Source organism: Rosa rugosa, chromosome 2, assembly GCF_958449725.1.
Source record: "Rosa rugosa chromosome 2, drRosRugo1.1, whole genome shotgun sequence".
In the NCBI taxonomy this organism is placed as follows: domain Eukaryota; kingdom Viridiplantae; phylum Streptophyta; class Magnoliopsida; order Rosales; family Rosaceae; genus Rosa; species Rosa rugosa.
This window is the reverse complement of record NC_084821.1, coordinates 47,237,698-47,381,876: the sequence shown is the minus strand read 5'-3', so window position 1 is coordinate 47,381,876 and position 144,179 is coordinate 47,237,698. Positions and strand designations below refer to the sequence as shown.

Below are 144,179 nucleotides of genomic sequence, written 5' to 3'. Positions count from 1 at the left end.
ATTATGAGTTTATATATTTATGGTTTCATTCATGGGTTAAATTTTAGGGTTTCAATTTTTTTAAAATTAATTTTGGCTTCTGTTTTGTTAACTTTTTTCCTGGAAATGTTTGTTAATATAAGCTAGAAGGCTATGTGTTTTTTTTTTTTTCTCTGAGAGTCAAGAAATTTTTGTTGATATAAGTTGAGAGCCTTTGTGTTTTTGTTAATATAATTCAAAAAAAAAAAATTTAAAAAAAAAAGTATACCTGTCTCCAAAAAAAATTCAAATTATAATATTTATTTCAAGATACATCGCTACTTACTTAACTTTTGGCCAATATGAAAGACATCGTATTTCAACGGTCAAACACAAATCTTCTAGTGGAAAGAAAAATATGAACGACGAAATATCCCCTAATCAGCCCAACGACCAACTACGTTTTTGTCTTTTTTGATGTTAATGGATTCAGCCAAGCTAGTCAACCGCGTGCAGTTCCCGAGTCTAGCTTCATCATAAAGCCACCCATCTGTAGCTTTTCATCGCTAAAAGCTACTGAGCTTCACACCCAGAAAGCTAGAAGTCAATGTGAGACGATGAAGAACCTCTGCTTCATTCTTCTCTGCATCTGTTTCAGCAAACTTTCATCTGCAGCTGATACCCTTTCTTCATCTCAGAACATCACTGATGGCAACTCCTTGGTTTCCCCAGGTGGAGTATTTCAACTGGGTTTCTTCAGCCCAGGCAGTTCCAAATCCCGCTACTTGGGGATTTGGTACAAGAACATCCCAGTCCATACCGTCGTTTGGGTTGCGAATCGAGGCACCCCGATCAACGACTCCTCAGGCCATTTGATGATCAACACCACCACAGGGGCTCTAGTTCTTCTCAACAGCAACAAGACCGTTTTTTGGTCATCAAATTCGACGAAACAAACCCAGAATATTAGTCCTGTCGTTCAGTTATTGGACAATGGCAATCTTATTCTCAGAGACGAGAAAGAAGGAGCAAACTCCGAAAGCTATCTGTGGCAAAGCTTCGACTATCCGTCGGATACTTTGTTACCGGGGATGAAGCTGGGATGGGACTTGAGAACCGGGCTGAACCGGAGACTGACGGCGTGGAAGAGTCCAGATGACCCTTCTCCTGGAGACTTCACATGGGAGATGCAGCTGCATAACTATCCTGAGCCAGCTATGTTCAGAGCGGGCAAAGAGTTTTTGAGGAGTGGTCCGTGGAATGGTGTTTTATTCAGTGGAAAACCGGCAAAGGCGCTACCGGCATTGAACTTCAGCTTCTTCATGGATGAGAATGAGGTTTACACAACAATTGGAATGGTGGACAAGTCAGCATTAGGGAGGATGATGCTGAATTTAACTGCAGATTACTACCGCCAGTCGTGGATTTGGTCTGAAGCAGACCGAAATTGGACACTCTATGCAGCATTTCCTAGGGATCCTTGTGACAGTTATGCCAAGTGTGGAGGAAATGGAAACTGTATGCTTAGTGCATCCCCGATGTGTCAATGTTTAGACAGGTTCAGGCCTAGATCAATGGAGAAGTGGAGCTTAAACAATTTTTCGCTCGGGTGTGAGCGAAAGACGCCATTGAGGTGCAAGAATGATGGATTTGTGACTTATGCTGGGTTAAAATTGCCCGATACAACGCATACTTGGATCGATAAAGCTATGAATCTCAAGGAGTGCAGGGCCAAATGCTTGTCTAATTGTTCTTGTTCCGCGTACACAAACTTGGATGTCAGAGGAGGAGGTAGTGGTTGTGCAATCTGGTTTGGTGATCTTGTAGACTTGAAGCAGATTCCGGGTGGTGACCAGGATATTTACATTAAGATCTCTGCTGCAGAACTAGGTATGATCTTAACAATTTCTAGTGCTGCTTTTATTTCAAGTTTTTTGGAGTACTAGGACGTCCTGTTTCCATTTGTGTTTTTCTACTAGTCCTGTTACTCTTGAAGAAATTAACTTATGTAGATTTTAAATTTATAACTATATTTTGTTTACTGACTCAAAATTATCCATGAAGGAGGGAAAGATAAGAAGTGGAAGATAGGAGTGATAGTTGCATCTGCCGTTGCTGTAATTCTTGCGATGTTCTTATTTGGCTATTGTTACATTCTCAAACTCAGACACAGGAAAAGTTTCAAAGGTTAGATTACCTATCTAGATCTGTCATTATTTTGAGGAAGAGTTGCTGCATGTTATGGAGAAGGTCAAAACAATATAGAGCACTGCGTAGCTAACTTTATTGCTTGTTAATGATAATATAAGGTACTCAAAACAACATTGAAGAGCAGAAGGATGAAGACCTGGAGCTGCCATTGTTCGACTTGTCAACAATAGAGACTGCTACCAATAAATTCTCAATCAATAATAAACTTGGAGAAGGTGGTTTTGGACCTGTGTACAAGGTAATATGTAATCTGGTAACAGAAGAATCAAACAAGTTTAGCATCTGTTTTGAGAAAATAACAACTAATCTTCATGCAAATGTGAATAATCTTCAGGGTACACTAATAGATGGAAAAGAAATTGCAGTGAAGCGGCTCTCAAGAAGTTCTGGACAAGGAATGAAAGAGTTCAAAAATGAAGTAATACTGATTGCAAAACTTCAGCACCGCAATCTTGTAAAGCTTCTTGGTTGTTGTATTCAGGGAGAGGAGAAATTGCTGATCTATGAATACATGCCCAACAAAAGTTTAGATTCCTTCATTTTTGGTATGACCCCTTAAAACTCTGAGCTAGCTGAACTTAGTTTTACCGTATTGGGACCAAGTACTGCATAATATTTTTCTGACAGTTCAATTTTCAAAACTTGCTAGATGAAATGCGAAGAAAATTGTTAGATTGGCCTAAGCGCTTCCATATTATTTGTGGAATTGCTAGGGGGCTTCTCTATCTTCATCAGGACTCCAGGCTGAGGATTATACACAGAGATCTAAAAGCGAGCAATGTCTTGCTTGATCGTGAGATGAACCCCAAAATCTCAGATTTTGGTCTTGCTAGAACTTTTGGTGGTGACCAAACTGAAGGAAACACAAACAGAGTAGTTGGAACATAGTAAGTGTATTTTTTTTTTTGTTTTTCTTTGGCATGTTATATAGTCTGTTTAAAATTTAACATGCTTAATTTGTTTCCATGACATTCTATAGTGGTTACATGGCCCCTGAATATGCTATTGAAGGGCAGTTCTCAGTAAAATCTGACGTCTTTAGCTTTGGTATTTTACTGCTGGAGCTAATAAGTGGAAAGAAAAGTAAAGGGTTCTATCACTTGAACCACGACCTTAATCTTATTGGAAATGTAAGTTTAGGCACAAGCTTCTTCTTCTTCTAATGTTGCGATGTATATTAATCAACGATTGATAAATATGCTTTAAAATGTATTAGGCATGGAGGTTATGGAACGGAGGGCGGCCATTAGAACTGATAGATGAAGGGTTTGGGGAGTCCTGCAACTTAACGGAGGTGTTGCGATGCATCCATGTCAGTCTCTTGTGTGTGCAACAACAGCCTGACGACAGGCCGACCATGTCATCTGTAGTTCAGATGTTATGTAGTGAAAGTGCCTTGCCTCAGCCTAAAGAACCAGGATTCTTTTCAGAGAAAGATTTGGTTGGAGGAGGCTTTCCCTTTCTTAACAACGAAGTGTCTTCTAATGGATTAACCATTTCCCTACTCGAGGCTCGTTAAGGATCATTCTATTGTATCATAGATTTTATGCAGAAGTTTATTATAAAATTTGTAGTTAGCTATAGCAGAAGTGTTGTGCTGCAAATGTAATATGTAAACATAAAAGTGTACCCCACCCTCTATGCGTGGTTTTTACTTGGGCTTGTCCAAAATCTACGTTTGATGTCTCTTTTTTCCCTTCGTTTTGTTCCCTTTTGGTGTTTTATGTATCATCTTCAGCCCCAATCTTCCTATTTCTAGATCTAGTTTTTCTCTCATATTCGTTTCATTTCTTGGTCGTCGCTGTTTTCAATTACTTTTCTCGTATGTCTTCCACCGCGGCTCACGTTTAAGCGAGGTTAGTCCGCTAATACATATGGATCAATACACTGTAGTGCAACATGTTGGGTAACTGTCCTTTAGATTCCTTTGTGGACCGTGTTTCGTTTTCTTTTCCCCTAGTTTTTTCAGCTCTTTCGATAGCGGAAGAGAATCTTCAATCTTCATTGTGGAGGTGATCTACAATTTGGTATTTTGGTAGTCTTTGCGTCTCTGAAACTAGGCTCTTCGGGTGTTCGATGGGGATCGCCTCGAGCGCCACTCAAGTTCACCTGTCTGGTTCAAAGATGTTCATTAATTTTGAGCTTCATTGCGGTGACATCCTCGTCTGTGGTGTTTTCTCTTAGCTGTTTTGTGGCTTTGGATTGTGTTTATTTGGGCATTGCCTGATTTTAGGCCTTGTGGTCTTTCTTTCCGTTTATTTGTTAGTTGGCCTAAATTAGGTCCTTTGTATATAATACCTGTTGTTTTCTGATCAGTTTCCTACCTTCCTTTCCAAAAAAAAAAAAAAATTCTTTTTAGGCAGTAACAATAAATCTAAGAAATAGTGCCTATAATTCCGAGGGATCCTTTGTACAAAAGTTTACTCTAGACACTTGACTATGGAAAGTTAATGTTCAAATAGTACAACATGAAGAGCACGACACGTTTGACCAAAGAAAGATATAAACTCATATTTAAGATTTAAGATCTGAGAGCATCTTTAGCAGACTCTCTATTTTGACTCCTTAGCTATTTTTGGAGAGCTTGTTTAGCTTTTTATATATTTTAGCAGTTGCACCAGACTCCTAAGGGATCCTTTGTACAAAAGTCTACTCTAGACACTTGACTACGGAAAGTTAATGTTCAAATAATACAACATGAAGAGCACGACACGTCTGACCAAAGAAAGAAATAAACTCAGATTTAAGATTTAAGATCTGAGAGCATCTTTAGCAGACTCTCTATTTTGACTCCTTAGCTATTTTGGAGAGCGTGTTTAGCTTTTTATATATTTTAGCAGCGGCACCAGACTCCTAAATGACTCTCCATTATAACTTTTAGTTATCTCGCTCCTAAATATAGAGAGCGAGATGAGGCTCTCTATAATTTAAAACATTTCATTTGAGTTATCTTATGTAACTTATAAGTATATTTAAATTATTTAATCTTCATTTAAAAAATAATATAAATTCAAAACTAGCTAAAATAGAGAGCATTGGTACAGATGTATTTCTAAAGTAGCTAACCAAAATGACTTTTTAACTACTTTAGCTAAAATTTGACTAAAAAATAGCTAGCATTGCTAAAGGTGCTCTGATTGGGGCTCGTAATTAAGCTCTACTAGTAGTAAAAAGATTAAGTAATATGATGTAAGGTGAGACAAATTTTCGTCAAAGTAATCTTGTTTATGATCAATTTGTCAAAGGACTTGGTTTTTATGAAAATAGAGGGAAATTACCTAAATTGTTTTAGGGAATACGAATATGAGGGAGAGAATGATCTATACTTTTATTGATAATAGGAGAATCTCTTTATATAGAAGATTATATGTAAAGAATCTGCGTCTTACAAAGAAACTGAATCGTATAATGATTAGAATATCTCCATATATATCTGTAAGATTAATCCTATTACAACATAAACAAGTAACTAGAGTTTGGGCCAGACACACAAACTAGGTGTCCTACAAAAAAATATTATAGTTTAACAAATGGTAAAACGTTTAAAACAAGCCAAAATCTAGCATATTGAAAAGTCAGGTTGTGATAAAAACAAAAGGACAAATATCATGTTGTTTCAATTTTTTTCAAGACTAGAACTTGGGACTTTTACAAGTATTATTTTATTCAAAATTGAAAATACAACATGTACATGAATCTTGAAACTTTAAAATCATTCATCTTTAAAAACTTCATAAATGTTTTTTTTTTTTAATGTTACTTTAATAAACTTCTTTATCTAGTTATCCATGTTGCCTTGAGGCTCAAAATTATTTATTATGTATTGCCCACTCTATCCATTCATACCGGTGATATTCGAACTTATAAGATATTAATTTTACAAATAATCAACATATGACAATTCCCCGGACGCTCAAAGCATAACTGTATAGTAAAATGACTCAAATCATTATTGATTATATGAATTGCTACAAAGTAATATACTTGAGATGTCATGGCATTTTTTTACAAATAACCAACATACGACAGTTCACTAAATGCTTGAGGCATAACTTGTATAGTCAAATGACTCTAACAATCATTGACCATATAAATGGCTACAAAGTAATATACAAGTATATGTCATGGCACTAGTTCTCAAGTCTTAATTCTATACTCCAATGTTCATCGAAAATAACATTATATACTACAGTGACTGTTATGACTCTTCAAGTCTTTGTGCCACAACAACAACCCCGTCATCTAGTCTCACAAACTGTATTTTCTTCATCCTTGACTATAATTACGGTTTACCTCTCCTCATTTGTTGGCTTTTCTTTAAATATGCAATAAATGACCCATTTTCTTCGACTGCTTTGCGTGTCAGATTTTCCTGCCAAGATTTACCACCCAAATTTCCCAGCCTGCTCCATCAACTTCTAGGCTTCTAGGCTCTAGCTCCATTTGTGGGGGCCAAGAAGTGTGTTCAAATTCACTGTGGGCCTTTAAAGTCAACAAACCTGTAGTTTCGGGCAATAGCCCCTTCTAGATGATAATGATACAGCTCTCTGGGTTCTACTCCCCATTTCATCTGCAACTTGTGAAACACTGTAAAGCACAGAAGTTGTAATCAGCTGGCGTTTCAACCAAATGGGCATTCTTTCATTCATTTTCATTGGAGTTTACTTGTTAAAAATCTCAGCTTTAGCTCAATCCACTTCCAGCCATGGCGGCTATGAATCGGGTTTCTTGAGTAGACCAAAGGGTGTTCATAGGAGGAGTCTTTTGGCCTCGACTTCTGGAGACTCTTGTGACAATAGTCATTATTGTGGCCCGAATGGAATGTGTGTCATCACCAATGCACCGGCATGTACTTGTTTAAATGGGTTTAAACCCAAGGCACCAGAAAAATATAACTATGGGGACAACTCAGGTGGTTGTGTCCGGGCTCAACCTTCCAACTGCCAAAACAAGGATGATGGGTTTGAGATATATGCTGGGGTCAAATTGCCAGATACCACAGATTCTCGGGCTAACCAGAGTATGAGTGTCGAGGACTGCAGGGAAAATTGCTTGAACAACTGCTCTTGTGTGGCTTATGCAAGCTCTAGTGTCAATGGCTGCACTATCTGGTTTGGTGATTTAATCAACATTAGGACTCTTTTTGGTGGTGGGGAGGATCTGTACATTCGGACACCTGCTTCAGAATTAAGTATATGCAACAGATTTTCTTAATACCTTATTTGTTTATTGGATCACATGGTGGGACTAAGTGTTAAGTAATAGTTGTGTATTACACTATTCCATGATGATGACTGCATTTTTTTGCTCTATGTTCTTCTGCTTATGTTCTCGTGCAACTCTTCATTTTAGCTGTAATTTTAACACTGATTGTTTTGTCCTGTTGAAATTAACTGTGAAGAGAAAAACCACTCACCTAAGACAAAGATAGCGGTGATCGTTGCATCTGTTGTTGCGGTTGTCATTGGGATGCTCTTGGTTGCTTATTGCATTCACAGGAGGAGAACAAAGTTCAAAGGTAATACTTCTTAATTCTAGTGATGCTCTTGAAGCATGTGGCCATATCAACTATTAGTCGTTGTTCAATTCGGTGTTCTGCAATGCAATATCCTGAGCAGGATCCGTTCTCATATAGAATTTCATGATTTAACAGTCACCACTTATCAACCAAAGAAAATTTGGCACAGCGATAACATGTCAATGCAGTGCCTGAATTTGCAGCTATCATGGTGAAACCACTAGTTACTTAAACATTGCAGTACAAACTGAATAATAAAAAAATTACCCTGGAATGTTTGTATAGAGGTTAATTCAGTACTTGAATTCCATCATATTTATGGTAACTTTACATCAGCCATCTTTATATACAGAGTTCTATGAAATCTCTTGGCTCCATCATGTCATATACCGAGGCATCAGCTGCTACTTAAGCCTTGTTTTAAGTTCAGGCTTTGGCAGAATACTGTGTAATTTGGGGCCAATCATATCTCGAGACTGAACATTTAGTCCACCTGACATCTCCCCTGGGGAATAATAATACGCTTTCCTCAAATAAGAGTTAGAACTTTTATCTGTGTACCTTTTTAAAAGAATTAATATATGGCTCCAGGATAAGAAAAGCTGAAGATTTACTGCTTTTGTATTTTATTGATGAATGTATGTGTAATTACTTGACATGTATTGGCTTTTGTTCTGGTTTCATTTAACTTAATTGCTGAGAAGCTGATCTTTATTCTTTTATTTTGGTAGAGAAAATGGGAAAGAATGGAATGACGAATCAGAACAATGACGGACAGAACGAAGACATCGAGCTACCAATATTTAGTTTGTCCACAATAGTCACAGCCACTGATAACTTTTCATTCAACACGAAACTTGGAGAAGGTGGCTTTGGGACTGTATACAAGGTAGATTTCCAATATATGAGCATATCAACTGTAAACACTAGTGAAACAGTTATATGATCAAAACTATGCAAGTCTTATGCTAATGGTGATTTTCAGGGTAGTCTAGTGGATGGGCAAGAAATTGCTGTGAAGAGGCTCTCACGAAGTTCAGGGCAAGGACCAACTGAGTTCAAAAATGAAGTACTACTAATAGCCAAACTTCAGCACCGAAATCTTGTAAGGCTCCTAGGTTGTTGCATTGAGGGAGAAGAGAGATTGTTGATTTATGAATACATGCCCAACAACAGCTTGGACTTCTACCTTTTTGGTTAGCATCCTTGAAAACCGGCTTTTAGTACAGTTATTCAATAGGTGCTGAAACTCTTCAGTTTGCTCATATGATGAAATAACATGAATTTAAACTTACCAGATGAAAATCGAGCAAGACTATTGGCTTGGCCTCAACGCTTTCACATTATCTGTGGGATAGCCAGAGGTCTTCTTTATCTACATCAAGATTCCAGATTGCGGATTATTCATAGAGATCTTAAAGCAAGTAATGTTTTGCTTGATAAGGAGATGAACCCAAAAATCTCAGACTTCGGCATGGCTAGAACATTTGGAGGAGATCAGACTGAAGGAGTTACAAGAAGAGTTGTTGGAACCTAGTAAGCAAGCATTACATCTCTGCTTATCATTTATCAGCTTCTTAATTGACATATTTTGTTTGTTGTGAATACTACAGTGGTTATATGGCACCAGAATATGCAATTGATGGTCAATTCTCTGTAAAATCCGACGTTTTTAGTTTTGGCATTTTATTGTTGGAAACATTAAGCGGGAAGAGAAGTAGAGGATTTCATGATCCTGTTGATAACCTTAACCTCATTGGACATGTAAGTATCCAGTAGTGAATTCCTCATTTTCTTGTGTTTGATCTTGTGACTGATAAAGTGTAATGTGTCTTAGGCATGGCGATTGTGGAAAGAAGGAAGATCTTCTGAGTTGATTGATGAATGCTTGAGGGACTCCTGCAGTCTGTCAGAAATCTTTTGTTGCTTCCATATTAGTCTTTTATGTGTGCAAGAGCTTCCTGAGGACAGGCCAAATATTTCAACCGTGATTCTCATGTTAGGTGGTGGTTCTGCCTTGCCTCTGCCCAAAAAACCAGGTTTTTTTGGTAGAAGTTCATCTGCAGCAGATTCTTCTTCCTGTAAGAATGCAACAACATCTTCAACTAACGATGAAACATCTTCAAGTAAGAATTATACATATTCAAACTATGACTCTACAATAACAGTATTGGAGGGTCGATAAGATTCACTCAACTGCAATTTTGTAGCATGTAATTAAGTTACTCGAGGTATTGTTGAAACCAGTGTTTAAGAAAATAGTGAGAGTATAAAAAGTGAAATGATTTCGGAATGCACCTTGGTTTTTATGAAAATTGAGGAAAATCGATTGTAAACCCTTAAGACAATCCAATCTAACATATTGAAAAACCAGGTTGTGACCAAAACAAAAGGACAAATATCATATTGTTTCGGTTTTTTCTAGGCTAGAACTTAGTGAGAAGCTAGGACTCTTACAAGTATAATTTTATTTAGAATTGAAAATACAACATATACATGAATCTTGAAACTTTAGAAACATTCATCTTTAAAATCTTAAGAATGTTACTTTAAGCAATAAACTCCTTTATCTTTTGTCGAAAAAAAATAAACTTCTTTATCTAGTTAACCGTGTTGCCTTGAGGCTCAAGATTTTTTATTATTTATTATGTATACCCACCCCATCCATTCATACTAGTGATATTCAAATATTGGTTATGACAATTCACCGGATGCTCGAGGCATAACTTGTATAGTCAAATGATTCAAATGATTATTGATCGTATTAATGGCTATAAAGTAATATACTTTAGATGTCATGGCATTTTTTTTACAAATAACCAACATATAACAATTCACCGGACGATCAAGGCATAACTTGTACAGTCAAATGACTCAAATGATCATTGACCATATGAATGGCTAGAAAGCAATATACTTGACATGTCATGACATTTCTTCTTCTTCTTCTTTTTATTATTATTTTTTTTTTTGTAATCAAGATCACACGATATCCTCAAAGGCTTTCTAGGCCCAGATTTAGGGACTAATATGTGCACGGGGTGTCATGTGAAAACGCTTCCTCCCCTAGCCACCAAGAATAAATTGAGATTTAAACTCCAATCAGTGTCGGCGGGATTCGAACCGGGGTGTGGGGATTCCACACCAGGAGACTCTTACCTACTTGACCATCTGTGGTGGTTGTCATGACATTTCTTTTAATTCTCTAGTCTTAATCCTATACTTCAATGATTGTTAGATATAATTGTCAAACTACCCCCTAAACTTAGAAATAATTGTCAATTTACACCCCTAACTTGCAATTGCGAAAATTAACACCTTGAATTCGACGAAAACTGTCGATTTGCACCCCTCTGTCAAATTCAACGTTTTCCATCCAAATATGAGGGGTAGTATGGTCATTTAATATTTATTTCTTTGAATAATAAAAATAAATGAAAAATAATTCTTTAGAAGGAGATTCATGCCCTTCCATCTACCTTTTTTTTTTTTTTTTTACAATTTTATCTACTTATTTACTCATTCACCTCACAATTTTTTTTTCTTCAAAATTATGCCTACATTTTATTATTTCAATAAGAAAAATGAAGTGAAAAAATAAAAATTTAGCTTTGATCCGAATTGATGAACGATTTTGTTTTGGCACTTATGATAGACAATCTTTATAAATCAAATAATTTTATAAAAATTCAGTGAGAAATAAAATTTTATTTTTATTCCTCCAATTTTTTTTATTGAAATAATAAAATGTAGGCAATTTTGTTTAAAAAAAAAAAATCATGAATGTATGAGTAAATAAATAGATTTTTTTTTTTTAATCGAAAGAGGTCAACCCGATTTTATAATTCAGCAAGTAGTACCAAACGACATACTCCAATGGAGTCGACAGTAAAGAGTCGTCCTTTAGGACTTACAGCGAACCTATTCTAACCAAATAGAAAACTCTGCAATCCAGAGTATACCCACCTTTTAGGAAATTCACGCACCATTATTCTAACAAAACCTAACTACTCAGAATCTCTTTAAATAAATGTTTCAACCGAGTAGTAGATTTTGCGACCCAAACAAAATTTAAACAGTACTATGGGCTCTAGAGCCCCTATCTAGCCAACCCCACACCAAAGAGGTAGACCAAAGCAAGGTCCCAAACAAAAGCCTCATAGCCCAGTTTAAGGCCCAAAAGGCACAAACATTCCAGTCTTTGGGATGAGCAGGGATGGCCCACCCTGAACCAGCCCAAAATGCCAGAAATCTGGCCCAACCCATAGATTCCTCCGTCCAGCCGCCTCAACATGGACAACCCCATCTTCTATTACCGCGTCGGCGCCAGTAGAATGGCTCCTCCGACGAGGGAGAGCTGTTCACCATCACCACTGCCATCGAAGGACTACAACTCGAGAAAAACATAGTAGTCTGGGTCCAACCAAAACAACCAGGAACTCCAGCCGTTGCGCCACAGTCGAGAGCAGCAGACCCAGTCGCACAATTTGCTACACACCTACCATCCTTCGCCAAAGAACTTTCAATGAGATCGGGGCGAAAAACCCAATCCTTTCCACCGTCGCTCAGCCCCGATCTAGACAACACAACGTACGTGGACCTCCATCTCAACCCAATCAACATCCGGTCTACCCACCAAGCAAAATCATCGAGTCCGACACCACCATCGCCACAAAAACTCGAAACTACCATAGGAACATCGTCACCCAAAGCAACGAAGGAGAGAAGAAGTAGCCAGAGAACTGCCATAGGTTCTATTGGCGAGCAATAGAGGAAAACGGAGAAGTCGCCGCCGTAAAGGAGAGGTTTCTCAAACCCTAGTATAGAGACGGCTAGGTCAGAAAAATGTTAGTATGAAAGATTTTAAGACTTTTTACTCCCTAGATGGTGAGAAACTAATGAGTAAATAAGTAGATGGAATTGTACAAAATAAATAAATATATAAGTTGATGGAAGGTCTTTTCAAAATGACTATATTACCCTTCATATTTGGATAGAAAATGTTGAATTTGATGGATAGGGTGCAAATCGGCAGTTTTCATCTAGTTCATAGAGTTAATTCTCGCAATTGCAAGTATGAAGTCTGCATTGATAATTATTACAAAATTTAAGATGTATTTTAGCACTTATGCCTGACTCTTATGACTTAATAATCTCGGTGCCACAATAACAACCCCATCAGCTAGTCTCACAAACAAGTGGAACAACCACCTTTGGATTTTCTTCATCCCTGGAATAAAATAACAGGACCACAACCCAAGCTTTTCCCTCTCCTCATTTTTTTTTTTAATTTAAATATGGAATAAATGACCCATTTTCTTCAACTGCTTTAAGTATGAGATTTTCCTCACAAGATACCACCAGTCTTTCCCAGCCTGCCCCATCAACTTGTAGCTCGATTTGTGGGTCCAAGAAGTGTGTTCAAATTCACCATGGGCCTTTAAAGTGAACAAACGTGTAGTTTCGGGTCAATACAGCTCTCTGGTTGCTCTCCTCATCTCATCTACAACTTGTGAAACACTGTGAAGTACAGAAGTTGTAATCAGCTGGCGTTTCAACTCAAATGGGCATTCTTTCTTTCATTTTCATTGGACTTTACTTGTCCTTGTTTTTGTTAAAAATCTCAACTTTATCTGATTCCATTCCCAACCATGGCGGCTATGAATTGGGTTTCTTGAGTAGACCAAAGGGTGTTCATAGGATGAGTCTTTTGGCCCCAACTTTAGGAGACTATTGTGACAACAATGGTCTTTGTGGCCCCTATTCAATCTGTATCATCAGTAGTTCACAGGTTTGCAATTGTTTGAAAGGGTTTAAGCCTAAAGCCCCAGACAAATTTAACAATGGGGAATATTCTGTTAGAACTTGTTGGTGTTTGAGTCCCACATTGGAAACAAGTCCTACACTAATGTCCTTTATATGTGCTTAAACAAAGCACATATTGAATGGATGAGTGGAGAGATAAGGCCCAATCGGGGTGAAAGTCCATTGGGTTGGAGTGGAACTTTGCAAATACAAATAAATAAATACTGGGTCTTGCGGCTCTTGAACTACGGGGACTAAATTAAAATCCAACAAAACAATTTTTTTTTGCAAAATTAGGATAAATATGAAGATAACTGTTTATCAAACAGTTGCAACTGTTCAATTCAAACTCAAATGAACAGTTGTGTCTTCTCCGAACTCTATAAAAGAACGTCAAAAATTTCTTGGAAAGATATAACATTGCTTTCTAACATCTCTTCTTCTACAAACACTTGAGAGAAACACAAGTGAAGTTCGCCAGGTTTCAAGACAACGGTGCCACGCCTTGAAACGAGAGTTGTATCCTGCAGGGCAGACGTCTACAATCAACCACAACACATGTGTGGGGACGAAATTTCTGTCTTAGGACATTACGCTGCATACGCAAGCCTCTCTCAAAGAACCAAGTCAGTGATTGCATTCTTGTTTAATTCAATCTTTATTAGTATTAATTTACTTTGTGCGTTGTTGTATATTGTTGTTTCAATTCTATTATTTCTGTTCATATATATATATATATATATATATATATATATATATATATATATATATATATATATATAGATTAAATACTTGTTACTCCTCAAATTTTTCCCTGAAAAACAGTTTAGTCCCTCGCCTTTCAAATTAAACTGGATAGTCCTTATTCTTTCTAATTCTCACACAACAGGTCCAAAACAGATATAAAATGACTATTCTACCCCCAAGATCCTTTTTTTATTTTTTTCTCTCTCTTTTTCTAATTTTTCTCTCTTTTTTTATTTCTCTTTTTTTTATTTATTTTTTTTTTCTGGTTCTCTCTCTCTCTCTCTCCAAGACTATTCTACCACCAAACCAAGCGCCTCTTTTCTCCTTCTTTCTTCGTTCTTCTCTGCTCTTTCTTTTTTCCCCTTTCTTACTCTACTCCATATTCCAATTTAATTTAAGGATTAATTTCAGTTTACCCCCCTGAGGTTTGGGGGTGTCATCATTTCACCCTCCAAACTCTCAATTTCACTTTTTTACCCCCTGAACTTTTCAATTTCAATCAGTCGTGTCCAATTTCTCCTATTCCGTCCAAATTGGACGTTAACTCTGACCTTTCAGGGGTAAAATGGTCATTTCAAGATAAAAAAAATAAAAAAATTCCTTTTTTTTTTTTTCTGTTTTTTTTTTTTTATATATATTTTGTCTTCAACCTATACACCACAAGTTATAATAGGTTTATAAAAACAAAAGAAAATACTCTAGGTGGTTGAAAGCCGCTCGCTGGTCTACGATATTTGTTATATATCTCCGATAAAGTGAAGAATTTTAGGATATATCCCCAATAAAGTGAAGAAATATCTGTAAAAAATAATTTTACACTTTATCTGTAAATAAATATCTGTAAAAAATAATTTTACACTTTATCTGTAAATAAATATCTGTAAAAAATGATTTTACACACTCGCTGGTCTACGATATTTGTGATATATCTCTGATAAAGTGAACAATTTTAGGATATATCCCCAATAAAGTGAAGAAATATCTATAAAAAATAATTTTACACTTTATCTGTAAATAAATATCTGTAAAAAATGATTTTAAACAGATATTTCTTCACTTTATTGGGGATATACAGATATTTATTTACAGATAAAGTGTAAAATTATTTTTTACAGATATTTCTTCACTTTATTGGGGATATATCCTAAAATTCTTCACTTTATCGGAGATATATAACAAATATCGTAGACCAGTGAGCGGCTTTTAACCACCTAGAGTATTTTTTTATTTTTATAAACCTATTATAACTTGTGGTGTATAGGTTGAAGACAAAAAAAAAAAATAATAAAAAAAAAAAACGAAGAAACAGAAAAAAAAAAAAAAAAAAAAAAACGAAAAAAACAGCAAAAAAAAAAAAAAAATTATTTTTATTTTTTTTTGTCTTGAAATGACTATTTTACCCCTCAAAAGTCAGAGTTAACGTCCAATTTGGACGGAATAGGAGAAATTGGACACGACTGATTGAAATTGGAAAGTTCAGGGGGTAAAAAAGTGAAATTGAGAGTTTGGGGGGTGAAATGATGACACCCCCAAACCTCAGGGGGGTAAACTGGAATTAATCCTTAATTTAATCTGGAGCCAATCCTCCCCACAAAATTCCTCCACCTCTCCAAATTCACACTCCCAAATCCAAGAGTAACCCCATACCAAAACACAGTAACACACCTTGGCCACCTCTTCTCCGCCAAGGCCTTCTCTGCATGCCTGAGATCGTCAAAATGGACGGTCACGATCCCGTCGCAGGACCTCTCCGTTTGAACCCACCTCACCTGGCCGAACGCCTCCTCGGACAGATCCGAGAACTCTTTGAAGCCGTGGACTGCCGTCGGATCCAGAGCTTGGTGCTCGGCAGCTCTGCATGTACTCCTTTCGCACCGGAGAAGATGAAGGGTGAGGAGCAGTGGCGCTGGAGCTTGCGGTGTGCGTGTGGGGACTGGGATCGAAGTATGGTCGTGATTGGCTCGGGTTTCGGTCTGGATTCGACTGGTGATGGTGGTGCTGTGAGATGGTGGCCGGAAGTGGTTGTCTTCGATGATGGCAGAGGAAGAGAAGAAGAAGAGAGGTTGAGGGAGAGAGAGAGAGACCGTGCGGCCAGGAGAGAGGTTGAGGGAGAGAGAGAGAGACCGTGGTCTGGTCCTCTGCTGTGCTCGGAGACTTGAACTTGCGGCGGCTATCTTACTCGGAGATTTGGATTGCTTGGAAGAGCCTTGCAGCGGCGGCGGAGGAGGACGAAGAGACTTGAAGGCTGGGTTCGAATGTTCGACTAAGGGATTGAATTTGAAATCTGGAAGGGGATTGAATCATTTGTATGGGATTGAAGGCTGGGTATGTGTGTTCGACTAAGGGATTGATTCGATTGAATTTGAAATCTGGAAATCTAGGGTTCTATTATTCGAAGCTAGAGTATAGAGGATCGGGGACAATTGAGAAAATTAGCAAAAGTGAAAAACGATACCGTATATGAGGATTTTCCGATCTTGAATCCTGGAGTGGAGCTCGGTCCTGGTTGGAAATGGGATCGGAGCTGGAATTGGGGAGAGAGAGAGAGAGCAGAGAGCAGAGAGAGAAGCAAAAAAAAATTAAATTAAAAAATGATTAAAAATAAAAAGATAAAAAAGAGAAAAAGAAAAGAGAGAAATAATAAAAAAGAGGAAGTGAGGGGTATTATAGTCATTTTATACCTGTTTTGGACCTGTTGTGTGAGAATTAGAGAGAATAAGGACTATCCAGTTTAATTTGAAAGGCGAGGGACTAAACTGTTTTTCAGGGAAAAGTTTGAGGAGTAACAAGTATTTAATCCTATATATATATATATATATATATACTGTAAATTCGGCCACAAATAAATAAAGACTGGGCCTTGCGGCTCTTGGGCTCCAGGGACTTAATTAAAATCCAACAAAACAATTTTTTTTTGCAAAATTCGGATAAATATGAAGATAACTGTTTGATAAATAGTTGCAACTGTTCAATTCAAACTCAAATGAACAGTTGTGTCTTCTTCTCCGAACTCTATAAAAGAACGTCAAAAATTTCTTGGAAAGATATAACATCGCTTTTTGACATATCTTCTTCTACAAACACTTGAGAAAAAGACAAGTGAAGTTCACCAGGTTTCAAGGCAACGGTGTCACGCCTTGAAACGAGAGTTGTATCCTGCAAGGCAGACGTCTACAATCAACCACAACACACGTGTGGGGACAAAATTTCTGTCTTAGGACATTGCGCTGCATACGCAAGCCACTCTCAAAGAACCAAGTCAGTGATTGCATTCTTGTTTAATTCAATCTTTATTAGTATTAATTTACTTTGTACGTTGTTGTATATTGTTCTTTCAATTCTATTATTTCTGTTCATATATATATATGTGAATTCGGCGACAAAGGATTGATTAGGGGTAATCAATCCCCACCTGAAATAACATATTCAGGTGGTTGTGACCGCACTGAAGCTTTGAATTGCCAAAATAAAGATGACGGGTTTGGGGAATATGCTGGGGTAAAGTTGCCAGATACTACAGATTCTTGGGTTAACCAGAGTATGAGTCTGATGGAATGCAGGGAAAATTGCTTGAACAAATGTTCTTGTGTGGCTTATGCAAGCCTAATGTCAATGGCTGCACTATCTGGTTTGGTGATTTAATCAACATGAGGACTCTTTTTGGTGGTGGGGAGGATCTGCACATTCGGACACCTGCTTCAGAATTAAGTATATGCAACAGATTTTCTTAATACCTTATTTGCTTATTGGATCACATGGTGGGACTGTGTTAAGTAATAGTTGTGTATTACACTATTTCATGATGATGACTGCATTTTTTTTCTTTATGTTCTCGTGTTACTTTTCATTTTATCTGTAATTTTAACACTGATTGTTTTATCCTGTTGAAATTAACTGTGAAGAGGGAAACCACTCATCTAAGACAAAGATAGCGGTGATCATTGCATCTGTTGTTGCGGTTGTCATGGGGCTCTTGGTTGCTTATTGCATTCACAGGAGGAGAATGAAGTTAAAAGGTAATACTTCTTCTAGTGATGCTCTTGAAGCATGTGGCCATATCAACTATTAGTTGTTCAATTAGGTGTTCTGCAATGCAATATCCTGAGCAGGATCCGTTCTCATGTAGAATTACATAATTTAACAGTCACCACTTATCAACCAAAGAAATTTTGGCACAGCAATAACATGTCAATGCACTGTCTGAATTTGCAGCTGTCATGGTGAAACCAATAGTTACTTAAAAATTGCAGTACATACTGAATACGTAAAAAATTACCCTGGAATGTTTGGACAAAGGTTAATTCAGTTCCAGAAGTTCCATCATATGTATGGTAACTTTACATTAGCCATCTTCATAAACAGAGTTGTATGAAATCTCTTGGCTCCGTCATGTCATATACCAAGGCATGCATCAGCTGCCTCTTAAGCCTTGTTTTAAGTTCAGGCTTTGGCGGAATACTGTGTACTTTGGGGCCAATCATAGCTTGAGACTGAATTATATGATTTCCATTTAGTCCACCTGACATCTCCCTTGGTGAAGATTAATATGATTTCCTCAACTAAGAGTTAGAACTTTTATCTGTATACCTTTTTAAAAGAATTAATATAGGACTCCAGGATAAGAAAAGCTGAAGATTCACTGCTTTTGTATTTTAATGATGAATGTATGTGTAATTACTTGACATGTATTGGCTTTTGTTCTGGTTTCATTTAGCATAATTGCTGAGAAGCTGATCTTTCTTCTTTTATTTTGGTAGAGAAAATGGGAAAGAATGGAATGACGAGTAAGAACTATGACTGATAGAACGAAGACATAGAGCTACCAATATTTAGTTAATTTGTCCACAATAGTCACTGCCACTGAAAAGTAGATTACTTTTCATTCAACAAGAAACTTAGATAAGGCGGCTTTGGGCCTGTATACAAGGTATATTTGGCTATTTGCAATATATGAGCATACCAACTGTATACATTATCATTAAAAAAAAAAACTGTAAACATTATTGAAACAGTTATTTGATCAAAACTTGCAAATCTTATGCTAATGGTAATTTTCAGGGTAGTCTAGTGGATGGGCAAGATATTGCTGTGAAGAGACTCTCACGAAGTTCTGGGCAAGGACCAACCGAGTTCAAAAATGAAGTATGGTGTCTCATGATCCAGACCCTATATATATATATATATATATATATATATATATGTTTCACTGTATATCATGTGAATTAAACTCCAAATATTAGGACAAACAAATCAATCCCAATTCTTTATATCTTGTTCATGAATTCATAGTACAGAATAATCAAAGAAAAGAAAAACTGAATCATCAAAAATAAAAACAAAATTTAAAACTTACCCATCGAAACCCATGCCAGATCTTAACCTAAGCATCCAATCGTCTCATGGCCTCTCCTGTCATCCACCTAGCCACTGCCAACTTTTCAATGACTTGAAAGGTCCATTTAATGTGACGCCGTGAGGCTGTGCTGTCAGACAAGGCATATATAAAGGCTTCAATTATTTTGAGGTCCATAAAGATTGGGGCCCATAAGCGCCAGCCTATTGGGCTTCTAGCTCAATTGATTTTCATCTGCATTAAACCTCTCTACTAATTATTTCACGTTTATCAATTTCTTCTTCTTCTTCTTTTATCGATTAATATCACATTATCATTTATCAATTAAGAACCAAACCTACAAAAATATCATTTCAGATGTTAATCAAGCGAGATGCCTTGCTAATACCACTCCATGTTATGTGGAAAACTCTATCAAACACATCAGGATGACCATAATGCATATACATACAGACCCCTACACCTGTATATTGCTTGGGATCAGTTTCAAGCAACCAGATGTTAATGATTTAGAGATATAATATGTTGATTGGCATGACTAAAATGGACATCAAGAACTCGCTAAGCTAGAGTTACAAAGCTTGTTTCCTGATGGGACATGAAGGGAAGATATTTTTATGGAAAGAAAAAAATGAGGTTGAGAATATAATCGCCGAGAATATATAGAAAGAAAAAATAATCTTTTTATGGAAATAAATAAAATGAAGAAATTGATAAACGTGGAAATAAGTGAAGTGTTTTAATGCAGATGAAAATAAATAGGGGTATAGAGAGAGAAATTGAAAAGTTATCTTTTGAGTCCATTAATTATCTGACTTTTATAAATAGTGGAATACACGTGGCGAGCAATGAACGGGAAAGATAGAAAGAGAAATATTGGAGGGAAAAGTTGCTAGTATTCCTCATTGGACAATTCTATTATAGGCTAGGAATACATCATTACTGTTATTTCACTTAGGGCTGGGCACGGTCCCAGACCGGCAACCTTTTTTCGGGGACCGGGACCGGGACCGGCAGAGCAAGATCGGGCCGGACTTGGACATGTAGAACACCGGGACCGGCCAAAACCCGGACCGAGAATAACCGGGACGGTTTCTCCTGGCTTTCGGTTCCTGGAAACATTGAATTCAGCTTAGAAACTGAAGAATGAAAATGGAAACAGAGAGTTGCAGGGGTAGATCAGTAGATGGGAATTCAAAGCTTACCTCCAATAACCGATTTTTGCAGGGATAGATGCAATTGGAAGTGGGAGGAGACCATGGTTGAGAGGAGAAGCGAGACAGAGGACAAGGAGGAGACCTCAGTGTTTCGAACCTCGACACCGCCACAGCCGTGAGCCCGATCTATCGGATCCAGCCTTCGTCACTACTCATTGCTTATTAGATCTATCGAGGAATCGAGGGATGCTTGAGGAGTTGAGGATGTTTGGATAGAGGAGATTCGGAGAGATTGGTTTTCGAACTAATGAAGGCTGGAATTGGGGATGAGATCTTTAATTTTTGGAGGAGGAGCAAAGTTGGGGACTTGGGGTTGACTGGCAGAGGAGAAAGAAGAAGAAGAACAGAGAACGAAGAAGAGAGAAGGAGAGAAGAATTGTGTGGCTGAGAATTAGAAGAATTTGTATAGTGGGGTGAGGATTACATGCGGTCATGCCTATTCTAATAGTATAGACTTCGAAAACTAACCCATAAATGGAGGACACATATACATGTTCGGGTTTTCCGGTCCACGAAGTCAGCGAAGGTCAAGAACCGGGACCGGACCGGCAACTCTAAGTACTGGGACCGAACCGGCCCGAAAGCACCTATTTTCAGTCTAAAACCCGACCCGAACCGGCCGGTCCGGATCGGTTCCTTCGGGTTTTTCGGTCTTTCGGTCATTTATGCCCACCCCTAATTTCACTTATCGATGGTGTATCTTGTAGCACAAGAATGTGCATGCACACAGTTTTAGCAGAGCGAGCAGAAGCTTAATTTGTTGCAGCCTTTGCGATTGACTTGCTGAGTCATTTTTTGTTGAGCGATTAATTTCATTGCTAGCTTGTGTTAAATTGATGATGATAATTGTGTTCATCACTGTCATATTGCTGGAATGATATCCTGCAAAAAATCATGCTCCAATCTATAGCCTTATCAAGTTGGAATTAAAATAGAAAAATTAATGATGTTCCTCAATTGTTTCAATGCTGAGTGAGTATAATCCTATTGTCTATTTGATCCCACTTGCTGTTGAGTGAAAGAAACTGGATCAAATTGTCAGCTAATGAGTGTTACTGTATTTTTTAGAAGTTTGTTGACTATTGGAGCAAAAACAAAACCAGAAAAAGATAATATAAGCACCCATCACAATCTTCTAATGGAACTCAATATTTAACCATCAAAATCATCTAGAGCGTATGAGTATGGCTTGACAATTGCAAAACGTTGACGCTTGCAATCCTGACATCGGACAAAGCTTGGAGGTGACAATAATCTATATATATGTATAAGAAAATTTTATTATATAATAGTATATCGATACATTAATTAGATTATATGATAGTTTTATATTAGTCTATTAATATTAGTCTATTGATGTAGCCTTTCTTCATTTGTTCAAAACGAAAAACATTATCCTAAATGCTCGTAGGCTCATCTATGGTAAACTTCAAACCACAATTGTTCGAACATGCGTAATTATGGATCCAATCCATAAACATTCACGAACCACTTCGTGAAGAGCAATAATCTCTGCATGGTTCGAAGATATAGCGACTAAGGTCTGTTCTGTAGACCTCCACGATATCACGGTCTTTTCCCATGGTGAACACTTAACCAGTTTGGGAATGACCTTTGTATGGGTCAGAGAGATACCCAATATCAGCAAAACCTTCCAAAACACATGTCGTTTTGGGGCAAAACACATGTCGTTTTGGGGTGGGGATAGTGGACGTAAGCCAGTGTTGGCGGCGTTCCTGGTGTGTGATGGGTTCGAATCCATCATCTCTCTATAGGGATAGAACAGGCCCATATCAATCGTACATCTCAAGTACTGAAAGATAGCTTTTTCCACCAATCCAATGGCGTCGCGTTGGCGCACAGCTATACCTAGCTAACAAGTTCACAACATATGAGATGTCCGGTCTTGTGCATTGGGGTAGGTACAATAATGCGCTTATTGTACTCATGTAAGACACTTCTGCCTCTAGCACATCTTCGTCATCATCCTTCAGACGAAGATGATCATTTTCAGGATCAAGACTACGAATGATCATGGGGGTGCTTGAAGGCTTGACCTTATCAAAATGCCTAAGCATCTATCAACACGATGCTCAAGTTCCAAACTGAGACATAATCGTGTTCTCCCAATGCCTAATGCCTAATGCCTAAGCATCTATCGCTTTTGATGTAGCCTTTCTTCATTTGTTCAAAACGAAAAACATTATCCTAAATGCTCGTAGGCTCATCTATGGTAAACTTCAAACCACAATTGTTCGAACATGCGTAATTATGGATCCAATCCATAAACATTCACGAACCACTTCGTGAAGAGCAATAATCTCTGCATGGTTCGAAGATATAGCGACTAAGGTCTGTTCTGTAGACCTCCACGATATCACGGTCTTTTCCCATGGTGAACACTTAACCAGTTTGGGAATGACCTTTGTATGGGTCAGAGAGATACCCAATATCAGCAAAACCTTCCAAAACACATGTCGTTTTGGGGCAAAACACATGTCGTTTTGGGGTGGGGATAGTGGACGTAAGCCAGTGTTGGCGGCGTTCCTGGTGTGTGATGGGTTCGAATCCATCATCTCTCTATAGGGATAGAACAGGCCCATATCAATCGTACATCTCAAGTACTGAAAGATAGCTTTTTCCACCAATCCAATGGCGTCGCGTTGGCGCACAGCTATACCTAGCTAACAAGTTCACAACATATGAGATGTCCGGTCTTGTGCATTGGGGTAGGTACAATAATGCGCTTATTGTACTCATGTAAGACACTTCTGCCTCTAGCACATATTCGTCATTATCCTTCAGACGAAGATGATCATTTTCAGGATCAAGACTACGAATGATCATGGGGGTGCTTGAAGGCTTGACCTTATCAAAATGCCTAAGCATCTATCAACACGATGCTCAAGTTCCAAACTGAGACATAATCGTGTTCTCCCAAAATCCTTCATCTCAAACTCGGATTTCAAGTGTTCAGCGGTTTCCCTTAACTCTTTAAGGGTTTCCAATGAATATCATGTCCAATATGAACCGCGATAGGATCTGAAACTTGTTATGGAAACGCGGGGGCATATCCCTTACCAATCAAGTAGTCACTTTAGTGAGTGTTTCAACATCTTTGTAAACGCACTCCGTGGTCTAGAGCCACTTGACTTGGGTAAATGAAGTTCACCATGAACCTTCATATATATTCCGTATCTAGATCCCCATAGAGATACGTAGTGACCACATTTGTAAGCTGCATAATCAGTTATTCGAAACTACCGAACTGACAGGGTAGTGGAGTGCAATGACATCCATTACGAGAGAATATGTCTCATCGTAGTCGATTCCAGAGCGTTTTATGAGAAGCCTTGCGCCATAAGGCGAGATTGCCATCTCTTTTTCTCATCACGCTTTCTAACGAAGACCCATTAGTCAATAGGTTTTATGTGAGGAGGTGTTGGCATCACTGGCTTAAAGACCTTCCTCTTCGTTAGAGAATCCAACTTAACATTGATCACATCTTTCCATTTAGGCCAAATTTCTCTACGTTGGCATTCATTCATCAACGGAGCGTGGTTCGATATCATCGGACTCAACAAACTCATGCGCAACAAAATGCGCAACTACATCATCAATTATGATGGAGTTTCTATCACACGTCTCATATACACTAGTGTAATTTTCATAGAGCTCTATATTCTCAGGAATAGGTTCTGACGTTGAGGCGTCCCCCAACGATAACCATAACCCGGAAGATACTCATGAGACGGATTTTGAGTCTTGATGATCAAAGGATTGGAATGTGCCAAAGTATCCTTCGAACTAACGGGCCTCCCACGCATCCTAGCTGGGGTCATGGCCTATAACGCCAGAGTGCCACTCTCTTTGGCATTGGTGCCATGCCTACCTCCATGTAGGGTGGCGCTACGTCCTCTCGTAGGGACGTCCTGCCTTGCAGGCATGTTTGCAGCATATTTGTGTGATCTCGTCACTTTAACGGGGATCAAGATGAGACATAGTGGGGACAGGCCACGACAATTCCTGTCGTTCCTGCTAAACATCCGTGTTCTTATCTCCCCCTAACGACGGGAAGACTGTCTCATCAAAGTGACAACCCGCAAATCTAGAGGTAATGAGATCGCCTTGCAAGGGCATTTAGTGGCGGACGATTGTTGGAGTCTTAAGTCCAACGTAGTTGCCCATTCGTCTGTAAGGACCTGTCATAGAACGCTGTGGCGACGCAATTGGCACATAAATGACACACTCAAATATGCGTAAGTACGATACTTGTACCCAGTCACTAGTTGTAGCGCAGAGGTAGATTGAGTGGCGGTTGGTCGTAGACGAATTAGCATAGATGCATGCGATATTGCATCACCCCAAGCGGATGTAAGGAGATTGGTGCGCATTGCCAATGTCAGACTACCATCGTAGTCATTTCCGCGAGACCCATTGGATGTGTTCATGGGAATATGATGTCCAACATCAGTCCCAATGCAATAACCATCGAAAGTATTCGATGTAAACTCTCTAGCAATGTCAAATCCAATTGACTGAATAGGATGATCTGGGGAGTGAGCCCGTTGTTATATGGTATGTGCTAGGAGTATAGAATAAGCAGCTTTTACAAGTGGACAATGGCACAACACGTGACCAGCGTGTTTGCGTGTCAACCAACATCATGAGATATTTAAACGTCCGCAGGTTGGTTGAATCAGTCCACCGAATCCCTACGGATTCTATGTAAGAACAGAATGAGTAATGTCATATCCTTTGCATAGGACGGCCTCAGTCCTAATTTCCCTAAGGAACATGCTTTGTAAACGAGCGAGAGGCTTTAGAAGCAGCAATGAGGATTGTGGTCCTGAGCGTCTGAAACGCTACTTGAAGCAAAATTGGTGATTGTAGCATCACCTAGGGCGCCATCACCATGATGGACGCCATCCATGGCGTCATGGATAGGGACTGTGCCAGCCCTAGGCTGGTGGTGGACGACGGCTGTGCCAGAGGCAGCAGCAGCGGTCACACTGAGTCCAGGAATCAACTTTTGATTCATGCTTCGTTTCGCTCGAAAGAATAGATGTCCGTGTGAAGTCTTTAGTAGACGGATCATCATGACTAGGATGACCTATCCTGTCGTGACAAAGCCATTATGTGTTTAAATCCAAGAGCTCTTCTCTCATAACTATTTTTTGGATTTAATAGCTCGAATAGTGACATAGAGTCCACTAGAGAGACACATAAACTTCTCTAAGATGCGCCTTTGTTCGCAATCATTAGAGGTATTGCAAAGGAACTCATTTCCGTTCTCTACATGGGTTTTCGCATGGAATCCGTTGGCTATTTATAGGTGCGATTTGTCCTAGGAGCGTAGAGAGTTTTTGTGACAGTAATCAAGGTGCCATTTGGCAAGGGGAACTTGGGCTATTCCATGTCCTTGAATTAATACTGATGACCCAGCCATCGTAGTCACAAAGTAATATGCTTATAATCAAAATGGAGTCATAATGAAAAGAACTCGAAATTTTATTCGTAAGCCAACATAATACATCATTGTCTCTTAACCATTAGGAGAATCTAATCCAAATGCTAGCTAATGCAAAACAAAGGTAGTCGTTTGACTTCTTTCGGTAACTCCAAAATAAATATGACCAGGTGAGTAGAGAGATGTCGGTTGAGTAAAGCTCGCTTAAGTACCACTTATCTCAAAAACCTTCCTAGACATCTTACTCATTTTGAATGAGCCTATGTGAAGAAAAACTAAACCAATGGCATTTACTACAAGCAATTGCCTATTACATCTCTTGGAAAAATAAAGACTTAAACAGAATTGGCGCTCTATTGATCCCAGCCAAATTTGTAGTCTTCAACCCTTCACTCTAGATCATCTTCTTGATCTTCTTGATCTTCTTATTTCACATAGTGAGCTTCTCTTGCTTCACAATATGCTTTGTAGGCGGTGACAATTTCTTCACGAGCTCTACAAACGTGTGCCCAATGACCGGATACTCCACATCGAGAACATACATCTCTTTGCTCAGACTTCATTGATTGAGGCGCTTTGAAAGCGTCATTTAGATGGCTCTTAGTGTTGGTGGCGCCACCAACATGTCCAGAGGTGTTGCCTCCCTCTCTCTTTCCACATTGACCTCTTCAGTTCCGTGTTCGCCTATTTTGGCGGTTACCTTCCCAAGTAGAACGATTATATGGACCAGAACGTCCAGAAGTATCCCTAAGATTAGGGTTTCGCTCTTGGCTCCCTCTCTTAGGGGCGTGACTATAATTGGATTCCGGAATAAGCTTTGTTTCTACGGATCTCGAATTATAGTTCTTCACAAGGATGTTGTCATGCTTTTCAGCGACATTCATAGCTCCAACAAGCTCATGAAACCTTGTGATCCATCCTGCAGTAACATCGATTCGATAGTTCTTAGCAACCATCAATGAAGAGACGGGGAAGGTAGAGAGAATCTTCTCAATCAACATCGCATTTGTGATTTCTTTACCACAGAATTTCATTGAGGATTTAATGCGAAGTGCTTCCGAGTTGTAATTAAGAACTAATTTGAAATCACAGAAGCGGAGGCTATGCCATCTCACTTCTAGGTCAGGAAGCAGGGAGTCACGGACGTTGCCAAATCTTTCTTTGAGAGAGACCCACAGCCTTCTGGGGTCTTCTTCATTCATACACTCGTATTGGAGCGAATCATCCATATGATGAGTCATGAAGATGATGGCTTTCGCCTTATTTGCCTCTAAGGCTGCTCTATTTGCTTCCAAAGCTTGAGTTTGCTCAATAGTTAGCACGTCCTGGCTAGGCTCGAGAATCGTATCCAGGATTCCATTGGCCTTGAGATGCTGGCGGATATCACGAACCCACCTGTGATAATGTAAAGTCCAATTTGTTCAGGTTACTCATCCTGAAAGAGAACAAGAAATTAGGGTTAGTTTCGGAGCTAAAAAGGCTACCCCGAAAACAATAAAAATTTCTGAGCGTAATCGCTTCCAAGAAATTAGGAATTTCCGAGCCTAGTCACTTCCAAGAAATTCGATTTCAAGAGGGATTGGATTATATCGAAACAATAATGTAAGTGGTCGATCATAAATTCTCTACAAACTCTAAGTTTGGAGATCTCAACAAGCTCCAAGCTTGGAGTGAGCACAAACCCCTACAGTTCGGCTTTTTGGTCTCCCCTATGAAGAAGAAAGGGGGGTAGAAGAAGGGAGTTTGCAAGTCCCCGAGAAAAAGAAGAGAAAAGAAACAAAAACTTCAAAAAAACAGGAACTTTTAGTAAAAAATACCTCGAAATAGGTTGCAGGGAAATTTGGCCGGAAAAAGTCCCCGGAAAGTTGACCGGCATTGACCGGTGCTGACGTGGCAGGTCCATAGTTGAAGTGGCAGCGGGTCCGAGCTGACATGGCTGTGCTGATGTGGCGCTGGGCTGCTTGGTCTTCTGGGCCGAGGGCTTCACTTCAGCTTCTGGGCCGAGGTCTGCTTCTCTTTTTCTGGGCCGGGTTCTGTTTCTTCTGGGATTAGGGCTGCTTTTTCTTGTTTCTTTTTTTTCCTTCTGGTCTTTCTGATGGCAAGTGGGCTGTGGGGCCCTCTCTTTTCTTTTCCTTCTTCTTCTTCTGCTAGGCACCGTGCCCTCCTTTCTTTTGTTTGTTTTTTTTTTCTTCTTCTGGTAGGTGGGCCGCGTGCCCTTTTTTCTTTTGCTTCCTTTGACTGAAATGTAGGCCATCTGCTTACTTCCCTTTTTTCTGTTTTGCTGCCTTTGGGAGAGATGCCGACAGGCTTGGCGTGCGCTGCTGGGACTAGCAGCTCTGAAAGAGATTTTTTTTAAGGGTTTTGGATTTTTAAGATTTCAGGGTTAGGGCTTCGTGCTGATAACGTGTTTTAGAGAAACGGAATTGAGAGGAAATTGTTGTGTGTTCTCATTGATAATAGAGACCTCTTTATATAGAGGATTACAATGTATAGAATCCGAATCATATAAGGAAAGGTAATCATACATTGAATAGGAATCTCTAGATTCTTCTAATTAAATCATATTACCACTAGGTCAAGTAACCTAGAGTTTGGGCCAGACACACAAACAGGGATTTACTTGAACAAAAGACAAATTCTCAAAAAGTACCTAGAAGGTTATTTAAGTGAAGAAATCGATTTCGGAGATTGTTTTGGTATCGAGATCACGAGTTGGGCCTTATAATTGAAGTGTGGGCTAGAGCCCTTTTGTTTTGGGCCTAGAAGGTTACAAAAGTCTAGTGAGGCGACCGTTCGTTGAAGTTTCGAAGACGAAAAATTGAGTTGTAACGAAGTTTTGGATTTTTAATTTTTACGAAATCGAGTTTTGGGCCTAGTGCGAAGTCGAGAATTAACTTAGCAAGTTTCCGACGAAAAACGAATAAAAGAAAAGTTACGAGCCTCAAACCGAAAGCAATTAGCTAGAAGGGTTTTGTAATTCATCACAAGGGCAAAATGGGTATTTCGCTCACATTAGTATAAATAGGAAATTGTGAAAACCCTAGCCTCATTTTTCTCCTTCCTCCCTTGCAGCCGCGTCCTCCCTTCTCTCTCTCTCTCTCTCCCGACCTCTCGTTTCCTCTCCCTTCTCCTTCCCTCTGCAACCGCCTGAAAAACACCATCTCCGGTCACCACCACACAACACCACCTCCACCAATCAACCCAGAGTACAAATCCGAACAAAGCCCAACCAAAATCACCACCAAGCATCGTCTTTAGCCTCCACAGACGACCACCACAGTCCCGCCACGTTGCCCTGCCAGAGCTTCCATTTCTGACTATCATTTCAACATACCGCCGACGCCAACATGCTCAGACCAAGCCGAGCATTGAAACCCTAAAGCTTCACTGACAATCGATGCCGGAAGACCACTACACGCACCGTCGCCGGAGTTATGGCCTCTGCATGTCTTCAATCTTTAACCTCCAGTTAGATACGAGCTACAACACTACCATAGATGGAACCACCACTTAACGATCTGCCAAAACCCCCAAATCCCGACCTCTAACTCCGGTCAGAACCACCGCAGGCGCCACCGCCAGTGTGTGAGCTGACCTAGCACCGCCGTGCATCATCACCTGACTTCGAGACCTCCTTTGCTAGGTAATTTAGTCACCTCTCTGTGGTTGAGGCCTTTATTCTGATTTAGATCGGAAACCCTAATTTCTGTTGTTCAAATTGAATGATGTGAGGATTTGTGGAGTCTGCAATTTTGGGATTTTTGGAGAGAAGAAGCGCCTGAGAGGCTGAGATAGCTTTGATTGAAATCAGGAGAAAGGTAAGGATTATGTGCAGATTCTCTTTGAAATAAGAAATTGGTTGAAGGTTGATTTTGATCCTATTTTTTGTAATAGGGATCTGAAAGGTTGTTGGTGGTGGAACTGCAGCTACGACGAAACTGGTTTCTGTTTTGGAAAAGAAGAATGGTAAGGGGACTGTGCATTCTGGGATCTATATGGTTGTGTGCTGTTTGTATTGATAGAAGTTATGGCATTACTAAGTAAACAAAATGAGATATGGTTATGCTGCTTGTGTATTAACTGTTATGTTGGAAACTTGGCATGAATCGGCTTATTGAATAGAGAGAATTGTCTTGAGAATTAAAAGGATGAATTTGTTATCAACGTCGAAATGTAAAATAAGAATGGAATTGGTGGTTTGGTCAAATGCATGAGAAAAGTGGTAAATAAGAATGGACCGGTTTTGGATAAGGGAATTAATATGTGGGATGTTCAATTTAAGGTCCGTGAATAGAAATATTCCAAACCTATCATATCCCGAATTTATCATATAATGAAATTATTCGGGAATGGTGGTTGCTATTTAATTGTTTAAGGTTTAAAGGCTAAATAAAATGAGGTCAAACCGATTGACCGAAATTTTAATATGGGAAGAAGTGTGATCACCATATCCCGAATGAGCTTACTAAGTTAAGTGAATTGTTCGGGAATGGAAATTGTGATTTGTTTTTTTTTAAATAAAAAGGTTAAAGAAATGAAGTCAAAGTGCTAAGTATAATCACCATATCCCAAATGGTTCAAAGGCAATACCATTCGGATTATTTGGGAATGGATAGTAGGTTTTTATGTTAGAGGTTAATTCAATGGACTTTAAGGAAATTAAGTGAATGCCTTAGGTGCTTGATTGATTAAGTTAATGATGTCAAGTTACTTATTGGTCTAATTGTATTATAAAGGACTGGAGCGTGTGCACATGAAATTGGACGAAGTATCGAAAGTCGGGAACGAACCCGAATGTGGACGAGCACTCCATATCCAGGTAGGGTGAGCTGTCCCTTCCTTGTTAGAGGCTTTTTAATATATGTGGAATGCTATACTAAGATAGTATGTTGCCTGTAAGAACGTTTTTGGTTGTTCATTAGTCGATGCCTCGTGATACATGTGTTTTCAGAACTGATAATTGCTAATTGCGAAAACCGAGGCTAGACTTGCATGTTGAGATACTGTACCCTTGTATGTTTGTACTTGTGACCTGAAAGTGAATGGGACCTAGACGCGTAGATTCCTAGGGATCCCACGGTGTCGATAACCGTGAACCTCCGGAGGGGGTCGTGCTCCTATGTTTGTCGAGGAAGAGTGAGTATAGACAGTGAACCAGTCATAGGAGACTCAGGGCCAGGAAATGGACACTTTCGCTACTTGTAGTCACAAGGACTACAGAGTAGTTGGCCGGTTCTCAAAGGATGACGAACCGGGTCGGTCACCGATTTGTTTTATTTTAGCCGGCAGGTAAGTATCTCGGAGCTCCAAATTGTGTGAAGCATACTGCATATGCTTATTAAAAGAAATAAATGTTTGTGGTTGCCTATTTTAAAAGTGTTTTCGATAAACGTGCACAATATTATGTAGTAAATATTTTCGAATATTATTATTATTATTTTCAAACCTAGCTTGGTTGGGTCGGCCCCTACTGGGCATGCGAGGACGAAAGCTCACCCCTACAACAGTGTGCAGGTTTCGAGCATGTGGTCGGGAAGCGTACAAAGGAAGCACATGGCCCGGCTTGGCGCATTCTTCTTTAATTTTATCAAAAGAAGGTTTTGGTCCTTTATCGGATTTTGAAGTAGCTTGTTTATTTACTTTTTATTTATTTCCTACTCGTTTACCAAAACTTCGAGAGGCCCGTAACCCTGGGGCGCGTCTCTCGTACTTGTAGTTACTTAGTGATTTGCCTTCCAAATTGGGCTCTGATCGTAAGCCCAAAACGCATAGCCCATTTCAAATTCCGCTTTTGAAAATAGTTGTTCGGTTGCTAGAATGATTTGTCCAAGAAAGTGTTTTGTAAACCAACAATCTAAACCCAAAAGGCCTTGCAATTTCGGGTTGATGAGTTATTGGGATGTTAGTCGTGACAGGTTGGTTTCTCATTGGCTCGGGGTCGCGGCGCTGTGGGACCCCCCTCTCGGGTCACCACACAAACTGTCATTTGGGTTGCGAATCGAGGCACCCCGATCAACGACTCCTCAGGCCATTTGATGACCAATACCCACAGGGGCTCTAGTTCTTCTCAACAACAAGAAGACAGTTTTTTTGGTCATCAAATTCGACGAAACAAACCCAGAATATTAGTCATGTCGTTCAGTTATTAGACAATGGCAATCTTATTCTCAGAGACGAGAAAGAAAGGGCAAACTGTAGGTATAAAGTTTGTACTTAGTGTGTTGGCATTCCCATACAAAAGATTGAAGAAGCCTACAAACTGGTCTCGGAGAATATCAGGTAATTGCATCTCATGCATAAGCACGGGATTGCAACATGTGTTGCAATCCCTGAGTCAGTCCGAGTCAATCCTAGTCAACCCTACGTTTTTGGGAGTCTAATTTTGGAAAGTATCTTTTGGTTTTTAGATGTTATATTATAAAGATATTTTCCAACTGATAAAATCGTGTTTTTGAAATCCTAGGTGATTTAGGATTTATTTATTTTAATTGGATATCTTTTATTAAAAGATTTTTCCTAGTAGGAGTCCAATTAGAGTTAAGTCTTAATTGTTGAGAATTTGTTTTCTCCTCAATATATTCAGAAAAGCAGCGTTGATTTTGGTGTGATTTTGATGCAAGAATTATTGTGTGTCTTGCTTGCTTAGAAAGAGTTCCATAGGAGTCCATGAAACACTTGTTCCGTGTTTAAGTGTTTCATTGTTCATTCACCTACATGCATTGATTCTCTCAAGACCAGTAGAGAAGTTGTGGATGCAAGAAGAGTGATAATTGAAGATCATTCAAGTGAAGAAGGCGTTCAAGGTTGAAGACAAACATCTCATTAGTTAAATCTAGTGATTGTAGCCGAGCTAGTGCTACTTGAGTTTGTAAAGAACATATCCTTCATCATAAGTTAATTGTTCTTATTTTGGGTTCTCAAGAGTAAGAGCCCCGCAGTGTTTTTAATCTCATATTTGAGGTTTTGACTGAGTAACCAAAAATCCTGTGTTCTGTTTGAATTTTTGGTTTCTGCCCAGTAAGGATTGAAACGTGCCTATTAATCCCCGTTTTCCAGAAAACACGTTTTGTTCTTGTACTTTCACAAACTCTGAAAGCTATCTGTGGCAAAGCTTCGACTATCCGTCAGATACTTAGTTACCGGGGATGAAGCTGGGATGGGACTTGAGAACCGGGCTTAACCAGAGACTAACGGCGTGGAAGAGTCCAGATGATCCTTCTCCTGGAGACTTCACATGGGAGATGCAGCTGCATAACGTACTATCCTGGGCTAGCTATGTTCAGAGCGGGCAAAGAGTTTTGGAGGAGCGGTCCATGGAATGGAGTTTTATTCAGTGGAAAACCTCCAAAGGCGCTACCGGCTTTGAACTTCAACCTCTTCATGGATGAGAATGAGGTTTACACAACAATTGGGATGGTGGACAAGTCAGCATTAGGGAGGATGATGTTGAATTTAACTGCAGATTACTACCGCCAGTCGTGGATTTGGTCTGAAGCAGACCAAAATTGGACACTCTATGCAGCATATCCTAGGGATTTTTGTGCCAATTATGCCAAGTGTGGAGGAAATGGAAACTGTGTGTTTAGTGCATCCCCTATGTGTCAATGTTTAGACAGCTTCAGGCCTAGATCAGTGGAGAAGTGGAGCTTAAACAATTTTTCGCTAGGGTGTGAGCAAAAGACGCCATTGAGATGCAAGAATGATGGATTTGTGACTTATCCTGGGTTAAAATTGCCCGATACAACGCATACTTGGATCGATAATGCAATGAATCTCAAGGAGTGCAGGGCCAAATGCTTGTCTAATTGTTCTTGTTTCGCGTACACAAACTTGGATGTCAGAGGAGGAGGTAGTGGTTGTGCAATCTGGTTTGGTGATCTTGTAGACTTGAAGCAGATTCCAGGTGGTGACCAGGATATTTACATTAAGATCTCTACTGCAGAACTAGGTATGATCTTAATTATTTCTAGTGCTGCTTTTATTTCAAGTTTTTGGAGTATTAGGACGTCCTGTTTCCATTTGTGTTTTTCTACTAGTCCTGTTACTCTTGAAGAAATTAACTTATGTAGATTTTAAATTTATAACTATATTTTGTTAACTGACTCAAAATTATCCATGAAGGAGGGAAAGAGAAGAAGTGGAAGATAGGAGTGATTGGTGCATCTGCCATTGCTGTAATTCTTGCGATGTTCTTATTTGGCTATTGTTACATTCTCAGACTCAGACACAGGAAAAGTTTCAAAGGTTAGATTACCTATCTAGATATGTCATTTTTTTGAAGAAGAGTTGCTACATGTGATGGAGAAGGTCAAAACAATATAGAGCAAAACGTATGTAACTTTTATTGCTTGTTAATGATCATATAAGGTACTCAAAACAACATTGAAGAGCAGAAGGATGCAGATCTGGAGCTACCATTGTTCGACTTGTCAACAATAGAGACTGCTACCAATAAATTTTCACTTAATAATAAACTTGGAGAAGGTGGTTTTGGATCTTTGTACAAGGTAATATGTAATCTGGTAACAGAAGAATCATACAAGTTAAGCATCTATGTTGAGAAAACAACAACTAATCTTAATGCAAATGTGAATAATCTTTAGGGTACACTACTAGATGGAAAAGAAATTGCAGTGAAGCGGCTCTTAAGAAGTTCTGGACAAGGAATGAAAGAGTTCAAAAATGAAATGATACTGATTGCAAAACTTTAGCACCGCAATCTTGTAAATCTTCTTGGTTGTTGTATTCAGGGAGAGGAGAAATTGCTGATCTATGAATACATGCCCAACAAAAGTTTAGATTCCTTCATTTTTGGTATGACCCCTTAAAACTTTGAACTAACTGAACTTAGTTTTACCCTATTATGACTAGGTTTTGCATAATATTTTTCTAACAGTTCAATTTTCAAAACTTCCTAGATGAAATGCGAAGAAAATTGTTCGATTGGCCTAAGCGCTTCCATATTATTTGCGGAATTGCTAGGGGGCTTCTCTATCTTCATCAGGACATACACAGAGATCTAAAAGCGAGCAATGGCTTGCTTGATCATGAGATGAACCCCAAAATCTCAGATTTTGGTCTTGCTAGAACTTTCGGTGGTGATCAAACTGAAGCAAACACAAACAGAGTAGTTGGAACTTAGTAAGTGTATTTTTTTTTCTTTGGCATGTTATGTAGTATATATTACACATCTGTTTGGAATTTAACATGCTTAATTTGTTTCCATGACATTCTTTAGTGGTTACATGACACCTGAATATGCTATTGAAGGGCAGTTCTCAGTAAAATCCGATGTCTTTAGCTTCAGTATGTTACTGCTGGAGCTAATAAGTGGAAAGAAAAGTAAAGGGTTCTATCACTTGAACCCCGACCTTAATCTTATTGGAAATGTAAGTTTAAGCACAAGCTTCTTTTTCTAATATCGCGATGTATATGAATCAACGATTGACAAATATGCTTTAAAATGTATTAGGCATGGAAGTTATGGAATGCAGGACGGCCATTAGAACTGATAGATGAAGGGTTTGGAGAGTCCTGCAACTTATCGGAGGTGTTGCGATGCATCCATGTTAGTCTCTTGTGTGTACAACAACAGCCTAAAGACAGGCCGACCATGGCATCTGTAGTTCAGATGTTATGTAGTAATGGTGCCTTGCCTCAACCTAAAGAACCAGGGTTCTTTTCAGAGAAAGATTTGGCTGAAGGAGGCTTTCCCTCTGTTAACAACGAAACGTCTTCTAATGGATTAACCATTGCCCTACTCGAGGCTCATTAATGATCATTCTATTGTATCATAGATTTTGTTTGGCTCCAATTTTGCTGCAGCTGGTCAACAGTCTCTTTTCTGCGCGGGCGTGCCAGCACCGTTCGGGTACGGTCGTTGGGGGTGTCCCTTGACCTGACTTCTTTTGAGCGACTGTAGACGAGGAGAGCACCAACCTCGTCGCAGGATTCTTTGTGCCTCGTGCTGGAGGACTTTGTCTTGTGTCACCAAGTCGATACTTAACGTTGTAGGTTAAGCAGAGCAAAATCACCGGGAAGTAGAGAGAAGTACTGGCTAAAGCGTGACTTTAGCTTGGCTGGTTTGCGAGGGCGTTACCCTTGCTTGGCTGGTTCCGTAACCGTTGTGGTCGTGGTACTACAATCGGCTCCCGAGGAGACTAGGACCGAAGTACGTTGACAGAGGGTTTGGTGGCACTGAAAGTCGGCTTCTGAGAAGACTAGGACTAGGAGTGTGATCACCGGTAAGAGAAAGAGAATGAGAGGAGTTGCTCTTAGAGAGGTTTGCTCTAGAGAGACTTTGATAATCTTAGAGATTGTTGTTGTGAATGATGTTGTCTTTTGAATTGGTTGTAACCTCTATTTATAGGCTACCATGCCAAGGTGTTTAGCATTAAACAAATGATGGTGGAGCATTAATTAGAGATAAGAAATGATGAATTTTGGAGATAAGGAAGCATAATTGAAGATCAAGCATGATGAATTTCGGAGATAAGGAGATAAGAAGGCATAATTTGAGATAAGGAATGATGAATTTCGGAGATAAGGAAGCACTTTCTGCTCCTTTATTCCTTCAAGTTTATCTCCATCAAGCACTCAGTTTTTGACCGTGACTTCTTCATAAGAAATGTTCCACTATGAGTGTAGATCACCCTGATAAAATTTCAGAGCTTTTCATATAGTGGTTGGTCAAAAAACGCTGCTGGACCTCTTACAGGTCCAGTTTCCAGGCCTTTCTAGACAAGGAAATTCCTTCAATCTTATCTCCATCAAGCACTCATTCTGACCGTGACTTCTTTATAATAAATGTTCCACTATGAGTGTAGATCACCCTGATAAATTTTCAGAGCTTTTCATATAGTGGTTGGGCCGAAAACGCTGCTGGACCTCTTACAGGTCCAGTTTCCAAGCCTTTCTAGACAAGGAAATTGGACTGCTTGTTTGAAGGCCTTCCACTCACTTTTAGCTCTGTCACTCTTCATAAGAAATGATCCTTGGGCTTTCTAGATTTAATCTGGAAGGTTTCAGCTCATTTCAATTTTGTTTGGTTAGTCTGCCGTCCCTCCTTCCTTGTTTAGCTCGGTTTCTCCTAACCGAAGTAGGAAAATGTGCTAAAGTTGACTTTTCATGCTTTCATGCTTCCATGCTTCCATAGTAGGCTTTATTTAGCCTCTAAATATATATTTCGAACTTGTCGACAATATATAGCTTGAGCCACTGACATTGGCTCAATTTCTCCAAGACGTGCCTTGTCAGGCCAAAATGCTCATTTTGGGTCCAAACAGATTTTATGCAGAAGTTTATCATAAAATTTGTATCTAGCTGTAGCAGAAGTGCTGTGCTGCAAATGTAATATGTAAACATACAAGTCTTTTCCACCCTCTATGCGTGGTTTTTGTTTGGGCTTGTCCCAAATCTATGTTTGATGTCTCTATTTTTTTCCTATTTTTCTTGGTTCTTTCTTCTTTCCCTTCATTTTGTTCCCTTTTGGTCTTTTATGTATCATCTTCAGCCCCCGTCTTCCTATTTATCTAGACATCTAGTTTTTCCCTCATATTCGTTTCATTCCTTGGTAGTCACTGTTTTCAATGACTTTTCCCATATGCCTTCCGCCGCAGTTCACGTTAAAGCAGGCTTAGTCCGCTAGTGTACATGGGTCAATACCCTCCTGTTCAACATCAGATTGTCTATCCTTTGGGTAACTGTTCTTTACATCCCTTTGTGGACCGTGTTTCGTTTTCCTTTCTTCTAGTTTTTTCAACTCTTTCCCTTTGGGTAACTATTCTTCAGATCTCCATTGTGGAGGTGATCTACGATTTGGTGTTCTCTACATCTCTGAACTAAGCTGTTTGGGTGTACGATCAGGATCGTCATGGGGGCCCTTAAGTTCACCGAAATGGTTCAAAGATGTTCATTCAAGCTTCATCGTGGTGGCGCTGTCGTCTGTGGTGTTTTCTCTTGGTTGGTTTGTGGCTTGGATTGTATTTGTTTGGGTCTTCCTGGTTTTGGATCTTGTTTTCTTTCCTTTTGTTTGTTAGTTGGCCTAATTTAGATCCTTTGTAATACTTGTTTATTTTTATTTTTGTTTGAATTAAGGCAAAGCTAATATATTGATAAAAAGCCATAATGGTAATTACATCCTTTGTAATACTTATTATTTGATAGGGAAAAAATCACAAACAGTTTTTGAACTATCGGTCACTAGTAACTTTCGTACCTCAGTTTTTAAAAATATCATATTGGTACATGGACTTTTAACCCCGACCAAATATTAGTACATGAGAACAGTAAAATCGTTAACCCTGTTAACTTTTCAAGGGTAGAATCGTCATTTCACTGTTCATCTTCTCCAAAACTTTCTCATATCTCTCTGCAATACCAGATTTTTTCTTCTTCTTCACACATCAGCGCACACTGTTCTTCTCCTTTCAATGGCACCACGTTGTTGTTTCTCCAAAAGTCTCTCCTATCAACTTCTTCCACAGTGCTCATAGTCACAAACTTGAATCCACGGGTCTGGTCAGTGTCCCTGTTATAAATAACTTACACAAACAACAAAACCTTACACAAACAACAAAACCCACAAATCAAAACCCCAAAACACAACCTTTACAACAAAACCTCACCTCAGTAATCTTGACAACTCCAACCTTCTCAAATAGTTGAGCCAATCTCTCACTGTTAACATCAAAGGGGAAAATTCCCAACAAAAATCTTGGCCTCCTCGGGTGGCTCAACAAGGGCCACCTCTTCTTCTGTCTCCTCAAACAACCTATATTCAGCGCTCTCCTCAGCTCCATCAACAGCGACTGGTCTGTCCTCCTCTTACTGGGCTCAATCCGAGGTCTGGGCCACGTATGAGACTATGGAACAGAATTGGGTTTTGGTCCTGAGAGGTGAAAATGAGTGGGAGAGGTAAAGCTTGGTGATGGTGGTGGGTCTGGTTGGGATTGAGAGAAATGTGTTGGGAGCTTTGGCAGTGAAGAGGTGAGGGAGAGATAGACCACATGAGTCTGCTATTATTGAAAAGTTAACGGGGAAGAATCCCTTCTTGTTGAAGCATAGCAGCAACAGCAGCCGGCGGCAGCGACCGAAGAAGTTGATCGGCCCTTCACCTTCTCCTTTCCCTTCACCACCTCCTCCTCAGCCCGGCCCATGGGATTCGCCCCATTCTTGCCCTTGAACAACAACAATTTGGCTATCAAGGCAAAAAAGAAGATTGGCGGAGGAGTCAGACTGTGGATGCGATTCGATCGCTACGGTGGTTCCAAGCTAGTCAAGTGTGACAAGAATGCTATTATGAAGGAGAAGAACTGTGTGTGTTGAGGTATGAAGAAGAAGAAAAAATATGGTATTGCAAAGAGATATGTAGGAGAGAGTTTTGGAGAAGATGAATAGTGAAATGACAATTCTACCCTTAAAAAGTTAACAGGATTAACGATTTTACTGTTCCCAGGTACTAATATTGGGTCGAGGTTAAAAGTCTAGGTACCAATCTGATATTTTTAAAAACTGAGTTACAAAAGTTATTAGTGACCGATAGTTCAGGAACTGTTTGTGATTTTTTCCCTGTTTGATATAAGTTCTCAGTTTGTTTGCCAAAAAAAAAAAAGAGTCATATAAGTCTTCTTAAATTAACAATAGGAAAAGTCGTCCAAATAACATCTGAACTTTGCTTGACTATTAACTTTTGTACCTATTTTTTTTCAAATATCAAAATGGTACCTGACTATTTAAGCCCGACCTAATTTTCGTACCTAGCAACAGTAAATACGTTAACCCCCTTAACTTTTGAGGAGTAAAACCGGTACTTCATGTATTCTAAATTTCTGCAGCTGTGATTAGAAGAAGAAGAAGAAGAAGAAGAAGACGCCGATGAAGTACACCATTCCACCCTCTAATTCCATGTGACGGGTGCCAAACAATTCTGTTACTATAGTAGAACCGAGGCTTTCCAGATTCGTAAACTACAACTTTTTCAACTTTTGGATTAGCTTGCAGTCGCATAGATACAACATTACATGATTGGAATCACCCAGTCAAGAAACAAACAGAAAGTGGAAACTTTAGCAGACTACAGCATATCTTCATCACACCCAATGCACCATCATTAACAATCAAACGCAAAATGAGCTATATTAACAGAGCAATCCTCCAAGGACAAAACTTGAACCAGAAATCAATCCAACTTTCACCATAATCAACTAATACTAAAACTTGAAGTTGTCGAAATCGAACTCGAGTTTCTGCTAGGAGGCCTCTTCGTCAGGGACTGAGATGTCGGTGGCGCCATAGAGGACGCTGGTGGGGCGGACGTGGACGAGGATGACTGCGTCGCAGGGGCGGAGGTAGTTTTGGACGGCCCACTTGACGGAGAAGGCGCTCTCGTCGTTGAGATCGAAGGCGATCCCAATGAGGCGCTGGGCACTCGAGCTGGGGTGCCGTTGGGAGGGAAGCGAAGAGAAGAGGGTTGGACTATGATCGCTGAGCCTGAGTGCTGACGCTCTGGTTTTGAAGATGATGATGGGCTCTTTTTCGGAGAAGCCATGGGTTTGATTGAGAGACAGAGAGAGTTCAAGCCGAAGCCATGCGTTTTCAGACGCCAACTAGACAGCCACCCAAAAAGAGGCGAGAAGCCACTGTCGATCTGTGAAGAAGAAGAAGAAGATCCAATTCGATCTGCGTGAGTTCGAGCCATGGCAAGCTCATTTTTTTTCTGTATTTTTATTTCTTTTTATTATAGTCAGGTACCATTTTGATATTTGAAAAAACATAGGTACGAAAGTTAATAGTCGAGTAAAGTTCAGGTGCTGTTTGGACGATTTTCCCTTAACAATAATAGTTTCCTCTAGACACTTGAGTACGTAAAGTCCTTTTTTGATTGACCAAGTAAAGTTAATGTTCATATAGTACAATATAAAGATAGCACGATAAGTTTGACCAAAGAAGGATGTGAACTCAAACTTGAGATTTAAAATCTGATTGAGGCTCATGATTAGCTCCACTAGTAGAAAAAAGATGACTAATATGATGAAAGATGAGACAAATTTTTTAGGCTCATGATTAGCTCCACTAGTAATTTTGTGTATGATCAATTTATCAAAGGATTTGGTTTTCATGAAATAGACGGAAACGACTGAATATTACAGTTTTTTTTTTTTTTTGACTTTGTCAAGGGGAACCCAAAGGCTTCCTAAGCCCAAGATAAACTCCTTCGGCGCATGTGAAATGCTCCAACTGTGCTGCAATCTGCCCACTTTGACAGCTTCGGGGTTCGAACCTAGGTTGGGGAGCACACCCAACTAGGCAAGAACCATTAGGCCATTTGCAATGGTTACTGAATATTATAGTTTACCCAGTGGTAAACCTTCAAAACAATCTAACATAACGAAAAGTCGGGTTTGTGACCAAAACAAAAGCACAAATATCTTCGGTCTTTTCTAGGTTAGAACTTTACTGTAATTTTAGGTATATTTCTGATTTTTCAGTTCTTGAACTTCTTTATTTTCTAAGATTTGAGACAATGGCAATCTCATATTTTATCATTAATTATTGAGTGGTTCTATTCATACCTCCAAATTTAGTATTTGGACCTCCCTCTTTTTTTCAAGTAATAATTAATTGTGTTAGTTCATATAAAATGACTAATTCAGACATGTACAAATAAAGGGGAAAAAAAATAAGTCTCTCTTCCTCATCAAAATTCCCAGTTTATTTTTTTTAAGAACATATCTCAATACCTATTTTTTTTTCTATTTGTTATTGTTCACCGGTGTTGAAGAAGCTCTACCAACAGAACCACCATTATTTCATAAACTTTAGTAACGTATACAATGAAGTTTGCATGCATTTTAGTGCTCACTAAGCCTCATACTTCCCGTTCAAAATTTTTCTTTTTATATATCAAAGCACTCTATATATATGCAATAGAATAGAACTAAACAAGACAAATTATTTTAGAGATCTCAAAGATTAAGTCATTAAGATCGATCCCAACTTCAAGTAATAAAACAAACAAACAAAAATGATCAACGCATATCCTAATTTTATGGTCTTCCAAATCTTTTTTTTTTTTTTTATGGTCTTCCATTTTTTTTTTTTTTATGAACTATGGTCTTCCCATGTTGCTCTGCATCGATCTGGGTATAATTGATTGTATCTTAGTGCTTTTAATAATGGAATAGGTGGGGGGGGGATATTACACCCCAACTATGTCTTTGCTTAAGATAATAGATTTGATGAACTCCGTTCTAAACTCCATCTCACAGTTGTAGAAGAAGAGTGAAGATCAATTGCATCATGTTTTTATTTGAAGACCAATTGTAGTTGCTTTGTATTAAAACTTTATCGAAAACCCTAAGCATGGTTGGATAATAAGCCCAAGAGCATTTTGGGAAAATCATAGGAGGTGTAGTTAGCATTAGGGTTGGGATCGGGCCGAGCCCGTGTAAAATTTGATGGGCCCGGGTTGTTATTTTTTTTTGCGGGTTGGGCCTAATTAATGATTTTTTATTTTTGGGACCGAGTTGGGCCCGGACCGATTTTTACGGGCCAAGTTTTCCGGGCTTTCAGGCCCAATAACCTGATTAGGGGGGAAGAAAAAAAATATAACAACTCACTGATAAAATAATTAAAATGAACAACAAAACAAGTTCCAGACTTCCAGTTTTTCACATTCCAACAGTTGAAGTCCAACTGAACAAGATCCACATTCCAACAGAACAAATTCCAGATTCAAATAATCAAATCTTCCAAGTTCCAGATAAACAAGTTCTTAATCAAACAGTCCCAACTCCCAAATAAATTTAAAATCTTCAGTGGCTTCACTTTTTCCTTCTCTGCCCTCTTTCTCTCGATATTCGGTGAAGTTGGAGGCTGGGTAATTTCTTCTTTTCCTTCTTTTTCAGAAGCTAGAAGTCTGGAACAATTTCTTTCTCCATTGTCAAATCATCATCAGTGGCCATATTCAGAGTATGAGATAATGAGACTATGCGGCAGCGTGATTGACTGAAGCTGAGGAAAAGAAAAAAGAATCAAAACAAAGGTGGTTTCGAACCGCCGATGGGTCGGAGACCAACATCCCAACAATGAACTGATGAAGTATAAACTATAAAGAGAAGGTTTTACTTACAGTGGGTCGGAGAGATAGAACTTCGAACGACGACATGGTGGGTCGGCGGCGAAGACTCGAAGCAAAGTGGAGGTAGAACTTCGAACGACGACATGGTGGGTCGGCGGCGGTTGAGCAAAAAGCCGAAAATGGTGGCCGACTGGCCGAGACTCCGAGAGAGAGAGTCGAAGTGTCGATTGTCGAAGAGACGAGAGAGAGAGTCGAAGTGTCGGCGGTTCAGCGAAAATGGTGGCTGAGACTCCAAGAGAGAGAGAGACGAGAGGCTGCGGGCCTGTGGCTGCTGAGTTGCTAAAGAGTAAAGAGAGTGAACTGAGAGAGTGAGGCAGTGAGCGGCTAGGGACTTAGGGTTAGGTGTTTAGTTGGGTTCGTAATCTCCTGTGGCACACCTATTGTAAGCTTGTATATTATTACCAATAATATACAAACATGTGTCAAATGCACAAATCTTCGGGCCTTCGGGCTTTTTTTTTTTGGATTTCTTAGGCCCGGGCCCGGACCGTTTTATATTTATTTCGGGCCGGGCCTTGAAAAACAGGTAAAAAAATTTTTAAAGCCCGGACTGTTCGGGCCAGTCCCGGGCCGGTTTCGGGTTGGGTTTCTGGTTTCCGGGCTAAAATCTCAGCCCTAGTTAGCATATTATATATTCAAAAAAGCAGGTTGGAGGTCTAATAAGAAAGGAGGTCCAAATGCTAATTTTAGAGGTATGAATAGAAACTCCCTTAATTATTATGCATTTTCATCCAACCCATCCATTACAGTGATATTTAAACGGATCTGGATCCTCTCCTTGCTTCTTTTGGGCCTTGTTTAGATGTGTTTGGTATGGCTGTGCTTTTACGAAAAGGTGGCTTCTGCTTATTTCTGAGAATAAGTAGCTGAAAAGCAAAGCAGCTGAATGTTTGGTAAACTGACTTTCTATAAGTGTTATCAGTGGTAAAAGCAATGACAAAGGGTTTAGTAAACTCAAAACTGGCTTGTGCTTTTTGTTTGTGGAATGACCAATTTGGACATGAAAGATTATTTTGCTTGGATTGTTTAGTAATACAATGTTGTTCAAATGCTCTTGTTATCATTTTAATCTTTATTATGTCCTTATAAATTTTTGTTAATTAACTTTCAGTTTTTATAAATCATGGTGACCATATGATTGATATTGAACAATTTTAAAAATAAGTTATACAAATATATTAGTAATATTAATAACAATTGATTTCTGATTGACATCAACTAACCATAAAAAATATCATAATGACTAATTTGGACATGAATGCATTTTTTTACCTTAAAACAAAACCAAGAATGTGGTTGAATATTTTTTTTTTGATAAAGGGCTGGTGCGGCTGCCCTCAAGCCTTGATTAATGAAACTGCCGAATACAAGGGGGGGGGGGGACATTGAGCCTAAACCCCTGATTACAATAAACATCTAGAGTATTTTCTGAAATAATATCAGAAATCTCTACAGGAGACTTGTACTCTAACAAGCACCAGCTAGCAAAGAGTGCACAATTAGCTACTCCATTTGCTTTAACATAGCAGTTACATAGCGGAAAGATAACTTGATATGTAACCCGATTACAACATAGCATAACTACCAGCTTTAGCACAGCTTTCCTATTTTGTTGCCGCCGAAAAATAGATCCGACAACACTTAGTCTCACCCTGCCACTAGGCGGCAACGCCCATTTGACGAAGCAAATACCTCGCCACCGACCTATAGCAGCCAAGGCACATAGCCCGACTAGTCCTACACAATAAATGTAGGGTTTTATTGCTTGCATAAAAAGCAACCAACCTAGACAACTTAAAAAAATAAAAATTATAAAAAATAAAACAGCTTGGGCCGGACCCAAATAGTGGGCCCAAACCCAAGCATAATCCCAAGAGACAAGGATACCACATCCGCAGTTTAAGGCCCAGCCTAATTCTGTTCGGGCACAAGCATTGGGCCGCCACCACCAGAATCGGGTCGCCACCGTCCAAGACAGATCGAGCCCGCCTGCATCGGACCACCCTCCCCTGCGTCCAGCCACCACCTGCAACAGTCTTCTACCAGCCTCAGAGTAACCATCGAATCGGATCGAAACCTGCAACAGCTCGCCGCCGGCCACCGCTTCTCCAACCCAGTTGTCCCAAGACGCTGAACTACCAGCCACCATGCCCCGATCGGATCTGGAAATACTCCAATCCCTGAAACAAAGCGGATCAACTCGCATCCACCATCCTCGTGCAACCAGCCTGCAAAGCGCCACCTCGAATCCGACCTCCACAACCCAACCGACCCGCCACATCGTCCTGGCAGAACTGAGCATCACCCCCCTGCCACCGCGAACACCCCTGCCACCGGATACTGGTACCCTCGATCTGGAGCAAGAACACCCCAATAAATGGACCTTTGAGTGCTTAGAAACAGATCCCGTCCGACGACAGCGTCCATAGACGCGCCGTCGGACAGATGTAGGCAACCCTTTCGAGAACCCTAGTTTCGCCTCCTCTCGGCTTTTTTCTTTTGTTTTTTCCCCAAATGAAGTTGGGGAATATTTCTGAGACCAAAATGAAGTTGTCGTTGTCTCATTATCTAATTGCTTTCAAGAGTTCTCTGTAATATTTGGTTATGTCATAAGCTTTGAGTAATGGCAGAGTAATCATTAACTTTCTAAATTCTGATTGTTCCCCTGAGATGCTACTTCAACTGCTGTCTCAAAGTATGAAGCTTTACAGTTAATCGTGTTTGTGTTTAAGGCGAACTGATGCAACAGGAAAAATTGTATTCATCAAGAAAATACCAAGAACAAGAAGTTACATTTTGAATTTATGGACATAATATACAACAAAGAATGGAGTGGGATCACTCAGTAGAGTCAGTACAATATATCAAACATATTGAAACAACAGTTATTCAAACTGCCAGCATTTCTAATATTGCAGCTTGACAGATAAAAATACAGCTTACACCACTATAGCCTAGAATATTAACAACGTCTTGTAAACTGCTACCTCTCTTGTAAACGTCATGGGGCTTCTCATCAATCACAAAAACAAGGTCTGCATGTAACTAGTTAGGCTGTTCACTACCTTTATCCGGAAATGTATTATCCTAACAACTCATTGTCCACAGAACATGATATCCCTATCACCAGTACAGAACAAGCAATAATGATCAAAGGACACTACTTGCTATTTGCCTATATCTCAAGGACATTACTACGTTAATGATCAAACCTACTTCATACAAAAATCACTCATTCACATTCACAAAGATTCAATCCTTCACTACAATATGGTAACCATCTCAGGTTGATTAGTAGCTAGCTAGCTAGGTTTTCTTTAATTAACAATAATGACATCTTAAGTAGCATCAGATAAAGAAACAGAAAAAGAGATGGTAATTATACCACTTACTTCAATTTAGTAATCCTTCGTGAAGAGTCTGTAGAAGAACCACATGGTAGCACAAAGTGTTAGAATAAAGACAAAGTAAATGGCATGTATTCAACACTTTTGGTTCTTATTAGTTACCTCTGCAGTGAATGCAATAGTCGAGGATGAGTAACCCAGAAAAGTTAGCATATACTGTAAAGATGATTTGTTCTTGAAAAATAAGCTAATTCTAATACCATAATGCTTAAGAGGAGCGGCAAAAACAGCAATACTAAACACAGCACAGTTGGCAATGTGTTTGGTTCCACCTTAGAAGGAAGACAGTGATTGCCAAGTAAATATATATACCAAACCCACAAATGAGAACGACCCACGTACGCACTCTTGGTATTCCCAAATCAAAATCACAGAACACAACCCAATCTAAAAATAGAAAATAAGGATTGAGATCTCTAAAACAAAAAAACTAGCATGAAAATCATGAGATTGATGAAAGTACTGAGATTTGAATGAGTGATCATTCACCGTCTCAGTCCTTGTCCGCAAACACAAGCTTTCCCTCTCCTCATTTCTTTGCGTTTCTTTAAATATGGAATAAATGACCCTTTTTCTTCACCTGCTTTGCGTATGGATACCACCCGTCTTTCTCAGCCTGACCCATCATTCCATCAACCTCTAGCTCGATTTGTAGGCGGCCAAAAGTGTGTTCAAAATTCAAATTCTTTGTGGGCCTTTAAAGTCAGCTAACGTGTAGTTTCGGGTCAATGCCCCTACTAGAAGATGATACAGCTCTTGGTGTTCTCCTCCCCGTCCCATCTGCAACTTGTGAAACACTACTTTAAAGCTGTTGTGATCAGCAGGCGTTTCAACAAATGGGCATTCTTTCATTCATTTTCATTGGAGTTTACTTCTTAAAAATCTCAATTTTAGCTGATTCCATTTCCAGCCATGGAGGATATGAATTGGGTTTCTTGAGTAGACCAAAGGGTGTTCATAGGAGGAGTCTTTTGGCCTCAACTTCTGGAGACTATTGTGACAACAATGACCTTTGTGGCTCCAATGGAATGTGTGTCATCAGCAATTCACCGGTTTGTACTTGTTTAAATGGGTTTGAACCCAAGGCACCAGAAAAATATAACTCTGGGGACTATTCAGGTGGTTGTGTCCAGGCTCAACCTTCCAACTGCCAAAATAAGGATGATGGGTTTGAGATATATGCTGGGGTCAAATTGCCAGATACCACAGATTCTCGGGCTAATCAGAGTATGAGTGTAGAGGACTGCAGGGAAAATTGCTTGAACAACTGTACTTGTGTGGCTTATGCAAGCTCTAGTGTCAATGGCTGCACTATCTGGTTTGGTGATTTAAACAACATTAGGAAGCTTTCAGATGGTGGGGAGGATCTGAACGTTCGAATACCTGCTTCAGAATTAAGTATGTGCAACAGATTTTCTTAATACCTTATTTGTTTATTGGATCATATGGTGGTGCTAATTGTTAAGTAATAGTTGTGTATTACACTATTTCAAGATGATGACTGCATTTTTTTGCTTTATGTTCTTCTGCATATGTTCTCGTGCTACTCTTCATTTTAGCTGTAATTTTAACACTGACTGTTTTGTCCTGTTGAAATTAACTGAGAAGAGAAAAACCACTCACTTAAGACAAAGATAGCGGTGATTGTTGCATCTGTTGTTGCGGTTGTCATTGGGATGCTCTTGGTTGCGTATTGCATTCACAGGAGGAGAACAAAATTCAAAGGTAATCATACTTTTTCTAGTGATGCTCTTGAAGCATGTGGCCATATCACATGCTCTAGAAGCATGTGGCCATATCCTGAGGAGGATCTGTTCTCATAAAGAACTCCATGATTTAACAGTCACCACTTATCAACCAAAGAAAATTTGGCACAGCGATAACATGTCAATGCACTGCCTGAATTTGCAGCTATCATGGTGAAACCAATAGTTACTTAAACATTGCAGTACAAATTGAATAATCAAAAAATTACCCGGGAATGTTTGTATAGAGGTTAATTGTATAGAGGTTAATTCAGTATCAGAAGTTCCATCATATTTATGGTAACTTTACATCAGCCATCTCTATAAACAGAGTCCTATGAAATCTCTTGGCTCCATCATGTCATATACCGAGGCATCAGCTGCTTCTTAAGCCTTATTTTAAGTTCAGGCTTTGGCAGAATACTGTGTATTTTGGGGCCAATCATAGCTTGAGACTGAATTATATGATTTCCATTTAGTCCACCTGACATCTCCTTGGTGAATAATAATAGGCTTTCCTCAACTAAGACTTAGAACTTTTATTTGTGTACCTTTTTAAAAGAATTAATATATGGCTCCAGGATAAGAAAAGCTGAAGATTTACTGCTTTTTTTATTTTAATGATGAATGTATGTGTAATTACTTGACATGTATTGGCTTTTGTTCTGGTTTCATTTAGCATAATTGCTGAGAAGCTGATCTTTATTCTTTTATTTTGGTAGAGAAAATGGGAAAGAATGGAATGACGAATCAGAACTATGATGGACAGAACGAAGACATCGAGCTACCAATATTTAGTTTGTCCACAATAGTCACAGCCACTGATAACTTTTCATTCAACATGAAACTTGGAGAAGGTGGCTTTGGGCCTGTATACAAGGTATATTTCCAATATATGAGCATATCAACTGTAAACATTAGTGAAACAGTTATATGATCAAAACTATGTAAGTCTTATGCTAATGGTAATTTTCAGGGTAGTCTAGTGGATGGGCAAGAAATTGCTGTGAAGAGACTCTCACGAAGTTCAGGGCAAGGACCAACCGAGTTCAAAAATGAAGTACTACTAATAGCCAAACTTCAGCACCGAAATCTTGTAAGGCTCCTAGGTTGTTGCATTGAGGGAGAAGAAAGATTGTTGATTTATGAATACATGCCCAACAACAGCTTGGACTTCTACCTTTTCGGTTAGCATCCTTGAAAACCGGCTATATATTACTACAGTTATTCAATAGGTGCTGAAACTCTTCAATTTGCTCATATGAGATTTTATATTGGAGATGAGATTTCATATTGGAGTAACATGAATATAAACTTACCAGATGAAAATCGAGCAAGACTATTGGCTTGGCCTCAACGCTTTCACATTATCTGTGGGATAGCCAGAGGTCTTCTTTATCTACATCAAGACTCCAGATTGCGGATTATTCATAGAGATCTTAAAGCAAGTAATGTTTTGCTTGATAAGGAGATGAACCCAAAAATCTCAGACTTTGGCATGGCTAGAACATTTGGAGGAGATCAGACTGAAGGAGTTACAAGAAGAGTTGTTGGAACCTAGTAAGTATGCATTACATCTCTGCTTATCATCTATCAGCTTCTTAATTAACATATTTTGTTTGTTGTGAATGCTACAGTGGTTATATGGCACCAGAATATGCAATTGATGGTAAATTCTCTGTAAAATCGGATGTTTTTAGTTTTGGCATTTTATTGTTGGAAACATTAAGCGGGAAGCGAAGTAGAGGATTTTATGATCCTGTTCATAACCTTAACCTCATTGGACATGTAAGTATCCAGTAGTAAATTCCTCATTTGCTTGTGTTTGATCTTGTGACTGATAAAAGTGTAATGTGTCTTAGGCATGGCGATTGTGGAAAGAAGGAAGATCTTCAGAGTTGATCGATGGATGCTTAAGGGACTCCTGCAGTCTGTCAGAAATCTTGTGTTGCTTCCATATTAGTCTTTTATGTGTGCAAGAGCTTCCTGAGGACAGGCCAAATATTTCAACCGTGATTCTCATGTTAGGTGGTGGTTCTGCCTTGCCTCTGCCCCAAAAACCAGGTTTTTTCTGTAGAAGTTCATCTGAAGCAGATTCTTCTTCCTGTGTGAATGCAACATCTTCAAGTAAGAATTATACATATTCAAACTATGACTCTACAATAACAGTATTGGAGGGTCGATAAGATTCACTCAACTGCAATTTTGTAGCATGTAATTAAGTTGAAACCATTGTTTAAGAAAATAGTGGAAGTACATAAAAAGTGAAATGATTTCGGAATGCACCTTGGTTTTTATGAAAATAGAGGAAAATCACTAAATATTATAGTTTAACTGATGGTAAACATTTAAGTCAATCCAATCTAACATATCGAAAAACGAGGTTGTGACCAAAACAAAAGGACAAATATCATAGTGTTTCGGTTTTTTGTAGGCTAGAACTTAGTGAGAAGCTAGGACTTTTACAAGTATAATTTTATTTAGAACTGAAAATACAACATACACATGAATCTTGAAACTTTAGAAACATTCATCTTTAAAATCTTAAGAATGTTATTGTAAGCAATAAACTTCTTTATCTAGTTAACCGTGTTGCCTTGAGGCTCAAGATTTTATTATTATTTATTATGTATACTCACCCCATCCATTCATACCAGTGATATTCGAACTTATAGGATATTAGTTTTACAAATAACCAATATATGATAGTTCACCGGATGCTCGAGGCATAACTTGTATAGTCAAATGATTCAAATGATTATTGACCATATGAATGGCTATAAAGTAATATACTTGAGATGTCATGGCATTTTTTTACAAATAACCAACATATAACAATTCACCGGACGCTCAAGGCAGAACTGCTTCTGGTTTTTTTATTGAAATAATAAAATGTAGGCAATTTTGCAAAAAAAAAAAAATCATGAAAGTAGATGGAATTGTACAAAATAAATAAATATATAAGTTGATGGAAGGTCTTTTCAAAAAAAAAAAAAAAAAGATGGAAGGGCATGACTCTCTCTCTAAAAAATTGTTTTTCATTTATTTTTATTATTCAAAAGAAGTAAATATAAAATTACAATAATAAAATGACTATATTATCCTTCATATTTGGATTAGAAAACATTGAATTTGATGGATAGGGTGCAAATCGGGCAGTTTTTACCGAATTCATAGAGTTAATTCTCGTATTTACAGGTATGAAGTCTAAATTGATAATTATTACTAAATTTAAGATGTATTTTGGCACTTATGCCCGACTCTTAGTCTCGGTGCCACAATAACAACCCCATCTTCTAGTGTCACAAACAAACAAGTGAGACAACCACCTGCAATAAAATATTAAAATAACAGGACCACAACCCAAGCTTTCCTTTTCCTCATGTCTTTGCGTTTTGTTTAAATATGGAATAAATGACCCATTTTCTTCAACTGCTTTCCTCACAAGATTTTCCCAGCCTGCCCCATCAACTTGTAGCTCGATTTGTGGGTCCAAGAAGTGTGTTCAAATTCACCAAACGTGTACTTTCGGGTCAATACAGCTCTCTCGGTTGCCCTCCCCATCTCGTCTGCAACTTGTGAAACACTGTACAGAAGTTGTAATCAGCTGGCGTTTCAACTAAAATGGGCATTCTTTCATTCATTTTCATTGGAGTTTACTTGTCCCTGTTTTTGTTAAAAATCTCAACTTTAGCTGATTCCATCCCCAACCTTGGCGGCTATGAATTGGGTTTCTCGGGTAGACCAAAGGGTGTTCACAGGAGGAGTCTCTTGGCCTCAACTTCTGGAGACTACTGTGACAACAATGACCTCTGTGGCCCCTATTCAATCTGTATCATCAGTAGTTCACAGGTTTGCAATTGTTTGAAAGGGTTTAAGCCTAAAGCACCAGACAAATTTAACAATGGTGAATATTCAGGTGGTTGTGACCGCACTGAAGCTTTGAATTGCCAAAATAAGGATGATGGGTTTGTGAAATATGCTGGGGTGAAGTTGCCAGATACTACAGATTCTCGGGTTAACCAGAGTATGAGTCTCGAGGAATGCAGGGAAAATTGCTTCAACAACTGTTCTTGTGTGGCTTATGCAAGCTCTAATGTCAATGGCTGCACTATCTGGTTTGGTGTTCTAAACAACATTAGGAAGCTTTCGGATGGTGGGGAGGATCTGAACATTCGAATACCTGCTTCAGAATTAAGTATGTGCCTTATTTGTTTTCTTAATACCTTATTTGTTTTCTTAATACCTTATTTGTTTATTGGATCATATGGTGGGACTAACTGTTAAGTAATCGTTGTGTATTAAACTATTACATGATGATGATTGCATTTTTTTGCTTTATGTTCTTCTGCTTATGTTCTCGTGTTACTTTTCATTTTAGCTGTAATTTTAACACTGATTGTTTTGTCCTGTTGAAATTAACTGTGAAGAGGGAAACCACTCACCTAAGACAAAGATAGCTGTGATCTTTGCATCTGTTGTTGCGGTTGTAATTGGGCTGCTCTTGTTTGCTTATGGCATTCACAGGAGGAGAATAAAGTTCAAAGGTATTACTTCTTCTAGTGATGCTCTTGAAGCATGTGGCCATATCAACTATTAGCTGTTCAATTAGGTGTTCTGCAATGCAATATCCTGAGCAGGATCTGTTCTCATATAGAATTACACAATTTAACAGTCACCACTTATCAACCAAAGAAATTTTGGCACAGCGATAACATGTCAAAGCACTGTCTGAATTTGCAGCTGTCATGGTGAAACCAATAGTTAAACATTGCAGTACATACTCAATAATTAAAAATTAACCTGGAATGTTTGGATAGAGGTTAATTCAGTACCAGAAGTTCCATCATATTTATGGTAACTTTACATCAGCCATCTTTAGAAACAGAGTTCTATGAAATCTCTTGGCTCCATCATGTCATATACCGAGGCATCAGCTGCTTCTTAAGCCCAGGATAAGAAAAGCTAAAGATTCACTGCTTTTGTATTTTAATGATGAATGTATGTGTAATTACTTGACATGTATTGCCTTTATTCTGGTTTCATTTAGCATAATTGCTGAGAAGCTGATCTTTATTCTTTTATTTTGGTAGAGAAAATGGGACAGAATGGAATGACTCATCAAAACTATGACGGACAGAATGAAGATTTAGAGCTGCCAATATTTAGTTTGTCCACAATAGTCACTGCCACTGATAACTTTTCATTCAACAAGAAACTTGGAGAAGGTGGCTTTGGCCCTGTATACAAGGTATATTTCCAATATATGAGCATATAAACTGTAAACATTATCAATCAAAAAAAAAAAAAAAAACTGTTAACATTAGTGAAACAGTTGTTTGATCAAAACTATGTAAGTCTTATGCTAATGGTAATTTTCAGGGTTGTCTAGTGGATGGGCAAGAAATTGCTGTGAAGAGACTCTCACGAAGTTCAGGGCAAGGACCAACCGAGTTCAAAAATGAAGTACTACTAATAGCCAAACTTCAGCACCGGAATCTTGTAAGGCTCCTAGGTTGTTGCATTGAGGGAGAAGAGAGATTGTTGATCTATGAATTCATGCCCAACAACAGCTTGGACTTCTACCTTTTTGGTTAGCATCCTTGAAAACCAGCTATATTTTACTACAGTTATTCCATAGGTGCTGAAACTCTTCAGTTTGCTCATATGATGAAATAACATGAACTTAAACTTACCAGATGAAAATCGAGCAAGACTATTGGCTTGGCCTCAACGCTTTCACATTATCTGTGGAATAGCCAGAGGTCTTCTTTATCTACATCAGGACTCCAGATTGCGGATTATTCATAGAGATCTTAAAGCGAGTAATGTTTTGCTTGATAAGGAGATGAACCCAAAAATCTCAGACTTCGGCATGGCTAGAACTTTTGGAGGAGATCAGACTGAAGGAGTTACAAGAAGAGTTGTTGGAACCTAGTAAGTATGCATTACATCTCTGCTTGTCATCTATCAGCTTGTTAATTAACATATTTGGTTTGTTGTGAATACTACAGTGGTTATATGGCACCGGAATATGCAATTGATGGTCAATTCTCTGTAAAATCCGACGTTTTTAGTTTTGGCATTTTATTGTTGGAAACATTAAGCGGGAAGAGAAGTAGAGGATTTTATGATCCTGTTGATAACCTTAACCTCATTGGTCATGTAAGTATCCAGTAGTTAATTCCTCATTTGCTTGTGTTTGATCTTGTGACTGATAAAAGTGTAATGTCTTAGGCATGGCGATTGTGGAAAGAAGGAAGATCTTCGGAGTTGATTGATGGATGCTTAAGGGACTCCTGCAGTCTGTCAGAAATCTTGTGTTGCTTCCATATTAGTCTTTTATGTGTGCAAGAGCTTGCTGAGGACAGGCCAAATATTTCAACCGTGATTCTCATGTTAGGTGGTGGTTCTGCCTTGCCTCTGCCCAAAAAACCTGGTTTTTTTGGTAGAAGTTCATCTGCAGCAGATTCTTCTTCATGTAAGAATGCAACAACATCTTCAACTAACGATGAAACATCTTCAAGTATGAATTATACATATTCAAACTATGACTCTACAATAACAGTATTGGAGGGTCGATAAGATTCACTCAACTGCAATTTTGTAGCATGTAAGTTGAAACCATTTTGTAAGAAAATAGTGGAAGTACATAAAAAGTGAAATTATTTCGAAATGCACCTTGAAAATATGGTGTGAGTAAAGTAATGTTATCAATGATAAAATGGCGTGTGCATTTATAGGAAATTCTGTTATCACACTATAACAGATTCCAGGCTTAATTCTAACAGAAGCTTGAAGTTTTGGGGTCTGCTCCAAGCATTGGTCAAGGAAGTACTAATACTAGATTTTAATTATTTTCTGGGTAGGATTAGATCATGTTGAAATTTTGGGACCTTAGTGGTGGATTTCTCAGAGCCCCAGATCTGTTACTGGTGGGGAAAATGGGAACATGTGTGACCTGTGCTCATCTGTGCCTTCTGTTAAAAGATACTCTAAATAGCTCACAATACTAATAAAAAAATTGAGATTTCAACACATTTCACACCTAACACCCAAAAATGTAAGAGACGTATACCCTATAGAAATTTACAAGACAAGAGACAATTGCCATACTCGTCAGAAAAATAAGACCCTTTTTTTCCCTTTTCTTGTCCTTCTCTCAACAGCCCTTACGATAAATAATCTCAATATGAGCACAAGTGTATCTCTAGAACAGCTAGCATCGTCTGTTTTCAAAAGATGATCGGCATCAGCACCAGCAATATCAGAATCGGTGATGATGAATTCCGAAGGGCTTCCATAAGGAATCGAAACGATTGTGTTGGGCGAAAACTTCTCAGCCACCACAACTCCACCAACACTAGGTTCAGAGCTGCGCTTAATGCTGTAAGCTCCCTTCTTAATGGCCAAAGTGGCAGGTTCCCATATGTCAAGAAACCCAGTGTTCTCAAACACCTTAAATGATCCATGACCCTTTTGAAGAATCTTCTGTATCTGGCTTTGCATTTCGGGCTCACAAGTGATCTTCTTGTGATCGTTTGCAAACACCTTCACGAGCTCTCCCTTTCGCTTCCTGTTATCCAGGGGTTGAACTTCGATAGCAAGGTATGTATCAACATCATCAGCAGTGAGAAGATAGTTCGGTTGCTTTGCTCCTTCAATGTAGTTAACTGATCCATCTGGAAGGTGGCGTACCCACTCAAAGTTGCAACTGGTTGTTCCATTAATGGAGTATCCAGATGCTTGGAGCTCATGTCCCGGTAATGCTTCACCCGAAATCTGGAGGCCCTCAATAGCTGGTAATGGATCATCCTCGTCTAAAAACAGATCTTCATGAACCGGTGATAGATACCGAGGATAAGAGGAGCTGGGATCGGTGTAAGGAGAGGTTCCTCCACTCTCATTGTATCCCTCGTCATGATCATCATAATCTGTGTGTGTTTGCATCTCCGGCTCACGAAACTTGACCTGTTTTCCGGGTGTTGTATCGTCTCTATATCGATTTGCATCAAGTCTAGCAATAGTAGGCTTAGCAGGTACAGCTGGGGTTACAGAGTTGCTGTTTTGAGGTTCACTGTGTTCAGTATTCCCTGTGTCAACACCACCTGAACCGCTCCGAGGGCCACCCGATTGATCCCAATTTGGGGCGGTTGTCTGCATCTGAGCACCAGGAGGAGGAGAAGCCGGTACTTTCTCATGGGAAGATGGCGGGTGAGTAACCATTTCAAGCCCATCTTTGTTAGAAATTTCCAATGCTGCACCAATGGAATGAGATGGAGGTGACTGTTGGGTATTGTTAGTGCTAGACTGATTCGAATTCGACTGTAAAGGTCTTACTTGATACTGAAACTGCTTCAATTTCGACTCTGTCATAATAAGCTTCTCCTGCAAATGCCTAAACAAAATCTTAACATTGCTGGCAATGGACTGAGCATCATGAACCTGCGGCTGCAATGAGTAGTCTGCCAGAATCGGCAGCAATTCCGAAACGAACGTCGTCCTCTCCTGCTGCACATCCTGCAAAGCATAAGCCAGCCGTATGTTCTCCTCAATTATATCTTGCCTGTACACCAGAGCCTTGGAAGCAGCATCAGCAAGATCCTGCTGCTGCTGATCAAATACCAAACGCATATAAGCAATGCGACCCTCGAGAACATGCTTTTCGTTCCGAATCTGTGCTTCTTTCATCGAGTAATCCCCCAGCTGCTTCCGCAATTGCATGATCTCCTGCTCATTTTCATGAATCTTGATCACAAGATTCTTCTCGCCGGGATGATCCAATCGCATCAACCCTTCCCCGGAATTCACCCGCGGCGGATCATAATATTCCCCTTCCGTGCTGTATCCCCCATTATCGGAATTGGGCGCCCTAGCTTCTTGATTATCTCCTGAATTGTTCGCTTCCGGACGAGCGGATCCTGCCAGATCGAGAGACGACCGCGGCGCCATCGATGATGGTTCGTGGAGTTGTTTACGTCTGTGGAGCTCGAGAGTCCTGTATTCGAGCTCAGACCTCAAGCGGATGTTCTCCTCGACCTGTCGCTTGATGGTGGCCTCGGCAGCTTCGACGGCCTTCATGACCTGGAACAAGCCAATGTCGTCGGTTTCGGAGGACCGACTAGGATCAGGGCTGGGAGTCCTCGTCAACCCTGAAAATTTCTCCGCAATTCTCCAATCGAGTCCGTTCTCCATCTCTCTTTGTTTGTGTGTGTGTGTGTGTGTGTGGGGGGGTCACTTCATTTCCATGTGAATTGGTTTTTCTACTGTTGTTGGCTGCTGTTGCCGCCTTTGGAATAATGGATTGGATTATTCAAATTAGTGCCTTGCTCGTGCCGCTGGGATTGAGGCAGAGTCTCTGTGACAGAATTGGTTTTGGTCTGTGAAGGGAAGAGATGGAAATTTCTCGTAAAGAGGGGTTGATTTTGAATTTTCGTTGTTCAGGGGGTGGGGGGGGGGGGGGGGGGATGACCAGGTCTCGTACTTTATTGGGCCCGGCGGCCGGGTCCACCACCCAACAAAGCCCATCGAATTTGCTTAGTACCTGCCGCCTTGGCACTAATCATGTCCAAATTTTATCTTGGTGAGCAAATATTTCTTAGGAAAATCAGATGTATAAAGGGGGTAAATTTCTCAGCCCTGTTTTAACGTAACTTTCCATATTTGTAGTGTGTTCAAATTCTGAAAAGGTAAAAATTAGTTGATTACAAATAGAAGATAGGAGAATGAGTCATTTCACCTAAGGGATAAACATAAGAACTGCTCTTACTTTCTTTCTAAACATATTAAGTTAAACTTGAAGTTGACGACGTACTGCATGGGTTGTTGAACCGGTTTGTGTGAATAAGGTTTGTCAACTTTAACTTTAACATTATCTGTTTTAGCATTAACTCACATTTTGAGTTTTCTTTTTCTTTTTAATAATAATACATGTGTCACAAACTCACAACACGAGTGGGTAATTAGAGGAGGGGTGAATGAGCAAGTTCACCTTAGGAATGAATCCAAGTATTATATATCCATATATGCTACGAGGCTATTTTCTCTATTTTACATTAATTCTTATATTTTATAAAGGGACAATGATAAAAGAGGTCATTTTAAAGTGCCTTATGATAATCCAGATACTACAAATGTTCCCATGATAATTAAGGTCACCTATTAACAACCTAACACTAGAGTTAAACTTAATTACAAAAAGTGCCACTGACAGCTCTCTCTATCTCTATCTCCCCCTCCCGTTACCCATGCCCATCTGAACCCTTTTCTATTTGAAGTGTCGGCCCTTACAAAAATATCTCTCTCTGAGATCGGAGCCTGCCATGTCCGATGAGGAGCACCACTTCGAGTCGCCGACGCCAGAGCCTCTAAGACCTCTCCTCAGCATTTCATAGTTTGATTGAATGGGACGGGAGGCATTCAATTCCCTCCAAACGGTGCGCTTCTTTAGCTCCAACCTCTCTCTTTCTCAGATCTGAATTCCTCGATTCTTTAATACGGCTCATCTTCGTCGCCGATCATCTTCTCTATTATTGTTTTTCTTTTGTCTTAATTAAGTTTCATGAAATCGTTTACAGTAACTCAACTTCAAAGATCAAAGCAACAGTGAAGGAATTGGGTTGCTATCGTTCACTGTGAGCCATGAAAGTTCTCGAAGGTTAGCTTGTTTTAAATCCGATTGATTTCGTCTTTAATAACTTTCTGCTTTTAGTTCCTGAACATTGTCAGTTATATATCTGCTTGATCCTGCTGTTACCGAAATAGTAATTTCATGTTTTGGATCTGTGCATAAAGTAGTGATTGTGTAGGAAGTGCTAATTGAATGATGAACAAACAGAATTCGGCTTCTTCGTCTTACCGCAGTCAATGATTAACCTTATGTCTGAAAATTTTGAGCTATTAGAGAATAGTGAAATATGTATCTGCACTTTCTGTGAGATACTCGGTTCTCTATTTGTTTTAATGCGCAACGTTTGTCATAGAGAAGGTTTAATCTACTTAGTTCAGTCTCTAATTACAATCTCATCTTCATGATGATTTATAGGAGCGCCCAGATATCTGGAGAAATAATGTAGTGCCTGGTCAGTCAATGTTTGCTAGGGTAGCATTTGCAATTTCAAAGTTTGAGCCTGTCACTGTGTGTTCCAGTGCTGCTCAGGTTAGTAGTATTAGAGATGAGCAAGGCTCTGAGAGTCTTTAATATCTATTGGTCTTTTTTATCAGTGTTGGAAGAGATTTAAGTTTGAATTCATTAAGCTCAGTGGCAAATGCACGAAGTCAGCTACCGTAAAATGTCAGGGTTATCGAGATGAGTCTGAATGATTTCGATTTCATGATACAATCCCGGCGGTGAGCTTCTTCTACTGATAACAAATTCATTAGTGGAATACAATGATTTTAATGTTGATCCTTAAACCTTTGATTTTTTTTTTATTTTTTTTTTTTAAGTTTCTTATAGGAAGAAGTGCATCATATTCTAGTCCTCCAGAGCCAAAAGTTGCTAGCATTGATTGGAATTTTATTAGCTGGGGAGGTACGCTCTGTAATTATGCAAAGCTAATGTCTATATTAAATTGTACAGTTTTCTATAGATGCCACCGTATGCTCAATCTTTCAAGCAACTAAACAATAGAATCTTTTTGTGGGTAGTGCATCTTTTTTATGTTTTAAGGTGCATAATCACATTTAATGCTAATCTTGGTATTTGTAGGATCATTATGTTTCATACATTTTTTTTTCTTCGTGGTTGTACAGTAATAAATTTTGAATATATAGTCTTTAATGAAAAATCTTGGTATTTGTAGGATCATTATGTTTCATACTTTTTTTTTCTTCGTGGTCATACAATAACAAATTTTGAAGTATATAGTCTTTAATGAAAGAAAGAGAACAAAGAAAGAACATCAGAGAAGCCTTTTATGCAATTTAAAAATTGTTACTTGTACTATAATAATCTGTTTCTTTCTAATGTCTGAATTGTTTAGCTGCTGACACTATGCCAAAAAGTCCTTCAGACGACAAACTTTAGACGACATAAGAATTGTTTTATGTCATCTGAGTTTTTCAGACGACATAATTTTTTTTTCTGTTGTCTGAATATAGACTAAAACCATACTCGTTCAATTTGAAAAAATGGTCACCATTCAGACAACACATATTTGTTGTTGTAGAAGATGGTGATTTCCTATCTCAAATTTGGAGGGATATCTAAAAATTGATTTGGTACTTTTCCCTCTCAAATAGCCAAGCCCTAGTTGACTAGAAAATATTGTAACATTCAGACAACATTTAAATGTTGTTCGAGTGTGGAGCTTCTTTTAAAATTTTCTAATTATTTTGACCTGTGCTTATAGAGATCGACCTCGACCCTTCACTCATTTTCTCACTCGGGCTCTCTCAGCTCGACCTAGAAACCGCGAGGAAAACTCAAACACCAGCCCTCTCTCCTTCTCACTCAGCTCTCTCAGATCTCGATTCTCACTTTCTCGATTCTTTGTTGGCTAAGATTGAACTTCTTCATCATATTTCTATCAAATCTGGCCACTTCAGTAGAAGATCTACCAACTCTCTTCTCCTTCTCTCTCGCTCCCTTGTCTTTCCAAACCCTACTCTCTCTCTCTCCCTCTCCCTCTCTCTGTGTCTCCGTCTCTCTCTGAAATTGACGGAGATGAAGTCTATCTGCGCCACAATTTCTTACGGGAGACGATGGAGCCGCTCCAGTCGCCAAACCCTAGTCCGGCAAGCCTCCGTGAAAGCATAAAGCCTCCAAGGAGAACGAGTCTCCGCCTTCAGATCTCCTCTATACGGCCTTGGATTCGAAGCCTTCGCCAGCGGCCAAGTTGAATAGTCTGTTGCCGCCACGGCCTTGAGATGCTTCCTGAGAACTCCGTCCATGGAGCCTTTGATTCCGGCGTCCAGGTACTGCTCTAATCTTGAGACTGCAAATTTGAGAAATATGTTTGTTTTTCATGAAATCTTGTGGTTTCTGCTTGTGTTTGGGACTTTTGTTAATGTTGATTTGGTTAGGGAAGTCCTCGATTCACCATCGATCTCTGAAGTTTGTATGTTTGTTAATCTGTTCTGAGTATCGTAATTGGTTACGATAATGCTGATTGTGGTTACGTGATTGATTTTTTGATGTAAGATTTTGTTTTTGTTGTGTTTGGGTGGTGGTTTTAGATTGCTAGGTGGAGGAATGCGCACCTGGAGAAGTACCCTGATGCAAAAATAATTCCCCTTAGAATTGGTGACACGGAATTCCAGAATATATAACCTCTGCAATGGCAAAGGTATTTCTCGGCTCTCATGGTTAATGTGCTCTGTTACTGTCTAGCATGAATATGGTTTGTTTCGATTTTGAATGTGTGTGGTATGGCAGCCTTGAATTAACGTAAGCGACTATATTCAAAGGCAAAGTCGGTTGTTTTGTGTTTATTGCATGTACAAGAGTGAAAGCTTACTTGTCTGGAATTTGTAACATTATAAAATATGATTTGGCTAATGAAGCAACCAAATATAACCCCAAATTAGAAAGTTCCTCTTTAGCAGTCGTTGATTTTACTATGTTTGCCACACATCTATTACCATTTTTCTGCAACACTTGCATGCTTATTGAGACTGCTTTTTAAACTTGAACCCCAAGTTGATAGTAATGTGGAAATCACTAAATCATAACAAACATGGGTTGCCTTAGATTTGCCTATAGTTCAGAAGAGATTATTCTGCATGTATATGTTTCTTACTCATTTTGGTCATCATCCAGAAATATATGGTACATTCTATCCCATTTTCCTTTCTTAAGAACTTACTTTGTATATGTTTCTTACTGACATCTTGAACTTGTAGTAGGTATTCTTCATAAATATCTTTTGAGTTCTCTGTATGATTCTTGCTTGCTAGAAGCTGTCGGCTCATCAGAGAAATTAATTAATTTTTTGTTCTTATCTTTCTTAAATTTATATTACGTTGGTTTGTCTTCTATTAACCTTTTTTCTGGGGGCATTATGTATATTCGTAGTTTTGCTTAAACCATTGATGCATCTGAAACATATGCGGTTTTAGTTCAGTGGATCATAAATCCTGTATAAATCTTAGCGTTTAAATACTATGGACAGGTGGGTACCAAATTTAATAAGATTTCAAGTGGCAGTAATTGCTTTTCTTTAGTTGAAGCAAAGTCCAAAACCATTTTCTTACTTGGAATTGTGACTTAAATGGGGGAAATATATTGATCTACTACCTTTGTTCTAAACTGGTTTGGATGAACTATGTTCAGGAAAACACCTGAAAGGAGAGAGATCAAAGAGCAAAACTTTTATCAGATGAAGTCTGTGTTCTCCCTTCTTTCATGGGCTGGTTCCTTCTTGCCTGTCTTGGCTGCAAAAATGAGTTCAGTAGCAGCGATCTTGAAGTTTGTGAGTTTTTTTTTCCCTCTTTTAGCTTTGGATTTTATTGGATCTTGGAGCTGAATGATTATCTTGGTTGCATTTTGGTGTTGATAAATTAGCTCATAACATCTAATTGGTTAAATTTGTGTCTGTTAGATAAGAATGCTTTGCAATTTGATGGGATATTGATTAATCTAGAGTTTTCTATTGCAATATGGTTTAGATTGGATATCTCTTGATTCTCTCCATCATGGTTTCATAGAAGCCATGCCTTTCCTTCTTGAAAAAAATTCATTTCAGCTTCCAATTTCAGTTATTCAAATCTTAGGATATTAGGTAAAACTACATATGTGCTTTCTCTAAACTTGCTCATTTATAACTTGGTCATAGAAGCTTAAGTGTTCTCTGTTGTTTATTTCTAGAGGAAATGAGATCAGGAAAGACTCCAAGCTGCTTTCTTGCCTCATTTTGATGATGTTATATAAAAAATAACAAACATGTGGGTAGGTAACAATCATTACTCTTCTCTCCCAGAGTAAAACTAAATAGATCATGTACTTTTCTCTCCCAAATATCTTACCTTAGCTCTAGGTTTAATTCTGCATTTTATATCCCTCTGTACATATTGTTTCTGATCACAGTAAGATCTAATATTGCATAGTCTTGTCAAAATTAGATTGCTGGTCTGAAATCAGTTATGATTATGTAGGTTTGCTTGATACTTTTATGTGATCTTTATGGTACTCTTACAATTACACAAGCTGTTATTTTCTGCAACACAAAAAAGGTAAAGGTATATGCTTCTATTGTTGTTTTGTTCTGATCTGAATTGAATTGTTCCTTGTCGGTTGTTTGGTTATGGTCTATTAGTCAGTAGAACAGTAATGTGGAAATATGCTCATCTTCGGAGTCATGCTTATAACATGGACACCATTGCTGTTGTTGTTCATTTCTAGTACTGTTTTTTTTTTCCTTTCATTTTTGTTACTGTTGGAAAATGTATTCCTTTTTCCTGCTCATATTGTCTTGTGGTTTTTGACATTTTATTTGATTATTGTATATTTAGTTACCTCGCCTTGTTTTCACCTATAACATTATTCTTCTGCAGATACATGTTGTACCTACATGTACGTTGCAAAGCATAATTAGCTATAATCAGACACACTCATCGTACCGCCAGAGGTACCAACTATCGTCAAAGGAGTAACCCACAGATAGGCAGCCAGGCGGGCCACGGCCTGAGCACAAGCGTTCCCCAGGATCACCGCTGACGCGCCGCCACGCACTCTGCCAAGACGGCATCAGAAGCTACTGAAACTGGGAACTGAAGCACTTCAGTCCCACATCGAAAACAAGGAGAAGATCAGACCTCTCCTTACCTATAAAAGGTCCTCTCTTCTCCCTTCATTAAATTACGCATTAACTCTCATTTATTACTGTGCTGTCTATATATCAACTGACTTAGGCATCGGAGAAGTGAAGACCGCCCAACGCGGTCTCCCTCTGACGCCCTGTCTTTCACTTGGCAGCTAGCAGGAATTACCAGGTATACAGAGTAACGGTCCGCCCGCCGGACCCGCGTTAAACGGAGGTTTGGCTACCGCCAGACTTTGAGCATTAACATTGGCGCCGTCTGTGGGAACCCTTGAACAAGAGGTCATCCCATCACAACTACCATGACTAGCGGTAGCGGGGGAAACGCTGATGAGCAGGCAGACCAATCCGCCATCCCCCAACCATCCAATCCAGCGGTAGGTGTTAACCGCGCACTATTCAACACCCCAACCAACCCCGGCGGTGAGACGGATTCAGGCAGCAGCCGCCCACCAGGCCAGGACCTCGCCGCCATGTATGAGTTGGCACTGGCAGACCTTCACAAGGCAAACAGAGAACGTGAAGAGGAGCGCAGAGAGAAGACCGAGGCCCAAAAGCAGGTGGCTTCGCTGATGTCACGTTTTGATGACCTGAAAAGGACGTTAGAAAGAACCGCCAACCCGGTACAGAGCGAGCATTCGCATAGTACAAGGCGTAGTCATCCCAACGCTGGTACATTGGGACCGGAACCGGTTGTACAGATGCAGGTCCCGCTGGACCCCCCTGAACTACTAGGGATGGGACCACCGCCCATTCCCCAACTCATGTTGGAGCAGGAAGCAGAGTCGGTACCACGCACCAACCGCTCGGAAATTAGGGCAAGAACTGAGGGTGGTCCGCCTGCGCCAAGGCATAGGCAGACCCAGCGGAGTACATATGCCGGACCCGCCGGCGACGCAACAGCCCAAATTCTGGAGAGGATGCAGCAGTTGGAACAAAGGCTGGTCCGGGCGGAGTCGGGCGCCGCGCCGTCAACTCAAAGTCCACTTTTCACGTCCAGACCGGGACCCTTCACCGCTGAAATCCTACAAGCTATCAGGCCTGCGTACGCAAAAACTCCAAAGATGTCGCACTACAGCGGTGCAACCGACCCCTTCGTCCACATGGACACCTTCAAGAAGGTCACCAACAATAAGGGATTTGACGACCCCACTCTGTGCCACTTGTTCAGCGAAACATTGGACGGAGAGGCAATGAATTGGTTCTTCGAATGTCCGCCAGGATCCATCGACTCATTCAACGCACTGTCACATACCTTCCTCTCCCGGTTCATCTTACTGTCCGCCGGACATCATAACACGAGTCAGCTGTTCAGCGTCAAACAGGGAGAGAATGAGTCACTCAAGGCATTCGTCACAAGGTGGCGAGCGGCGGCATCTTAGTGCCGCGATCTGGACAAATCGATGGCATCGGCGGCCTTCAAGCAAGGACTCCTCAAGGGACCATTCCTCTATCACCTCAACTACAATCATCCAAATGCGGCATATGACCATATCATGAGTGAGGCGGTCATTCACGCCCAGGCAGAATTCATTACATATGGAGAAGTCCCACCGCCACCGGCAACGCCAGCAAAGGCAACACAGCCCACCTCCAGTCAGCATGAGACCGTTAACAAAGCACCCGCCGCATCACCAACTGACAAGAAGAGGGAATGGCCACAGGGCCACTACCAGAACAAGCGGCAGAAGGATCAATACCACAAGGGCAACCGCCCAACCCAGGAAGATAACCGCAACAAGCAAACGGAGTCTTCTCAGCGGTATGCAGTGTTCACGGTCCTCACAACCTCGTACGAGGAAATATACAATCAGTGCAAGGATCAAATCCCGCCACCTCCTCCAGCAAAATACCCAAAGACGGGCAAACCCAAAAACACCGGCAGATGGTGCAAATACCACGAGGACAGCGGCCACAATACCAACAGCTGCAACGCACTCAAGACGGCAATTGAGACCTTGTACCGTGAAGGCAAGATGGAACAGTTCAAGGTGCGCCAACCACCACCAGTGATCGCCAACGTAGAGACGTTGGGCCGCATTAACACAATCGACGGCGGTGCTCCAATCACGGGCTTGTCTCACAGAGCCAGAAAGCGTTACGCACGCGTTAATCACCCAAAGGAAGTCTGCAATATCCGTTACGAGAGATCCGCCAAGGTCCCAAAGGTTGGTTGGGAACCTATCACATTCTCTGAGGAGGAAGAGCGCGGGGTGCACCTACCCCATGATGACCCCTTCTTGGTCGACGCCATTCTTGGTAGGTTCTCAGTGGGGAGAATATTGGTAGATAGCGGGTCCGCTGTCAACGTCATCTTCAGCGGTTGCTACAGCCATCTCAAGCGGAATAACAAGCTGCTCCAGGATCATGAGCCACTGCTCAGCTTCTCTGGTGACGTCACACAGCCACTCGGTTCTGACTACATGCGGTTGACTATGGGCACTAGTCCGTGTATGACGGAGGTACATACAGAATTTATAATCGTTGATTGTCTCAGCTCATATAATGCCATCCTCGGACGACCGGCGCTCAACAAGCTTAAGTGCATTATCGCCGGGTACATGCTTCTCCTGAAGTTCCCCACGCCTAACGGCACAGGCAGTGTGAGGGGAAGCCAGCAGTTGGCACGCGAGTGTTATTCAACGACTATGGCACGGTCAACGCGCCGCCATGATGTCCTAACGGTGGGAAACCAGGCACCGCCACCAAATATCTTCGAGGACCCTAGGGATGAGGAGGAGAAGTATGTGAGGAAGGAGCCGGTCAACCCAGACACATCCTTGAAAGTTGTATGCATCTCGGACGAGCACCCTGAGCGGACAGTCCGCATAGGCGCCCAACTAGATCCAGAAGTAGAGGCAGAACTCATTCAATTCCTACGTCATAACGCCTCCGTCTTTGCATGGTCCTACGCGGACATGCCGGGTATCTCCCCTGAGATTATCACTCATAAACTGACCATCAAACCCTCTTTTTATCCCATCAAGCAGAAGCGGAGGGCCTTCGATGAAGAAAAATACCGGGCAATCGGAGAAGAGGTCGCCAAACTCCAGGGCATTGGATTCATCCGCCAAGTCGTCTATCCCCAGTGGATCTCAAATTTGGTGATGGTCAAAAAGCCCAGCGGCAAGTGGCGGATGTGTGTTGACTTCAAAAACCTCAACAAGGCGTGCCCAAAGGATAGTTTCCCGCTACCCCGTATCGATCAGCTGGTCGATTCCACCGCCGGACATGAGCTCCTCAGCATGATGGACGCTTTCTCCGGATACAATCAGATCAAAATGCACCCCAGCGACCAGGAATGCACAACCTTCACCACCGACAAAGGCCTCTACTGCTACAATGTCATGCCTTTCGGTCTGAAGAACGCCGGTTCCACTTACCAGCGGTTGATGAACGCCATGTTCGCGGAGCATCTGGGAAAAATCATCGAGGTCTACGTGGACGACATGCTAGTTAAGAGCATAAAGGCCGACGGACATGTGGCAAACCTCAGGATCATAGTAACCATTCTCCTGGCCTACGGCATGCGCCTCAACCCGGAAAAATGTTTCTTTGCAGTCACCGCTAGCAAATTCCTGGGATACATTGTCAGCGAGCGGGGCATCGAGGCTAACCCAGACAAGGTCCAGGCCATCCTTGACCTGGCGGACCCAGAGTACAAGAAGCACGTCCAGTGCCTCCAGGGCAAGTTAACCGCCCTTTCTCGATTCATCTCTCGACTCACTGACAAGTGTGCCCCATTCTTCAAACTCCTCAAAACAACGCACAAGAAGGTCATCGACTGGAATCCGGAATGTCAGGCGGCGTTCCAGGGCCTGAAGGAATATCTGGCGGCAGTCCCTCTCCTCTCCGTCCCTGTCCAAGGAGAAACCCTATTCATATATCTAGCGGTATCTGCATCAGCGGTAAGTTGCGCAATTGTTAGAAGGGAAGGCCAGGATGAGCTCCCGGTGTTCTACGCCGGCAGAGGCATGAACGGAGCAGAAACAAGGTATCCCCCCTTGGAGCAACTGGCCCTTGCACTTATCGTTGCCGCCAGGCGCCTCCGCCAGTACTTCCAGGCCCACACAATCCATGTGTTAACAAATCAACCGCTGAGACAGGTAATGCAGAACCCTGAACACTCGGGGCGCCTCAGCAAGTGGGCCATCGAGCTCAGCGAGTTCGACATAGAATACAAACCAAGAACCGCCATAAAGGGCCAGGCAGTGGCGGACTTCATCGCTGAACTCACCGAACGTCAGCCTGAACCCGGTGTAGAGATGGTACCTGGAGCGGAAGTGGTAACCGTCGGGGAGGCGAGTCCCCTCCAGTCAGATTGGAACCTACATGTGGACGGATCCGCCAGCACCAGGGCCAGCGGCGCCGGAGTCATCCAAACAGGACCCGGGGGACTGAACGCGGAGTACGCGTTGAAATTCAACTTCAAAGCTTCAAACAATGTGGCGGAGTACGAGGCACTGATCGCCGGTCTACTTCTCGCCATTGACTCGGGGGCTGACAGCGTCAACATATTCAGCGACTCTCAATTAGTTGTTAACCAGGTCAACGACAGCTTCCAGGCAAAGGACCAGCAACTGGCGGCATACTTGGGATATGTCAAAACGTTGCTCAAAAAGTTCAACTTTCACACCATCACACAAATCCCCAGGGAAAAGAACGCCAAGGCTGATTCCCTGGCAAGACTGGCAACCGCCCAACCACATCAAAGTCCAGCGGACACAAAGGTGGAATGCCTGGACAAGCCAAGCATCACGAAAACCCTAGCGGAGATCTTCAACATTGAAATCAACCCCAGCTGGATGGACGAAATCACTGCATACAAGCGCAACGGCACACTACCAGAGGATAAGGCCAAGGCACGCCAAATTCAGCGGAGAGCAACCCGCTACAATATCCAGAATGGCAAGCTTTACCGGCAGGGGTTCACTCACCCCAACCTCCGCTGTTTAACCCCGGAGGAAGGAAAGCTCGTGCTGGCAGGAATCCACGGCGGGGAGTGCGGAAACCACTCGGGCGCCAGATCCCTGGCCAATCGTACAATGCGACAGGGCTACTTTTGGCCTACGCTTGGTGAGGACGCCCGGCAGGTGTCAAGATCTTGCCACAAATGCCAGCAGTTCGCCGATCTCCCACATGCGCCGGCTGAACCACTTTCAGTCATCATCGGTCCATGGGTCCACTCTACATGGGGCCTCGACTTAATGGGAAAATTCCCAACCGCCAAGGGACAGTTCAAGTACATCATTGTCGCTATCGACTACAACAGCAAGTGGATAGAGGCCGAGCCACTGACGGCCATCACTACCGCCAAAGTCATTCACTTCCTCTGGAAAAACATTTACTGCCGCTATGGTGTCCCACACACAATCATTACAGACAACGGCACACAGTTCAACAATGAGGAGCTCATTTCATTCACCGCCAATCTGGGCACCAAGATGAGCTTTGCCTCTGTCGCCCACCCCCAAACCAACGGCCAGGTCGAGGCGGCAAATAAGATAATCAAGAAGCTGCTAAAAAAGAAGCTCGACACTGCCAAGGGCTTGTGGGCGGAAAAGCTTCCAGAAGTACTCTGGGCCATCAGGACGACTCCATCCTCCGCCACTGGTGAAACCCCCTTTTGTATGACGTTCGGAACTGAGGCCGTTCTGCCCGTCGAGGTAGCTCAACCCACCGCTCGGGTCGAGTGCTACCACCCAGAGACCAACGGCGATGGCATCAACCTGGACTTGGACCTCCTAGAGGAAAAACGACACAAGGCCCATTTGCAAAACCTGCAAAACAAACAACGAGTTTCGCGTTTCTACTACGCCAGAGTCAAGGCCCGGAACCTCCAACTGGGGGACTGGGTAATGAAGGAAGTCATTCCAGCACCAACAAAACTCCGCCCAACTTGGGAAGGTCCGTATAAAATAGTAGAAGTCGTTAGCCCAGGCACCTTCTACTTAATGGACAAGGATGGCGTCACTACGACCCACCCTTGGAATACCGAACACCTTCGGTATTACTACAAATAGTCGTGTCACTACCCAGGAGCATCTTGACTTAGCTAAATATTGAACAAAAATTTAGCTAAGGGAAGCTACCCAACGGGTACATCCCCACTTTTGTTAACACTGACCAGTCAGTTATCAATGAAATGAGGAATTATTCAAACCATTGTTACCAAGTCTAGCACTGAGGGCAGCTAGCAACGCCAGCAATCGTCAGCGGACCTCGTCCGCTACGTTGTGCACTTGGACCAATCTTAATTCCTTTAATTTTTCATTGATTGCAAAAGAAAATCCTAAGTCAAACTCTAGCGGTATAGACATATCATCACACAACGTCAAAAATTCCATATTTCATATATTCAGGGCTGGGACTCCCCACCCAAAAAATTGTTCCTTACATTCAAAAAAAAAAAAAAACACAAGTACATATATTTTCAGCCTCAGCGGCTACACAGTCAAAACAGGGCACGTCCGGCATGTCAGGGGTTGGCCTCGGCGTCGCCTACTTCGGCCTGCGACGGCTGTTCACGGCTTGCTTGGTCGGTCCCTCGAGCGGTGGGACTTGGCGTCTCAATGGTCCCATCCGCCGGAGTCTGATACCCACTGCCTGAGCTGCCACCTCCTGCGGGGGGACTGGGTACTGGCGGGGGTCTCTTCATCGGCGCTGCATTTTTTGCCTGCGGCGCCTTGGGCAGGGACGCCTTGGCCCAATCAATTGCACCCTTCGCTCGCAAACAGCTCGACATTCGCCAGGGCGCCGGCCTTCGCCGCTTCATTCAGCGCGTTTTTATATTCCGCCGACTGCTTGAAATTCTCCACAGCGGCGGCGGCGGCTCGGCTTCCGTCATCCCTCAGCCGGGTCAACTCTCCCTCCAATCTCTTCACTTCCCCTTGCCTGGCGGCAGACTCCCGCTGCAGGATGTCAATTTTCTTCTCCTTGGCGGTCACACGCTCTTGCAGCAAGGCCTTGTCTTGCTCCAGCTGGGAGACTTGATCATTTCGTTCTATGTCCCGCTGGATGGCGACGTCTAGCTTGCCCCGAGCGTCCGCCGCGTCACAGTCTGCCTTCATCAGGCGTCGCTCCACATCCACCAGCCTGTCCTTGGCCTCCGCCAGCTCCCTCTCCAGCCTCTTCACCTCCTCCCGGAGCTGTCCCTCAATTCGCGGTTACTTGGAGGCCGCCAAGAACATTTCGTTCAGCCCAACCGCCAGATGCCCGAAGGCTGAGCTGAAGGGCGACTGCTCGATCGCCGTTGGCCGCGTCATCCCTGCCAGACCGCCGAACGACAACCGCTCGCACAAGTGGTAGAGAAACTCCCGCTCGCTGTTGGTCATGAACTCGGTGAAGGCAGCGAACGAGTCCAGATCGCTCACGGGCATCTCTCTCTCGGCCGTCACAGGAGCCTTCGACGGGTCCTGTCGGCTCCTCTTCTGCCTGTGGACCTCGAGGGTCTCGTCATCATCCTCCTCCCCGTCCGAATCACACTGGCGCCGCCTCCGCAGGATCGACCGGGTATCTCCAGTGGGCGCAGCCCTGGTCCCCTTCGGCGGTTGTCTCCCCACCGCAGCGGCGGCAGCCCCCACTGGAGCCACGACCTTTTCTTTCTGTGGCCCGCGTCGAGTGGCAACCACTCTTTCCTTCTGCGGCCCGCCAGAGGATCCCTTTTTCCCCCCGCCCGCTTGTCCATCCACCTGCACGCTGGGCAGACCGTCGGCCCCTAGGTGCGAGTGGTGCGGCATGGGCAGCGTCACCGGACCCTCGGATGCGCTCACCTCCAGCGTCTCGGGGTTCACAACTGTCATCTGGGCCGCCTCGCCTGAAGCATACATTGTCTCCAGGAAGTTTTCTATCTCCGCACGGTCCATGGCTTTGTCAAAGGCGTCACGGCTCGCTTTGTTGCCTGGCGGAGTCTCTGAGAACATGCAAGCGCCCGTTAGCTTTAACCAAGTTATCAAGAGATACAAGGTGGCGGAAATCTCTTACCAATAGCGCGCGTCAGCTGCTGATCGACCAACAGCTCCCAGCCGGTGAGGAGACGGAAGTCCAACAAATTGCGGTTCTTCCAACAACCTTTGATGCGCGCAACCCGGCACTCTTCCTCTCGCGTCAGATTGTAGCGCAGTCCCGCTGTAAAACAACAGAAGGTGTCAGTCAAACGATTGCAACATATATACATTAAACCGCCAACTATGTTCAGCGGAGATCGACGGACAACCTCGGATTGGCTGAAACTCCGACTTAATCCTAAACGTCGGCTCCCCCTGGTTGGACTCCGCTTGATACTCCCACCCCGTCGTCGCCACGCAAAACGTCCCCCGCCAGTAGGACATCGAGTCCCTCAAATTTTCTATCAGCTTGGGCGCTCCCTGCCGACGGCTCAAATTTACTTGCCCCCTACAACCTTGGCGCTTAACGTACACCAGTTCGTAGAAATGCAAGACCTCCGCCACCGTCGGCCCCTCGCACCCGGATAGCCGCCACAAGGAGTTCATCGCCAGCATCAACCGCCACATGTTGGGACAGATCTGCCCAAACGCGATGCCGAACTCACACACCAGGATCTGAAGGTTGGGCACTAGCGGTAACGTCACCCCCTGGCGGAATATTGCCTCGTGAACGGCGGCGAACCCCGCTGGAAGGATTGAGGCCTTCTCGTCCGCCGTCGGTTGACGCAGTTTCACAACTCCCGGCAGCCGGTATGTCCGTTTCATCCGATTAACCGCGGCGGCCGTCATCCGCCCTCCCGCCTCATCGACGGGGGTCCCATCCGGGAGCACCCACGCCGATTCCGTTTCCCCCCCCGTCACGTTTCCCCCGTCAGCAGAACCACTGGCGGCACTATTACTTGCTCGCCGCTCCTCACTCTCCCGCACAGCAGCCTCCTCACCCGCCCTAGAACTCTCCGGACGCGACGTACGGCCCATGACAACTTCCCAGGGTATGGTTTGCAGCGGCTCGATGTCTAACGGCTCTGGCAGTGAGGTTCCTGCACGGGCAGACGGACGCAACGAGTCAATAAAAACCCTATCCGCCGCACTGATTGACACGTCAGACCCGGAGTCCTCACTGCTCGAGATCTCTACGACGTTGGCCATCCCAAAACCCTAAAACCCAAATCAGTTAGCCCACAGAAGGATCTAACCTATCCCTATATCAGGTATAGAACAGAAACACCACGAACAGCTACCCAGAAAATACCAAAATATGAACAAACCCCCCTCAACCCAGATTCAACCATCTAGCAAAACCCTAACTCTGTTAAACACCGTCCCCTACCCTCAAAATTCATCTTACACCCCCGACGAACATCAAGAAACCCAGTTCAAACACCAATACCAGAACACTCACCTCAGTCGTGAACTCTCTGGCGTGCTGGTACTCGCTGTGCCCCGACGACGGGAATTTTAGTCTCTCCGACCACAAGAACTCCACCAACGCACGGCACTCTCCGCAAATCTCGGCTGGGCAGAGCTTGAAGACGACAAACAGTTCGAATGGATTTTCTGATCCCCCTTCTCAATACGTTCCCCCCCTTTTATGTCAACGTCAGAGGCTTTTGGGCCGTCCGCTAGAAAACGACATCACACCCCAGCCGTACACGTGTCCCCTGTCCGCACTAACCCTCCGGGTTAACCGAGGCGTCGCCTCGGTTACGAATTCCATCATTACTCGCATTAATGACGAGAAGAAGGCCGGACTGAGGAGACGCGTCTCCACACGCTAACCCTCTAGTTCTTTGCCACGTGTCAAGGCGTATCACGAAAGCAATCCAGGGTACGCCCTTCTCCAAGTGAGTCTCCGCTGAGCGAAACCCCGCCAGCGGAACTTCTCACTTGTCTTCTCCAAGTGAGTCTCCGCTGAGCGAAACCCCGCCAGCGGAACTTCTCACTTGTCCTCTCCTAGTGAGTCTCCGCTGAGCGAAACCCCGCCAGCGGAACTTCTCTCCAAGTGACCATCTCCGCTGCGCGGAACCCCGCCAGCGGAACTTTTTCACTAGCTGTTATTCACGAAGTCTCCCAACCGCGGAACTTCTCCCTTGTCATCATACAAACGGGGCACCTTCCGCTACACACCTCTAGCGGAAACCTCTTTTATCTGGCAAGTCGCGTACTTTGTTCAGCGCGGTACCACTCAATAAATTAACGCCAAGCACGTCCACTGGACGTTGTTTACTGCTGTGAACCAGCGGGGGGACTCACGCCAGCGGCGGATCCCGAGGCCACGCCTCATTCTGACAAATGACCGCCACGCGACATTACAGTCAGATTGTCCCTACGGGACACGGGGACTAGTCAACAGTCTACGACGACCCTGATCAGGTACGTTGACCCCCGTCACTCGGGTCCTAAAGATTGGGTTCGCTACCCAACACCCTCTGCTCCGTGCAGCTCCCCCTCACCAAACAAATTTTGCGACCATCCGGAGGTCCATCTTAGCCGGGGAGTGGGGGACTCCCTGGGGGGCCTAGCAGGGGCCCACCCGAAAGGGTATAAAGCGTTTGCTCAGTAATATCCATGGTTGACAACGCACTGACGCTAATTATGCTTTTGCAAAAGTCTAGCGGAAGAAAACGCTTCATACCGCCGATCAACTCCCCAACCAAGATTGCCCTCCTTGACTGGGGACTTGGGGGACTTGTACCTACATGTACGTTGCAAAGCATAATTAGCTATAATCAGACACACTCATCGTACCGCCAGAGGTACCAACTATCGTCAAAGGAGTAACCCACAGATAGGCAGCCAGGCGGGCCACGGCCTGAGCACAAGCGTTCCCCAGGATCACCGCTGACGCGCCGCCACGCACTCTGCCAAGACGGCATCAGAAGCTACTGAAACTGGGAACTGAAGCACTTCAGTCCCACATCGAAAACAAGGAGAAGATCAGACCTCTCCTCACCTATAAAAGGTCCTCTCTTCTCCCTTCATTAAATTACGCATTAACTCTCATTTATTACTGTGCTGTCTATATATCAACTGACTTAGGCATCGGAGAAGTGAAGACCGCCCAACGCGGTCTCCCTCTGACGCCCTGTCTTTCACTTGGCAGCTAGCAGGAATTACCAGGTATACAGAGTAACGGTCCGCCCGCCGGACCCGCGTTAAACGGAGGTTTGGCTACCGCCAGACTTTGAGCATTAACACATGTTTAAGTGTCTTTCAAGCTCCACTTGATCCAAGCATTGCCCTTGGGAGGATTCTCCGGAAACTACTACTATGAGGTAATTCTATGATATCTGTCTGTATGCTAATTCTATGATGATCTTCAAATTTCAGGCTTCTGCATTCATAGTCACCTACTCAATTAATAATGCAGTTGATAATGTAGGAAATGAGAATGGGAATGCACTGGCTTGGGAGAAGGCTTTTATTCAGTTAGCAAAGGTTTAAACACTGTGCAATGCACATCCTGCATTGCATTGTTGCTGTTTCCTGTGGGCATTTCAGATTTTATGCAAATATGGAGCAAATATATCGATTTTCGTAAACTTTTATGCTAATGATACTTGATATTGAGATCTGGAGCAAATATGTTTATAGGAAAAACTGCTGGTGCTGTCTTGGAACTGAGTCTCTCATTTTCAGCCGAAAGCTCAATTGAGGAAGAGTTAAAAAGAGAAAGTACTGCTGATGTTACAACCATAATAGTAAGTCCCAGACTTCGATGTTTTTACATTACTCAAGCAATATGCAAGAGATAAATGTCTTCATGATATCTTGACCATACTGCAAACTTTACTATACTTGACCTTATACTGAAATAGGCATTTTAATTCTTCTTGTCCTATATCATATCAGGTAACCTATCTGGTAATGTTCCTTTATATATCTCTGACATTAGGAGATGCAACTCAAATATCTTCTTTTTACCTCCCGTCTAAGGTACGATCTTAACCTTCACTTAAGTATCTTCTATTCCTTATATAGATCAATTCCCTTGCTGATGTCACAAATGATTCTTTTCTGGGCTGAACCACGAACATGATGAAGTGTGGTTTTTACTCATCCATCATTTCTCATGATTTATTATTACAATCTCGTTCCTCTGGTCCTTCTTTACATGTCTAAAGGTGAAGCCAAAGCAATGTTTTCAAGGTACGAAGGGTTTCTTGGAGCATTGGGTGCATTCATGAGCTATGAAAAGCATGGCTTTGATAACTTGATGGTCTATCAGTTAGTGCAACAATCCCCAATCGGTGGATTCCATGGAGGAGATAAAACTCATGGTCCTGCAAACTTGGAATTGAATGATAACCCAAGCATAAATTGCAGTATATACTTGTCTTAGAATTTGCATTAGCTTTTCCTCCAGGCTCGACACAATGCTTAGAGGCAATTCTATACTATATATGAGCACATCAACCTAGAAAATCTAGATTTTGTACTGTATTTTGGAGATAGCAACTATGTAACTGTGTCCTTATTCAATAAAGTGAATTACTTATTGTTTATGTGTCATTATTTCACAAATATTTGTCGTGTTAACAATCTCAAACGACAGTAAATTGTTGTTGTAATGAAACTACCATAACAGAAAGAATATGATATCTATTGTCTTAACCATTTATCAACATCACATAAGTACATTTTCAAAACCTTTCAAACAACACTTAATTGTCATCTGAACGTACCCTAGAACGACACATAATTGTGGTCTGAAAAACTTTACGACCATAGATAAATGTTGTTTAAAGTCAATTTACACAACATTCAATTGTTGTTGTATGGCAGAAGACACTACATATGAGCCTTCATATTTCTTACTTAAGGGCATTCACACAACACAAATCTGTCTTGCAAATATGCTTTACACAATAGAATTTACATAAGACTGTGGTTGTTTTGTTTTTCATACAACACAAAACTGTTGTGTTACAGCTTTTAAAGATACAAATTACATTGGTCCCGAAATGTAAAACTCATCAGACAACACAAGACTTTTATTTGTTTATGTCGTCTGATTTTTCAGACGACAGAAGTGTTCTGTCGTCTGATACCCCCAAGACACGACACCGTACTAGACGACATATTTTGGTTCGTTCAGACGACAGAACTGTTCTGTCGTCTGAAGGCCTTTTTGGCATAGTGTGATATGTTGTTGTGGAGGAACAAAAACATATCAGCTAGTGTTTTAACTGTTGCAACTTTTGTTTGGGTGCTCTTTGAATGACTTAGTTATCATTTCTTGACTCTTGTGGGTTTTGCTTTGGTTCTTGGTATGCTTGCTCAATTTCTCTGGTCAAATTTGAGAACTATGTGCTAATTGTAGAACTATGTGTCAAATTTGTTGTTACTGGCCAGGTTACCGGTCATGTCCAATGTCAATCACATGTCACTTGCTAAGTCATTGACCAAGTCACTGTTATATCCATGTCATTGACCATGTCACTGGTCAAGTCATATTGCACTGAACAAGTCATTGGTCAAGTCATATTGCATGTCACTGGCATATTTTGAAATTTTTTAATCATTGTTATATCCAGGTCACTGGTCGGTTAATTGTTAACCCCAAATAATTAGTCATGTCATAGTCATGAACATGTTACTGACCATGTCACTGTCAAAGTTACTAATGATTTTCTCATTTTCACAAGAAGTAATCTTATAAGTATACAACACTTTAAAATGTCACTTTATTGTTATACTGTTCAAATTCATTGACTATAATTTTTTCATGGCCAACAGATTGGATTGTGGAATTTTTGTGATGTACTACATGGAGAAACTTTTGAAAGAGGAGGGGATTCAGAAGACACTCAGCAAGAAGTATATTTTGCAATATAGAGCTCATATAATCAAGACATTTGCGAAACATATGCAGATTTGGATCTCTACAGATTTAGAGTTTTAGAAATTTGTTTAGGGCTTAGGATGCAAGTCACTGGCCAATTGTAAACTCCAGCTTACTAAACAATTAGCTTTTTATATCTTTTTATGGTATCACTGTTATGTTTAGTTTTCCTTAATGAAATTTACAGCACATTCAAGTTTCAGGCATTTTCTGAATTTAGACAAGTCAATGTCACTGATCATGTCCAATGTTGATCACAAGTTAGTACACAAGTCACTGTCAATCCCTGTTGTATCTAGATTTTAAGTTAGTAGCCAAGTCATGAATATGTCACTGGTTAAGTTAACAGTCAAGTCACAGATTATGTAACTGATCATGTAACTGACCATGTAACTGACCATGTAATTGATCATGTAACTGGTTAAGTTAATAGTCAAGTCACAGATTATGTAACTGATCATGTAACTGACCATGTAACTTACAATGTATGTAACTAATCATGTAACTGATCATGTAACTGACCATGTAACTGATCATGTGACTGACCATGTAATTGATCATGTCACTGACATTGTCATTGACATGGCCTGTAACTGATCATGTAACTGACCATGTCACTTACAATGTATGTAACTGATCATGTAACTGGCCAGATCACTAGCTGGCCTGTGACGTCGCTATCACTGACTAAGTCACTGACCAGGTAACTGTTAACCTCATATCTCTGTTATGAACATGTCACTGGCCAGGTCACTGGTCATATCTAATGTTGATCACAAGTCGATAACCAAGTCATTAACCAAGTCACTGTCAATTACATATCATTTTCCATGTTACTGTTTACCTCAAGTCACTGGCCATGTTACAGTCATGAACAAGTCACTATCAATCCCTGATCAAGTCACTGTTAACCTCAAGTCACCGGCAAACTCACTGACCATGTCACTGTCAATCCCTGGTCAACCAAACAAAAAAGTATACAACCGCCAACAAAATTATGATGTTTTCTCAATTTATTCCATCTATAAAAATGCAATTGAGATACAAAAGTATCAGTAATACAGCATCAACATTCTTCAACAGCCTAAATCATTTGACTGCAAATACAAAATTCCCCTCCAATCCAATCAAGATGAGACAATCCTCATTTATTTCTTCAGCTCTTCCATGGTACTCCTGGACTAGTTTCCAATATACTTTTCAGATTTTAGTACATTCTGTACATTATGATAAATATAGTACATTCCATGGTACCATCACTACCACTTGTCTGAAGATTGTATATTTACAAACCGGAAACTGGATTATGCTATCAGAATCACATGCTGAATGGGGATGTTAGGTGGCCTCATAATAGGTGTTAATTTAGCCCAAAAGGAGTCGATTTATCCAAAGGAGACGAACTCCTCCAGAAGAAAGAAACAGAAAAACAAGCCTGTTACATGAAAGTCGGATCAGACAAACCATGACTTGATTGACTGAGCCCAAAGCTGCAGCCTCAACCACATCAACATCCATTTAGAAAGTATATAACACTGACAGAAAGGAAGACAACCAAGCTTCATAAAATCCACTCGAAAAAACAGCAGAAATTAGGACATTAACACATCTACCAATATTTTAAGGAAAACTTCCCGCAAGATATTCCAAACAGAGGCCTCCAACTTCCAAACATCAAATCAAACAGAAGGAGAATGAAACAAGAGGACATTGCAATTCATAATGAAATCTTCTCTATCAATCAAGATAGCAAAAACAACGGACAAAAGTTACTGGATATCAATAGTATCATACCTTCATAATTTCACATTGATTATTAATGCTTATCAACATGTTAATTAAAATAGTTTCAATATGTAAGTTACGGACTCCACTTCAACTAATGTCAAAATAGTTCAGTGACACATACTACATGATGATACACTTCGATCCTTTTGAACATAGCAACTCAAAATTGCTCAAAAAGGTTCCAAACTCACAAGTTGACAACGCAAGCTAGTTTCCAAGAAATCAAAGGATGGAAAACTAATATTATCTTTGCTGCTCACTTCTGTCGCATTTGAAACATCCAATGCAAAACAAGACAGGCTGAAGTGAACCAAAGGAAGCTGGCAGTCATGACAATTTAAACGCTAATGGCAGGGATTCCGAGGTTGGCATCTAAGTTGCACACAAAGTGACAAAACTATTATGTAATTCTGTTTGGTGACATGATTTACTCCTCTAGAAACAGATTAGAAATGAAATGTTGTGTTAAGATCTGTTTTACACCAGCAATTGAAAATGTTGACCTGAATCCCACAACTAAATTACTTCCTTTTTTAGAGGCTTTACAGGTTCACTTTATAAAAACTCTAACCTCAAGATGGTTTCATAATTGATTCCAACCTGAAAAATTCTGAAAACTCATTAATTAAAGATTTACAAGCAATGTCCAGTAACTGGCCATCTTCAGGATCATGTAGCTGTTTTCTTCTACTATCTTCAAATGACTCAAATTCCCTAACAACCCTTTAATGCTTCCGACCTGATAGTTTTGTAAACCACATGGTACTACCATAATCAAAGGCTTTCTATATTGACATACAAGCACCAGAATCCAATTAATAATGCTTTTCAGTAAAAGATAAAAGAATCAAAGTACTAGAACAAGAAATACCTCAAGGCCTTTAAGATGGAATCATCACCCAAGTTCTTAGTAACATTATTAACTACTCCATTCTTCTTCAACCAAAACCTTGTCTTTTTCTTCTTCTTGCCACTCCCGCCATCGGTCGAAAACATAACGATCCCCTCCTTGACCTGATCCTCACAGTCGCTCTCCCACGGCAGCGCCGGAGACCGAGAAACAGAAGCTACGGAGCGCAGCGGCGTCGCATCGTCTAAGACAGCATCGTTTTGCCGATCAGAGTCGGTGGTCTCGGCTGCGGGCATGAAGAGGTCTAGTACCTGATTCCAATCCAAGTTTCACAACCTTTAATTCACTACAATTACAAATACCAGATTTGAAAAAAGCTAGGGAGAATTGAGAAAATAGTCACACCTGTTGGTAAGGAGATCATCATAAGGCCTCATGTGCGCGTCCATTGACACTCCAGAGAGGAGGTTTGTGTCTGTGCGGAGGAGGAGAAGAATATAAAGAGAGAATTGGCTTGAAGGGCATAATCGGAATCAAAAAAATTAAAAACTGACCTTTTTTAACATCACTTTATTATTAATAAGGACTAAATTAATATTACTAACAATTCATAATGGACCTTTTTATCAAGTGGGAAACTAGGTGACCTTTTTATCATTTCACACTCTAATGTGACCTTTTCCATCATTTCCCTTTTTATAAATATATCATTTTCGCAAAAAAATAAAAATGATAAGGTTGAATTCCAAGCTACCTATAATATACAATACTCACTTCTTTCAAGGGAAAAGAGCGTTGAATATCCATCATAAGTAGGAATTCTTAAGTCATTTTCTATTGAATCAAATTTTTCTATGTATGTCTTGCAAACTAAGTTATTATCTTCCAATATTTAACACTTTTGACAAAAATTAAATCATATTGTCAATTGGAGAGAGTCGACTTTTCTTGTGTGCTAAGCATTTATGAATTATGAGTATTAAAAAGCAGTATATACATCATGAGCTCTATATAATTTGACATTGAAATCATTATGTGCATGGTTTGCACATATTTTCAAAGGACAAATAGATGTTGGGGTTGTGTCTTGATGCAAAGACAAGCCGATAGAAATGATAAATTCTATATTATTTACTTGCAGAGAGAACTTTTACTAAAAAAATTTAAAAAAAATCTATATGGCTTGAACTAATCAAAGGAGGGCCTATTTAAAAAATAAACAAACAAACAAAATAAATTTACAAAACACTATTATTAAAGCTCATGTAAGGCACTCAACACCATTAATTTGGTCTAGTGACAAAAGTTTTCCCTTCGACTAGTTGTTATAATTTTCAGTTGTTAATGTGATAAAAAATTTTAAAAAATAAAACATGTAAGAAATAGAGAAAATATATTTTACTTTTCCACGAGTTTGAAGAAACCAGAGTCATGAATTGGAAACAGATTGTGCAGTGCTAGTTAGTGCGTTGGTCAATCCTAATGAGGACTACTCCGGGGTAGGTCGAATTGTGGATGATTGCAAAGAGTACATGAGTGCTTTTGATTTTGTTCAAATTCGACATGTATATCGTGAAGCAAATAGTGTGGCTCATCGTTTAGCACCCTTTGCTAGTTTATCCTATTTTGACGATGTTTGGATTGGGGAGACTCCCTCTATTATTGAGGATGTTCTTCTTGAAGATGTATACAATTATACTCGAGGTATAGGCACCAAGTCCCCCTCGCAGTATAGTAATTCCATCAATAATAACATCTGATGGGGCTTCTACCCCCCTTCAAAAAAAAAGAAACCAGAGTCATGAAATGTAATCTTTGAAAGTTGTCTCCTCATCCTTAGTCCTAGATTGGTACGCAGATTTTGGACGTCCTCCACTACAGGAATGAACAGTACTAACAAATTAGATGCTACTTGAGAATCTCGAGTCTTATCGAGCCTCCGCCACAGTTATTGAACATTCATTTGTATACGAGAATGTTTCATTCTTACTTGAAGATGAATCTACTTCAGATGATGAATATTTTCCTACATATAAACCTGGCCTTTTGGGTTGAGGCAAGGCACTCTCACCACCTAGCATCAGAACCACCGCCCACATGGTCGGCCTATCTTCAGGAAGCTTTTGGACACATAGAAGACCAGCATGTATGCAATGCAATGCTTCTGATAGAGTGCATGATTCCCTTAAGCATTCGTCAATCGCCTCAAAGGACCTTCCTTCTTTCCACAATCTCCACACCTAATCAATACACTTAGACATTCATCTACACAATATTCATTTGACAAATTTAACTGATGATGAATTCAGAAGTTGACACTTACATGTCCAACTAGATTAAGGTTGTGTTTCTGATCATGAAATCCTCTACTCCTCTTTCCCGTTAATGTCTCCAGCAATAAAATGCCAAAGCTAAAAACGTCAGATTTTACAGAGAATTGACCATTAATGGCATATTCTGGTGCCATGTAACCGCTGTAGAGTACATGTCACACGAAACAGAACACTTAATTAAGAAACAGGCAGATTATGGCAGAGATGTAATAAATTTAATACTTGGTTACTTACTAGGTTCCAACTACTCTTTTTGTGACTCCTTCAGTCTCATCTCCTCCAAAAAGCCTAGCCATGCCAAAGTCTGAGATTTTTGGTTTCATCTCATCATCAAGTAACACATTGCTTGCTTTAAGATCTCTATGAATAATCCTCAGTCTGGAATCCTGATGCAAGTAGAGAAGACCCCTTGCTATACCTTCGATAATGTGGAAGCACTGAGACCAATCCAACTGCCTACCTTGTGTTTGATCTAGCAAGTGTATGAATAAAATTATTCTAGTACCAAAATTAAATCCGAAAGTATAAGTAGAGTTGAAGTGTTCAAACCGAAAATGTAGCAGTCCAAGCTTCTGTTGGGCATATATTCATAGATCAGCAATTTCTCTTCCCCTTCAATGCAACAACCAAGGAGCTTTACAAGATTTCGATGCTGAAGTTTCGCTATAAGTATCACTTCATTTTTGAACTCTGTGGCACCTTGTCCAGAAGTTTGTGAGAGCCTCTTCACGGCAATCTCTTGACCATCTGTTAGTCTACCCTGAAACATTTCATTAGCAAAAGGATTATGGAATTTTAAACAAACCAACTATTTCAGTGATATATATTCACTGTTTTTTTTTTTTGAATAATATTCACTGTTATTATGTATGCTTTTTTTTTTTTTTTTTTTTTTTTTTTTTTTTTGAAGCGAACTAAGGACTAACTCATCGCCCTTAGTCGGAATTTTATTAAAAAAAGAAAGGTACAATAGGAAGGGGGGACTAGGCCAAAACCACTTCCAAGAGGCGCAAAGCAACAAGCCGGGCATACCCATACTTGCAAAGGAGCAATACATAAACAGTACAAAGAAAAACAATCCGATAAGAACAAATGACAAACTATAAATCTACTGGAAAACAGAATCTAAGAAAAGCGATAATTAATTCTTGGAAGACAAGTCTCTTCCAAACTCTGCTAGAAAGGAAGAGGGTAAGGTTCTCCACCAAACTATGCTTAAATGTACAGTGAATATTATTCAACATTTAATATAGTACCTTCGTTCATTATTCCATTAAAAATGCCTATGTGGCAGTCCTGTGACTGATGTGAGTAAAATAGTAAGGTTAAAATAGTCTTTTCATTTATAATTAGAATTATAGAATTTAATATATTGAATATTTATAATTAAAAAAATATTTTGACACTTAAAAAGAAGATAAATAATACCCAATTTATTATTCACTGTTATCGGGACACTTGGGTCAATTAATTTAAGTACTTTTATTTTTGTTTAGTTTTTTTTTATTTTTTGAAAATTTAATATATATTAATTTGGAGATAACTTTTTTCTCGAACAATTAATAGGATTAATCAATAGAGATGGTAGGTAAATCTAGATATTCACAAAATTCAATTCTAGGTCTTTCTTTTAACCTAGTCTAATTTATTTTATTATTTTTTTAAATAATTTATTTTATTTTAATTTAGTTTAATAAAAAATTTGTAAAAGAAATATGAAAAATAGGTGTTTTACGATTTTACCCATACTTTAACGGAATAATTAACAGGAAGTACTAAAATGGCTAACGGAGGATAGTACAGGTACCACTGGACTCCCTGAAAATTTGTAGATACCAAAAAGTGCATTTGGTGATAGTTCGGGTACTATATGAGGATTTTACCCATGTTGAAATTTACCTTGTATACAGGTCCAAAACCACCTTCCCCGAGCTTCTTGTTGAATGAATCGGTGGCATCTACAATTGTCGACAAACTATATAGTGGTAGCTACAGGTCTTCATTCTGTCCATTGTTCTGACCCATTCCTCCATACTTTCCCATTTTCTCTAATACAAGGAGAACAAACTAAAATATTAGCTTCTCCTCAAGTACAATAAATCAGGAAGGAAAATAAACTTGTAACATTTAAAGAATGAGGCTTGATGCATTCAATCTTCATTGACATCTTCTTTAGTAGATTTAGTTTATTTAGTATTATTATGGATACAAACTCCTCAGCTTTGTAGTCTTGTTCCGCATCATTCTAGAGATTACACAACAGCTTCAGTTACCAGAAGCTGGAATGGAACTTCTAGTCCTAAATTAAGCTCTCTATATCACAAAATTCCAGGGAATCATGTGTAACACTATTGTCAAGCACCAATTAGTTTCACCGTCCCATCCTCACAATTTAGATATGTACTTATTACATAACATCGATCAAATGTGCCAAACTACTTTTGTTAGAATAGAAATAGTACCTTTCTGTTTCCTAGCCTCCTCTTTCTGCTAATGCAATAGCATTCCAAAAACAATGCAAAAACCAGATGCGACTGTCGCTATAATTATCTTCAACTTAGATCGACGCTTCGTGCCTTTATTGTTAATGTGACAGTGATGTAGGACGAGATTTTAGCCAATTTCAACCAAAAATCTCGAAAAGAAAGAAGCGTCTTCACATTAATAAGAATAATTTGAATATTGGAAATTGGTATTCAAATAGGCTTCTTAATGATGGAATTAATCATAAATTACTCTTTTGGATATATCGGGATTCTCGAGCAAAATCTTGATTGGGATTCCAAGCGTAATATTCTTTAGTATCTAGGATTTTATTTTCGATTTTTATTTAATCAGGTTTAATTAAGTTTTCTAGTTTTAGTCTATAATAAATTATTCTTTTTGTTTTCTAGTTGTATTAGGTTTATGCTATGTGCCCTATATATAAGGCACCTCTTAGATTGTAATATTCATTCAAATTATCAATAAAAAACCAAATATTAGAGAAGTTTCTCTGTGTTTCTTACGGTTGTGCCCGTAATTGCTAGTGGATTCTAGCTCATCTCATATGGCTTTCGACGCTTGACGGAGCCTCTTACTATCGTGTTCACGCTTCCCGCATCATTTGGTATCAGAGCGGGTATCGCCCGCTTCTTAGCAGACGACGATCCAAGGGAGAAGTTCACTACCACCAACCTCAACGACGCTGGTCGTAGAGTATCTATCAAAGAAAGTTTCGTTGAAGAGGAACATACCAAGGGATTTGCCCTAGGACAACCTCATCAATCAAAAAAAAAAAAAAAGGGAAAAAAAAGAAGAAGAAAGAAGAAACATGGAACATTGGATATTCACAACGCCAGATTACGACGACTTCCGAACTACATGTGTCATCAAAGACAAGGTATGCTCTGTAATAATTGACAGTGGTCTACGAGAGAATTTTGTAGCAAACAAAATTGTGGATTATTTTCAATTGCCGACAGTGAAGCTGAGTGATCCATACTGGATTCCATTTGGGGAGGATGAATATGCACAAGTAACAGAGGTTTGTAAAGTTCCTGTCTCTATGGGAAAATTTTATAAAGAAGAGATTACTTGTCATGTGATTGATATGGACGACACTAATGTGCTTTTTGGAAGACCATGGCATGAAAGCGTCAAAGGTGGTTATTGCAAAGACAACACATATTTATTTAGGTGGGAGTCGCACAAAATTAAAATCAAGCCTAGAAGGAAGAACGTCAAGAATGACCATCCTGAGGTGTGTGAAAAGGAACATGAAGAAGCAACTTTGAAGATTGAAGAGAAACTCATTAAGGATAAGGAAGCTGATTCATTCATCACATCGATATCCATGTCATGCTTGCCTAATTGTGTTCAAGAACAACCCAAGGAGAAATCATTGCCCATTCCTTTTCAAGTGGAGGAGTTCAAGTTTCAAGATGCTTATTCTAAACTTGTCTACGGTATTGGATTCATGGTGATACCTTTTAATTTCGAGAATATTGAAGTTGATGGCTTATCATGTTTTATTCCTACTAATGATCGAGCTGCATACAAGAGGAACTCGAGGTCGAGTTCTTTTCAAGTGGAGGAGACTGATGTAGGACGAGATTTTAGCCAATTTCAACCAAAAATCTCGAAAAGAAAGAAGCGTCTTCACATTAATAAGAATAATTTGAATATTGGAAATTTGTATTCAAATAGGCTTCTTAATGATGGAATTAATCATAAATTACTCTTTTGGATATATCAGGATTCTCGAGCAAAATCTTGATTGGGATTCCAAGCGTAATATTCTTTAGTATCTAGGATTTTATTTTCGATTTTTATTTAATCAGGTTTAATTAAGTTTTCTAGTTTTAGTCTATAATAAATTATTCTTTTTGTTTTCTAGTTGTATTAGGTTTATGCTATGTGCCCTATATATAAGGCACCTCTTAGATTGTAATATTCATTCAAATTATCAATAAAAAACCAAATATTAGAGAAGTTTCTCTGTGTTTCTTACGGTTGTGCCCGTAATTGCTAGTGGATTCTAGCTCATCTCATATGGCTTTCGACGCTTGACGGAGCCTCTTACTATCGTGTTCACGCTTCCCGCATCAGACAGAGAAAATAATCTCTAGTTAAATCACAGCTACAAGAAAAAAAATATGAGCATTGAAATTATAACAAAGCAGGGGAAATAATTGGAGTTTTCTTGCGTACTCGATTCGGAAGTAGGCACTCGAACATACAGATCCTCCCCTCCATGTGGAAGCTTTCTAATGTTGAAAAGATAACCAAACCAGATGGTGCAGCCACTGACATCAGAGCTTGCATAAGCCATACAAGAACAGTTGTTAAAGCAATTCTCCTTGCATTCCTCAAGACTCGTGCTCTGGTTCACCCTAGAGTCTATGCTCGCCGGCACTTTGACCCCGGCATATTTCACAAACCCATCATCCTTACTTTGGCACTTCAATGGAGTAACACGCACACAACCATCCGAGTTTTCCCCAAAGCTCCACTTCTCTTCTTCTTTGGGCTTGAATCCCTCTAAGAAACTGCAAACTTGTGAGTCACTAATGTCACACAGTCCATTCGGGCCACATCGGCCATCAGTGTCACATACATCTCCCGGAGGAGTTGATGCTAAAAGACTCCTACGAAAAATAGCATCTTGAGGACTGAAGGAACCCAACTCAAAGCTGCCATTTTTGAAAACCAAGGTGCTACCAGCTGCTGCTGCAGTTGAAGTCTTGAAGAAAGAAAGGGACAAGTAAGTTCCAATAAAGGTGAAAGAAAGAGTGGCCATTGTTTCCTGGTCAAGGAAGAAAAATGCGTATGCCTACTATCTGAAACAAAATCAGTTAAATCGACGATGACTAGTCTACAGTAGTTGCAACAGGTAAGTATAGAACTGTCACTCGGTCGGTTCGAATCGGTTATAGGTATTACAAACTTCAAAACCAAAGTTTTCGGTTTCAAAATTGAGATACCAATTACCAACCAAAATTTTCGGTTTTTAATTATATCTACCAAATTTGATATTTCGGTTTTCTTTATTACCAAATTTAGAACAACTACTTCTTTGTAATATAAATTAGAATGAACAATACTAGGTTTTTCAATTTTACATTCGTAAACTTTGTATTCATCAACTTATTATAGCTTTCTTTTGTACATATGACATCAAGTTTTAGCCATTTTCTATAAAACTAAGTTATTTAACCATCTTTGACCAGGTTACTTAAAATACATGTACTATAAATGTAGTATATATAGTAATGTTCATACTATTATGAATTTTTTTTATGTTTATTTCTTAATATACATGTATGTGTATTGAAAATTATAGTATATAAAGCTAATATTTAGATAATCGGTAGATTCGGTATTTACCGAAACCAAACCAACTTTTTCAATAATTTTTTATTTTGGTATTATCAGTCTCGGTTACCAAAAAATCGGTATACCAAACCTAAAACATCGATTAGTATTCGGTCGGTTTGGTAATTATCAAACCAGGTGCGTATAACATACATTACGATAATGGAGGATCCGAAGGGCGTTGACCGTGCGCGGCTGGTGAGGTGACTTTTATGGTCTTTTGTAGGCCACATTGGTGGAGGTAGAGGTTGAAGTGCATCGAAACGTGAGATTGTTGAAAATATCAAAAAAAGTTGGATTTGGGAGGAGCATGGTGGTGTGATTCTAGTGGTCATCAGGTCATTTTAGGTAGAATATATACCATCGTTAATCATAGGTTGGCAATAGAATGCCACTTGAAATTTAATGTTACATGTGCTCAATTAAAGAAAAATTCAAAAGTTTTTGGTAGAGCATTCTGAAAATTATGAGGGAGACACTTAACGTACGAGCACGACAAAATAATTATTGGGGACAAGATTCAACATAATTGACATATATTTATAATTGTGTTTTAGAAAAACTGAAATTGAGATGCAGAGAATTGAGAGAGAATGAGTTGTGCTTTCATTGATAATAGGGGCGAGCCTCTTTATATAGAGGATTACAAGCATAGAATCAGAGTCTTACAATGAAACATAATCGTACAATGATTAGGATATCTATGAAAATATCTCCTAGAATATCTCTAATATTAACCCTATTACAACTCAGACAAGTAAATAGAGTTTGGGTCAGACACATAATCTAGGTGTCTTTAAAACTCCCCCTTGTGTCGCCCAAACCCGGTGCTCCTCTAGTTGTCTCGTCAAAAACCTTGCCGAGTAACAAAAACTCAGTGGGGCAAAAATAACCTCGGTCGAAGGAGGAAAATAGTACAACACACACTTCACATGCATTTCAAGACCATACATGTAGACATCTCCCCCTGATGTCTGCATCTCCCCCTGATGACTACGGTCATGGGAGTTCAGATAACTTCCGCAAACGATGCTACCAACATGTTTCTCGAAATTGGAATTGGGCAATGACTTAGTGAACAAGTTTGCCACACTATCCTCAGATCGAACCTAGCTAGTTTACTCTGATCTTGAGGAGAGTCTGTTGCTGTTGATTACGCTTGGTGTTGTCGCTTTTGATGTAGTCTTGCTTCATTCATTCAATACAAGCAGCATTATCCTCATAAATGATTGTAGGCTCATATGTGGTAGACTTCAAACCACAATGTATTCGAACATGCGTAATTATGGATCCAATCCATATACATTCACGAACCATTTCGTGAATAGCAATAATCTCTGCATGGTTCGAAGATATAGCGACTATGGTCTGTTCTGTAAACCTCCAAGGTATCGTGGTCATACCTATAGTGAACACATAACTAGTTTGGAAATGACCTTTGTGGGTCAGAGAGATACCCAACATCAGCAAAACTTTCCAAAACACTAATGTTGTTTTGGGATGGGGATAGAGGACGCAGGCCAGTCTTTGCGGCGTTCCTGGTGTGTGATGAGTCTGAATCCATCATCTTTCTGTAGGGATAGAACAAGCTCATATCAATTGTACATCTCAAGTATCGAAAGATATCTTTTACACTAATCCAATGACACACGTTGGCGCAGAGCTATATCCAGCTAACAAATTCACTGCAAATGAGATGTCCAGTCTTGTGCATTGAGCTAAGTACAATAATGCACGTATTGTACTTATGTAGGGCACTTCTGCCTCAGCACATCTTCGTCATCATCCTTCGGACGAAGAGGTTCCTTTTTAGGATCAAGACTATGGACGATCATGAGCGTGCTTGAAGACTTGATCTTGTCAAAACGCCTAAGCATCCATCAACACAGTGCTCAAGTTCCAAACCAAGACAAAATCGTGTTCTCCAAAGCAAGGTTCTAAATCTCTGTGATATTTCCGATATATCCCCCGATATCTCCTTTTTTCGACGGACTGATATATATATCTAGGGGGTAAATATCTTATCTGTCACCGTTTCTGCGAAATTTCTCCGACATCGTCAAATATCCCCGATATATTAAATATTTGCGATATATCCCGATAAAGTGAAGAAATATCTGTAAAATTTGAGGTAAATAAAAAAAAACTCAATAATTCTCTAAATGAAAATCTGTGTGAAGAGAGATTTCCTAAAGGCAAATTTGAGTGAGGAGAAATCCTCTCAAGGTGAATCTAGGTGAGTAGAAAATCCCCTCAAGGCGAATCTAGGTGAGGAAAAAAATCTCCTCAAGGCGAATCTAGGTGAGGAGAATTGGATAAATACCCTCAAGGCGATTTTGGGTGAGAAGTAATTCTCTAAAAGTCTAAATGCAAATCTGTGTGAGGAGAGATTTGGTACTGTGTAGTCTGTGACTATTTCTGTAACTCTGTATGTAGTTTGCAACTCTGTAGTTGAATAATAGAAAGAAGATAAAGCCATAAAGGTTCAATTATTCAAATGAGGCCAAATGACATTGCAGAAGGAAGTCAAGGAACCATATATGGATGACATGATGAGAAGAGAGTGCAGAGTACGGAGTATTAAATTTTGGCTATGCATCTTGAAAAAGTGAGGAATAACGAAGCTATTGTGTAGTCTGTGTCTTAAACTTGAAATTTTTTTTTGGAAGTTGTTTCTTGTTTTAGTGGATCAACATAATTAAAAATAGAAAGTGATATATGATATGAAGCAAACTACAGACGGTTAAATAGTTAAATATAATTCATCTTTTTATTGATTTTATTTTATTAAGTGCAATGATCGATGGGATAACACATTAAGTCAACCATTGCATGCAGCAGGTATTATTTCTCTATCTTGAAATACTTTTGTATCTTGATAATTACTTAGTTAGATCTATATTATATAACTTTTTAGTTTCTTGTTTGTAGCACATTTCTTAAACCCAAATTTTCATTATCGACATGATGTTGGTTATAGCCCACGTTTCACAAACTCTCTGGCAACAGTTGTCGAACAATTTAACATAAATGGAGAAATTGCGGATACATTTGTGGATGAGGTAACTTATTGATGACAACCTTAAAAAATTTTGGGATTAGAAATGACTAATTTTCAAATGGTTAATGCAGATTGTATGCTTTAGAGATGAAAGGAATCATTTGGGTCAACCATAGCAAGAAAAACAAGAGAAACCAGAAATACAGGTTTGTGGTATATCCGTATATGTATACATTAAAACACACACACACACACACACATAATTTCTTTAATAGAAAATGTTGATCTATTATAGCAGTAACTCATTATAGTAGCTTTACAGCTGATTGGTGGACACAATGTGGGTATTCTGCACCAAACATGCAGAAAATTGCAATGCATATTTTGGCACAAACGGCTTCTTCTTTTGCGTGTGAGAGAAATTGGAGTATATTTTCTATTATTCATACCATGCAAAGGAACCGTTTGGCATGTCAGAAGTTGGAAAAGCTTGTATACTGCTACTACAACATGAAGCTACGGCTGCGAGATAAACAGGCAAAGAATAATGTGGTCAATGAAAACGACTATATAGATCTACTTCATGTTGCAAGCAAGCCACTTGATAATGGCATTGATCCACTTCATGATTGGATTATGCCTGCACACCTCGATGATGAAGCTGGAAGACCTCTTCCACAAGTTGTAGAAACTGCAACTAATGCTGGAATCAACGTAGAGAGAGTCTTATCTGAAGAAGTTGTTAAAAACCCAGAAGATAATTCAGATAGTGATGATGCGTGGGGTGGTACAGCAACTCCATATAGTTCTGATAATGGTGGAGATGGTGGAAGCGGAACAGGTGGTGGAGGTGAAAGATATGAATATGGACAATCTTCTGTGGATGGAGGATTCCAATTTACCTGTGAAGGTAATTTTGATCATGCCACCCAAGATGAAGACCACGGAGTGAGAACAGCTGGTCATGGTGCTCAAGAGAAGACCCGATATGGGAGGACTAGAGGTGCAACTGATGATCAAAGTACCCCATCTGATGTTTCTTCAATTGCCTTAAGTTTTGACTCTATCAGTTTAGGCACAGAGCGCAGTGGGATCTCAAATGAATCTCATGAAGGCAACAATCAATTTGGTTATGATGCTTATGGATATAATCAATATGGAGAAGTATATGATCAGTCATCTAGTTGGGTTCATCCTTATTATCCCCTTATAGGGGAAACAGTCGGCAGCTCTAAAGAGATCTATAACTATCATGTTCATCACTACAATTGGCACTATATGGGTCATATGTCTTGGTCTGATTATTGCATTTTCGTAGACCAGCGAGCGGCTTTTCAACCGCATAGAGTCTCTTTTTGGATGTAGATGAAGTTGACATTCATATGTATTTATATGTAGTTCTAAATTTCTAATAAATTGACTTTTTTTCAAAAACGATATTTTCGTACACTGTATCCCCGATATATCCGATATCTCCCTTTTTCAAAGTACCGATAGACATGAAAACCGATATTTAAAACCTTGCTCCCAAGAACCTCATCTCAAACTCGAATTTCAAGTGTTCAACGGTTTCCCTTAATTTTTTAAGGGCTTCCAATGAAGATCATGTTACCAACATGAACCATGATAAAATCCGGAACTTGTCATGAAAACGCGCAGGCATTTACATATCCCTTCCCAATCAAGTAGTCACTTAGTGAGCGTTTCAACCTCATTTCAAACGCGCTCTGTGATCTAGAGCTACTTGACTTGGGTAAATGAAGTTCACCATGAACCTTCATGTATATTCCGTATCTAGATCCCCATAGAGATACGTAGTGACCACATTCGTAAGTTGCAGGTTCAGTTATTCAGAAACTACCAAACTGACAAGGTAGTAGAGTGTAAAGATATCCATTACGAGAGAATATGTCTCATTGTAGTCGATTCCAGGGCGTTTTGTGAGAAGCCTTGCACCATAAGGCGAGATTATCATCTCTTTTTCTCATCACACCTTCTAATGATGACCCATTAGTCAACAAGTTTTATATTAGGAGGTGTTGGCATCACTGGCTTAAAAACCTTCATCTTCATTAGAAAATCCAACTTAACCTGGATCGCATTTTTCTATCTTGGCCAAATTTCTCTACGTTGGCATTCATTCATCAATGGAGCGTGGTTCGATATCATCAGACTTAATAAACTCATGCCCAATGAAATGCGCGACTACATCATCCACCACATGAATGAACAATACTAACAAATTAGATTCTACTTGAGAATCTCGAGTCTTATCGAGCCTCCACCACAATTATTGTACATGCATTCATTAGTACTCGAGAATGTTTCATTCTTACTTAAAGATGAATCTGCTTCAGATGATGAATATTTTCCTACATATAAACCTGGCCTTTTGGGTTGAGGCAAGGCACTCTTACCACCTAGCATCAGAACCACCGCCGACATGGTCGGCCTATCTTTGGGAAGCTCTTGAACACAAAGAAGACCGACATGTATGCAATGCAATGCTTCTGAGTTCTGATAGAGTGTAAAATTCCCTTAAGCATTCGTCAATCGCCTCGAAGGGCCTTCCTTCTTTCCACATTCTCCACACCTAATCAATACACTTAGACATTCATCTACACAATATTCATTTGACATTCTCCACACCATTCTCCATTTCTTTGTTTATAGGGGCTTCCTCATTCACTTCATTTGCCTGCGACGACGTGTGGGTGCTGTTGGCGCCTTTGGAAGAATGGATTGGATTGGTGTGTTGGGATATTCAATTTAGTGCCTAGCTCGTGCTGCTCGGATTGAGCAGAGTCTTTGTGGGAATTGGTTTTGGTCTGTGAAGGGATGAGATGGAAATTTCTCGTAAGGGGTTGATTTTGAATTTTTGTTGTTTAGGGAGAGGTTGATGACTAGTATGTATTGGGCTGGGGCCCAACAAAGCCCATTGAATTTGGTAAGCATCTTGACACTAACTATTTCAAAACTTTGTCGCTTCAATTTGGTGAGAAAATATAATATATATATATGTATCTCAGAATTAGAGATTTTAGAACCTAGTTAAGCTGGGATACTCATTCTAATGTCTTTATTATTATCATTAATATTTAAATTTTGACACATCCGGGGGGACGTATTACTTGTACCCTCAGTGTTTGAAGCTTTAAAATAATCCTTGTAGATACATCCTGAAGAAAATCAGGAGGCTCATCTATCTGTCAGGTCAATATTATGACCCAAACTAGCAAAGTGGGCTAAATCTATCTACCACACTGTTTTTTTTTTGGTCAAACATCTACCACACTATTTGCTTCTCTAAAAAAGTGTCGAATTATAATAAACTCGAAAGCATGAAAGTAAGCTTTACAATCGTCAATAACTCGAGTCATCTCCAAATAATCATCTCCATTATGATGCAGAGCATTCACCAACATAGAAAAGTCACTCTTCATCTCAATGAACTTCCATCTTGATGTATAACCCTGCCTTCAGTGCCTCTGTAAAACAGTACAGCGCACTGCCAACATGAGGCAGCGTTCTCGTCGACCATGCACCTAGGAACTCAACTGCATCACCTCATCCAAATACACCTACGCCTTCACAATCAGAACCTTCTTTAAATGCCCATCCAAGTTCAGTTTTATTCTCCTCCTTGGTGGAAAGACCAATTAGTAGCCTCCCTCATTTTTGTTCCCTTCTTCTCTCCCACAGGATTAAGGCGCTGATACTCATTCAATAATAATCTAGACCATGCAGCAGCATGCATGGGAACAAAAGTCCCACCATTCCAAACAAGGTTGTTTTTTTAGGGTTTAGGGTTTTGGATTATAATTTTAGCATGGATTGATTTTCTGTTATGAATTTTGGATATGAGTTTGTTATGCTCGGATTTGAATTTATGATTTATGTTGATTTTCGATGAATTATTTTTCGAGGTGATTTCCGGAATTAAACATTATATTTTTATTAGTCGATTTTGAGATTTTTGAAAGGTTTTCAAGAATTGAATTTTTGAGGAAATTATATTCATTTATTAATTCTTGCTTATTTGTTGATTGATTTGAGAATATTCTTTTGGCGTGTGGGACACATCGTTGATTTATTTGATTATCATGAGATTTACTGAGTACGGTTGGGAAACGTACTCGTGACTTTATTTGCAAGATTATGGGGAACTCTTATTGGTTTTTGGTTTTCGTATGATTTTGCTCCACCATACCTGGGTCGTTTTATTTTATTGCTACCTAGCCTATTAGTACTTCTTCCCGTTTATTATGTGTTTGTGGGTGAGTTGAGCAAAGAGCCTGGGAGGCTCCCTTACTCATATGGTGATAACTTTTTCCCCATACTCTACTGTTACTTGACTAGCAGGGGTAGTCCGATGTCTCTTAACCAGCAGGGCTGGTATGTTTTCACGAGTTTTCGAGCTTAAAAAAAATTGTTTTATAAATGTTTCATGCATTGGATTTTATAAAGGGATTTTATGAAGGAATAAACGTGGGAAAGTATAAATTCTCTTTTCTTTACATTACTTATTTTTATCCACTCACGCTAATATTTCTATGTGCTTTCCCTTTGGGCCTTTTGGTTTCAAATGCCCAGTTCAAATGCCCAGATTCGAGGCATAGTGACATTGCTGGCAATGGACTGAGCATCATGAACCTGCGGCTGCAACGAGTAGTCTGCCAGAATCGGCAGCAATGCCGAAACAAACGTCGTCCTCTCCTGCTGCACATCCTGCAAAGCATAAGCCAGCCGTATGTTCTCCTCAATTATATCTTGCCTGTACACCAGAGCCTTGGAAGCAGCATCAGCAAGATCCTGCTGCTGCTGATCAAATACCAAACGCATATAAGCAATGCGACCCTCGAGAACATGCTTTTCGTTCCGAATCTGTGCTTCTTTCATCGAGTAATCCCCCAGCTGCTTCCGCAATTGCATGATCTCCTGCTCATTTTCATGAATCTTGATCACAAGATTCTTCTCGCCGGGATGATCCAATCGCATCAACCCTTCCCCGGAATTCACCCGCGGCGGATCATAATATTCCCCTTCCGTGCTGTATCCCCCATTATCGGAATTGGGCGCCCTAGCTTCTTGATTATCTCCTGAATTGTTCGCTTCCGGACGAGCCGATCCTGCCAGATCGAGAGACGACCGCAGCGCCATCGATGATGGTTCGTGGAGTTGCTTACGTCTGTGGAGCTCGAGAGTCCTATATTCGAGCTCAGACCTCAAGCGGATGTTCTCCTCGACCTGTCGCTTGATGGTGGCCTCGGCAGCTTCGACGGCCTTCATGACCTGGAACAAGCCAATGTCGTCGGTTTCGGAGGACCGACTAGGATCAGGGCTGGGAGTCCTCGTCAACCCTGAAAATTTCTCCGCAATTCTCCAATCGAGTCCGTTCTCCATCTCTCTTAGTTTGTGTGTGTGTACAGTGGGGGGGGTCACTTCATTTCCATGTGAATTGGTTTTTCTACTGTTGTTGGCTGCTGTTGCCGCCTTTGGAAGAATGGATTGGATTATTCAAATTAGTGCCTTGCTCGTGCCGCTGGGATTGAGGCAGAGTCTCTGTGACAGAATTGGTTTTGGTCTGTAAAGGGAAAGGATGGAAATTTCTCGTAAAGAGGGGTTGATTTTAAATTTTCGTTGTTCAGGGGGTGGAGGGGGGATGACCAGGTCTCGTACTTTTTGGGCCCGGCAGCCGGGTCCACCACCCAACAAAGCCCATCGAATTTGCTTAATACCTGCCACCTTGACACTAGTGTTCTAAAACGCGGCCGCCTAGGCTGCCTAGGTGCTGGGCGGCGCCTCTCCGCCTCGAGGAATGCATAATCAGAGCTTCTAGGCGTTTCTGAGTTAGGCGAGTGCCCAGGAGGTTGGGTGGGCGTTTTTTTTTTTTTTTTTTTTTTAAATTCCCGAGATTAAGACCTAAAGTCCCAAATTGGGTCACTTCGTCTCAAAGAGTCAAAGGCCAAAACGCCGCTAACTGAGCAGTCTGAGCTAGAGATATCTCCTCCGTGCTCGACCTTCTTTCTGTCGCTAACTCGCTGGTGAGCCTCTCTCTCTCTCGCTCAGTGGCTCAGTTGCTGTCACTCTCTCTCTCCTTGTCGCTCTCTATTTCTGTCTGCGGTCTGCGCGCGGCTCAACTCTGGAACCAGATCAGAACCGGCTCTGCGTGCGGCTCTTTATTTCTCTCTGGGGCTCTTCGTCGCTCTCTCTTTCTCTCTGGGCGCGCGGCTGAACTCTGAAGCATATCGAAAGCTTCTTCGCCCCTCCGCTCCAGTATCGACTCTTCCTCCACCATCTTAACCTGCAACTTCACAGCTCCTCCCCTCAGCTTCTCCACGGTAAGTTTGAGAAATTGATAATCTTTGCTTGAATTGATAATCATAATCTGGAAATTGGTAATCTTTGTTCTTGTTGACTGTTGAGTTGTTGGCTTGTTGCTGGAAAATGGAAATTGATAATCTTATTGTTCTTGTTGCTGGAATTGATAATCATCTGTTGAGTTAGGTTGTTCTTGTTGAGTTAATCTTATTGTTCTTGTTGCTGGAATTGATAATCATCTGGAATTGAACAACTCTCAAATTGTTCTTCTTGAGTTAAGTTGTTGCTGGAAACTGGAAAGTGATAAACTGATAATCATCTTGTTGATAAATTGAGCAATTTTATTACTCTCTGAGTCTTTATAAGTTTATATATTTTTAATTACATAAATAAAATCTATAAAAATAAAATAAAAATTAAAAAATACAAAACCGCCTAGGCGCTCCTCCCCAGCCCACCGTCCGACTAGCGCCTAGCGATTTTTTGAACCTTGCTTGGAACTAATCATTTCCAAATTTTATCTTGGTGAGCAAATATTTCTTAGGAAAATCAGATGTATAAAGGGGGTAAATTTCTCAGCCCTGTTTTAACGTATCTTTCCCTTACACACATGTTGTATTTTAGTCATTTATATGTATTACATAAATGGGCGGTTGATGCTCTTCATTGTTGTCAAAAGCATTCAATAGTGCAATACAATTAGGATGGTTGAATGATATTTGATCCGACTAATATTTGTAGAGTGTTCAAATTCTGAAGAGGTAAAAATTAGTTGATTACAAATAGAAGATAGGAGAATGAGTAATTTCACCTAAGGGATAAACATAAGAACTGCTCTTAATTACTTTGTTTCTAAACATATTAAGTTAAAGTTGAAGTTGACGCATTGCATGGGTTGTTGAACCGGTTTGTGTGAACAAGGTTTGTCAACTTTAACTTTAACATTATCTGTTTTAGCATTAACTCACATTTTGAGTTTTCTTTTTCTTTTTAAATAATAATACATGTATCACAAACTCACAACACGAGTGGGTAATTAGAGGAGGGGTGAATGAGCAAGTTCACCTTAGGAATGAATCCAAGTATTATATATCCATATATGCTACGAGGCTATCTTCTCTATTTTACATTAATTCTTATATTTTATAAATATATCATTTTCGCGAAAACAAAAAATGATAAAGGTTGAATTCCAAGTTACCTATAAGATACAATACTGACTTCTTTCAAGGGAAAAGAGCGTTGAATATCCATCATAAGTAGGAATTCTTAAGTCATTTTCTATTGAATCAAATTTTTCTATGTATGTCTTGCAAACTAAGTTATTATCTTCCAATATTTAACACTTTTGACAAAAGTTAAATCATATTGTCAACTGGAGAGAGTCTTTTCTTGTGTGCTAAGCATTTATGAATTATGAGTATTAAAAAGCAGTATATACATCATGAGCTCTATATAATTTGACATTGAAATCATTATGTGCATGGTTGATAGGAGCGTAATTGTACATTATTTATATCAAATTCCTTTATATTTTCATTGTTAGTTCTTGATATTTTCCAGTTATTTGCTTTGTTTATATGTTTTGTAGGTATTTAGAGCAAAGGAGAAGAAAAGAAGCAAAAGAGGGATTGAAAGCCAAAATCAGCAAATCTGCCTGTGCAGATCATTCAACTTCGACAAAGTACTGAGAGCATCTCAGGATGATCCAGATAATGATCTTTATATTCAGAGAAAGCCTCGGATATCTAGTTTCCAAAACTTTTTACGGTTCGTGAATATGATTTTTTTAGAAGAAGATATGACGAATTTAGTACAAGGAGGTCAGGCTGCACACGAATTTGAGTCCAAAGAAGGAAAGATTGTCTCCTAGAGCTATAAGGGAAGAAGAATTAAAAGTCCTTCTTTAATTAGAGATCAAATTCCTTAGTTCTTGGAAGAGAAGAAGTCTTGACGCAATAACTATATAAAAAGGGGCAATTACTAATTGTATGCATTTCAAAAGCACAATTATAACATTATTAGTACGACCTAGGGATTGGGGTCGTCTCTCACCAGGCCACCTCCATGGGCGAGCCTCCTCTAGTCTGCCCGTGGAGTTTTCTTCAGCCATTCTCTGACACAAGATCTCCTTCTTCTACATCTGAACAGAAAATTCACAAGGCAAAGACCTTTGCATCCATTGTTGCAGGTTCGGAGGGAACCCAAGCTCCTATCAGCCAGCTACCAGCGCCAACAATTCGTGGAGACACGGTTTATGTGAAGATCAATGAGAGAATCTATCAAGAACAATTATCAGCCTGCCGAAATAATTTGATCGGTCGATTGCTACTCCGTAAGGGCACTATTCCATTGAAAACTGAAACTCTAAAGTCTTCTCTGCATACTCTTTGGGGTCCGTTGGGTCCGTGGTGTCTGGTCCCCATTGGCAAAGGGTATTTTGACATTCAATTCAATTCTGAAGCAGATATGTGCAAAGTTTGGGGCGGTGGGACTTGCACTCTCGAATCTGGGATTTTTCGTCTGTCTCAATGGAAACCTAATTTCAGGCCAGGTGATGTGCTTCCCCAAACACATGCACAAATCTGGGTACGTATTTCAGGCCTTAGTCAGGAGTATTGGCACCAACAACTGATAGGAGCATTTTAATGTGGTATTTTAATAGTTAATTCCTCATATTTTGCTTAGTTAATTCCTTAACGAATCGTTTTTTAACTCAATTTCTATTTTTTAGGTACATTGGAGTAGATGATGATGAAATAAGTGTTAGGTCCATAAAATGATGGAGAAAAATGGAAATGCACTAAAAAGGTCAACTTTACACATTTTCCTACTCCGGCTAGGAGAAACCAAGCCAAGCAAGGAAGAAGGAGCGACCACCTGACAAAATGAACTTCAAATGAGCTGAAACCTTCTAGATCCATTCTAGACATCCTAAGAAACATTTTTTATGAAGAGTGGAAGGCCTTCAAACAGTCAGCCCAATTTTTTGCATAAGCAAAATTGGAAAACTGGACCTGTAAGGAGTCCAGCAGTGATTCCAGCCCATAGGAATGGAAAAAAGTTCTGAAAATTTGACAGCATGATCTACACTCATGGTGGATCATTTCATATGAAGAAGTCACGGGTAAAATCTGAAGTCTTGGTAGAGAATTAATTGAAGGAAAAATGAGTAGAAAGTGACTAAAACCTAACAAATTCCATTAGTGTTTAAATATTCAAACCTAACAAATTCCATTAGTGTTTAAATATTCAAACCTAACAAATTTCATTAATGTTTAAATGCTTAAACCTAACCCATCATCATTTGTTTAAGGCCAAATAGTTTTGCTTGGTAGCCTATAAATAGAGGCTACAACAAAGAAGAAAAACACATTCCTTCATCCATTTCATCTTCTTTGTCTCTCCATTTCCTTTCCATTTTCCTTAACATTCCTTCATCCATTTCATCTTCTTTGTCTCTCCATTTCCTTTCCATTTTCCTTAACATTCCTTCATCCATTTCATCTTCTTTGTCTCTCTATTTCCTTTCCATTTTCCTTAACATTCCTTCATCCATTTCATCTTCTTTGTCTCTCCATTTCCTCTCCATTTTTCTCTAGTTCTTAGTTTCATTTCATTCTCTAGCCTTCTAGTTCTGCATTTTCAAGTAAAGAGGAGAAGAAGAAGGAGCCGTGAAGATCATATCCTCCATCGTCCACCTTGAAGGCTTGCTTCCAAGATTCAAGATTCTAACGTTTCAAGCTCTCCATCTCCATCTCCAACTCACGGTGTAATTCTATCTTTTTCCTTGTAATTTCTTTTGGTTTTCTTTGTTTGGATTTGTAGAACTATGAATTGTAGTTAACAATAACGTTTAGGGCAAAGTTTAAGCCCAATTTCTATATTTGAATAAAGATTTCGAATTCCATAATTGTGATTCTAAGTTGCTTATGTGAGTTTGTTCGATTGAATTTGCTTGACAGAAAACTTTTATATGTTTATCTTATTTGGGTCGACACTTATAGGATTTGCATGTAATTGGTGCTAGATTTTGGTAAATGATTCACCTAATAGTTTTGTGAACCTAAATCACAAGTAGTAAAGCCTTTGGACAAAGGTCGAATTCAATTGAAGAGGATTGCAAATAGGTGAACTTATTCATAACTAGGTTGTGCACTTAAGTTGATAACCTTTCTCTATGCTTCTTGCATTGAACATGTTTTGATTAGCTAGCTTTCTAGACTTTGACTGCATGTTTAATAGGATTGATCTAGGTGCTTTCATTTGGATTAATTAGTTAAGGAAAGTAAAATATGGGAAATCATTTGCTTCGAATGTTTCACATGATCAACTTCTTTCTCATGACTTGGATGATCAATTATAGGGTTTGAATCGAATTTGATTACATGGAATTGGTTTTGATCTTTGTTTCTTATATTCCACCCTTGTATATGTGTTTTTACATTTTCTTTATTTCATTTAATTTTAATTCCAATTCTATAATCCCAAAACCCCCTTATTTGTGTTCACTTGTATATATTTCTATTCTTTATATTATTTTTGTAAATAATACTTTGTTATTTTAATTCTTTATTTATTTTTGCAATTACAGGTGTACCCTCAATCCCCGGCTAGAACGATCCCTACTTATTCTATACTAACAACTATATTTTGCAGGGTTAAATTGCGCGCTTGCTTTTAGCGTATCAACAACACATTCTAGAAATTGCTCGGGGAGTGAGCACCCCGTTGCAATTGGATGCGGCAACTAAAGAACAAAGATATGGATATTATGCTAGAGTGTTGGTGGATGTTGATCTGTTGGGTGCTCTTCCTATGTCCATTATGGTTGAAAGAGAACACATCTATTTTCCAGTAGGTATCGAGTATGAAAACCTACCTCCTTAGTGCTCTCATTGTGGTTTGATAGGCCATGAAAGGATAAACTACAGGCAACTAAAGTCCAAGGAAGTTCCTGCGAAACATAAAGAGGTTCGTCAACAATATCGTATCAAGACTAAATTGCAGGAAACCCGTGTTCAAGAGGCTAGCTTCTCTGACGCACATGCCATTAACGATATTGACGGTAATGTTGTTACTTTGAATGCCATAGAGCAACCTTTGATAGGTGATCAGATTCTCCATTCCGGTAATGATCAAGTGGCTTCACCTAATGAGACTTCCATTCAGGCTCCCATCCAAAGTGATGTTGTTGTGGCTCTTGTCAATACTGTTTTGGAGGAAGCAGCGGCTGAGGTGATGGAGGAACAGGCTCAAAGGGTGAGGGAGGAGAATAATTCTAACCTAGCCTCTAAAGATGCATCTGATGCTTCAGACACAGATATTAGTGATTCACCTACCCGTACTTGGGGGGATATTTTTGAGGAGGAGAGGGTTGAAGGTTTAAACAGAGAGGCTCCATCTAGTGCTCCACCAAGCCTTGGTCCATCTCCTGGTTTTGTCAAATCTAATGTGGCTTCAGAAATTGATGCGGTTGCAAGATTTGTTAATGGTGAGGATATTGATGGGTTTATTCCAGTTCTCACTAAATCACAAAAGAAGTTGGAGAAAAAGAAAAAAAAAAAAACCGCTAACGCTTCTCTCGATCGTAATACTCCATACCCATCAAGGGTTCGAAACAAGCCTCTCCGTCTTAGATGAAGCTCCTTTATTGGAATATTTGTGGTATTGGCAACTCTGATACCCGTGCAGAATTATCAAATTTTTGTTCTAAATATCACCCAGATTTGGTTTGCATTTCAGAGCCAATGATTCCTTTTGACTCTGTTCCTGCTGCTTACTGGGCTTCCTTGAATCTACGACTAATTTCGGTAAATGATAGAGGTACTCTTCTTCCAAATATCTGGCTTCTTGGTTCTCTACATATCTCTTCTCCTACACTAGTGCTCTCTGCAGATCAACACATTACTATTCAGATTACTTTGGAAGGCACTCTTACTCAACTATCTTGTGTCTACGCGGCTACAACTGCACTCAAACGTCGCAAGTTATGGTCAGATTTATTACTTCATCGTCAACAAACCACTATTCCATGGATGGCAATAGGAGATTTTAATGGAGTATTGGGGGCTCATGAGGCCATGAATGGTAGTATCCCTGCGCGTTCATCTTGTGAGGATTTTCGCAATGCCACAGAACGATGTAATTTCACTCATCTTGATACTTCTGGGGCTTTCTTTACATGGTCTAAAAGGTGCGGTCAGAAGCACTTGGAACGACGGCTTGATCGCTTATTATGTGATGATGGCTGGTTTGATGCTTGGCCATTTACCAACTGTATAGCTCTTCCCCGAGTGGTTTCTGATCATAATGGTTTACTTTTTTCAGCTAGTAAGTCTTTACCAGGGGGTCCTAAACCTTTTCGTTTCCAATATATGTGGCTTCTCCACTCTTCTTTCAAGGAGTTGGTGGCAAAATGTTGGTCGACCACCAGGCCAGCTGGTTGTCCCATGTATGTGACACTACAAAAATTAAAGGTCTTGAAGTTATGCCTTAAGCAATGGAACAACACGGTATTTGGGAATGTTCATAGAAACTTGGAGTTGGCCGGAGTTGGCCTGTGCTAAGTTGACTGCAATTCAGCAAGATATTGCTTCTAATGGTTCTACTGATATTAACTTTGAGGTTGAGGTTCTTGCAAAGGCCGATGTTCTTAATGTGGTTAAGCATCAGGAGGCTTTTTGGAGGGATAGAGCTCATGTTAAATGGTTTACCGAGGGGGATAAATGCTCAAATTTTTTCCATGCTTATGCCCGCAATAAGGCAAGGCACTCTTCAATGCATTGCTTACAGGTTGGGGGAAATCTTCTTACTGATCCACAAGATATTGCTAATCATGTTGTTGAGTTTTATAAATCGTTATATGCTTCAGATGCTCCAAGTGGTGTAGTTGATTTCTGCAAGGTCATTCCCTCCTTGGTTTCTGAGGATGATAATTCAGTTTTGGTTTCTATTCCCACTGCAGAAGAGATTCGACTTGTTGTTTTCTCTATGGACCCTTCTAGTTCTCCTGGTCTAGATGGTTTTCCCGGCTCCTTTTACCAAAGTTGCTGGGATATTGTTGGTAATGATGTTATTGGCTTTGTGCAATTCTTTTTCCAACAAAATTGGTTATATACAAATGCGAATTCTAACTTCATTGTGTTAATTCCAAAGTCAGAAAGGGGCAAATATGATCTCTCAATTCAGGCCAATTTCTTTGGCCAATTTTTTATTTAAGATCATTCCGAAAATTATGGCAGATCGTTTGGGTCCTATAGCTTCACGTATTATTTTAGCTCATCAAACTGCCTTTCTTAAAGGTCGTCGTATTGCAGATTGCATTGGCCTTGTTTCTGAGGGCTTCAATCTATTGGATAGGAAAATCTACGGAGGCAATGTGGGCATTAAAGTTGATATTGCCAAAGCATTTGATACTCTTAATTGGCAATTTCTTTTCAGGTCTTAGAGAGGTTTGGGTTCTCCTCAAGATTCAGAAATTTAATTCAGACTATTTTAAATTCTGCTAAGCTGTCAGTCTTGATTAATGGGATGCCACAAGGTTTTTTTTCATGTGCTCGAGGGGTAAGACAAGGGGATCCTCTATCTCCTTTATTGTTCTGCATTGCGGAAGAAGCACTAAGTCAAGGACTGTCCTCTCTTTGATGCTCGAAAGATCAAACCTATTTCTATGAAAAGGAGTTGTCTAATGACTCATGTGCTCTATGCTGATGATCTTTTTATTTTCTATCGAGGGGATATATTTTCTCTTAACTGTTTGCAGCTCTTTTTGGATGAGTATGGTGCTGCTTCAGGTCAACTAGTAAACAAAGAGAAGAGTACCTTTTATACTGGTGACAACTATTCTCATCGGCGTAGGGTTATCAAACGTTTATTGGGCTTCAAGTTAGGTACTACTCCACTTACTTATCTGGGTGTTCCTATATTCAAGGGGAAGCCTTGACGTATACACCTTCAAGCAATTGCGGATAAGGCTAAATCTTGTCTTGTTGGCTAGCAAGGCAAGTTGTTGTCCATGGCGGGCTGTGTTCAGTTGGTTCATGATGTATTTCAGAGTTTGCTTATTCATAGTTTCTCTATGTACTTGTGGCCTTCTTCACTATTGAAACACTTGTCTACATGTGCTCGAAACTTTATTTGGTCTGGAGATTTATCAAAAAGAAAACTTGTCATCATTTCTTGGCGGCAGGTTTGTGTGCCAAAGAAGGAAGGGGGCCTTGGGCTACGTGATCTCAAGTCTCTTAACTTGGCAACTTTGATATCTCTTAGTTGGTCTACTCTCACATCGGGTTCGATATGGAGCAGCTATGCATCTCAACGGTTTTCTATTGGCGGCAATATGAAATATCGGTATTTCAAGTCCTCGGTTTGGCATGGTTTAAAGGTAGTTCTTCCTTTCATTTTTCATAACTCGAAGTGGCTTATTGGTGATGGAAAGTTGGTGAATTTATGGATGGACAAATAATTGAATGCCCCCTTAATTGTAAAATTACAAGCTCCGAATTTTCCCAAACGTTTGATGAGTAAGATGGAAAATTTTATTACTAATCAGCAATGGACCTTGCCCAGTGAATTTTCAATTTCGTTTCCGGTTTTGGCAGCTAAAATTCTTCAGATTCCACTACCAATTGAACCTGAAAGTGTTGTATTAATTTGGAAGCCTTCAAGCTCAGGTTCTTTCTCTTTTTCTGATGGATATCATCTTGTCCGACAATCATTTTCAGAAGATGAGTGGGTTTCTAAGGTTTGGCATTCTTTCATTCCACCACGGTTATCTTTACTGGCATGGCGCCTTTCCTATGATAAACTACCTACTGATGTGCAGCTTCAAAAACGGGGTATCCCAACAGTGTCTGTTTGCCAACTTTGTACTTTGGCTATATTGAGGATTCTACTCACTTATTTGTCACTTGCTCGTTTGCGCAACATGTTTGGCAATGGCTAGCATGCTGTTTTGGGACTTTCTTACCAACTGGTGGCACTATTGGTGGATTATTTACCTCCATTATTGGCAAGTCTTTCTCTCCCCAACTAAAATATATTTGGCTTGCTAGTTGTCTCTATGCTCTTATGGCTATATGGAAAGCTCGCAATAAGCTTAGATTTGAGGACAAGCTCCCTTCCCTCATGCGAATTTTCAGCTCTCTCAAGGCCTGGCTTCGCTTTGCTGCTCCTTACATGCCAGGTTATTCAAATGGTTTGGTTGACACTCAGTTTTTGGTTGGGTTGGGTATTCAACCTATTCCTAAAAATCGAGTAGCGCCTGATATGCTTATATTTTCCAATATTTTTGTGCTTCTTAATCTTGATATTTATGTCTAGTTCTCCTTGTTTATGGTTCATTTACTTAGTTTAGTGTGTTCATAGGTATGAAGAGCAAGGATGAGAAAAAGAAGGAAAAAGAGAGGAAAAGGATTGAAGGTGCTTTGCAATCCTAAAAACTGAAGCAGCCTCTGCAGAATGGCTAACTTTGAGGATTAAACTGTACTGATCCAGAGACAACCAGAAAACGAACCTTATATGCACGGAAAGCCCTGAATGTCTAGTTTCTGGAGAATTTTACGGTTCGTGATTTCGATATTCCTAGAGGGAGATATGGTAGTTTAAGTACAGGCAGTTCAGTCGATACGCGGATTTGTGATGTGTTTCCAAAGGCTCGAGTTTTCAAGGCCTGAATGACTTAGCAAAATTCTGGAAAAATTGACATAGCATTATGGACCATTTGAGAGCCCAAACATATGTTTCCTTAGAATTTTAGGGTGCCACATCACCTTTCTTTTGTGCTAAGTTATTAAGGAGTTCCAGAGGCCTAAAGTAAGAAGGAAAAGTTGCATCTTATTCCTTTTATGTGTCAAGATGGAGAAGTACCATTCACCATCAGATTTTCACCAAAGAAAGCTGCTGTCATCACGTGTTCACCTTCCATCTCCATTCAACAAGTTCTTTTATGTTTTTAAGATTTTCTATTATGTTTTCTTTGAACATGAGTAGCTAAACTCCTTTTCTAGGGCTAGGATGAGGCCCTAGCATGATTGTTTACATGTTTTGATATTCAATTGATGGATTAATAGTTTCTTTTTGATAAATTCTTAATCTCTGCTTGAATTGTTGCTTATGTTAAAGTTCTATTGATTCGCGACCTTTAGGGCTTTGCATCTAGTTATCAAAAGATGAATTTGAGGCGTACCTGCAATATAATTCAAATTAGCTTCATGAGATAAAGAATTGTGAATTACATTATTGTCGTACCTGAAGTAATGGTTTGCATGATTCCCTTGTTTTCTAGAATGTAATGAGTCCTATATGTTAAATTTATGCCGTACCTGGATAGATTGCATGCTAGGATATACGATCTCTGCCGTACCTGGAGAGAATCATACACTTAAGGAAAACTATGGTCTAAGTGTCGTACCTGAACTTAGATACGGGAATTGTTATCAAAAGAAACGAAAGAATCCATTGGTTGGTTCAAAACGTAGATAAGATTGCTTGTGGTTGATTCCGACACCCTAGGCTCATCATCATCATATTTTTACTTTCAATCATTATAGACTCTTTTCAATTTCAGTTTATTTAGATTCACTTTTTAAGTTTCTGTTTTCAAGTTATTTTCCCATTATCAACAACTCTTTACAAAACCGTGAAAATCATAGTCTTAGTTTGAGTCATTGTGTGTGTCTTAATCGATTTGTGTTTCTTGTTTTGTGTGTTTTTGGTTTTAATTAATTTAGGTTTTCATATTGTGAATTGACTTAATATCCTCGTGGGAACGACAACCCCTTCTCTTCCATTACTATACTACATCCACCCTGTATACTGGGTATTCAACCTATTCCTAAAAATCGAGTAGCGCCTCGGTTAGTTCTCTGGCACCCTCCAATTTTTCCTTGGATTAAGTTGAATACTGACGGTCTTGCAAAGGGTAATCCAGGACCTGCAGCTTGTGGTGGGGTGTTTCATGACACCGGTCATTACATTGGAGGTTACTGTCAAGGATTGGGACACAAATCTGCCTTCTACTCAGAGCTTATGGTTGTGATCATTGGGATTGAATATGCCTTCCAGTATGGTTGGCGATGCCTCTGGCTTGAATGTGATTCGAGTAGTGTAATTGCATGCATCAAATCCTCATCTTTTGTTCCACCTTGACTGCTTCGAATTGTATGGCTTACTTGCTTAGCACGTATTAGAGCAATGACCTTTCATTGTTCCCATATTCTTCGGGAAGGAAATACGGTGGCTAATAGAATGGAAAACATGGGCTTACTTTCTCCATCACTGGTATGGCATGTTTCTCCTCCGCCTAATATATCTCCTTATCTTCGTATGGATGATCTGGGATTCCCTTACCTTTGCCATGTTAGGAAAATTTGAGGTTTTGCTTAAATTTTTTCACTTCCTTTTGTCTTTCTTTCTAGCTTTTGGGGTAAGGTTTATGCATCAAATCCTCATCTTTTGTTCCACCTTGGCTGCTTCGAATTGTATGGCTTACTTGCTTAGCACGTATTAGAGCAATGACCTTTCATTGTTCCCATATTCTTCGGGAAGGAAATACGGTGGCTAATATAATGGAAAACATGGGCTTACTTTCTCCATCACTGGTATGGCATGTTTCTCCTCCGCCTAATATATCTCCTTATCTTCGTATGGATGATCTGGGATTCCCTTACCTTTGCCATGTTAGGAAAATTTGAGGTTTTGCTTAAATTTTTTCACTTCCTTTTGTCTTTCTTTCTAGCTTTTGGGGTAAGGTTTATGTCCCCCCCCCCCTTCTTTAGGTTGTATTTTCTTTGTATCACTACACCAAAAAATGAAACAGACAACGGGTAAAATTCGTTGTCTGATTTGGGCGCTCACCGTTGTGTATCGGAGCGTTGTGTGTTTAAAATTTGCACAACGGTGCAACATCGTTGTCTGATATGCAATCAGTCGACAGATTTTCGTTATCACCGTTGTGTCTTCTCTCGGCAGATGCTAGGCAAAGCTGCTGCACAGCATGGCAAATGCATCATTCATACAACAGAACTTGTTTTCAAACTGTTGTTGGAAAGCCTAGTCAGACAACGTGTTCTTTGATGTCATCGTCGTCTGATATACAATCACACTTCAGTTTTAATGTCTGTTTGTTGTGTGAATTAGTTTTGGACAACATTAGTTCAGTTTTTATCGTTGTGTGATTGTAAAATGAGAAGACATTTTTTCTTTAAAACCATTGTGTGATATGTAAAGAATGCATTGAGTGAATGGCCAGTTTTGTGTATTCAGACAACGTTGGATTGGCACACTATAAAACTGTTGTATGATCAATTTCATTTGCTATATTTTGAGCATAGCTCCATTTTACCTAATGAACATTGATCAATTGGAAACAAAACACACTGCAAATCATCAAATGGATCCACCAAGATGCATTCATATTAGTCATTGTTCCACAAAATCATGAAACCTAAAAGCCAAAGTGGCATATGTTCACTAAACCCAAAAGTAAGATGATCGACCTAGTACTTTGATAATGAATTGGTACATAATACTTGAGAGAAATTAGGACTAATATCAGGAAGTGGTGGGATGTGGGATCAAATCTAGCTCTCCACCTACCTTCCCAGCACCAACTATGCACCATCCTTTATTTGAACAATATGATCTGCAAAGAAAGCAACACACAAGTCAGTATCAAACCATCAACTTTTTCTCTATCTATAGAGAAGGAAAAGTGCATCATCTAAATAGCATGAGAGAGAAAGCGCTTAACTTACATTAGATTTAGGGTCGAGTGAAGTTGATTTATAACACATGTATAAGGTACAAACCCAAAAATGCACCAAAACATATTAAAAGGTAAACATTAGTAGAAGGTAATTTCATTAGGAAAAAAAGAGCATGAATGATTAAAATTTCATTTATGGTACAAAGGATAATTTGGAAAACAAACTGAACTCCCCAAGTATAGCACCAGAACAGCTAAAAATGCATCGTGTTTAAATGCATCTATGAAGACCAAGAAAACCCCTTTCAAATCTAAAACAGTTATACAGAAAATAATCAAAAGGGTTTGATTTCTAAGTCGAAAAAACATGAACTAAAACCATAAAAATTTCCGGAAATACCCAAAATCCTACAAACATACTCATAAGCATTCTAAGAGTAACAATAAGCTGCAAGCTTGAGACAGTTTCAGAAATCTGGTAACAAGAAAGAAAAATTCACCAACAACTATACTTTCAGTGATTTTAAGCACAACTTTCCAGATTTCAAGTAGACATGCAAAGCTACTATTTTGCATAGTTTCATGCTATTCGCAGTTCAAATGGATGGTCAAACAAGAATCGAAAGTGACTGAAATGCTGAATTCTGCAGAAATCCTGAAACAGTGCAGTAACTTCAAAATAGCATAAGTATCTCATTTTAACTCCTTTTTACACAAAACCATGTTCAAAATGATCATTGAAGAGTCTCATTTAAGATATCAAAAAACTGAGAGTAAAACAAGAAGTATAGGTTTTTCGAAAATCATGAAATGCCCCACTGGTTCAGCTAGGGTGTCAAACGCGGGAAGAGTCAGAATATCAAAACAGATTTAGCCACTCATATCAAATGCTTGTAGATACTTGAACCTAGAGATGATAAGCCAATATTGGTAATACTAGAAGAAAAATGCTCAGCAAATTAACAATTCCTAAAATCATGCAGAAAACAGAAATATCACCCAATACTCGATGGAGCTGACAGCTAATTAAACATAACCAATAGCTACCCCAACTATCGAGCTCAACATATCAATGATAGATAAACAAAAAAAAAAACACATTGAAGGAAATCACTACTGACCTCTGCCTTAGCATGGACAGTCTCTTGAAGCTCATAAGGGAACAATGAATTGGACTTTTGTTGAAGGCTCTTCACAACATGGTTGGCTGCATCTTGAACTTGAGGATCATGAGGCTACACATCTTACCATCCTGGAGTATGCCCACCTGATCAAAACCCAATTCAGTCTCATAACCTAGTTCTGAATAATATAAATTCTGGAAATGGTAGAATAACTCCTAACAAGATTTAGGGTCATTTTTCAGTCATGTATACCATAGCTGTTGGCGACCAAGCCTACCATTTTTGTATGAATGCATCTTAAATTAGATGTCTTACATCTACCCAAAAGTTTAAAGCTTCAAATATTGGACTCCACACAATGGAAAAATCAATAAATAGGCAGAAAGAGATAGAGACAGGAATTATCATTGATATGATTTGGAAACGCAAGTACACTACAACACCTTAGTGACTAGTGTTTGTATCAACAGAGAAAAGAAATACTAACAGCAACATGGCATATTTACACCCAATTCATGGAAAATTGGTATACTACAAAGTCTAATACCATAGATATCTGACAAAAGAGGAAACGAGTGAACCTTGTAATTACCTATGAATTCCACTTGGAAACTGAATATGGTGTATTACAGGAAAGTTTAGATCATTGTCTCCCAGATACTCATAAAGCCTAGAACAATAGAGTAAATGGTTCGTGTCAATAGAGTAAATGAATGCCAAGGATTATGAATGAGCACTTGTGGAAAAAAGCAAATAGTATTTCGTCATTGATGAAGTGTCTAGGACAATGCCTCACTGGTTTGGAAGCCTTATCACTGCAATTTTATCTCAACAGTGATTTAATGGAAATTTAGAATTCTTACCTCCTTGCTGCATGCACTCGGCTTATTTTCTCTTCACTGAATGGCAGGTCATAAAAAAGCATTGTAACATCAAGGCCTTTGAGAAGATCCAGAACTTCACAGTAGCACTCATAATGTTAGTGGAAAATACTTGATCATTGAATTTCATAATGCACATCTAGCAAATTATCCTGAATCAAACATGAAACAATTAAGCCTACGATGTAAAATTATAGCAAGTGGTAAAACATTGTTTTCTTCAATTTCTGCAGCTCTTAGATTTATTTCTTTTATACTCTAGACAAAAAAGAAAAAAGTAAACATTTAAATTGCATATGAATGGCTTTGGCATATGATACCAACAGATTGAGAGAGAAAGAAATTGGTAAATAGGTAGTAAGTGAAAGGGTTGAAAATTAATGAAGTTCATATGCATATTCATGAACAGTCAATAAACACATCCCCTGAGCTTCATTGCTTTAAAGCGTAAACATATTCATAATATTTAACATAGAAACCATATTAGTAACAAATAAATAAATAATTATTTTTAAAAAAAGGCCCACTCCTACATGATTATAGTATGATGCACCTATTCACTTTCACCCAATGAATCAGGTAGATAGGAAACAAGAGCCAACAAATTCTATAGTGATATAGTGCTCTGTAATTTTTTAAACATGAGTCTAAATTTCCAACTAGCTCACCATCTTTCTTCACCACTGATAGGAACTTTCGAGATGCTGAAGAGTGGAGAACTATATAGATAATACCTTCTTTATGAGTTCATAGAGATGCTGAAGAGTGGAGATTGAGTAAACTGTCTCTGCCATTAAAATATATAATATCATATTCTGCATCTAGACTTTGCCCTGAACTAACATTAACATCCTTCTCATTGTTTTGTGCATAGGGAAGAAGGTTATGGACTTCACGCCAGTCCGCAGCAAAAAAACAAATTTCCACCCCCATACCACACTGTGTCTCTTGCAATGTTAGGGGTTGGAAGCTTGGAACATTTGCATTTACATTGGGTATTGTGAGACATTGCAGGACCTCAACATTGAAGTCCTAGAAATGAATAGCAGCTGCACCCTGATGCAACATCAGAGGCTTAAGGAATATAATCTAAGATGCTAAATTTACAAGCTTAAGAGACAAAACCTAACCTCAAGGCAGGCAAAGATACCAGGAAGTCCATGGCCACAGCCAAGCTGGAAAATTAATCAAGGAGCATAGTAAGGCATACAGAGGAACGGGTTAAGGGAGATAAGTGACGCTAAATTGTTAGTCTCATCAATACTATTTCTTTATCAATTGCAGATTCACCACAAAAAAATTAACATATATCTCAGACCTTAAAAACACTACAGCCCAACAAAAGAAATTGCACAATATCAATTATCCAAATTGAAGCAACCCCCAAATATTGGTCTATTGCAAGACTCATGAGAATCAATGCTAAAGATGTGCACGAGGCAGCCATCATCAAGATTGTTTATAAGAAGAAGAAGAAGAAGAAGAAGAAGATGATGATGACGACGACTTTTGATAAGCTGATTCTGTTTTGAACAATTCTCTTCCACTTTGTTTGCTTCATCTCTTCTCCCACCCCCATAGCTTTCTCTGCTGCAAAAGATCAAATTATCCCTAAATTTGAACCAAATCTAAACCAGTTATATCGTTTCTGATAAAATGAAACCCAACACAACCAAGCTCTCAATCCTTTCATGAAATAGATATCAGGTGGTAAAGCATTACCCAATCACCACTAAGCTTCTCAAATTTCACACAACCAACAAAATATTCCAGATTTGCTTGATTTATAATATCCTACCTTCAAAATTAGTATAAAACATCATCCACATCTTTTTAATATCAATCAAATCATTAAACCTTAAGAGCCCCAAATAGAAAAATCCATGAGACCCGTCCGCAATTGAAAATAGCAAACAACACAAATTCATACTATCATACTATCAATACATAAAGAAGGCCATTAGATAAATCAAACTCATACAAGAATCGTTAGATGAACGAATACAACCGAGCCATTCCAACAACAATTCACATACAAAAAAAAAAAATCTATGAAGAACAAACCCTAACCTCGAGCTGTGAGACGAATGCGATAAAGGTATTGGAGTCGAAGGTGGAAAAAGGTTGGGTCTTGGACGAGGATTGGACTTATATCAAAGTTGAATAGAGTCGTCGTCACTCAATTACAGAGTCTCACCGGGACATCTAGTCAACCAGCTCCGGCGTCACCAGAGACTTATCTAGATGAGTCATGGAGAGAGACAACAAGGGATGATTAGGGATCTGAGGGATGGGCACTTTACACTTAGGTGTGGAGCTGGGCGCGCTTCGATTGGATGAGGGATTTTCTTTTGAGTTGGACGCGAAGGTTGGCTGTGGATGAAGAGGAAGGTATCTGTGTTTCGGGGAGAGAAGGAGACTGATGAAGAAATTGTGTTTTCATGGTGTTTTGTATGGCGTTGGAAATAAATGAAGTATGAGACACAAGTTGATAGCCCGAACTTAAGTCGTCAAACACCGGGCAGTTGGCTCTTTTTATTTTATATTCATGAATCACACAACACATAAATGAAGTTATGTTGTCTGATTCTGCACATTTAAGTTTGAGCTGAGGCAGCAAGGAGGGGTAGTTCCCGCTTTATGCAATCAAAGTTTCAATTTTAAGGGGGGAATGAGTGGTTTTTGGAGGCACATCCAAACCTCCCAATATATCTTCCTTGATCAGACAACACAAAAACAAAAACTGTTGTATGACATTTTGCAAGCTACACTCATACAACAGATATAACGATTCTGTTGTACAATGTAGTACAAATTTAAGGCCAATTCTGAGTCATGGTTGGGGGGAAATCTGCCACTCATTTTTTTTTCATTCACACAATGAATCGTTTTTGTAAGCGTGGTGCAATTACCTTCTTGCTAAATTTTTTTGAATTTTAATAGCCTTATACAACGCAAGTTTTTTAAACGTGTTGTATGATTCACTTTCTCTCATCACACAACTAATTTTTTTTTTTCGTTGTGCAAAAAGTGTTGTGTGTTTAAGTTATTGGTGTAGTGTATGTTATTAATAAAATAAAAATAGGGGGACGGGCGGTGGGTTCCCAAAGTGTGGCAGACCCCTCTCCTTTGGGATAGAGGGTGGACTTGTTCCCTACATCGTTTGCCTCCGAGGAGCTAATATTGCCTAATCTCATATTCATTAAAAAAAAAAAAAACTATATAAAAAGGAGTCTAGGGCATCATTGGAGACATCTTTGGACGCACAACATCAGTCCATTGCGCCATCCTCTCCTCCCTCTCTTTTCATGTTTTATTTTATTTCTTTTATGTATTGCTAATAGTTTTTTATTTGTTTTTAAAACTTTAGGTATCATTTGTTTTTAAAAATTTAGGTATCATTTTGATCACTTTTAAAAATTTAGGTATCATTTTGTCCGGTGCAAGAAAGTTTTGACCCTAGTGGTGGGTTTTACTCATTCTATATTATTTACTTGCACCTAGAACTTTTACTAAAAAAAAAAAAATCTATATGGCTTGAACTAATCAAAATAGGGCCTCTTTAAAAAATAAACTAGGGCTGTGTTAATGTCTAAAAGTTCGGCGGTAGCTGAACCTTTGTTAACGTCGATCCGGTGGGCGGATCGATACTTGTGATATACTCAAAGTTTCCGCTACCTGTCAAGTAAAATACAAAGGGCGTCAGAGGGAGACCGCGCCGGGCGGTCTTCGACTCTCCGATGCCTAAGTTAGTCAATGTATTTATGTTGACAAAGTAACGGTAGGTAAGTATTGAATGCGTAATTAATGAGGAGAGAAGAGATAACCTTTTATAGGTGAGGAGGAGGCTGACCTCCTCCTTGTTTTCGATGTGGGACTGATGTGCTTCAGTTCCCAGTTTCAGAAACTTCTGATGCTATCTTGGCGCGGCGCGTTGGCGGCGATCTGGAGGTGATCCGACGCTGAGGTTGTAGCCCGTCTGGCGGTGTGTCTGCATGTCATTCCTTTGGTTGGAATTAGTACCTTTGGCGGTACAATGAGCGTGGCCCATTCTAGCTAATTATGCTTGCAAATGTACATGTATGTACAGGCTGAGATTTTAGCCCGAAAACTCGAAAACCTGCCCGGATCCGGCAAGGGACCGACCCGAACTGTCCGGGCCCTTTAGAAAAATTTGACAATTTTAAAAAACCTGGCCCGAAAATATTATATAACTGGCCGGGCCCGGTCCTTAAAAGTCAAAAAGAAAAAAGCCCGAAGGCCCGAAATAATTTGAGCAATTTTTTAGTTTCTTATTCTTCTTTCTCTTTCTCTCCGTTCTTTTCGTGTCTCTTCTTTTAGTTTCTTATTCTTCTTTCTCTCTCTTCTTTCTATCCTTTCTCTTCGTGTTTCTTCTTTTAGTTTCTTATTCTTCTTTCTCTCTCTTCTTTCTATCCTTTCTCTTCGTGTTTCTTCTTTTAGTTTCTTATTCTTCTTTCTCTCTCTTCTTTCTATCCTTTCTTTCTCTCTCTTCTTTCTCTCCTTTCTCTTCGTGTCTCTTCTTTCTCCTTTCTTTCCCGTCTCTTTTTCCTTCTCTCTTCTTAAGTTCTTATCTTCTTCTTCTTTTTCTCCCCAAACTCCATTTTTTTTTTCTTTTCCCTTCTCTCCCCAGATCAAATCAATTGTAGAATTCCTTCCCCCTCAGATCAATTGTAGAATTCCTAGTTCTCCTTTGTCTTGACTCAACCCCAAAATCTCTCTCTCTCTCTCTAGTTTTTCTGTAGTTATGGCGATCGGAGGACGAATCTGAGTTGCAAGATTTGGAAGCTTGATTGGATAAAGAAGTCTGAAAGTTTTTCGATAATGAAGTTTGAGCCTGGGTAAGAGGATCGAAGTCTGAGCTTGAATCTACAAACCCAGACTTTCAATGGTGGTGGTTAGGTGGCTTTGGAGGGCGGAGGAATTTGTGTTTGGAGCAACATCTGTTCTCAGATCTGTTGCTTTTTTGTTTTTTTTTTAGCCTTTTGGGCCAGAAAACCCGGCCCAAAAAAATCGGTCTGGGCCCAACTCGGTCCCAGAATTGAAAAATAATTATTTAGGCCCGGCCAAAAAATTCCGGGCTGAGTTCGGGCTCTAGAAATTTTACAGGACCGGCCCCAATCCCATCGCTAAAATAAACAAACAAACAAAATAAAATTACAAAAAGCTATTATTAAAGCTCATGTAAGGCACTCAACACCATTAATTTGGTCTAGTGACAAAAATTTTCCCTTCGACTAGTTGTTGTAATTTTCAGTTGTTGATGTGATAAAAAATTATAAAATAAAATAATCACTCAGGTAAGAAATAGGGAAAATAGATTTTACTTTTCCACGAGTCTCAAAGACATGACCTCTTATCTTTGAAAGTTGTCTCCTCATCCTTGGTCCTAGATTGGTACGCAGATTTTGGACGTCCTCCACAGGAATGAACAGTACTAACAAATTAGATGCTACTTGAGAATCTCGAGTCTTATCGAGCCTCCGTCACAGTTATTGAACATTCATTAGTATTCCAGAACGTTTCGTTCTTACTTGAAGATGAATCTACTTCAGATGATGAATATTTTCCTACATATAAACCTGGCCTTTTGGGTTGAGGCAAGGCACTCTCACCACCTAGCATCAGAACCACCGCCGACATGGTCGGCCTATCTTCAGGAAGCTCTTGGACACATAGAAGACCAACATGTATGAAATGAAATGCTTCTGATAGAGTGCATGATTCCCTTAAGCATTCGTCAATCACCTCAAAGGACCTTCCTTCTTTCCACATTCTCCACACCTAATCAATACACTTAGACATCCATCTACACAATATTCATTTGACAAATTTAACTGATGATGAATTCAGAAGTTGACACTTACATGTCCAACTAGATTGAGGTTGTGTTTCTGATCATGAAACCCTCTACTCCTCTTTCCGGTTAATGTCTCCAGCAATAAAATGCCAAAGCTAAAAACATCGGATTTTACAGAGAATTGACCATCAATGGCATATTCTGGTGCCATGTAACCGCTGTAGAATACATGTCACACGAAACAGAACACTTAATTAAGAAACAAGCAGATTATAGGCAGAGATGTGATAAATGTAAAACTGGGTTACTTACTAGGTTCCAACTACTCTTTTTGTGACTCCTTCAGTCTCATCTCCTCCAAAAATCCTAGCCATGCCAAAGTCTGAGATTTTTGGTTTCATCTCATCATCAAGTAACACATTGCTTGCTTTAAGATCTCTATGAATAATCCTCAGTCTGGAATCCTGATGCAAGTAGAGAAGACCCCTTGCTATACCTTCGATAATGTGGAAGCACTGAGACCAATCCAACTGCCTACCTTGTGTTTGATCTAGCAAGTGTATGTAATACAATTATTCTAGTACCAAAACTAAATCCGAAAGTATAAGTAAAGTTGAAGTATCCAAACCGAAAATGTAGCAGTCCAAGCTTCTGTTGGGCATATATTCATAGATCAGGAATTTCTCTTCCCCTTCAATGCAACAACCAAGGAGCTTTACAAGATTTCGATGCTGAAGTTTCGCTATAAGTATCACTTCATTTTTGAACTCTGTCGCACCTTGTCCAGAAGTTTGTGAGAGCCTCTTCACGGCAATCTCTTGACCGTCTGTTAGTCTACCCTGAAAGTTCTCATTAGCAAAAGGATTATGGAATTTTAAACAAACCAACTATTTCAGTGATATATATTCACTGTTATTATGTTGCTTACATGTTGAAATTTACCTTATATACTGATCCAAAACCACCTTCCCCGAGCTTCTTGTTGAATGAAAAGCTATCCGTGGCATCTATAATTGTCGACAGACTATATAGTGGTAGCTCCAGGTCTTCATTCAGTCCATTGTTCTGATCCATTTTCACTAATACAAGGAGAACAAACTAAAATATTAGCTTCTCCCCAAGTACAATAAATCAGGAAGGAAAATAAACTTGTAACATTTAAAGAATGAGGCTTGATCCATTCAGTCTTCTCAGCTTTGCAGATTAATTAGGTTCATTTAGTATTATTATGGATACAAACTCCTCAGCTTTGCAGTTTTGTTCCGCATCATTCAAGAGATTACACAACAGCTTCAGTTACTAGAAGCTGGAATGGAACTTCTAGTCCTAAATTAAGCTCTGTATATCACAAAAATTCCAGGGAATCATGTGTAACACTATTGTCAAGCACCAATTAGTTTCACCGTCCCATCCTCACAATTTAGATATGTACTTATTACTTAACATCGATCAAATGTGCCAAACTACTTTTGTTAGAATAGAAATAGTACCTTTCTGTTTCCTCCTCTTTCTGCTAATGCAATAGCATTCCAAAAACAATGCAAAAACCAGATGCGACTGTCGCTATAATTATCTTCAACTTAGATCGACGCTTCGTGCCTTTATTGTTAATGGCGGATTTTTCTCCCATTTTATTTTTCACTCGAAAGAAGGGATGTCCATGTGAGTTCTTTAAAATACGAATCAGCATGTCACGACCGGGTGCCCTAGGCGGTCGTGCGAAAGCCTGTATGAGTTAGGGTCCCACATTTCATTGTTGGAGACAGCATAGGATTCAATGATCCGAATCGTACTGAGGTACAGTACACTAGATTGACTCATAAGTTTCTCTAAAATGGTGTTTCCTTCCACATTCATTAGAGGTAATATAAAGGTACACAGTTCCATTCTCATAGTGTGTTTCTACATGATAACCGTTGGCACGAATATCTTTGAAACTTAACAAGGTTCGATTAGCTCTTGGTGCATATAGAGCGTCTGTGACTTTAAATGTTGTGCCATTAGGCAGCAAAAATTTGGCAGTTCCTTGCCCTTTTATTACTTGTGATGATCCAATCATCGTAGTCACAGAGGAATTATAGGCTATAAATTCAATGAATAATTGCCTATTCCTTAATATGGTGTGGGTAGTCCCACTATCAACTAAGCACTCAAGTTCTTCTCGATTCATTCCAACAAATAAATGGGAGGTATTATTAATTAATTTAGAAAATATATCTCATATTCTTTAGAGTATTTCTATTTTAGCAGAATGATAATCTTTTCATTCTAATAATTTTTTTTCTCTAGATGTATTGCTTTACATCTTTATAGTGCTATTTCGAACCATGTGAATATGTGTAGTAAATAAAAATTGAATAAATTCAATGCTTCAGAATAAAATCCGAAATTTATTAATAAGCCAACGATAATCAAATCAAGGTCTTGTTAAGAAATCTAATTCATCAAACCATTATTGAAATAAACTTTAAGACCAAGCAATAGTCTAATTTAAAAAAAGGCATTATATATGCCTTCAAAATTGCTTTTGGAAAATAAAATAAATAAAGCAGATTAGTCAAAATCTGGAGCATCCATTGACTGAGTAAGTTCCTTGTTGCCATTGAAGTCTGCAATTGTGAGGTTGACGTCTGGGTCATTGCCTCCTTCTTCCATATAGTGAGACTTTTGTTCTCTAGACTCCCTATACCTCTTGTAATTGGTTGCTACTCTGTTGCTTGCTTGGCAGTTCTTGTACCAATACCCAATGACTCCACACCTATAGCATGGTTCACTGCCAACTCTATCATGTTTGACTGAAGGGTTCTTAGGTGCCCTTTGCACCTTGTTTCCATGACCACTAGGGCCAGCACCACCATCTCTGCGCCATACATTGGGAAGGCCTCCACGGCTCAGACCACGACCCCCACGCCCCTTGCCACGTGGTGCATTGTTGCCACGTGGGTAGGGATCAGCACGTCCAACCCCCATTGCATTGGGGTTCTTTCCACTTTTCACTTTGCCATAATTAGCCTCGGGAATTTTCTTTGTCCCAACAGGCCTGGCGTTGTTGTTCAAAAGAACCTCATTATGTCTCTCAGCCACTTGCAGTAAGTTGATAAGCTTATTGAAGGTTGTGATTCTTTTGTTGTCATACTCCAGCCTATACTAGTTCGCTAGTATAAGTCCTGAAGTAGGAAAAGTAGAAAGAGTCTTCTGGATCATATCATCTTATGTGAGTTCCTTTCCACAAAAATTTAGACGTGCCTTTAGGCGCAACATGTCCGTGTTGAAGTCATTGACCATTTTGTAGTCAAGCAAGCGGATTTCATTCCACTGAACGGTCAGTTCTGGGAGCAAAGTGTCATGAATGTTCCCAAAAAGTCCCTTAAGGGCATCCCACAGTTCTTTGGGTGTCTTCAACTGAAGGTACTCCCAGCGTAGGCTAGGATCAATATGTCACCTCAGAAACATTAAGACATTTGCTTTCACCTTATTAGACGGTACATCGTCTTTGGGGTCGGTAATGGTGGTGGTGTAGTCTTTTGCCACAAAGGCAGTTTCTACATCGGAAACCCAACGATGGTACTCAAGTCCTTCTGAGTCCAAGATGTCAAATTCAGGTCGAGTTGGATTAGCCATCTACATAAACAAGAGAGAAGATATAAATTACGCAATCATAATTAAAGACATCCACGTAAATTATTTTTTCAAAAATATGAATTAGATTTCAAGACCAAGATTCGTAATGATCACATTTTTCGATGCTATGTGAAAATGGTTTATCAGGTAAGTGTGTATAATGCGCATGAATTTTCATTATCATGGCAAAACGGAATTTATATGTTGCATACTAAAAAAAATAATCATAGTACATGTAAGAATAAATAAAACATAGCATATATAAAAATAAATTACATGGCATGCTCAAAATTTATAAATATACACCAAAATATATGTTACACATAATGATAGCAATAATATATCATGCGTAAAATAAATTAACGTAAATAAAATTCACAGAACATGCTTGAAATTTTACAAAAATATATAATCATGCTTAAAGATAATTATATAAAACATAAATAACAAGACATGCTTAAAAGGATCAATATTGTCTAACTAAACATGCTCAAAAGTTCATGATAAAAACATAAACAATAAAATATAAAGCATGCTCAAGAAAATTCTAATTATAAATAATTAAATATACCATAGTATGAAATTAAATAAATAAAAGAGAACATACTTGGTTTCGAGAAAATAAAATGATCCTAGCGCACGCGCGTGTTGATGCAGGCGTGCGTAGCGATGTTTTTGGGCTTGAGGTCTCTTCCTCTCTTCTTTTCAGCAGTGGGCCTTGTTGTTGTTTTTTTTTCTTTCTGGGCCGCAGGGGCCTGCTATTTTTCCTTTTAGGCCTGGTCTTTACTTTGGGCCAGGTTTTTTTCTCTTTTTTTCTTTGGGCCGGTCCTTTTCTTTGGGTCGGGTCACCTTTTTTTCTCTTTATTTCTTTCGTTTTTTTTTTTCCTTTTGCTTTCTTCCTCCTCATTTCCTTCTGGTTTGCAGACAATCCCAGTTGCTGCTCGTGGTGGACTAACGCGGGGCTGGGCTCTGCAAGGCGGGCTTGAACGTGGTGTGGTGCTGGGCTTTGGCTGCTGCAGGATGCGGGGCTGGCAGGTGGGCAGTGCGAGGCTGTTAGGATCTGTGCAAGCGGAGCCGCATGGGGCTGCTGGGATCTGCGCAAGCGGGGAGGGTGTTGGGGCGCAGGCGGGTGGGCTGATGCGAGGGGGGGCTAGGTGCGGTTGTGTGGGCGGTAGCGCGGGGATGGGCTGGGCGCGGCTGTTCGGGCTGATGTGTATGTGCACGAGGTGAGTACGTGCAAGCAGAAGGCGAGGAGGAGGCCGGCGGGGGTTGATGGCAGAGAGAGAAATTTTTTTTTCTCGAAACTAGGGTTTTTTTTTTTTTCTTGGCTATTGGCTCTGAGCGTGCTGATAACGTGTAAAAGTACAATGGAATTGGAATTGGAATTGGTCTATGTTAATGCTCAAAGTCTGGCGGTAGCCAAACCTCCGTTTAACGCGGGTCCGGCGGGCGGACCGCTACTTTGTATACTTGGTAATTCCTGTTAGCTGCCAAGTGAAAGACAGGGCGTCAGAGGGAGACCGCGTTGGGCGGTCTTCACTTCTCCGATGCCTAAGTCAGTTGATATATAGGCGGCATAGTAATAAATGAGAGTTAATGCGTAATAATGAAGAGAGAAGAGAGGACCTTTTATAGGTGAGGAGAGATCTGATCTTCTCTTTGTTTTCGATGTGGGACTGATATGCTTCAGTTCCCAGTTTCAGTAGCTTCTGATGCCGTCTTGGCAGAGTGCGTGGCGGCGCGTCAGCGGTGATCCTGGGGAACGTTTGTGCTCAGGCCGTGGCCCGCCTGGCTGCCTATCTGTGGGTTACTCCTTTGACGATAGTTGGTACCTCTGGCGGTACGATGAGGGTGTCTGATTATAGCTAATTATGCTTTGCAACGTTCATGTAGGTACAAGTCCCCCAAGTCCCCAGTCAAGGAGGGCAATCTTGGTTGGGGAGTTGATCGGCGGTGTGAAGCGTTTTCTTCCGCTAGACTTTTGCAGAAGCATAATTAGCGTCAGTGCGTTGTCAACCATGGATATTACTGAGCAACCGCTTTATACCCTTTCGGGTGGGCCCCTGCTAGGCCCCCCAGGGAGTCCCCCACTCCCCGGCTAAGATGGACCTCCGGATGGTCGCGAAATTTGTTTGGTGAGGGGGAGCTGCACGGAGCAGAGGGTGTTGGGTAGCGAACCCAATCTTTAGGACCCGAGTGACGGGGGTCAACGTACCTGATCAGGGTCGTCGTAGACTGTTGACTAGTCCCCGTGTCCCGTAGGGACAATCTGACTGTAATGCCGCGTGGCGGTCATTTGTCAGAATGAGGCGTGGCCTCGGGATCCGCCGCTGGCGGGAGTCCCCCTGCTGGTTTATAGCAGTAAACAGCGTCCAGTGGACGTGCTTGGCGTTAATTTATTGAGCGGTACCGCGCTGAATAAAGTACGCGATTTGTCAGATAAAAAAGGTTTCCGCTAGAGGTGCGTAGCGGAAGGGGCCCCGTTTGTATGATGACAAGGGAGAAGTGTCGCATTTAGGAGACTTCGTAAATAACAGCTAATGAAAAGTTCTGCTGGCGGGGTTCCGCCCAGCGGAGAACGTCACTAGGAGAGGACAAGTGAGAAGTTCCGCTAGCGGGGTTTCGCTCAGCGGAAACTCACTTGGAGAGGACAAGTGAGGTTCCGCTGGCGGGGTTTCGCTCAGCGGAGACTCACTTGGAGAGGACGAGAGGTTCCGCTGGCGGGGTTTCGCTCAGCGGAGACTCACGTGGAGAGGAAAAGTGAGAAGTTCCGCTGGCGGGGTTTCGCTCAGCGGAGACTCACTTGGAGAGGGGTGTACCCTGGATTGCTTTCGTGATACGCCTGGACACGTGGCAAATAACTAGAGGGTTAGCGTGTGGAGACGCGTCTCCTCAGTCCGGCCGTCTTCTCGTCATTAATGCGAGTAATGATGGATTTCGTAACCGAGGCGACGCCTCGGTTAACCCGGAGGGTTAGTGCGGACAGGGGACACGTGTACGGCTGGGGTGTGATGTCGTTTTCTAGCGGACGGCCGAAAAGGCTCTGACGTTGACATAAAAGGGGGGGAACGTATTGAGAAAGGAGATCAGAAAATCCATTCGAACTGTTTGTCGTCTTCAAGCTCTGCCCAGCCGAGATTTGCAGAGAGAGTGCCGTGCGGTGGTGGAGGTCTCGTGGTCGGAGAGACGAAAAAGTTCCGTCGTCGGGGCACAGCGAGTAACAGCACGCCAGAGAGTTCACGACTGAGGTGAGTGTTCTGGTTATTCTTCTCTTTGGTTTCGCGTTTTTGTCGATTTATGGGTTTGGTGTTTGTCTGGGATTGGTGTTTGAACCGGGTTTCCTGATGTTCGTCGAGGGTGTAAGATGAAATTTGAGGGTAGGTGACGGTGTTTAACAGAGAGTTGTCAGTTAGGGTTTTGCTAGATGGTTGAATCTGGGTTGAGGGGGGATTGTTCATGTTTTGGTAATTTCTGGGTAGTTGTTCGTGGTGTTTCTGTGCTATACCTGATATAGGGATAGGTTAGATCCTTCTGTGGGCTAACTGATTTGGGTTTTAGGGTTTGGGATGGCCAACGTCGTAGAGATCTCGAGCAGTGAGGACTCCGGGTCTGACGTGTCAATCAGTGCGGCGGATAGGGTTTTTATTGACTCGTTGCGTCCGTCTGCCCGTGCAGGAACCTCACTGCCAGAGCCGTTAGACATCGAGCCGCTGCAAACCATATCCTGGGAAGTTGTCATGGGCCGTACGTCGCGACCGGAGAGTGCTAGGGCGGGTGAGGAAGCTGCTGCGCGGGAGAGGAGTGAGGAGCGGCTAGCAAGTAATAGTGCCGCCAGTGGTTCCGCTGGCGGGGGAAACGTGACGGGGGAGGAAACAGAGTCGGCGTGGGTTCTCCAGGATGGGACCCCCGTCGACGAGGCGGGAGGGCGGATGACCGCCGCCGCGGTCAACCGGCTGAAGCGGACATACCGGTTGCCAGGAGTGGTGAAACTTCGTCAACCGACGGCGGACGAGAAGGCCTCAATCCTTCCAGCGGGGTTCGCCGCCGTTCACGAGGCAATATTCCGCCAGGGGTGACGTTGCCGCTAGTGCCCAACCTTCAGATCCTGGTGTGTGAGTTCGGCATTGCGTTTGGGCAGATCTGTCCCAACATGTGGCGGTTGATGCTGGCGATGAACTCCTTGTGGCGGCTATCCGGGTGCGAGGGGCCGACGGTGGCGGAGGTTTTGCATTTCTACGAACTGGTGTACGTTAAGCGCCAAGGTTGTAGGGGGCAAGTAAATTTGAGCCGCCGGCAGGGAGCGCCCAAGCTGATAGAAAATTTGAGGGATTCGATGTCCTACTGGCGGGGGACGTTTTGCGTGGCGACGACGGGGTGGGAGTATCAAGCGGAGTCCAACCAGGGGGAGCCGACGTTTAGGATTAAGTCGGAGTTTCAGCCAATCCGAGGTTGTCCGTCGATCTCCGCTGAACATAGTTGGCGGTTTTAATGTATACATGTTGTAATCGTTTCTGACACCTTGTCTGTTGTTTTACAGCGGGCCTGCGCTACAATCTGACGCGTGAGGAAGAGTGCCAGGTTGCGCGTATCAAAGGTTGTTGGAAGAACCGCAATTTGCTGGACTTCCGTCTCCTCACCGGCTGGGAGCTGTTGGTCGATCAGCAGCTAACGCGCGCCATTGGTAAGAGACCTCCGCCACATTGTATCTCTTGATAACTTGGTTAAAGCTGACAAGTGTTTGCATGTTCTCAGAGACTCCGCCTGGCAACAAAGCGAGCCGTGACGCCTTTGACAAAGCCATGGACCGTGCGGAGATAGACAACTTCCTGGAGACAATGTATGCTTCAGGCGAGGCGGCCCAGATGACAGTTGTGAACCCGGAGACGCTGGAGGTGAGCGCATCCGAGGTTGCGGTGACGCTGCCCATGCCGCACCATTCGCACCTAGGGGCCGACGGTCTGCCCAGCGTGCAGGCGGATGGACAAGCGGGCGGGGGGAAAAAGGGATCCTCTTCCGGGCCGCAGAAGGAAAGAGTGGTTGCCACTCGACGTGGGCCACAGAAAGGAAAGGTCGTGGCGCCAGTGGGGGCTGCCGCTACCGCGGTGGGGAGACAACCGCCGAAGGGGACTGGGGCCGCGGACCCTGGAGATACCCGGTCGATCCTGCGGAGGCGGCGCCAGTGTGATTCGGCCGGGGAGGAGGATGATGACGAGACCCTCGAGGTCCACAGGCAGAAGAGGAGCCGACAAGACCCGTCGAAGGCTCCTGTGACGGCCGGGAGAGAGATGCCCGTGAGCGATCTGGATTCTTTCGCCGCCTTCACCGAGTTCATGACGGACAGTGAGCGGGAGTTTCTTTATCACCTGTGCGACCGGTTGTCGTTCGGCGGTCTGGCAGGGATGACGCGGCCAACGGCGATCGAGCAGTCGCCCTTCAGCTCAGCCTTCGGGCATCTGGCGGTTGGGCTGAACGAAATGTTCTTGGCGGCCTCCAAGCAACCTCGAATTGAGGGACAGCTCCGGGAGGAGGTGAAGAGGCTGGAGAGGGAGCTGGCGGAGGCCAAGGACAGGCTGGTGGATGTGGAGCGACGCCTGATGAAGGCAGACTGTGACGCGGCGGACGCTCGAGGCAAGCTAGACGTCGCCATCCAGCGGGACATAGAACGAAATGATCAAGTCTCCCAGCTGGAGCAAGACAAGGCCTTGCTGCAAGAGCGTGTGACCGCCAAGGGGAAGAAAATTGACATCCTGCAGCGGGAGTCTGCCGCCAGGCAAGGGGAAGTGAAGAGATTGGAGGGAGAGTTGACCGGGCTGAGGGATGACGGAAGCCGAGCCGCCGCCGCCGCTGTGGAGAATTTCAAGCAGTCGGCGGAATATAAAAACGCGCTGAATGAAGCGGCGAAGGCCGGCGCCCTGGCGAATGTCGAGCTGTTGCGAGCGAAGGGTGCAATTGATTGGGCCAAGGCGTCCCTGCCCAAGGCGCCGCAAGCTAAAAATGCAGCGCCGACGAAGAAACCCCCGCCAGTGCCCAGTCCCCCAGCAGGTGGCGGAAGCTCAGGCAGCGGGTACCAGACTCCGGCGGATGGGACCATTGAGACGCCAAGTCCCACCGCTCGAGGGACCGACCAAGCAAGCCGTGAACAGCCGTCGCAGGCCGAAGTAGGCGATGCCGAGGCCAACCCCTGACATGCCGGACGTGCCCTGTTTTGACTGTGTGGCCGCTGAGGCTGAAAATATATGTACTTGTGTTTTTTTTTAATGTAATGAACAATTTTTGGGTGGGGAGTCCCAGCCCTGAATATATGAAATATGGAATTTTTGACGTTGTGTGATGACATGTCTATACCGCTAGAGTTTTGACTTAGGATGTTCTTTTGTAATCAATGAAAAATTAAAGGAATTAAGATTGGTCCAAGTGCACAACGTAGCGGACGAGGTCCGCTGACGATTGCTGGCGTTGCTAGCTGCCCTCAGTGCTAGACTTGGTAACAATGGTTTCAATAATTCCTCGTTTCATTGATAACTGACTGGTCAGTGTTAACAAAAGTGGGGATGTACCCATTGGGTAGCTTCCCTTAGCTAAATGTTGAACAAAAATTTAGCTAAGTCAAGATGCTCCTGGGTAGCGACATGACTATTTGTAGTAATACCGAAGGTGTTCGGTATTCCAAGGGTGGGTCGTAGTGACGCCATCCTTGTCCATTAAGTAGAAGGTGCCTGGGCTAACGACTTCTACTATTTTATATGGACCTTCCCAAGTTGGGCGGAGTTTTGTTGGTGCTGGAATGACTTCCTTCATTACCCAGTCCCCCAGTTGGAGGTTGCGGGCCTTGACTCTGGCGTTGTAGAAACGCGAAACTCGTTGTTTGTTTTGCAGGTTTTGCAAATGGGCCTTGTGTCGTTTTTCCTCTAGGAGGTCCAAATCCAGGTTGATGCCATCGCCGTTGGTCTCTGGGTGGTAGCATTCGACCCGAGCGGTGGGTTGAGCCACCTCGACAGGCAGAACGGCCTCAGTTCCGAACGTCATACAAAAGGGGGTTTCACCAGTGGCGGAGGATGGAGTCGTTCTGATGGCCCATAGCACTTCTGGAAGCTTTTCCGCCCACAGGCCCTTGGCAGTGTCGAGTTTCTTTTTTAGCAGCTTCTTGATTATCTTGTTTGCCGCTTCGACCTGGCCGTTGGTTTGGGGGTGGGCGACAGAGGCAAAGCTCATCCTGGTGCCCAGATTGGCGGTGAATGAAATGAGCTCCTCATTGTTGAACTGTGTGCCGTTGTCTGTAATGATTGTGTGTGGGACACCATAGCGGCAGTAAATGTTTTTCCAGAGGAAGTGAATGACTTTGGCGGTAGTGATGGCCGTCAGTGGCTCGGCCTCTATCCACTTGCTGTTGTAGTCGATAGCGACAATGATGTACTTGAACTGTCCCTTGGCGGTTGGGAATTTTCCCATCAAGTCGAGTCCCCATGTAGAGTGGACCCATGGACCGATGATGACTGAAAGTGGTTCCGCCGGCGCATGTGGGAGATCGGCGAACTGCTGGCATTTGTGGCAAGATCTTGACACTTGCCGGGCGTCCTCACCAAGCGTAGGCCAAAAGTAGCCCTGTCGCATTGTACGATTGGCCAGGGATCTGGCCCCCGAGTGGTTTCCGCACTCCCCGCCGTGAATTCCTGCCAGCACGAGCTTTCCTTCCTCCGGGGTCAAACAGCGGAGGTTGGGGTGAGTGAACCCCTGGCGGTAAAGCTTGCCATTCTGGATATTGTAGCGGGTTGCTCTCCGCTGAATTTGGCGTGCCTTGACCTTATCCTCTGGTAGTGTGCCGCTGCGCTTGTATGCAGTGATTTCGTCCATCCAGCTGGGGTTGATTTCAATGTTGAAGATCTCTGCTAGGGTCTTTGTGATGCTTGACTTGTCGAGGCATTCCACCTTTGTGTCCGCTGGACTCTGATGTGGCTGGGCGGTTGCCAGTCTTGCCAGGGAATCAGCCTTGGCGTTCTTTTCCCTGGGGATTTGTGTGATGGTGTGGAAGTTGAACTTTTTTAGCAACGTTTTGACATATCCCAAGTATGCTGCTAACTGTTGGTCCTTGGCCTGGAAGCTGTCGTTGACCTGGTTAACGACTAACTGAGAGTCGCTGAATATGTTGACGCTGTCAGCCCCTGAGTCAATGGCGAGGAGTAAACCGGCGATAAGGGCCTCGTACTCCGCCACATTGTTTGAAGCTTTGAAGTTGAATTTCAATGCGTACTCCGCGTTCAGTCCCCCCGGTCCTGTTAGGATGACCCCGGCGCCGCTGGCCTTGGCGCTGGCGGATCCGTCCACATGTAGGTTCCAATCCGACTGGAGGGGGCTTGCCTCCCCGACGGTTACCACTTCCGCTCCGGGTACCATTTCTACACCGGGTTCAGGTTGGCGTTCGGTGAGTTCAGCGATGAAGTCCGCCACTGCCTGGCCCTTTATGGCGGTTCTTGGTTTGTATTCTATGTCGAACTCGCTGAGCTCGATGGCCCACTTGCTGAGGCGCCCCGAGTGTTCAGGGTTCTGCATGACTTGCCTCAGTGGTTGATTGGTTAACACATGGATCGTGTGGGCCTGGAAGTACTGGCGGAGGCGCCTGGCGGCGACGATAAGTGCGAGGGCCAGTTGCTCCAAGGGGGGATACCTTGTTTCTGCTCCGTTCATGCCTCTGCCGGCGTAGAACACCGGGAGCTCATCCTGGCCTTCCCTTCTAACAATTGCGCAACTTACCGCTGATGCAGATACCGCTAGATATATGAATAGGGTTTCTCCTTAGACAGGGACGGAGAGGAGAGGGACTGCCGCCAGATATTCCTTCAGGCCCTGGAACGCCGCCTAACATTCCGGATTCCAGTCGATGACCTTCTTGTGCGTTGTTTTGAGGAGTTTGAAGAATGGGGCACACTTGTCAGTGACTCGAGAGATGAATCGAGAAAGGGCGGTTAACTTGCCCTGGAGGCATTGGACGTGCTTCTTGTACTCTGGTTCCGCCAGGTCAAGGATGGCCTGGACCTTGTCTGGGTTAGCCTCGATGCCCCGCTCGCTGACAATGTATCCCAGGAATTTGCTAGCGGTGACCGCAAAGAAACATTTTTCCGGGTTGAGGCGCATGCCATAGGCCAGGAGAATGGTTACTATGATCCTGAGGTTTGCCACATGTCCGTCGGCCTTTACGCTCTTAACCAGCATGTCGTCCACGTAGACCTCGATGATTTTTCCCAGATGCTCCGCGAACATGGCGTTCATCAACCGCTGGTAGGTGGCACCGGCGTTCTTCAGACCGAAAGGCATGACATTGTAGCAGTAGAGGCCTTTGTCGGTCGTGAAGGTTGTGCATTCTTGGTCGCTGGGGTGCATTTTGATCTGATTGTATCCGGAGAAAGCGTCCATCATGCTGAGGAGCTCATGTCCGGCGGTGGAATCGACCAGCTGATCGATACGGGGTAGCGGGAAACTATCCTTCGGGCATGCCTTGTTGAGGTTTTTGAAGTCAACACACATCCGCCACTTGCCGCTGGGCTTTTTGACCATCACCAAATTTGAGATCCACTGGGGATAGACGACTTGGCGGATGAATCCAATGTCCTGGAGCTTGGCGACCTCTTCTCCGATTGCCCGGTATTTTTCCTCATCGAAGGCCCTCCGCTTCTGCTTGATGGGATAAAAAGAGGGTTTGATGGTCAGTTTATGAGTGATAATCTCAGGGGAGATACTTGGCATGTCCGCGTAGGACCATGCAAAGACGGAGGCGTTATGACGTAGGAATTGAATGAGCTCTGCCTCTACTTCTGGATCTAGTTGGGCGCCTATACGGACCGTCCGCTCAGGGTGCTCGTCCGAGATGCAGACAACCTTCAAGGATGTGTCCGGGTTGACCGGCTCCTTCCTTACATACTTCTTCTCCTCATCCCTAGGGTCCTCGAAGATATTTGGTGGCGGTGCCTGGTTTCCTACCGTTAGGACATCATGGCGGCGTGTTGACCGTGCCATAGTCGTTGAATAACACTCGCGTGCCAACTGCTGGCTTCCCCTCACACTGCCTGTGCCGTTAGGTGTGGGGAACTTCAGGAGAAGCATGTACCCGGCGATAATGCACTTAAGCTTGTTGAGCGCCGGTCGTCCGAGGATGGCATTATATGAGCTGAGACAATCAACGATTATAAATTCTGTATGTACCTCCGCCATACACGGACTAGTGCCAATAGTCAACCGCATGTAGTCAGAACCGAGCGGCTGTGTGACGTCACCAGAGAAGCTGAGCAGCGGCTCATGATCCTGGAGCAACTTGTTATTCCACTTGAGATGGCTGTAGCAACCGCTGAAGATGACGTTGACAGCGGACCCGCTATCTACCAATATTCTCCCTACTGAGAACCTACCAAGAATGGCGTCGACCAAGAAGGGGTCATCATGGGGTAGGTGCACCCCGCGCTCCTCCTCCTCAGAGAATGTGATAGGTTCCCAACCAACCTTTGGGACTTTGGCGGATCTCTCGTAACGGATATTGCAGACTTCCTTTGGGTGATTAACGCGTGCGTAACGCTTCCTGGCCCTGTGAGACCAGCCCGTGATTGGAGCACCGCCATCGATTGTGTTGATGCGGCCCAACGTCTCTACGTTGGCGATCACTGGTGGCGGTTGGCGTACCTTGAACTGTTCCATCTTGCCTTCACGGTACAAGGTCTCGATTGCCGTCTTGAGTGCGTTGCAGCTGTTGGTATTGTGGCCGCTGTCCTCATGGTATTTGCACCATCTGCCGGTGTTTTTGGGTTTGCCCGTCTTTGGGTATTTTGCTGGGGGAGGTGGCGGGATCTGATCCTTGCACTGATTGTATATTTCCTCGTACGAGGTTGTGAGGACCGTGAACACTGCATACCGTTGAGAAGACTCTGTTTGTCTGTTGCGGTTATCTTCCTGGGTTGGGCGGTTTCCCTTGTGGTACTGATCCTTCTGCCGCTTGTTCTGGTAGTGGCCCTGTGGCCATTCCCTCTTCTTGTCAGTTGGTGATGCGGCGGGTCCCTTATTAACGGTTTCATGACTCGAGGTAGGCTGTGTGGCCTTTGCTGGCGTTACCGGTGGTGGTGGGACTTCTCCATATGTAATGAATTCCGCCTGGGCGTGAATGACTGCCTCACTCATGATATGGTCATATGCCGCATTTGGATGATTGTAGTTGAGGTGATAGAGGAACGGCCCTTTGAGGAGTCCTTGCTTGAAGGCCGCCGATGCCATCGATTTGCCAGATCGCGGCACTGAGATGCCGCCGCTCGCCACCTTGTGACGAATGCCTTGAGTGACTCATTCTCTCCCTGTTTGACGCTGAACAGCTGACTCGTGTTATGATGTCCGGCGGACAGTAAGATGAACCGGGAGAGGAAGGTATGTGACAGTGCGTTGAATGAGTCGATGGATCCTGGAGGACATTCGAAGAACCAATTCATTGCCTCCCCGTCCAGTGTTTCGCTGAACAAGTGGCACATAGTGGGGTCGTCAAATCCCTTGTTGTTGGTGACCTTCTTGAAGGTGTCCATGTGGACGAAGGGGTCGGTCGTACCGCTGTAATGCGACATCTTCGGAGTTTTTGCGTACGCAGGCCTGATAGCCTGTAGGATTGCAGCGGTGAAGGGCCTTGGTCTGGACGTGAAAAGTGGACTTTGAGTTGACGGCGCGGCGCCCGACTCCGCCCGGACCAACCTTTGTTCCAACTGCTGCATCCTCTCCAGAATTTGGGCTGTTGCGTCGCCGGCGGGTCCGGCATATGTACTCCGCTGGGTCTGCCTATGCCCTGGCGCAGGCGGACCACCCTCAGTTCTTGCCCTAATTTCCGAGCGGTTGGCGCGTGGTACCGACTCTGCTTCTTGCTCCAACATGAGTTGGGGAATGGGCGGTGGTCCCATCCCCAGTAGTTCAGGGGGGTCCAGCGGGACCTGCATCTGTACAACTGGTTCCGGTCCCAATGTACCAGCGTTGGGATGACTACGCCTTGTACTATGCGAATGCTCGCTTTGTACCGGGTTGGCGGTTCTTTCTAACGTCCTTTTCAGGTCATCAAAACGTGACATCAGCGCAGCCACCTGCTCTTGGGCCTCGGTCTTCTTTCTGCGCTCCTCTTCACGTTCTCTGTTTGCCTTGTGAAGGTCTGCCAGTGCCAACTCGTACATGGCGGCGAGGTCCTGGCCTGGTGGGCGGCTGCTGCCTGGATCCGTCTCACCGCCAGGGTTAGTTGGGGTGTTGAATAGTGCGCGGTTAACACCTACCGCTGGATTGGATGGTTGGGGGATGGCGGACTGGTCTGCCTGCTCATGGGCGTTTCCCTCGGTACCGCTAGTCATGGTAGTTGTGATGGGATGACCTCTTGTTCAAGGTTTCCCACAGACGGCGCCAATGTTAATGCTCAAAGTCTGGCGGTAGCCAAACCTCCGTTTAACGCGGGTCCGGCGGGCGGACCGCTACTCTGTATACTTGGTAATTCCTGTTAGCTGCCAAGTGAAAGACAGGGCGTCAGAGGGAGACCGCGTTGGGCGGTCTTCACTTCTCCGATGCCTAAGTCAGTTGATATATAGGCGGCATAGTAATAAATGAGAGTTAATGCGTAATAATGAAGAGAGAAGAGAGGACCTTTTATAGGTGAGGAGAGGTCTGATCTTCTCTTTGTTTTCGATGTGGGACTGATATGCTTCAGTTCCCAGTTTCAGTAGCTTCTGATGCCGTCTTGGCAGAGTGCGTGGCGGCGCGTCAGCGGTGATCCTGGGGAACGTTTGTGCTCAGGCCGTGGCCCGCCTGGCTGCCTATCTGTGGGTTACTCCTTTGACGATAGTTGGTACCTCTGGCGGTACGATGAGGGTGTCTGATTATAGCTAATTATGCTTTGCAACGTACATGTAGGTACAGTCTACTCATTTCATTTCATAGTCCCTTTATATAGGGAGAGAATTACAACGGAAATATCAATTACAATGATAACATTAAATGCTGATTGATCCGTAATCCTTGCTGATTGATGGTAATCGCTAATTCCTTGATTCCCTCTTCGTCAGTCACTTTGACGAAGGCACATAATGTGCTTTTCCTTTAACAGGAGCGTTTTATTAGTATTAATATATCGATGATTGTTAGGAGGGATAAGATTTACAAGAGGGAAAGGAAAAATCCAATTGAAGATCTTGAAATTGATAGACATACCATCATACTAACCATCTCATTCCTTTCTGTAAAATTGGTCTAGAATCTAGGATGCCTTTTCAAGCAAGGGAAGAATTAATTTTCTTTTTGACATTCCAAAAAGAGAATTTTAATTCATATGAATTATCGTGTTTTCCATACATGTATTTTTTTTTTTTTTTGAATCTAAAGAGGCCAGCCATTTATTGATGAAAATAAAACTTACACATTACAAATGTCAGCTGCAATTGCAGCTTGTAAAAAAAATGGAACTGAAAAATAGAACTCGGCTTGACTAAGAGAGCAAGCATGGTTAGCCAACAAATGGGCCACCGTGTTTCCTTGTCTACCCTGAGATGCTCCCAGAGCCATTACATCATCATATAGCCTGCCAAGCAAGGATGTGTTGGCAGATTCCTCTTATGAGAGTTGTCGTCACTACTACAAAAAGTGCATCACACAACGTTGGAAATCTGTTGTGTGATTTGGACGATGTCTGTCGTCTATCTCGGTGTTATGTGATGGGCATACTTCAACAACGGTGAAACACCGTTGTGTGTGTATCATAGACACAACGCATCAATTAAAACCGTTGCACCAATTCTGCGCATGCCAATGCCAAAAATTGGATGCGGCGCATTTAATTGTTGTTCTGATGGTGGTCAGACAACAGAAGTAAGTACACGCTGTTGTGGGTTAACTTCTCACACAACAGAAAAATGACATTCAGACAACGGAAGTAATACCATACTGTTGTTGGTTAACCTATCATACAACAGAAACATATGGCAACTGTTGTTGGTTGTTCCTTCACACAACAGATATCATAAAGTAACTGTTGTATGTGTGAGGCTCAGTGTTGAATTCTTCACAAGTCATACAACATATTGTTTCTATACTGTTATATGATTTAACATTGGACAACTGATATCTATTCTTTCTGTTGTGTGAGTACTAATGAGACAACAAAATTTTCTAGATACCGTTGGGTGATTGTTAGTGATTTGTTGTGTGATTGACAACATATGCATATTGATACAACGTAATTTAGTTCACTATTGTTCGATCATTATCGATATTCTACCTGGAATATTTGCACAAATATAATGCTCAATATATTATTACGAAATGAAGTACTCTAATTCAAGCGTTTGACGTACCAAAAGAGCTAATATATATTTGTCAATCATCTATACATTTAGGTATCCATACCGTAAAACCAAAAAAGAAGGCATTCTAACTAGCTTGATGGCTGCTGCATTCTAGCTAACATTGAAAAATACCATAAACCCGGATTGATTCTTCTTCACGACACTCTCCTTATTCATATACTTCAACAACATTCCGATACAAGACCCTTGTCCCCAAATCCATCTGAAACATAAAGCAGGTTAGAATAGAAATCATATCATAATTGTCAATTCTACATACAATAAATTCATGGGGCTTGAATACAAAGAACAAATACATATAAGCACAAATACTCAAGTAACAGAAACTACAAAGAACAAAGTGCTTCAAAATCTGTTCTGCATTACTGACAATTTCCTCTTTGAGGCCAGCAACAAATATTCCACGCTAAACAAGCCGATAAAGTGATTTCAATTCATTTAAAGAAGCAACTTAAATTTAAACTCAAAACGGTGGTCAGCAACCTACCTCCAAACTCTCCTGAATCTGTAATTTCTGGTTCTCTACAGCCAGAAGGCCATTAGTTTCTTCATTATAGATTTCCATGCACGAAACTCAAATCAGAAACTCCCGGTGCAACATTTGAGCGTACAAAAGCACCATCACAATCAACACAGATAGCAACAACATCAATAAGCAAAAGTACTATCACAGCAAGCTACACTATACATGTCATTACCATTTCGATTCAAAGAAGCTAAGACCAAGCAAAAAAAAAAGATACTGAAAGCTTCTTCAGTTCAGGCAAGAAGAACAAATAAAAAGTACCTGTAGAATTTCTTTAATAGGTTCTCCAAACACATCTTCTTTATCCAATATGAGTGTTTAACTGCAATCAAAGTCATTTACACAATGCCCAGACACAAGTAAATTATCAAGCATTTTCAAACATAAGCAGCAAGTATAAATGAAGAGGTCTTACAGCTAAACGTCTGCGAGATCCTTTTAAGATATCTCCATTTGTATTTGAACTTTGAAGCCCTATCTCCATTACTGTAAGAAGACAAACATAAATAAGTCTGGTTGATGATTGTATAAGCTAAGTATTTTAAATACTCACCATCTTCTCCCTTCCCCTCTTCACATAGCAAACACAGAGATAATAATTAGTAAGTATAACAAAAGTAAGGAGAGAACATACCCTTCAGTGGAGTTTATGTGCTTTCTCTGAGAAGATATAAGCCTGCAGACGGGACAATAATATCAAATAAGACAGAGACGTACATTTGAACAAAAGCAATTCACAGTTTGCTTACCCCTTGAAGATTTCTATGGTGTCTGCATCCAATTTAGGCAAAGGCCTCATATCTGCAACGAAATCCAATTTTATTAATCAACATATAAAAGATTAAGACATAAATTAATGAAAAGATTAGTACTTCATTGAAGTAACGAGCAGTAGTATCCTATCTTCACCTGAATTGGCATTTGAAGGAGTGATATCAGAATCATTCTCCTTAATCCTCGCAACAATCAGGTCTACAAAAGTATTTTACATAATAACTTCCAATGTAAAGAAAAAGGCTCTACAATGAAGAATACAAATATATAAAGGCAGCATCATGCTGCTGTTAAGAAATTCCATTTGCAAATTTATAGTCCACAATAACGAAAACAAATGGTCTAGACTTGGTTAATAACAATTTGCACACTCACACTCACACGTGCGAGAGAGAGAGAGAGAGAGAGAGAGAGAGAGAGAGAGAGAGAGAGAGAGAGAGAGAGAGAGAGAGAGAGAGAGAGAGAGAGAGAGAGGTAATCTTACATGCATAGAAGATGATATGGCTTCCCGTCAATTCTGCAGCACCAAAAAAAATGTTCATTAAGTCAGCAATTCTTTAGAATGATTACTTCGCTTGAACTCAAAGAACCATTAACCAACTAACAAGAATGGTAGAGCAATATTTTTGGCCTCTAATTCTAAAACCTTGATCCAATTAACCAAAACAAACATAACCTAATTTGAATCGCATACAACAATGCCAATGAGAACAGGAGTTGCAAGAAGGAAAAAGGTTGAGCTAAGAACTGTTTGACTGTGAGTGACCCAAGGATCATTTGACGTGTTGGACTTCCATGGCATCAGTCTCCAAGATTGTAGGACCAAAACCATGCTCCAACGCAAACTCTAGTGCAGCTTTGAACGCCAAAATCTCTGCATGTTCCGGCGATTTCAAGCCATTCAACTGACTAGCGCCACCTCCCAACATGATCCCATGCTCATCCCTAAGCACAAAACCCAGTCCACCCTTTCGAGTAGCATGATGAAATGCACCATCTATGTTAATCTTTACCAGACCTACCAGTGGAGCTCTCCACACTGGCCTTAGCTTTCTTCTAAGCTTGGAAGGCTGCATATTATGGAACCTAAATTCCTGCAATTTGGACACAAGACCCACACTAACATCCCCAGCTGCCCTTTTCTTTTGATTCCATATCCGATCGTTTCTCTCCTTCCAGATCCCCTATAATGAGAATAGGAGTTCTCCTAACTGAGTTAAAGACAACTGTTGTACACACTGATCCAGCCAAGTAATAACATCATCAGCCATATTACTAAGGTTATAGCAAACCTGCTGAAGCAGTGGAGCACGGCTTGAGTGAAAACACAATCCCGTCATAAATGATGGGTTGTTTCATTTTGAGTCTCACACAACACATACCTATGCGAGTCCAACACCACCCTCTTCGAAGCCAAACTACCCAAAAAAGGAAGAATATCCAAACACACTCTCCAGATGTGTATTTTAACTTTGTTTAGGATAACCACTTTCCAAAGCTTCTTCCAAAACCCCGTCCCAACTGGGAGCTGCAATGGATGTAACTAGAAGAGTGCAAAAAAACAGACCGATATGCTGTCTTGACTGAGAACCTAACATCCCTCGAGAGTTTCCAACATAAACGATCCTGCACATCCCGTTGACTCAATGGGATTGCAGCAATCACTTCTGCTTCCTCCTCTGAAAAAATCTCAATTAACAGGGGAACATTCCACCTCCCAGCTTCAAGCATGAGCTCGCTCACTTTTCTAACTTCCCCAGTCGCACCTGAGTTGGTAGGTCTCCTAAGAGGCAAAGCTACCACCCAATTCTCGGAGAAGATGTCCAGCTCCCTACCATTACCTACTTGCCAGTAACAGCTTCCTTGAAGAAGTTCTCTAGTGGAGAAAATACTTCTCCATGAGTAAGAAGGAGAAGCATATGGCAAAACTTCTCAAAAGGACTGATTCGGGAAGTATCTCGCCTTGTATATACGCGCAATAAGAGATGAAGGATTCTGCAAGATTCTCCATGCTTGTTTTGCTAGCATGGCAGAATTCAAGTTGGATAGACTACAGAAGCCCAAACCGCCCTCTTCTCTCGGATTACAAAGAGCATTCCAATTCTTCCAGTGGATCTTCCTTGTATCTAGAGTACTGCCCCACCAAAACCTTGTACACTGCTATTCTAGATCATCACAGAAACTCTTGGTAAGTTGGAAGACACTCATAGCATAAGTAGGTAATGCCTGAGCCACCACCCTGATCAAAATGTCCTTTCCTGCCCCACTCAACAATTTACCTTGCCAAGAAGTAAGTTTCTTAGACAACCTCTCTTTAATGTACTGAAAAGTAGATGTTTTCTTCCTCCCTACGTATGTCACACCCCAAACCCGAGACCAATATTATACTGAAATATGGTACCCGAATTCGTGATGTGGGTTATTACAAATAAAACTTCCTCAATGGATAAATTAAAGTAAAAGAATTTGCAAATAAGTCTGAATAATACTTTTATTAGAAATTGAAATTATTATTTTTACAATACTAAAGCTGAACAAAATATATTACATTATTTCTTTTGAGAAAGCGGTAGAAAATAAAACATTCATTTATTTAGAGAATCGCCCCATTTTCCCCAAGCGTCTAATCGCTACCTGAAAACAAGAAGGTGTAGCATCATGAGCAACACAAGCCCAGTAAGTACACAACATACATTCTTATATTAATGTGTCTTATAGGAAATCAAAGTGAATAACCAAGTAAAAATGTACCGGGAACCATTTATATGTTCATACGAATTCTTAAATATGTATATGTATACGCACAATACACACACACATATATACAAATATATTCATCCGTGTGAATGGTTTATAATAAATCATATAGTCACATCTCCTTATTGAACCAACAATATATTGCAGCATTAATATGTGAAATAACCTCAAAGAAATGCATGCTCAATTCTCTTTTTCACTTATCATCGTAACATATTAATAATATATCGCAGACAGATATTTGATCGAAATAATATAAGTACACTTCTCTTCTTAGTGAATTTTCGGATTAACTGGCAACGAATCATAAATCCACGTACTAGGGTATGTCTACTATACCCAAAGCACGGGTAAGCCGTAGCATACTGAGGACACTACCAAAGTATGTATACCCAAGGTCGGCTACTTCCTTCCTATGAGTATAATAGTGCACTATCTGTAGGGACTAGGGCCCAGGCTAACTCCTCATAACACCAAAACACATTTACCAGTAATTCACTTAAGTACGGGGTAATACTAATCACCCGGCTTCACAATTGTACTTTTCAAACATAATCAAATCCTAAAAATACAATCTTTATGAATTATAGATCGTAATATATATGTATATGTACACACACATATATATAGAGACATATACTTAGGAATAATTTCATATGAAAACATATGTAACATAATTGTATAACACAAATAAGTAAATTCACTAGTAAACAACATAATAAAATAAATAAGCTTATACATAATTGAAATCAAGTAAAATATTAAAGCACAAGCATTAAATGAGTAAATATACACAATTAATAAGCTTGTAAATAACTGAAATAAAGTAAAATAATAAAGTACAAGCATTAAATAAGTAAATATACAGAATTTAACAAAATTATATTATAGTTAGTATTTCAGTTCTTATGTCCAAATCCATTGAAGTTCATCAAACTTCAAAATGTGTTATGATGTCCATCACAAGTCCGAATTAGTCAAATGAGTACACCATGTCAAAGGGTTTTTCACAAGGAATTCAATGGAATAAGTCATGTAGTCCAGATCAGAGGGATATAGTCCATAAATGGTGAAGAACCATAACAGTGCAGAAACCGATATTTTTGTTACTGACCTTTGGTGTTTAAGTCTTTACGTTCTGTGTATTTTACCATTAATTCTCAAACTCTCCAGATCACAAGTAGAGGTCCTAAGCTTCAAATTGATATAAAGTTTGTAGAAAATGATTAAGGAATGAGGGAGATATGAATTTGTGAAGTTGTGATAACTGTATGAGATTTCCAGCGAGTTTAAAAGTTGAAAACTTTGATTAGCCATAACTTCTTCATTTCTTAACCTTTTTTAGTGATTCAAAAGCCTAAATTGAAGAACTTTTGATGAGGAATTTAATACTGTAAATATTTTTGACAAAACAGACTTTGTTATATACGAAAATACAGGTTTGCAGCAAAGCAGATCCTTTTCCATTTTATCATTGATTATGCAATTTGATAAATCTTAAAGACAAAAGAATATAGAAATGTATTCATGTACTTACTTAAGGAACTCAGAAGGTCTTGTGATCAAACTTTGGACTTCTTTCACAAAAGGAAACTTCTTAAGGGAAATAGGATGAAGGATTTGTGTGAGGAACTTTTAGTTGGGTTTTCTCTTCAACTAAGGGAGTTTTTGATCAAATTTTGCATTTGATCTTCAAGTTGAGTATGATCAGATCATAATGATATATATAGGCTAGAATTAAGCACTAAGATAAGTGAGTGACTAATATTGTAATGCAAGTGGCTAATTCACTAGTTAGGTTAAATGATTAAAAGGAAGAGTAAAATTAAAAGAGTAGTAAAAGAAAGAAAACATAAAGCAGCTTTGCCAATTATATATATATATATATAGATACACATTTACCTAATTGATAAGTAAAGAACTTTAGTGCTTTCTTAAGGTAAAAAGAAAATATCAATAATTAGTACTAAAATGACATGCATCATAAAAATAATATGGATGAGAGTCTTGAGCTTAATAACAAAGTAAGACATTTCGAATATAACTAATAATATAGTACTCTATAGTTGACACTAATTTTCGGGTTATTACAGTCTACCTACCTTAAAAAAATTCGTCCTCGAATTTTTACGTACCTTGTTCTATGAACAAATGAGGATGTTTCTTCCTCATTTCTGATTCTAACTCCCACGAAGCCTCGTTTTCATCGTGTCGATTCCATTGTATCTTCACTAGTGGGATTTCCTTAGTACGGAGTTTCCGTACTTCTCGACTCAAGATACGAATAAGTGCCTCCTCGTATGTGACATCTTCTGAGAGTTCTATGGTACTATGGTTGATGACATGGAAATTGTCTGGTTTGTATTCCCGTAGCATAGATACATGAAAAACGTTGTGCACGTTGGATAAGTTTTGGGGTAGATCTAGTCGGTAAGCTAAATCACCAACCTTCTCAAGTTTCGCACATAACTTGTGTTCCCTAAGCACTTGTAAAGTTGTCTCCAAGTGTTGTGTGTGATCCGCTTCACTTTTTGAATAAATCAAAATATCATCGATGAAGACGATAATGAATTTATCCAGAAATGGACTGAACACTCGGTTCATCAAATCCATGAATATGGCTGGTGCATTGGTTAATCCAAAGGACATCACCAACCACTCATATTGTCCATACCGTGTGTTAAATGCGGTTTTATGGATATCATCCTTCTTGACCAGAAGTTGATGGTACCCAGAGCGCAAGTCGATCTTTGAAAATATTCGAGCTCCCCGTAGTTGATCAAACAAATCATCGATTCGCGGCAATGGATACTTATTTTTGATAGTCACCTTGTTTAGTTGCCGATAGTCGATGCATAGTCGGAGAGATCCGTCTTTCTTCTTCACGAACAAAACAGGTGCTCCCCAGCTAGAAGCGCTAGCCCGGATAAATCCGAGATCGAGCAATCCTTTGATTTGCGTCTGTAACTCCTTCAATTCTTTTGGTGCCATTCTATAGGGAGTAACAGAAATTGGTCTGGCTTCAGGTATAAGGTCAATGCTGAATTCAATTTCTCGACTTGGAGGTAAATGAGTGATTTCTTGAAAAACGTCTTTGAAAGAGTTCACCACAGGGATTTGGTCTATTAAAGGTTTTGAACTCTTTAATTCGACATTGGCAAGAAGTTTTGAAGGTATGAATTTTTTGGGCAAGTCACACTGAATTTTTCTAATGGGTTGACCAGGAATAGAGAATGTGATGGTTTTCTCACGACAGCCTATGAGGGTATTTGCTTAACCAATCAAATCCTAGAATTATGTCAAATCGCCTCAAGTTTATGACTATGAGGTCCATGGGAAATTCTGT

The 144,179-nt window shown here is 40.9% G+C and overlaps 6 protein-coding genes, 6 long non-coding RNA genes and 2 pseudogenes across 17 annotated transcripts in view; 7 read left to right on the top strand and 7 right to left on the bottom strand.

Annotated features, from left to right (window-relative positions):
- Positions 1–472: 472 nt before the first annotated feature.
- LOC133734770 (G-type lectin S-receptor-like serine/threonine-protein kinase At4g27290) lies at positions 473–3,865 on the top strand. Its single transcript, XM_062162384.1, has 7 exons — positions 473–1,848; positions 2,023–2,145; positions 2,268–2,407; positions 2,504–2,714; positions 2,819–3,056; positions 3,149–3,299; positions 3,386–3,865. The coding sequence occupies exons 1-7, from the start codon at positions 576–578 to the stop codon at positions 3,686–3,688; spliced, it is 2,439 nt and encodes an 812-aa protein (XP_062018368.1). The 5' UTR covers positions 473–575; the 3' UTR covers positions 3,689–3,865.
- A 2,714-nt stretch (positions 3,866–6,579) lies between these two features.
- On the top strand, positions 6,580–10,003 carry LOC133734774 (G-type lectin S-receptor-like serine/threonine-protein kinase SD1-1). The gene is made up of 7 exons (XM_062162394.1): positions 6,580–7,360; positions 7,571–7,687; positions 8,419–8,576; positions 8,673–8,883; positions 8,986–9,223; positions 9,301–9,451; positions 9,525–10,003. The coding sequence occupies exons 1-7, from the start codon at positions 6,799–6,801 to the stop codon at positions 9,870–9,872; spliced, it is 1,785 nt and encodes a 594-aa protein (XP_062018378.1). The 5' UTR covers positions 6,580–6,798; the 3' UTR covers positions 9,873–10,003.
- A 22,428-nt stretch (positions 10,004–32,431) lies between these two features.
- LOC133730877 (receptor-like serine/threonine-protein kinase SD1-8) lies at positions 32,432–34,882 on the top strand (annotated as a pseudogene).
- A 3,757-nt stretch (positions 34,883–38,639) lies between these two features.
- Positions 38,640–39,436, bottom strand: LOC133730876 (31 kDa ribonucleoprotein, chloroplastic-like; annotated as a pseudogene).
- A 7,985-nt stretch (positions 39,437–47,421) lies between these two features.
- LOC133730875 (uncharacterized) lies at positions 47,422–55,260 on the top strand. The gene is made up of 15 exons (XM_062158385.1): positions 47,422–48,224; positions 48,435–48,551; positions 49,294–49,451; positions 49,548–49,758; positions 49,894–50,131; positions 50,209–50,359; positions 50,434–50,698; positions 52,020–52,150; positions 52,187–52,769; positions 53,002–53,118; positions 53,665–53,822; positions 53,954–54,164; positions 54,271–54,508; positions 54,586–54,736; positions 54,809–55,260. Exons 1-15 carry the CDS (start codon positions 47,663–47,665, stop codon positions 55,154–55,156), a joined length of 3,639 nt encoding a protein of 1,212 aa, XP_062014369.1. The 5' UTR covers positions 47,422–47,662; the 3' UTR covers positions 55,157–55,260.
- A 313-nt stretch (positions 55,261–55,573) lies between these two features.
- On the bottom strand, positions 55,574–58,017 carry LOC133734773 (uncharacterized). The gene has a single exon (XM_062162393.1). It carries the CDS (start codon positions 57,764–57,766, stop codon positions 55,691–55,693), a length of 2,076 nt encoding a protein of 691 aa, XP_062018377.1. The 5' UTR covers positions 57,767–58,017; the 3' UTR covers positions 55,574–55,690.
- Positions 58,018–58,839: 822 nt separating this feature from the next.
- Positions 58,840–78,218, top strand: LOC133728564 (uncharacterized). Its single transcript, XR_009855913.1, has 5 exons — positions 58,840–59,007; positions 59,149–59,228; positions 59,795–59,920; positions 60,020–60,104; positions 78,018–78,218. It is a non-coding gene; the product is annotated as an uncharacterized LOC133728564 (long non-coding RNA).
- LOC133734120 (uncharacterized) lies at positions 75,509–76,776 on the top strand. Of its 5 annotated transcripts, none has more exons than XR_009858098.1 (4): positions 75,509–75,553; positions 75,661–75,716; positions 75,873–75,979; positions 76,131–76,776. It is a non-coding gene; the product is annotated as an uncharacterized LOC133734120 (long non-coding RNA). The 5 variants fall into 5 exon arrangements; XR_009858099.1 differs by having other exon boundaries at positions 75,524–75,553; positions 75,649–75,716; XR_009858096.1 differs by having other exon boundaries at positions 75,531–75,553; positions 75,649–75,979.
- A 950-nt stretch (positions 78,219–79,168) lies between the features above and the next one.
- On the bottom strand, positions 79,169–81,214 carry LOC133734037 (uncharacterized). Its single transcript, XR_009858021.1, has 3 exons — positions 81,167–81,214; positions 80,783–81,072; positions 79,169–79,529 (listed from the first exon to the last, which is right to left on the bottom strand). It is a non-coding gene; the product is annotated as an uncharacterized LOC133734037 (long non-coding RNA).
- Positions 81,215–82,549: 1,335 nt separating this feature from the next.
- LOC133728773 (G-type lectin S-receptor-like serine/threonine-protein kinase SD1-1) lies at positions 82,550–120,323 on the bottom strand. Its single transcript, XM_062156210.1, has 7 exons — positions 120,295–120,323; positions 119,770–119,883; positions 84,994–85,016; positions 83,644–83,854; positions 83,329–83,566; positions 83,085–83,235; positions 82,550–83,001 (listed from the first exon to the last, which is right to left on the bottom strand). The coding sequence occupies exons 2-7, from the start codon at positions 119,876–119,878 to the stop codon at positions 82,690–82,692; spliced, it is 1,044 nt and encodes a 347-aa protein (XP_062012194.1). The 5' UTR covers positions 119,879–119,883; positions 120,295–120,323; the 3' UTR covers positions 82,550–82,689.
- On the top strand, positions 97,887–102,177 carry LOC133732566 (uncharacterized). Of its 2 annotated transcripts, none has more exons than XR_009857184.1 (3): positions 97,887–98,292; positions 99,864–100,861; positions 101,007–102,177. It is a non-coding gene; the product is annotated as an uncharacterized LOC133732566 (long non-coding RNA). The 2 variants fall into 2 exon arrangements; XR_009857185.1 differs by having other exon boundaries at positions 99,864–100,925.
- On the bottom strand, positions 111,020–114,253 carry LOC133734486 (uncharacterized). Its single transcript, XR_009858338.1, has 3 exons — positions 114,117–114,253; positions 112,969–114,042; positions 111,020–112,775 (listed from the first exon to the last, which is right to left on the bottom strand). It is a non-coding gene; the product is annotated as an uncharacterized LOC133734486 (long non-coding RNA).
- A 20,226-nt stretch (positions 120,324–140,549) lies between the features above and the next one.
- On the bottom strand, positions 140,550–142,522 carry LOC133731748 (uncharacterized). The gene is made up of 2 exons (XR_009856787.1): positions 142,371–142,522; positions 140,550–140,710 (listed from the first exon to the last, which is right to left on the bottom strand). It is a non-coding gene; the product is annotated as an uncharacterized LOC133731748 (long non-coding RNA).
- Positions 142,523–144,080: 1,558 nt separating this feature from the next.
- The window catches only part of LOC133730874 (uncharacterized), a 1,257-nt gene continuing 1,158 nt past the window's right edge, over positions 144,081–144,179 (bottom strand). The window contains exon 1 of the mRNA XM_062158384.1: positions 144,081–144,179. This exon is cut by the window's right edge and continues 1,158 nt beyond it. Within this exon, the coding sequence (XP_062014368.1) occupies positions 144,081–144,179 (99 nt within the window).

Excerpts from the sequence above, each read along its gene's own strand:
- LOC133734770 (XM_062162384.1), top strand. The coding sequence starts at position 576 with ATGAAGAACCTCTGCTTCATTCTTCTCTGCATCTGTTTCAGCAAACTT. Across the intron at positions 3,057-3,148 it reads AACAGAGTAGTTGGAACATA|TGGTTACATGGCCCCTGAAT; the intron begins GTAAGTGTATTT and ends GACATTCTATAG. Across the intron at positions 3,300-3,385 it reads ACCTTAATCTTATTGGAAAT|GCATGGAGGTTATGGAACGG; the intron begins GTAAGTTTAGGC and ends AAAATGTATTAG.
- LOC133730875 (XM_062158385.1), top strand. The coding sequence starts at position 47,663 with ATGGGCATTCTTTCATTCATTTTCATTGGAGTTTACTTCTTAAAAATC. Across the intron at positions 48,552-49,293 it reads GAGGAGAACAAAATTCAAAG|AGAAAATGGGAAAGAATGGA; the intron begins GTAATCATACTT and ends TTATTTTGGTAG. Across the intron at positions 49,759-49,893 it reads CTTGGACTTCTACCTTTTCG|ATGAAAATCGAGCAAGACTA; the intron begins GTTAGCATCCTT and ends TAAACTTACCAG.
- LOC133734774 (XM_062162394.1), top strand. The coding sequence starts at position 6,799 with ATGGGCATTCTTTCATTCATTTTCATTGGAGTTTACTTGTTAAAAATC. Across the intron at positions 7,361-7,570 it reads GACACCTGCTTCAGAATTAA|AGAAAAACCACTCACCTAAG; the intron begins GTATATGCAACA and ends TTAACTGTGAAG. Across the intron at positions 7,688-8,418 it reads GAGGAGAACAAAGTTCAAAG|AGAAAATGGGAAAGAATGGA; the intron begins GTAATACTTCTT and ends TTATTTTGGTAG.
- LOC133728773 (XM_062156210.1), bottom strand. The coding sequence starts at position 119,878 with ATGGATCAGAACAATGGACTGAATGAAGACCTGGAGCTACCACTATAT. Across the intron at positions 83,567-83,643 it reads CTTGGACTGCTACATTTTCG|ATCAAACACAAGGTAGGCAG; the intron begins GTTTGAACACTT and ends TACACTTGCTAG. Across the intron at positions 83,002-83,084 it reads ACCTTAATCTAGTTGGACAT|GTGTGGAGATTGTGGAAAGA; the intron begins GTAAGTGTCAAC and ends TGTATTGATTAG.
- LOC133734773 (XM_062162393.1), bottom strand. The coding sequence starts at position 57,766 with ATGGAGAACGGACTCGATTGGAGAATTGCGGAGAAATTTTCAGGGTTG.